This window comes from Cydia pomonella, chromosome 27 (assembly GCF_033807575.1).
Source record: "Cydia pomonella isolate Wapato2018A chromosome 27, ilCydPomo1, whole genome shotgun sequence".
In the NCBI taxonomy this organism is placed as follows: domain Eukaryota; kingdom Metazoa; phylum Arthropoda; class Insecta; order Lepidoptera; family Tortricidae; genus Cydia; species Cydia pomonella.
In genome coordinates this window covers 5,554,265-5,672,573 of record NC_084729.1, presented here as the reverse complement: position 1 = coordinate 5,672,573, position 118,309 = coordinate 5,554,265, and the positions used below count along the sequence as shown (strand labels likewise).

Below are 118,309 nucleotides of genomic sequence, written 5' to 3'. Positions count from 1 at the left end.
ACACTGCCAAATATTAACACAGTGTGTTTCTTTTTGTTGTCGATTATTGCAAATAACTTTTGTTCGAAAAAAGTATTTTTTTTATCTTTTGTTTTAATTAAAAAAATATTAACGTCAGAGCATTCCTGAGAAGTAACCCTACGTGGGATTTCAGGGTTTGTCCAATGGCTAAGGTCACCCTGTATATCTATCTATATCGGTATATAAATAATACACTTAAAAAACATCCATACCTCAGGAACAAAATATCTGTGTGCATCACTCAAAATGCCCCTACCGGGATTCGAACCCGGGACCATCGGCTTCATAGGCAGGGCCACTATACTCAACACCCAGGTACCCACTAGGCCAGACCTGTCGTCCAAAAAACAAAATGTAGCGGATGGATCGATTTCCATGAGGTTTTTTATACGTAAAAGCGATTTTCTCTGCGGTAGTTCCTTGCAATGATTGATAGGGACCGTGCGTTGGATGGTCTGCCATCTTGTGGCCTGATTCGGAACCATAAACATGTACATTTACACGTCACGTGTTTTCTTGTGCATAGTAGGTTCTGCCATCTTGTGGGCTACATCGGAACAATAAACATCACATTTACTCCTCGCGCCAAAAATCTGACGGCTCCTGTGCTGCCTCCTACAGTTCATCCACGCTTCCTATAAAAATCGATCCAGTAGTTTGATAAATATTAGCTCTTTAGCACAAAGTTTCTGAGCAATCAGGCGAACCTTTACTAGCCGGTGTAGCGAAAATTAAACTTGGCGCTTATTTCATTTGATTTCATTTTCAATACAAACTTACAGTATACACCAATTCACTTATATGAAAAAAATTACATCATCGCAGTAAAATAGCCTAAAAAAAATCCAGAAAAGTCAATTAATAATGATAATATATTTATATAAAAAATTTCAAAGTATCTTACTAACAAGTTTAAACATATCTATTATACACAATGAATACAATAAACAATTAAATTCAATCAAACAAAAAAAGGAATGTCATCATGTCATAAATAATTCCAAATAAAACATACATATTCAATAAAAATAATTATAATAACAAAATAATAAGTAAAACAGTAATAATAATTTTCATCTAGAATAACATTTATGATAACCGATGACCTGCAATATTTACATTGCCTGATATAGGTATGATAGCTCTGTTAATTAAGTAGAACTGTTAATTAAAACCAAAAACATACTTAGTAGGTACTTAACAAAATTTGAATAAAATGTAACCTGCGGCAGCAGCCGAAACCCTAAAGCGCCGCAAATATGCTGGTCTTTCAAACAACCACATATTTGCGGCGTTTGCGATAGAGACCCTGGGGTCGTAGAGTCGTGACGCCCATAAACTTTACCAGAGCCTTTAAAAAAGGCTGATTGAGACCATGGGTGAGCCTAGAGCTGGCTCATTCCTAGGCCAAAGAATAGCCATAGCTATACAGCGTGGGAATGTGGCCATGCAGCCTTATGGGCATTTCCGCACAGTGGCGGGACCAAAATTTTATGTGGGCAAGGTACATTTAGCGAAGCCCTCTGGTTGCGCAAGAAATGACGAACATTTTTACGTTGTGTCCGAGATATACTTATTTGAGGCGCGAGGCCCCTCGGACCGCGAGGCCGTAAGCGGTGGCCCACGTCGCCCATGCCGAACGCCGCCTCTGCTTCCGCAGGGGTCAGATCTAGAGGACCTAAGATATAAGTACGAGTATAGCTAGGTGAGTATAAGTTTTTTATTTATTTAGTTCATACTACTTAGTTTTAGCAGTATTACATTTTGTTATTGTACTTGTTTTTGTATATTAACTTAAAATTAAAACTAAGTAAATACCTAAAAAAAACATGGGTGACCTAGCGTAATATGTTTATATTAGACAGGGGCCCCATTCCTCGAACTTTATTAGACTAATATTATTGGTCCACGAACTGGGGCCCATTTCTCAAACGGTATAAGACTAATAATATTAGTCCACGAACTGTCAAGTCGTATACCATGGGAACACGCTAATAACACAGCTCTACAAAAAAACATTATTTTTTTGTTAGCCTAGATATCGGTGCGCATTTATGTTTTCAAGTGCACAGTTTACACATATATTTACAAAAGTTATGAATGTGCTCTAGTTTTTATGATTTCAGCATATTTCGTATTATATATTTCGATTTTTATTTAAATATAAAATGAAAATATGGAGATAAAAAAAATAGAGCAAAACTTCCAACATCATTGATAGTTTCATAAATAGTGAGCATAAATACATCGGAAATCTTATTAGTCAAATAGGTACCTAACTACCTATATGAATTTAAAAATGTTACTGAGTCCATTTTTTAATTTCAAGCGCTCGTTTAATTTCCTTAATTACCTTCTCGGTGGTAGTGCGAAAAGTGATGGGGGTGGTCATAGTGGTGGTCATGGGGGCGGTAATAGGGGAAGTCACGGGGTCAATTTCAAATAAAAACATCTTCTTATTGTAACTTAGTGCAAAACGCCTTTTTGATGGTGATGATGCCATTATGAGGCGTGGTCTGAATATACTAATTGATAGACGTCAAACATACCTAATTCATACCCGTTGGTTTTTGAATTTTAAAATTTTAAATGTACGACAAGCTTCAATCAACCCTAAACTTCCGTTTTTATATTCGCTCTCTTCATATCGCCGCTTGACCAAGTATTAATATTGACGCTTGGCCATATTGACCTTAAACAAAGAAATGAACTATTATTCCTAATTCTTACCGGTACGAAATAAAACAAAGTGTTCGGTACGAATAAGGCCGCGTAAAAAAATGGCTGCCGGGCTGGCGTTTGTCGTTCATTATTTGAAACTGTTAAAGAATATATATTTAAATACAAAACTTCTAATTTACATATTTCGACATGTACGGAATTGAAAATCTTACGTATCAACCAAAATAATTACCCGAAAACAGCAAAATTATACTTGGTAAAGCAAACCTTAACAGTAGCAAAAGGCGGCAAATTTGAAAAATAGCGGGTTAGCAACACTGTATTCGAATAATTTTAAAATCGCGTGTCATCTGTGTTTTATCTGTGGAATGTGGATAGTGAATGACAGCCATCATGTTTGTTTACATTCTGAATCGTTGCTATTTCAAGAGAAATTTCTGGTGTCACCTTTAAATACTAATTATATTAAATAAGCTGGTGCATGAACTACAGCAAAGTCAAGGTGCCTACAACATACAATTACGCTCGTTGATCGTAAATATTTGTAAAATTTGAGGTTATGATAATTACATATTTTGGTTCGATGTACATTGCTGATTTTCTTAGCGCAATACCAACGCAATATTGCTTTTTGAGTGTTGCCCTACTTTACTTTGCTGTACATTGCTACTAACATACTTTGCTTGACAGACTATACTTACTTTTTGAATATTTTTATACAGAGGGGCAGCGTAGAGTTGTTGTACGGGTGATGAGACATGGCGAGCTAGTAGTTTCATTTTGTAGCACTGGTGTCGCCACTTCAGTTTCACAACTCGAGATCTTGTTAGGGTATGTTTTAGCCGCAAGTACGATTAAGGAAAGTTTCCCTATACAGGGTGACGCACGAATGTTGTTACACAAACAAAGTTTAATAAATACGTTTTGGTTGACAAATACTTGTCGCTAATGAATATATCCGTTTAAATACATTAAGGAATTTATTGTACTTTAATTCCTTATAGTAAAAAAATATAAAAAAACCTACTTGGGAAGCAAATTGCCCCAGAGCAGAATTGTATCACTTTCTGCACACTTCATAGGACAACAATAATCTAAACGGAGTGATATGGCTGAAAATCTGTAATAAAATAAAAATAAGCCGTCTGTTTTAACCGAAAAAAAACAGTATATTTAAATTAGATTATGCACCCCCATAAAAAATATGATAATAGCGTCCCACGGCCGATTCGCACGTCATGTGCATTTATTATAGCGAGTTGCAATACAAGATCAAGTTCAGACAAATGGCTTCGCATAAAAACCGTTTGTCACTAGACTGTTAGCGCAGGTAGAGATTATTTAGGGCAAAGAGGAACGGACACACTACCTCATCTATAGATTCGATTAGATAGATAGTCAATAGAAAGACATACAAGTCTGCAACGATTTTGATAGCACACGCAGTTTCTTTTTTTGATAAATTGAGTGCTTTTGAAATTAAAATCCGTTTCCAAAGGCCGAAATAATATTTATAAATAAAAATAAAATAAATAAATAAATATTATAGGATATTATCATACAAATTGACTAAGCCCACAGTACGTTTCATAAGGCTTGTGTTGTAGGTACTTAGACAACGATATATATATACTTAAATACATAGAGAACACCCATGACTCTGGAACAAATATTTATGCTCATCACACACATAATTTCCTTGCCTTCCTAAAATATGAAACAATATCGGGATATAGAGCCGTAGAGCGAATAAAGTACTCAAAAAAAATACTTTGAACATGGTCGGTTGAGCCATTTTTGAGTTTTCTTTAAAAAGTCTCTTAATAAAAGGTCGTAAGTGCCGCGTAAACACGCACTTTTGCGTGATATGCAGTTATCTAGAATGTCGATACAACTTAAGTCTCATATTTTTAAAGTAAATACCTTCTTATTTAAAACAAAATTGTTAATTATGCATTAGGTATCACAAATTGCCCTTTACTGATAATTACCTTTTTTTAAAAAAAAAAAAAGCTTTCTATATGCTTTCTACTATGTACAAATACACGTTATCACTCTTCAATAAATAAAAAATAGTTCTTAAATTTCACTTTTTTTAAAGTTTATTAGCAATCGTTTTTGGGAGTTTTCAGAAAATAGTTTACCCAATTAGCGTGAGTTAATTGTTGTTTTTTAACGACAATTAAGCGTAAAATCTTTACGGAAATCACCTTTTAGCCTTTTTTCTGAAAACTCCCTTTTACCCGCCGAAATTAGTAAATACGGGTATTTATCGGGTGCTTCGAATAAATACCGAGTAAACACACAGTATTTACTCAACCCTACCCCCTACCCATCTCTCATTACGAGCAAAATGCTTGCACGAATATGTGCAGAAAAGTTAACATATCTCGGCATTGTGTTTTTGTTTATAAATCAAATACTTATACACAGAAATCTGTACCTAATACCGAACTGTAGGAGGAGGGCATTTCTATTTAAAGTTGTACCCCCAACGTTTGTATTTGAATTGGGAATGTTTAGATTTCTTTCTACTCAGAACTCAGAATCACGAGCTCTTTCCATCCTTACCGAGAAAAAAAATGTGTCCAAATTTTTAATATGATCGCAATTTATTTTCTTGGTAAAACTATAATTACGTACAGAAGTATATATATTACAAAAAAAGCCTAAAACATATTGAAACTGTTTACCACAAAATGGACTCGCCTCAGCATAATGCTGACCAGAAGGTCAGCCAGCGCTGATCTTCCGGCGAGACCATTTGTGGGCCACGATTGCAACTGTACGGCACGGCTTCGTAAAACTGAACTTGCGATATACAAATAATATTTTTTTCTTTTTTTTAAGGCGATTAAAAAGTATAAGACCAAATTTTTTTCTCGTATTATGATCGAAAGCGGTCGTGAGTGGAATTAATATGAAAATTCCAAAATCTAAAATGAAAGTTAGGGGTATAGACCAGCGGTTGAACAAAAATGGGTTTCGATAATATTAAAGTTTTTTCTTTTTTGATATGTCATTGGGAGTATGTTAAATAATACTTTGGTAAAAAGTTAGAAATTTTAAGGTTGAGCTTTCGGTTATATTTAAATATTTTAATTTTTGCTAATAACTAAGTAAATATAGAATTAAAGTTACAGAAAACTTTAGCATATCGAATAACACTTCAATTTATGTACAATTTTCAGTTTTTAGAAATCTGGAACAGCTGCTTTCTGGTAAACGTAAAAACACGAGTTATTTTGTAAATATAGAATTAGAGTTGCTGATATTGCAAAATTACGATATTATCGATCAACTTAGTATTCTAGTAAAAAGTTAGACATGTAGACAATGTGCTTGTCTAGATATTGATTTCAGGTTAAGCAGTATAGCTAATATTGAATTAAAGTTTGTAGAGTTAATAATAATCGATCATCAACAATGATCTCAGTTACTAAACAAAAATTTAGAAATATAAAATCACGGCGACACTCATTACTGATATGTATGCATTCCTTGCTTATGTAAATACGTTAAGTTTCAAACGCGCGGCAAGTTTGCGCGCGCCGCGCGCTGTGGCAGGAGGCAGCGAACAACGGTAGTGGGGAGCGGGGTGCCCTTGACTGCGTTTACGGTCCATCAAAAAAATTCCTAAAGCGTGTTTTAAATTAATAGCAATAGAAAATTGTTATTTTGTTGTTACTATAATAGGTATTGCCCGCGGTTTCGTTCACGTAGAATTCGTTATCGCGTTACATGAATATTATTTATTTATTTAAACTTTATTGCACAAACAAAAAAAAACACAAATGGCGGACTTAATGCCAAAAGGCATTCTCTACCAGTCAACCATTGGGTCAAATAGAGACAAAAAAAAAACACATTCTCATACAGATGACCACCCTTCCTTGTACCATTTTAAAAGCCAGTTGCAGCTTTTCTTTCCCGATTTTTTTCAGATGTTTGGACTTGGTATTTTCCTCGCGATAGTTATTTGTTTTAAGGGGAATGTTGTTGTTAACCGCTAATGCTAATATTGATAACCGATAGTTATATAGAGATACGTTATAAGGTATATGCACCCTCATGTTATTTATTTCTGATAAGAAATAAATGTAAGACAAAATTCACAGTGATACATTTCAACTATTTCAAGTAGGTTGCCTTGTAAGATTGCGTACGGATAGTTTTTTTGTTTGTTATTTCATCGTATGATATATCAAATGAAAGCTTATTTAAAAGTTGCCGTATTAAAAAAGTTGGTCCAGTTAATGGTCGCCTAGATTAACCGATTTTTATATAAAATGTAGGCAACCATGGACTGGACCAACTTGTTAAAAAGGCAACCTAGTACAGTTAGTAATATAGTACCTGGGCGACCGAGCTTTGCTCGGTTATAACTATTTATTGTAATATGGTGGTGATAATCTACATAAACATAAAAAGTAAAATGTGAACTGACAATTATTATTATTTACAATCGATTTTAACCTTACAGCACTTGTCACAGATTAACGCCATCTATTGTCGATTTCTCTTATTACATAGGTCTTTTTTTTTACTAAATTAAACTTGTGTAAAACAATAAAAATTAAAAAATTATATATAAACTTGAACATATAAAAAAAAAACAAAAGTTAGTCACCGGGCGAGATTCGAACCCGTAACACTCGTTTAGCAGTCCGCGTCTTAACCCGCTGGACCAGACGGACACTGGCCGGCAACACGAAATTAGTGACCATATTCTGCGTCGAAAGAAAAACGCATGAAAACTCGAAAACACGCGTTTTCCCAAACATAAGACTAATCTAGATAGATTGTATACCCCCAAAAACCCCCTATATACCAAATTTCAGCGAAATCGTTAGAGCCGTTTCCGAGATCACAGAAATATATATATATATATATATATATATATACAAGAATTGCTCGTTTAAAGGTATAAGATAAAATAACGTTTCTTTTGATATATCATGTGAAGTTTTCGTTTACACACTAAAAGCACAGTGTAAAAAGTAACAATGGGCGTGATGTTTGCGTAAATGCCGACACCGCTCAAGGTCTCCGTACCTACCTAGGGTTATCACAGACTTACACAACTGCCCAAAAGAGGATGGAAATGGTTTTAGTTTTCATGTTGTATGATGTATGTGTACTAATTTTACAAATGACGTCCATTTTGGAAATAAAGATGACGGACGTCACTTTTTTGAAAAAGTCGTCATGGGTGTTGTTTTCTGGGTTTTTAGGGGTGTGGATTTCAAAAATGGCATCTATTTTGAAAATAAATATGGCGGACGCTACTTTTTGAAATGGGTGTCGATGTGTGTAGCTGTGATATCAACCACCTTTAATTCTAAAATGGTCTCTATTTTTGAAATCTGCACCAACAAGAACCGCCAAAATTGACGTCATTTTTGTAATTGGAACCCCGAGGAACCTCGGAGATGACACCCATATCGATTTTTAAGAAAAATTAATGTCCGCCATCTTGGATTTCAAAATAGACGTCATTTTCGTAATCGGAATCCCGAGGAACCTCGGATATGACACCCATATCGACTTTTAAGAAAAAATAATTTCCGCCATCTTGGATTTCAAAATGAACATCATTTTCGTAATCGGATCCCCGAGGAACCTCGGAGATGACACCCATATCGATTTTTAAGAAAAATTAATGTCCGCCATCTTGGATTTCAAAATGAACGTCATTTTCGTAATCGGAACCCCGAGGAACCTCGGAGATGACACCCATATCGATTTTTAAGAAAAATTAATGTCCGCCATCTTGGATTTCAAAATAGACGTCATTTTCGTAATCGGAATCCCGAGGAACCTCGGATATGACACCCATATCGACTTAAGAAAAAATAAATTCCGCCATCTTGGATTTCAAAATGAACGTCATTTTCGTAATCGGATCCCCGAGGAACCTCGGAGATGACACCCATATCGATTTTTAAGAAAAAATAATGTTCGCCATCTTGGATTGCAAAATGGACGTCATTTTCGTAATCGGAACCTCGAAGAACCTCGGAGATGACACCCATACCGATTTTTAAGAAAAATGAATGTCCGCCATCTTGGGTTCCATAATGGATGTCATTTTCGTAATCGGCACCCTGAGGACTTTCAAAAATAATGAAAACATCAAATACTACATGATACATATACAAACAGAAGCAAGAAACAATTTCTTGCTTTTTAAAGTCTTAAAATACTCATAATTTCTTAAAATAAGTTATAAAACATGTCCGCCATTTTGAATTTCAAAATTGATATCATAATTATGATATATTTTTGTTTACACTGAGACAAATAATTAGCACATGTCGTATGAAATATTTTAATTGTGTGTTTTTTTTATTTATTTTTATACTATGTCGGTGGCAAACAAGCATACGGCCTGCCTGATGGTAAGCAGTATCCGTAGCCTATGTACGCCTGCAACTCCAGAGGAGTTACATGCGCGTTGCCGACCCTAACACCCTCCCACCCCTCGTTGAGCTCTGGCAACCTTACTCACCGGCAGGAACACAACACTATGAGTAGGGTCTAGTGTTATTTGGCTGCGATTTTCTGTAAGGTGGAGGTACTTCCCCAGTTGGGCTCTGCTCTAGATCTGGAATGACATCCGCTGTGCTGTGCCCTACCACACAGAGCCAGATGACATTTACAATGCCCATACCTCTCTTATAATGCCTGTGCTAAAAATGTGATTGCGAACTACCTGCAATAACTATACAGTACCTGGGCGACCGAGCTTTGCTCGGTTATAACTAACTATTTATTGTAATATGGTGGTGTATAGCTGATAATCTTAACTACATTCTTTTACTAAATTAAACTTGTCTAAAACAATAAAAATTAAAAAATTATATATAAAATTGAACATATAAAAAAACCAAAAATTAGTCACCAGGCGAGATTCGAACCCGTAACACTCGTTTAGCAGTCCGCGTCTTAACCCGCTGGACCAGACGGACAGTGGCCGGCAACACGAAATTAGCGACCATATTCTGCGTCGAAAGAAAAACTCATGAAAACTCGAAAACACGCGTTTTCCCAAACATAAGACTAATCTAGATCGATTGTTTACCCCCAAAAACCGCCATATACCAAATTTCAGCAAAATCGTTAGAGCCGTTTCCGAGATCCCGGAAATATATATATACAAGAATTGCTCGTTTAAAGGTATAAGATAATTAGGCATTAAAACACTCGTGTTATCTTTTTAAGAAACTCACTTCGTTCGTTTCCTAAGCCCACACTCGTGTATTTTAATGCCTTTTATTATGTAGCAGTAACATAAACTACTAATATATGTTGAAAGTAAGTACAGGCGGCTAACACAATGGTAACAAAAGACAAAAGTTTTGAAAATGTAATTTTCATCATCGTCACTTGGCTGTACATTTGAGGGCCTATCGCGAACCACGTTCGACGTGTTACCTCTCTGTCGCACTTGTAAATTCGTACGTAAGTATGACAGGGAGGCAACACGTCGAACCTGGTTCGCGGTAAGCCCTCTGATGCCACCTCCATTAGTCTTTTGTACGCCGGTATAGCCTTCGACTCAATGTATAATCTACACTTTTTATGGAAACATAGTTCCTCCTTCCCGTAGAAATATTTAACTTTCCCATCACCAAGAAAGATTATTTGCTCGCAGTTATTAGCTGCTCAATTCCTCGTTTTTTCTCTGTTACTAAGTCAGTACAGTACACATATCAAACATTTTTCACTCATTTTGAAGTCATAATAACTTTTATTCTATAATTAAATTCATGTAATGTCCGCATCTAATTTATGTGCACGATAAACAAACAAATGAATGATTTGAAAGAAAAGACAAACAGCGCTTGCGAAGCTGAGCGGGGGGCGCGGGCGGGGCGAGGTATCTATCGCTCACTAGGTCGGCTACGATAGGCTCCCGCGCGCCGAGCCGACATGTTGACGGACCAGCGCGGCGTGGTTATGAATTTCGCGCCTTTTTAAGTTGATTTTACTATTACAATGCAAGCTACACACAGATATTTCTTACTTTCCATAAAATGGCTGCATATATTATTTTATAGTAATAGACTTATCTCTACGGACTTTAATTCAATATTAGATCTTACAGGACAAAAAACGCATATTAATTGTAAAGCACATATCCTTTTCTTCTAATTTTTTGCCTTGCCTATTAACTTAAGAATTTAGATATGATATTGTGGATTTTTCAAACTTTAATTCAATATTGACAAAATAATAAGCTAATTTGAGTTTGACAAAGTAGCACGTTGATTTTTTTTCTAAAAATTTGATAGCATAAAGCCTCATACATATTATAAAAGACGATGCTTAAATTTTGTACTTTAATTCAATATTCAAAATTCATCAATAAAAATACATAAATACCTTATTTATATCTAACGCTCGTTCTAAATTTTCTTCATATATTACAAATATGCTTAAAAATATGTCCCATACCAGATAAACATCACTTTTCACTCTTTAGAATTATCGAAACTTATAGGGCAAAAATCCGGTCCCACTATTGGTCTAATACCAGAGGCAACAAAACCACTACTGACTAGTGTACTATTAGACTTCGAGAAATGTGCCCCTGTCAATCCGTATGAGTTACCATGACAATATGATTAGACTAACACTGTTCGAGAAACAGACTAGAATATCCAGGTCCGACTCTGCGGAAGGGTCCCCGCAAAGCTGGCTGCGGAGAACCCTTTGCCGATCCAAAGGGGGCACGCAGCCAGCAATATGCCGTTGCCGATCCGTTGCGCGAGGAACGAGCCAGCCCTACCAGGTTTTCGGTGACCTCATGATTTTTTCGAAAGCTGCCTAAATAGTTTTTGTGAGTATTTGTGAATTACTTACCTTTCATTTTGCTACACCCTTTCCAGGGTCCATGTATGTAACATATATTGGTATGCAAATAAAGAATATAAAGATCTCTCGCTCTCTCTCTCTCTCAAACAACTAATCTTTCAGACGACCGCCGACCCTGCCTATGAAGCCGATGGTCCCGGGTTCGAATCTCGGTAAGGGGGCGTCCATTAATCGCGTCATATTGTATAGGGGGGGGAGGGGGTCAGCAAAAAATCACCAATGATCACCACAGGGGACGGGGGGGTATGGACACGTATCACGTGTATTTTTTTTTTCATCTGTGCTATACTGTATTATAGTCAATAATAATCCTTCACGTGTACTTAGGTTCATTTGTTAGAAAACTGTTCTTTAGTTATCGAAAAAAATACACGTCATATTGGATGGAGGGGGGGGGGTCCTGAAAATATCACCAAAGATCACCATGGGGGAGGGGGGGGTCTAAAACAAGCCAAAAACGTATGACGCGATTAATGGACGCCCCCTAAGGGCATTTATTTTTTGTGATAAAGACAGATATTTGTTACTGAGTCATGGGTGTTTTCTATAGGTAAATATCGGGTTTTTACCGGGTAAATACTCGCTCTCGGGTATTTATCCGGGTAGTTACCCATCTTTAACGGTGATTGGCTCTACTCTTCAAAAATTGCCAACATCTGGTAGCGTCTGATGATCTGATTGTAATAACAGGTTATGAACTTGATTCGGATTTGTTATGGAAAGAAAGTGACGTATATTGTTGGTATTTTTTAAAGTGTCTACAGGGCTATAACCGCGAAAATCGAAGTTCGTCAATTGCGGGCATTTTTCTCTGTCACTCTAATTACGTCTTAGTGAGAATAAAAGAGAAATTCACCGTAATTTGCGAATTTAGGTTTTCTCGGTAGGCCCCTAGATCGGCTAGATGACCACACCAAGGTCGCGACCTTTTTGCGATGCGGCTCACGTATCGATAGTGTGTAAGGTGGTCGCCGTAGGTAGGTGCGTTAAGGATGCAGCTATAAGTTAGAGCGAGAAAGAGATATTTTGACGCACCAACGTCGCTGTTCGGCCAGGTAGTCTGTTATGGCTTTTACAGTGACTGGGTGCCTAGTCAACGTGCTAATCCTTTACGCTCCGTGGCGTAGCGTAAGTCATCTGATCACTATCACTCTTCTAAATTAGTGCTACGGAGCGTAAACGATTGGCGCGTTGGCTACGCACCCAAATCATATCGATAAAAAATCCAGATCAAATACATAACCTGTTCATACAATCAGAATACACCGCCATATCTGTGTTGTTTACAATAAACTTTATGAAGTAAGTTGTATTATAAATACGAGTAGGCATGCGCTCAATAGTCACTCTCTGATGCTCGTCTGTCAAGTTCAGACGATCCACAAATTCAAATTATGAGTGTTATGTAACTTATGTAACATCCCTTTTACGATGACCACTCAACGTACCATTTCCGGTAAGTGTAAAGCCACGTATATTCACTATAAACAATGTTTGGGATTGGGATACACTGTTTCTGAAACACTATCTATGGGTATAGAGATGTTTACATAAAGCGCCAATTACACCCACACTTCCCGATATCGGGCCCGAAATCAGTCCCGAAGTCGGGCCTGATAATGGTTTTCCGTTTCACGTAATATCAGCATATTAACAATATTTGAAATGTAAATAATACTTTGTCTCTAATTGCCAAAAATGTTCTATATCTGATATGTTTGCATATTCACCATTTTTTTTACATTTCAAATAATATTAACGATGTGCTGATATTCCGTAAAGTCGAAAACTTAATAGTTTTTAGCCCAGATAATTCAGGGCTATAACCGCGAAAATCAAAGTTCGTCAATTGCGGGCATTTTTCTCTGTTACTCTTTTTACATTTTAGTGAGAGTAAAAAAGAAAGGCCCACGTGAATTTCGGTTTTCGCGGTAGGCCCCCAGGCCCGACATCGAGAATGGGCTATAACCGCGAATATTGAAGTTCGTTACTTGCGGGCAATTTTTATAATATTCACATCATTGTCAGCACTGGCCTTTGCGTCTATTATAGACTTTCTTATACATAGTTCGTATTTATTTACCTTTCGTCAAATATATATCAAATATTGTTAACGATGCGCTGATATTTAGTGAAACAGAAAAATACTTTATCGCCCTCCGGGCGGAAAGCGTCAACTTTGCTCTCGCTGCGTTAATCGAAGTTGCCGCTTTCCGTCTCCGTCGAGCAGAAAATTAGTATGCGCACCACGGGAGGAAACGTAGGAAATTGCGTGCCGCGTGTAAAATTGTTTGTGGCAAACACGCGGGATGGACACAAATAACTATTGGTCGGGCCAAAAGTGGGATAATAGACCAATAGTGGGACCGGATTTTTGCCCTATAAGTTTCGATAATTCTAAAGAGTGAAAAGTGATGTTTATCTGGTATGGGACATATTTTTAAGCATATTTGTAATATATGAAGAAAATTTAGAACGAGCGTTAGATATAAATAAGGTATTTATGTATTTTTATTGATGAATTTTGAATATTGAATTAAAGTACAAAATTTAAGCATCGTCTTTTATAATATGTATGAGGCTTTATGCTATCAAATTTTTAGAAAAAAAATCAACGTGCTACTTTGTCAAACTCAAATTAGCTTATTATTTTGTCAATATTGAATTAAAGTTTGAAAAATCCACAATATCATATCTAAATTCTTAAGTTAATAGGCAAGGCAAAAAATTAGAAGAAAAGGATATGTGCTTTACAATTAATATGCGTTTTTTGTCCTGTAAGATCTAATATTGAATTAAAGTCCGTAGAGATAAGTCTATTACTATAAAATAATATATGCAGCCATTTTATGGAAAGTAAGAAATATCTGTGTGTAGCTTGCATTGTAATAGTAAAATCAACTTAAAAAGGCGCGAAATTCATAACCACGCCGCGCTGGTCCGTCAACATGTCGGCTCGGCGCGCGGGAGCCTATCGTAGCCGACCTAGTGAGCGATAGATACCTCGCCCCGCCCGCGCCCCCCGCTCAGCTTCGCAAGCGCTGTTTGTCTTTTCTTTCAAATCATTCATTTGTTTGTTTATCGTGCACATAAATTAGATGCGGACATTACATGAATTTAATTATAGAATAAAAGTTATTATGACTTCAAAATGAGTGAAAAATGTTTGATATGTGTACTGTACTGACTTAGTAACAGAGAAAAAACGAGGAATTGAGCAGCTAATAACTGCGAGCAAATAATCTTTCTTGGTGATGGGAAAGTTAAATATTTCTACGGGAAGGAGGAACTATGTTTCCATAAAAAGTGTAGATTATACATTGAGTCGAAGGCTATACCGGCGTACAAAAGACTAATGGAGGTGGCATCAGAGGGCTTACCGCGAACCAGGTTCGACGTGTTGCCTCCCTGTCATACTTACGTACGAATTTACAAGTGCGACAGAGAGGTAACACGTCGAACGTGGTTCGCGATAGGCCCTCAAATGTACAGCCAAGTGACGATGATGAAAATTACATTTTCAAAACTTTTGTCTTTTGTTACCATTGTGTTAGCCGCCTGTACTTACTTTCAACATATATTAGTAGTTTATGTTACTGCTACATAATAAAAGGCATTAAAATACACGAGTGTGGGCTTAGGAAACGAACGAAGTGAGTTTCTTAAAAAGATAACACGAGTGTTTTAATGCCTAATTATCTTATACCTTTAAACGAGCAATTCTTGTATATATATATTTCCGGGATCTCGGAAACGGCTCTAACGATTTTGCTGAAATTTGGTATATGGCGGTTTTTGGGGGTAAACAATCGATCTAGATTAGTCTTATGTTTGGGAAAACGCGTGTTTTCGAGTTTTCATGAGTTTTTCTTTCGACGCAGAATATGGTCGCTAATTTCGTGTTGCCGGCCACTGTCCGTCTGGTCCAGCGGGTTAAGACGCGGACTGCTAAACGAGTGTTACGGGTTCGAATCTCGCCTGGTGACTAATTTTTGGTTTTTTTATATGTTCAATTTTATATATAATTTTTTAATTTTTATTGTTTTAGACAAGTTTAATTTAGTAAAAGAATGTAGTTAAGATTATCAGCTATACACCACCATATTACAATAAATAGTTAGTTATAACCGAGCAAAGCTCGGTCGCCCAGGTACTGTATAGTTATTGCAGGTAGTTCGCAATCACATTTTTAGCACAGGCATTATAAGAGAGGTATGGGCATTGTAAATGTCATCTGGCTCTGTGTGGTAGGGCACAGCACAGCGGATGTCATTCCAGATCTAGAGCAGAGCCCAACTGGGGAAGTACCTCCACCTTACAGAAAATCGCAGCCAAATAACACTAGACCCTACTCATAGTGTTGTGTTCCTGCCGGTGAGTAAGGTTGCCAGAGCTCAACGAGGGGTGGGAGGGTGTTAGGGTCGGCAACGCGCATGTAACTCCTCTGGAGTTGCAGGCGTACATAGGCTACGGATACTGCTTACCATCAGGCAGGCCGTATGCTTGTTTGCCACCGACATAGTATAAAAATAAATAAAAAAAACACACAATTAAAATATTTCATACGACATGTGCTAATTATTTGTCTCAGTGTAAACAAAAATATATCATAATTATGATATCAATTTTCAAATTCAAAATGGCGGACATGTTTTATAACTTATTTTAAGAAATTATGAGTATTTTAAGACTTTAAAAAGCAAGAAATTGTTTCTTGCTTCTGTTTGTATATGTATCATGTAGTATTTGATGTTTTCATTATTTTTGAAAGTCCTCAGGGTGCCGATTACGAAAATGACATCCATTATGGAACCCAAGATGGCGGACATTCATTTTTCTTAAAAATCGGTATGGGTGTCATCTCCGAGGTTCTTCGAGGTTCCGATTACGAAAATGACGTCCATTTTGCAATCCAAGATGGCGAACATTATTTTTTCTTAAAAATCGATATGGGTGTCATCTCCGAGGTTCCTCGGGGATCCGATTACGAAAATGACGTTCATTTTGAAATCCAAGATGGCGGAATTTATTTTTTCTTAAGTCGATATGGGTGTCATATCCGAGGTTCCTCGGGATTCCGATTACGAAAATGACGTCTATTTTGAAATCCAAGATGGCGGACATTAATTTTTCTTAAAAATCGATATGGGTGTCATCTCCGAGGTTCCTCGGGGTTCCGATTACGAAAATGACGTTCATTTTGAAATCCAAGATGGCGGACATTAATTTTTCTTAAAAATCGATATGGGTGTCATCTCCGAGGTTCCTCGGGGATCCGATTACGAAAATGATGTTCATTTTGAAATCCAAGATGGCGGAAATTATTTTTTCTTAAAAGTCGATATGGGTGTCATATCCGAGGTTCCTCGGGATTCCGATTACGAAAATGACGTCTATTTTGAAATCCAAGATGGCGGACATTAATTTTTCTTAAAAATCGATATGGGTGTCATCTCCGAGGTTCCTCGGGGTTCCAATTACAAAAATGACGTCAATTTTGGCGGTTCTTGTTGGTGCAGATTTCAAAAATAGAGACCATTTTAGAATTAAAGGTGGTTGATATCACAGCTACACACATCGACACCCATTTCAAAAAGTAGCGTCCGCCATATTTATTTTCAAAATAGATGCCATTTTTGAAATCCACACCCCTAAAAACCCAGAAAACAACACCCATGACGACTTTTTCAAAAAAGTGACGTCCGTCATCTTTATTTCCAAAATGGACGTCATTTGTAAAATTAGTACACATACATCATACAACATGAAAACTAAAACCATTTCCATCCTCTTTTGGGCAGTTGTGTAAGTCTGTGATAACCCTAGGTAGGTACGGAGACCTTGAGCGGTGTCGGCATTTACGCAAACATCACGCCCATTGTTACTTTTTACACTGTGCTTTTAGTGTGTAAACGAAAACTTCACATGATATATCAAAAGAAACGTTATTTTATCTTATACCTTTAAACGAGCAATTCTTGTATATATATATATATATATATATATATTTCTGTGATCTCGGAAACGGCTCTAACGATTTCGCTGAAATTTGGTATATAGGGGGTTTTTGGGGGTATACAATCTATCTAGATTAGTCTTATGTTTGGGAAAACGCGTGTTTTCGAGTTTTCATGCGTTTTTCTTTCGACGCAGAATATGGTCACTAATTTCGTGTTGCCGGCCAGTGTCCGTCTGGTCCAGCGGGTTAAGACGCGGACTGCTAAACGAGTGTTACGGGTTCGAATCTCGCCCGGTGACTAACTTTTGTTTTTTTTTTTATATGTTCAAGTTTATATATAATTTTTTAATTTTTATTGTTTTACACAAGTTTAATTTAGTAAAAAAAAAGACCTATGTAATAAGAGAAATCGACAATAGATGGCGTTAATCTGTGACAAGTGCTGTAAGGTTAAAATCGATTGTAAATAATAATAATTGTCAGTTCACATTTTACTTTTTATGTTTATGTAGATTATCACCACCATATTACAATAAATAGTTATAACCGAGCAAAGCTCGGTCGCCCAGGTACTATATTACTAACTGTACTAGGTTGCCTTTTTAACAAGTTGGTCCAGTCCATGGTTGCCTACATTTTATATAAAAATCGGTTAATCTAGGCGACCATTAACTGGACCAACTTTTTTAATACGGCAACTTTCAAATAAGCTTTCATTTGATATATCATACGATGAAATAACAAACAAAAAAACTATCCGTACGCAATCTTACAAGGCAACCTACTTGAAATAGTTGAAATGTATCACTGTGAATTTTGTCTTACATTTATTTCTTATCAGAAATAAATAACATGAGGGTGCATATACCTTATAACGTATCTCTATATAACTATCGGTTATCAATATTAGCATTAGCGGTTAACAACAACATTCCCCTTAAAACAAATAACTATCGCGAGGAAAATACCAAGTCCAAACATCTGAAAAAAATCGGGAAAGAAAAGCTGCAACTGGCTTTTAAAATGGTACAAGGAAGGGTGGTCATCTGTATGAGAATGTGTTTTTTTTTTGTCTCTATTTGACCCAATGGTTGACTGGTAGAGAATGCCTTTTGGCATTAAGTCCGCCATTTGTGTTTTTTTTTGTTTGTGCAATAAAGTTTAAATAAATAAATAATATTCATGTAACGCGATAACGAATTCTACGTGAACGAAACCGCGGGCAATACCTATTATAGTAACAACAAAATAACAATTTTCTATTGCTATTAATTTAAAACACGCTTTAGGAATTTTTTTGATGGACCGTAAACGCAGTCAAGGGCACCCCGCTCCCCACTACCGTTGTTCGCTGCCTCCTGCCACAGCGCGCGGCGCGCGCAAACTTGCCGCGCGTTTGAAACTTAACGTATTTACATAAGCAAGGAATGCATACATATCAGTAATGAGTGTCGCCGTGATTTTATATTTCTAAATTTTTGTTTAGTAACTGAGATCATTGTTGATGATCGATTATTATTAACTCTACAAACTTTAATTCAATATTAGCTATACTGCTTAACCTGAAATCAATATCTAGACAAGCACATTGTCTACATGTCTAACTTTTTACTAGAATACTAAGTTGATCGATAATATCGTAATTTTGCAATATCAGCAACTCTAATTCTATATTTACAAAATAACTCGTGTTTTTACGTTTACCAGAAAGCAGCTGTTCCAGATTTCTAAAAACTGAAAATTGTACATAAATTGAAGTGTTATTCGATATGCTAAAGTTTTCTGTAACTTTAATTCTATATTTACTTAGTTATTAGCAAAAATTAAAATATTTAAATATAACCGAAAGCTCAACCTTAAAATTTCTAACTTTTTACCAAAGTATTATTTAACATACTCCCAATGACATATCAAAAAAGAAAAAACTTTAATATTATCGAAACCCATTTTTGTTCAACCGCTGGTCTATAAAGTAAGGATGTAATTGGCAGTCAAAGCCGACTATTTTCGGGGATCCAAGCCATAGTTTTGAAACCAAGGTGTATGGTAAATAAAGTCAGGGCTTTAGCTTTTGCTGAAATCTGATGACTAGTACTTCAGAGTAAAATCTAACAATTCTTAGCCACCAATTTTACTTAAAATGTTTTTGGTGAGATAAACAAAATAGCAAAACCTTCTCTTACTTTATAAACAGTTGTGATAGATAATACACTGATACTCTTACTTTTTTTTGTTGTTGTTGTATGCACAAATAGCTCTGGGGCCTACCGCGAAAACCGAAATTCGCAAATTGCGGGGATCTTTCTCTTTTACTCTTCGTAAGACGTAATCAGTGACAGAGAAAAATGCCCGCCTAAACTAAAACATTTTTTTTATGTGGCAGTGAAGTAGTGACACCTCTAATTTTTTTTCTAGTTATAGACCATACTCAAGTTTGTCCAGTGTTATATTTAACTACAAAATACTGTTTGTTTCTTAAAGAAAAAAAAATGTTTGATATTACACTTTTGAAGTCACTCTGTACCTAAAACATAGCATTTCACAACGTGTCTTTTTAAGTTGCTGTCCGACCGAACATACAGTTGCCAACAGTTAGGTTGGGGTTGGTGAATCATACAAATTGCCACGTGATCATTCGGCAAAATGGAATTATGCGTAAATCCGATCCGATTGAAAGATATTTGCTTTCCATTCACAGGCCTCGCGTCCGCGATCCTGTTGCTAGGGGCCTTACCGAGCGACGGCTTTCAAGTCCAGTTCCCGGGCGTACCTGACACCGTTACCTGGGAGAAGTGCGAAAAGCCAGGCGTCAACAGAGGCAGGAGGATCCTCCGTCCTCAAGACACGAACGCCACCATCCTGGATAATTATGAATGCAAAACGAGCTTAACGGAAATTAATGCTGACGCCTTCATTGGTATTCCCAACATAATCGACATTCGATTGTACTACAATGACATTTTTTACGTAGACACGAGCGCATTCCGTGCAGTGCCGAACTTAATGTCTCTACATTTATCCAATAACAAGTTGCGAGAGTCACCCGTATTTGAGCACACTTTCAATCTGAAGTTCCTGTATTTGGACTCTAACAAAATCACTCGACTCCACAACCCACGAACATTCTCTGCTTGTGCAGGATTAAATACACTTGGTTTACAAGATAATTTAATCGAGTACATACACCCGGAAATATTCAGACCATTAACAATGTTAATGGATTTATGTTTAAACAAGAATAGATTAGCATACATTCCAAGCGACCTTTTCATTAGTAATACAGGTCTTTGGAGTTTGTGGCTACATGACAACAGACTTTCTTTTCTTCCCGCCGGTTTCGTGTCCAGTCTTAAACACCCCGGATGCTTAAACGATTAATCATGTGCACTCTTCTCACAGCACGATCCTCTCCCATCCTCTCTAGGTGGTGCGTTTTTGTACACATATTATAAATCATTAGTACCCGGATATACCAATAATTAAACCCCAAGACCGCGGTTTATATCCCACAATCAATTGAAGCACGTGACGAGTTTTTGTACTTAGGTGGTGGTTTATTTAACTATTTGCGTATATATTTTTTAGGTGGTAGGTTGCATGCATTGACTGTAAAAATACGCGTGTAAGTGTAACGGGTTAGCACTGATTGACTAGCACTTAATTATTTCGTGGATTAGCGAAGTAATATTTTTGTATCAATTAATACGGATTTCCACAAAGTAGGTAATTTCTATTAATCACCCTCCAGTCAATTCGTCATCAAACTGTTTGCTTTGTTGATGTGGTGGCACAATCTTAGGCTTTTAATTTTTGTGTCGGGTTTTCATTTAACTTAAGAGAACAAACAAGTAAATGTGAAAAATACAATCATTTTGTTATTACCGGCATGATATAGATATAGGTATCTTAATAGGTATGTTATAAAGCAATACCACGTACCTACACCTTACCTACCTAGCTAACGGACAAATCATAAAACTCAGGATTCATATTAAAATTACTCAGAAAATTGCTGTAGTATGAAATAAATACAAAATATAGAAAATTAACTTTCTTTTAGGACCAAAGTCAACAAAACTTCGACAAAATATGCTTCTCGCGACCCTCTACACTCGAAGACAGTTTCTCTCCTTTTGACGTTGAAACGCGGGATATTTTCTCTCCCATAGTGCACTTGTGCTACGAGTTTCGAGAGTATCCCGCGTGGAACTGTCAAACGACAAAATTATGTCGCTTTGACAGTTGTCCGCGAGACAGCGGGTTGTCGCGCGCGTCTTATGCTACCGATTCGCGAGAAAGCTCTATGTCGCGGCATTTTCTCGCCTGTCGACTGTCGCGCCCGTCATGTGCTAGCCGTGCAGAGCATGGATATTTGTTCCTGAGTCATGGGTGTTTTCTATGTATTCATAAATATTTATATATATCGTTGTTTAAGTACCCTCAACGCAAGCCTTATTGAGCTTAGTGTGGGACTTAGTCAATTTGTGTAATAATGTCGTAGGTATAATGTCGTATAATATCAAATTTCGTCCATACGATTTTTATCGAGAGGGAGGAAAGGTCGTATTAAATGGTGCAGATGTAAACATGTATGATAAAATTGATGAACTCTAGATAGAGTTAGACCAAAATAAGTTGGCAGCGGTGTTGCCCGGTAGCGGTACGTGTTATTTTAAACGTCAATCTTCTATGAAAATATTTATTTTATTTAATCTTTATTGCACTAAAGATAACATACTGTACTATTGTATTGTATTGTGTTGTATTGTATTGTATGTTGTAGGCGAACTTAATGCCGTAAGGCATTCTCTACCAGTCAACCTTTAGGCAAAGCAGATAAGTTGTAGGCGGTGCAAAAACATGAGGTAAAGATGATACAATTAGGTACATGTGCGAACATAATACAATCATAAGAAATACACAAACATAAACATACATATATGTGTATATAAAAATATTGATACAAATACATATACTTACACGTCATAATTTATATATATGTATATATAAATTATGACGTTTACTTAACACTTGCACAGGCTGTGCTATCAAAATCGCTGCCAACTTAGCTTGGTCTGACTCTATCTAAATTGCATTATTTCTTATCACAACTGTCCATTATCTTAGTACAATTAATACCACGTGAAAAAAAATTAAAATTGTGAAACATTTCACGAGGAATAATTTCCGAAATTAATTATTTTTAAAATGGAATTTTATTTCATTTCCTTAGGTCTTGAGCGATATACAGATGTATACACAAATGCTAAGCTAAATGAATAACTAGCTTCAATAATTTGCTTAGGCATAGCGCGGCTGCAAGGATGCTGGCGGCATTTCCTCGTTGTGTCACAATGCTGATTGTAGTGCGAGTAAGCGGCTAGCTCTTCGGTCACCAGTTACATCAATCAGACGCTTCGCGATTTCTGCTAAAAACTTGTACGTGCTGAGCCCCATGGACCTAGAGTTTCAACGCCAACATTTTCGGCGCTTCCCGCTGTTCCGCCCACTTTTACATAAGTCCGTTAGAGGTGGGACGGTGCCAGTGTGTCTACTCAGGTAGCATCCCACACTAACATCCGTCCCAAGTAGGATTGCCATCCGTCCGGGTTTCCCCGGATTTGTCCTAATTTGGAGGGCGTCCGGGGAGGACTTCATTTGTAGTCCGGGTTTAAAAATTTAAAGCCTTAGGCCGCCCGCAACACACGCACGACTGTTTAAAAAAACCTGTTGACATATCCGGGTTCTGGACTCTAAAATCCGGGGTTTTCACGCGTCTTGTCCTGGTTTCCAAATTTTAGAGATGGCAACCCTAGTCCCAAGCTCCAAGGAACTAAGGACACCCCATCAGGCCTCCTATTAGTCACAAATTAAATTAACTTCGTCTTAAATAAAAAAACACGCTTTGTTCTGATGTTTCTGAAAACCTTGGCCGCTCCGATATATTTGATAGCAACTGTAACCAGCCTCGCGGATTGCGCCTATGCTAGGCGCTACTGTGCTTTACCTTGAGCCACTGGACCCAAAGAGAGGGTTATTATCTCCACGTGGGGCCCATTTCTCCAACCATGGGCCTATTTCTCGAACGGTATTAGACTAATATTATTAGTCTACGAACTGTCCAGTCGTATGGGTTACCATGGCAACACACAAATAATATTAAATAATGCCGTTCGAGAAATGGGCCCCATATTAGGCTAATATTATTAATGTGTTGTCATGGAAACCCATACGATTTGACAGTTTGTGGAGTAATAATATTAGTCTAATACCATTCGAAAAATGGTTTGGACCCCGGTTACCACGAATTTATTACTACTGGTAATAGCTGGGAGTTATCACTGGTTTAGCGGGTAGTTACCACCCACAGACACAAGTGAGTTTGAGGTAAATAGTAGGTACGCGATGTGGTTAAGAAGATTCTCTACGCAATGGTACGTTATTATGGCATAACAGTGTCTACAAATTTCCGCACGGTGCGGCGCACGTATTGATAGTGTCTGGTGGTGGACGTACGTATGCTTAACAATTTCCAGCTAATACTTATTACTTTACTGGAACTCTATTTTCAACTCCTTCTTCTTTTTTCATCAGTCGCGACACTTGTGACATCTGGGGCCCTACCGCGAAAATATAAGTTCGCAAATTGTGGGCATCTTTCCCCGTCACTCTAATTACGCCTTCATTGGAGTAAAAGGGTAAGATGGGCGAAATTTGTGAATTTCGAAGAAAACTGATGTATGGAGTTAGAATCTTTACTCACGTAGTGATTATATGCTCTTTGTCTTTACTTATATGTATTATATTTCTCTAATTCGCAAAGTACTGGGGGCCTACCGCGAAAACAGAAATTCCCAAATTGCGGGGATCTTTCTCTTTTACTCTCACTAAAACGTAATTAGAGTGACAGAGAAAAATGCCCGCAATTGACGAATTTCGATTTTCCCGGTAGCCGCCCTGGTTCCGTGTGCAAGAACTTCTCGTGTTTGAAATATCCGGTCGTTTCTGAACGTACCTTTGTGTTTTTACATCGTACATCACTACGCTTGGCTCTTGGCTAGCTTTAGCTGTCACTGTTGGAGTCGAGATTAAAATTTTAATGGTTTTATTTTATAGATTTTTATAATTTATACCCAAAATAATTAATATAAACTGACCAAAGACCTTATTTAAAAGTGTGTGATCTTCGCCCGTTAAGATACAGGCATCCGTATCTCCGATTTAAATGTAAATTCTACTTTGAAAGGCACAATGGAAGTTACCCAACCGGAGTGTAATGTTACATTCAGTAAGTTTATATTTTAACTATATAATATACATCGTCGTGAAATTAGGAAGTTTTCACCAAAGCAAGATAATATGGAACTCATAGATCATAGGTCTATGATGGAACTGCTTAAGTACAAAGAAATTTTTCAATAACAAACTTTCTTGTAACTTTTACCATGACATAACTCTCCTTTGTAATTAGAAAGTTAGTTTAGTAACTGAAGAGATACTTTTAGAATTTACTGTAAACTTCTAATATTTCTTAAGATTAGCTAAGAGTTAGACCAAGCTAAATTAGCTTGCTAATTTAGAAGTCATAATTTCATAAAAGTTTATAATAACACTTGCACAATCTGGGCTATCAAAATTGCTGCCAACTTAGCTTGGTCTGACTCTAAACACATCCTTAGTAATGGACAACATAAAAGCTTGCACATTTTGAACACATTAAAAATAATTCGTAATGTTTTTTGGCAAAAAATTTTTTTGTTTTTATTTTAATTTGATATTGCATTTTGTCCACTATTTATCAAACAATGCAGCACAACATAATAAATTAATAAACCACCAAGTTACAGAAACAGAATTTGTATATGTAAATTTTCTTAGCACACTGCCTAGTTATAACATAATACTCTAGACCCCAGCTTATCCGAAACCCTCGATGATCAAGTGATCACTCTCTGGTCTAGAACTGAAAAAAAAAAGACAGTAATCAAATATCTGGGGGCATGGCCGTGAAAATATGATGATCCAGTTTATGGGAAAAAGAGGGCACCCAATTTACTCTCCCATAGAAAATATCAAGGTCAGAACACCAAAATGTATTACATAGCCAATTTTTTTTCTCGATTTTGGGGTTACCTCCTATTCCATGGTAAAAGGTGCTCAGTATGACCTATATATCTATTAACCTAAAAATTAATTTTGCTACTGTTGCTGCTGTATTTGCATGTATTTTTATGCAAATAAGTGATTGGATATGAATATATGAATATGAACCACCTCGCCATGCATAATGCATAAGGCCTTAGAGCCATAAATATCTAGTTTGATTGAATTTGGAATTAGTAGCACAAGAATCTTATGACTTTAATGCATGATAAAGCAGTATACATAGGGTTGCCATGTCTAAAATTTGGAAACCAGGACAAAACGCGTGAAAGCCCCGGATTTTAGAGTCCAGATCCCGGACATGTCAATAGGTTTTTTTAAACAGGTTGTGCGTGTGTTGCGGGCGGCCTAAGGCTTTAAATTTTTAAACCCAGACTACAAATGAAGTCCTCCCCGGACGCCCTCTAAACTAGGACAAATCCGGGGAAACCCCGGACGGATGGCAACCCTAAGTATACATCACATGTATATCATCTCTTTTGTTTGTTATGTAGTTTTTTAAGATTAAATGTCTCTAAAAATTGCTACTACATTACTACTTGGGCTGCCATTGGGTGAAGAATTGGAAGAAAGAAAATTAGAACTGCAATAAGCCTGCGTTTCCACCAGAGATGTGCGAGGATGCGTGATTGTATGGAGGATGATGAAAGAGTGTTTTGCAATATTTGATCAGTATTTTGGTGCCTCTAATTGGCGCGTTTGAAAAAGCCTCCGAATAGTAGCAGAGGTCGACGGCGGCGTTTATAAACTGCATTGAAGTGCATTGCGAATATTTTTATACAATAATAAATTGCATTCGCAACAATATCCAAAATCATATCATCAGATGACAAGCAAAACTCACTAATTACCACCACAAGTTCATAGCCACAATGAACCATATTACTACTCTAATTAGGTTGATTTTTGTTTAATTATTTTTTAGTAATTAGTGAGTTTTGCTTGTCACCTGATGATATATTGTTTTATGTTGACATGCAAATAGGTACTATATGAAACTTATTATAATTTTCAGATTTCCCTTAGAAGAAACACTGCAACATCATGAACTGCAGTGATGAAACTGCTACCAAGACTGATTACTAATAAAACAATGTGCTTATAAATAAAACACAAAAGGCAGCTAATTTAATGGTAAATCTTCTACAATGGCAGAATATGTCTGCGATTACTGCACCCGCACATTCACCAGAAAGTACAATCTCGAAACACATATAGAGAACTGCCACATCAACTCCACATGCTACTGCGAGATATGCGACACCAGGTTCGGAAGCCCGGCCGGCCTCCAGCTCCATCTCAGCCGAGGGCACAACCGATTCATGCAACCTTACCCCGAGTGTGACATCTGCGGACGAATCTTCACTAGAAAACAAAATGTAGTCTCACACATGGTCACCGTTCACCTCCAAGGCGTCGGGCCTCAGATACAGTGCCCCACTTGTGGCAAGACATTTACAACGGAAAGGAACCTGAAGAGACATGTAAACCAACTACATAACCCTGATGTTCAATACCCAACCTGTGACTACTGCAAAAGGTCCTTTAAAGGCAAACACTCCCTATTAGCTCATATACAGGCAACTCATAACATTTTAAAAGGAATTATCAAATGCCATCTATGTGAAAAAGTATACACAAATAACAGGAATCTGAAGCGACATATAGAAATGTATCATGGGGAAAAAGGAGAGTTCAGATGTACGCTGTGCCCTAAAGTTTATACATCGAATCAAAGCTTGCGTCGGCACGCCCGAACCAGACATAATACGGACCAAGAATATAAAACAGACCTTAATATGGAACAGGATACTACAGATTATTATAATTATGACTTTAAGGTGCAGCTTCAAGAAATCAATTGCGAATATTGTGAACAGTATTTTGATGACGAACCTACTTTACGCCGGCATGTCAAATCCGATCATACTTTTAAGATGTTCTATGAGTACTGCAGAAATTCCTTGCTAAAACAGATGGGGAAGAGTGAGAAAGAAAGCTTTTATAATTGCGAGAATTGCAACAGTGTGTTTAACTCTGTCTACGAACTTAAAGACCACATGAGAACCAGTCACGATAGAGAATATTCACTGTCAACCTGTAATGTTTGCTTCTCCAAGTTTTACAGCAAAGAAACCATGTTTGAGCATAAAAAGATTTGCCTTCCACCGCCAAATGTAAACCACTGCAACTATTGCGACAAATTATTTACAGACATCTCAAGTCTAGAGTTTCATATTAGGATTTTCCATCCCCAAGCCCAAATAGCTGACAATGATGTGTCTTCAACTAACCCGGAAGAGTCTGAGGCTGGTTTTAAATGTCCTCACTGCGATAGGATGTATTACAGTGATCGCTCTTTAAAGCACCATATAAAACTCAAACACACCACCGATGAAGCTGTAGGTTGCGGTTTATGTGGGAAAATCTGTAATAACAAATATTATCTAGCATCTCACATCAAAATTGTACACAACAACGACTCCTGGTCGAAGTGTGACTATTGTGAGAAACAATTTAAATCTAAAAGGAATATTCGTCGTCACATTGAGTATACACATTTAGGCATGCAGCGCTATAAATGTATCGAATGTGAGACACTTTTTAAAGAGAAACGGAGCCTCAGAAAGCATGTCCGGACTAAACATCCCAACTCAACAGTATTCCCGCAGTGTCATATCTGTTACAAGCGCTTCGAATCTGCAAAGTCCTGTAAGATTCATCTCAAACTACTCCATTCCTTCAACATGAACACATACCCCTGCGATCGCTGCTCTGTATCCTTCAGCTCCAATGAAGCATTATCAATACATCTTCAAACGAAACACTTAGCTAAAGACCAGATCTTCAAATGCGAACCATGCAACCTAGTTTTCACGGGACAGGACAAATTCGAACAACATAACGAAATATTTCACGTAATACCAAACGTAACACAAAAGATTCTACCCTGCTGCATATTATGTATGAAGGATTTCAGTACGCGAAAAACGTTAAAGCGTCATATCAAGAAATTCCATAATGATTTCGACGCAGAAGAACTAGCGACATATGGGTCTAAGAAACGCATGTTTAATATAGAATGCGAGGAATGTATTCAGAATTTCAACAACGATTTTTACTTAGATATATATCAGAAGTGGAAACATTTGAAAGATTCTATTGTTTTTAAGTGTGAGAGCTGTTCATCTTCTTATAACTGCTTGGAATATTCCATACAAAGGCATAAGACGACCAATATGGAAGCATGTAAGAGCAAGATGATATTAAGTGAGTTGTGTACTGCGGAGATGAGCGATGAGGCTTCTAATAGTGGTTGGGTGGAGTCGGTGGAAGCGGAGAGCACTACAGGAGATATAAATGTGAAGGAAGAGCCTATGGAGGTGGAAGATATTGTCAAGACTGAACCTATGTCGCCATGAATATAAAATTGATTATAATCAGGGCAAACGCAACTGTATATAGTAGAATAGAGTTAACTTTTACAAAACAACTGTACTGACTGTATCTCAGAAACCTATTTAAGGCAATAATTAGTATTATAATTATAAAAATTAAGAATTTAGAATCTATTTAAGATCATACATATTTTTATTTACATTTCGTATTTTTAAATTAATATACTTATTCTCACTTTTATCTTACAATCAGAGACGAGTTAAAAAAAAGATTTGTCATTTGTAAAGTCTACACAAATGGGGCATTTTATCCAGCTCTAAGTTCAATAAAGGTTTTTTTTTCAATGGATAAGAGCTTTTAATACCTTCCTTAATTTAGTAACTGTCGAGCAATACGTAGAAGTGGCGTCTCTTTTGTGCAGAGATTGTAAGTCTTTATTATTTACTTGTCTTTGTGCGTGTAGTATTTAAGAAGGCAGCAGATACATGGTGTTTTTGTAAACTTCGTTAACTGGGGTATGGCTAGTAAACTGCAAAGCTTAGCTTGGTCTGACTGCCTGCGGTGGCAGCATGGTTGCATTTTTATCGCTTGTCACTATGCCTATCACTTTCGCACTTTTTAGGGGTCATCCATTAATTACATCATACGAATTTCTAGGTTTTTACCCCTCCCTCCTTGACACACTTGGTCACATTTTGCAAACCACTACCCCCTGGTGTGATGTCACATATTTGACAAATTTGTTTTCAACGAAATCGGCAATATAAATAGGTATTACAGTTTTAATAAAAAAATATTTTTGTAAAGAAATATTAGTAATTTTATAAAACAATACCAATTAGGAAAGAAAATTAAACGATTTTCGTTCCAAAAACTCATCAATTAACTGTAAAACGAATAAAAAAATAAAAATAAATATTCGGTTTTTCGATTACTGTGACGTCACAAAGTTTGTGACCCCCCTCTCCCTTGTCATAAGTCACGTTTTCTTGACCCCTTCCTCCCCCTAAACGTGTGACGTAAATCGTAATTGATGGATGACCCCTTAGAACAGTGGTTCCTAACCTTTTCAGTCCTGTCACCCTAACTAGGGATCCTGATTTTCCCCTCCTCCCAATAATCATCAGTAGTCTTTCTTATAGGACTAATCTATGTTATCTTTAATTGAGCTTATTACCCCCGTGAAATACCGGTTTTACCCCCACAGGGGTAAATACCCCTAGGTTAGGAACCGCTGCCTTAGAATGGCGACAAGCGATAAAAACGCGACCGTGCTACAGCCGCTGGTTTTAGTTTTCGTTGTTAGGGCGTATGCACACTGCGCTTTTGTTAACGTTTTAGTGTAAGGCCTGAGTGGACGCTCGAAGCAGAGCGTGCAGCGGCGTGGCGTCGGGCTCACAAGTGATGTGAGCAGCGTGCACTAACGCCGCTCCTACTTGATCGACTCGACCGTCCACTCAGGCCTTACACTTACTCGTAGAGACGCTCGTCGTCAGCGTATTTCTCAAGTTTTTTTTTTTGGGCAGACGTAATAAAACAATGTTTATGATAAAATACCTATTTTATTTGATTTCATACCACATTAAATTAACTAACTAAACACCAGTGACACTGCATCGACCCATTGACATACATATATATCAAAGAACGGGCCTTACGGGCACTAAAAATGGTGCTAGTTCAGTGGTGACACTCACGAATTCAAACCAGTCGTGCAGTGTTACATTACATGATTATTACCGTAATCAGAATTTTAGTTATTTACATTTAAAATGTTATCATATTTACTATTTTGTTATCTACTTAATTGTTAAATAGTAGTATACAAATCTATCAGATTCATGTAAGTTTATTTCCATACTTATGGCCTGGGGTGTATTTTATACTGATTATTGCATTTGTCTCTTTCAAACCTACTTGCTAGAACGAGGCAATTATTTACAACACCAATAAATGGCTCACACTCATTGACATATATCTTAGGACGCGCCTTACGGGCACTAAGAATGGTGCTAGTTCAGTGGTATCACTCACGAATTCGAGCCAATCGTGCAGTCTAACGCAACTAGTTACGACCAATCGCGTTGGCTCGAGTTCGTGTGCGCGACACCGCTGTACTGGCCCCATTCTTATTGCCCGTAAGGCTCGTCCTTCGATATATGTCAATGCTCACACTGTAAATACTCGAAATTATTTAACAACTTGTCTTTACAATTTTAAGCTTTATGGTAATACAATAAGGTTGATATCTTAATGTCTACAAGACTAAATTTTATGACAACATTTAGTAACACGTCTATATAATACAAGTTTGATTTCATATTTTAATTTAAACATAATATTGATATCAGCCATCTAATCTAAATAAGTGGGCCTCTAAGCATAGAGTGCTAACTCCATTCCGTACACCAGTTTTCTTACCAAAACGCGGTTTATTTCGTAGACGCGGATTTTTCAGTATCGCTACTCGACAATAGATATCATAAGTGTCGTGACTGACGAAAAGTGTATTGTACAACAATTTACAACTAAAATTACAAGCAGGAGTTGAAATAAGAGTTCCAGTTATAATATAAGCTGAAAATTGTTGAGCATTAGACTTTTCGTTCATTGCGACATCTATTGTCAAGTAGCGGTACTGATAAATCAGCTACTTGATGGTAAAAAAACTGACGCATGGAGTGAGCACTCTATGCTTACTTATTTCTCTATGTCAGTCTTTAACCTCGTGGCGCCCTTCATACAAAATTATAGCTAAAAATAAAGATGTCTGAATCTAGTTGTATTTTTAATTGGGTTTAATTTCATTTATCCCATAAAAATACGAGACATGAAATGATACTTCGTTTGTTTTTAATGAAGGTTGGCATCCTATCGAAAAGGAGTGTACAGTAAGCTGAAGAGGCCTGCAAACAAGTTTCTACGCAGGGGGGTCAGTTATCTCTGCAGCTAATGCAGCTTACCATTCATTGGGTAGCACAAGGTTAAACCCTGATTCTACTCGTATGGTATTTAAATTTAGTTTTGGGGCTTGTGCACAAATCATGCGAGGTTTTTCAGCTACTTTTTGAACCCCTTGGTGATAGTTGGTGAGGTTCTTGGCTAACCCTCCTTCCCCGACATAACCTGACGTGAATTTTTTTGAAACTCTTTCATTCGACCTAATTTTACAATAAATAGTACTGTTTAAAGTAAATTATGTTTATTTTTTCTATTTTCGTAAAATAGACTCGCTATTTTGAAGTGTGAAGTGAAGATCTGAACCGATGAGCCCTTTCTTCACTTTCCATCAGGTGTGACTGGGGCCAATCGCCGTTTTTTAGTTTCGTTCACTGTAGAAAAATACACTTTAGGTGTCCTTATACCCCCCTCCCCTAACGTGATCTGTCGTGATTTTTTCGTGACCCCCTCTCCCCCTATCTAACCACGCGCGATTTGTCCACAAGTCCTTTCCATAATGGGCCATGTACTAAGCATGTTAGTTTTTTCTAACAAACTATACTACTAATGTTCCGGTTGGTAGAACAAAATAACATAGTTGATCTGCCAGCCAACAGATATTCTTCATTAGCCGGGTCCACACAAAGCGGGCATACGCGCGAGGCAATTTACATGCTCGCTCGCTCTGTGTGGACCCGGCTATTGTCTTCTGTCTCCACCATTTTGTCACACTTGTATTTCCGTCTTGTATCAAATAAATCAAAGTTGAAAGTTGCATTGCACATCTTCTAGCTATAGATTATATTTTACATGAGGAATTAAAATCTAAATTTCATCTTATACAAAAAGCTCCGCTCCATAATTTTTTGTTGACAAATTTTTGGTTAGAAAAGAATTTTGACCCATTTAACCATGATAATCATTTGACCTGGAATCTAACTAAAATGTGGTTCTAACAAAGAATTAAAACTTAGTACTTTTTCTTCTCATTAATGAAGCTCTTGGAGCTAAGGGCAATCTCAATTGCAACATCTTTCCGCCTTCCGTATGCACTATGTAAGCTCCGATAAGACGGACCTTATTGAGGCAAGGCTGAGTCTTAGATGATACCTTCAATGCTGCGCATAAAGGCTCAAACGCAACCTTATAATTATTTAATATCAACACAAACACCATTATGTGACATGTGAGCTTATCTTTCATGTATGTTGGTCTAACTCTCATCTTGTTTACAGTTGCAGTTTTAGTAAATTCCGTAAAATTATTCAATGCAACGTTATTTAATGTGTTTGAAAAATTGCATATTTTAAAGTCTCTCCTTCTTATTTCAAGGCAACCAACCTGTAAAAATTTCAGCAGTTCACTTGTATAAACTGCCAGCACCGTTAACTCGTGAGACAATGTCCGGCCTTTAACTAAACCTTTTATATAAGGATGGTACAGATCTTCATACTTTTCTTGCTTTAATTCTGTATAAATATTCTCATATTCATCTATAGACATAATTTTCTCTACAGCATACACATCTTCAAGTTTAGCCGCGTCTCTGTCTACAGGCGGTACATAGAATTCATCAGAATCGTTCTTGTTATACTTAGATAGGTCTAGTTTGTCCATAGAAATATTCGCAGTTACATTTTCCATCTGTTCCGTAACGGTTTTAACATTTACTTTTAATTTCTCCCGCTGTTCCATTTGCTTCCTTTGTTTTTTAGATCCGAACTTCCTACTCAGCTCTAATCTGCTGGTTTCTGGTTGGGTTGTTGGTGTGTTCAAGTTGACTTTACGATATGGTATGAGCTCAGCGCAACCCACCTCCATAAGGCGTACTTTGCCCGTTTTCCTGTTTCTAGCTAGTATAAGGGTCTTACCCAAATCTTCGTTTTCCTCTTTACCATAATAAACAAGCTCATCAAGTTCCGTAGCTATCGTTTTAGTCCCATTCTCTTGTATGATTGAGCATTTACTTTCGAAGTCTTCGTTAGGGTAACCGTTTTGAAAATTTATTAACATTGGATAGATCGGCCCCTTTGTAGAAACCGAATTTATTGTTAATTCCGTCATTGTTCAAACCACGCACAAGCACTGCCTAAAATTACAACACAACGTTTTGATTTCACGTGCAATTTTAATTTTTAGGTTATAAAATTTATAAACAACCTATGGACTCATACTGTCAAATGTAGCCACAAACCAAAGAGCATATAATCACTACGTTATAAGAGACGGGACTTCCATACTAGCGAGTGGAATCCCTTTGTTTCGCAAATCATTACCAAAATGTACGACAAAGAACTGTCAAAGAACCATAGTACCAACATAAGCAATTTAAATAGTGTAGTACGCTACACGCTTGCGTTTCTTATCGATATCGATAAAATGGGGAGGGTTGAAATATAGACACTTGTCTACAAATTTTGTACTCGAAATCAAGTTAGGATCGAGTCCACATTTAAGTTGTATGTTATATAGTGGATAGTTCTATGAGTGGACTAATACGTGGTCGAGCTTAATGTGGACTCGATTTTTTTTAGAACACCTTGTTGTTCTTCACCACTAGGAAGGATCAAAGTAGCACTTTTTTTCCCTACTAGGAGGGATCACTTTTTTCCTCTTTTTGCATACTTCTTAGGTTAAATTATTTAATTTAATTACCATTAATTAAATTTATTTATTTATTTGTACCATAATAATTTCCTCATAGGTGATGTGAAAAGCAGTATGTAAATTTATCACGTGGTAGCAAAAATATTTCCACCTTAGGGTGGTATTCCACCTATCCAATTTCTTGGTCCAATGTCATTGCGTCTCACTCTGTCATTAATCAAAATGCGAGACGCAATACACATTGGACAAAGAAATTGCATAGGTGGAATACCACCCATAGGCGTTAACACTTGAATCCCTCACTACGCTAGGATTCTATTTTAGAATACCTCGTTACACTCGGATTGTAATTATAAAATCCTTCACTACTTTTTTTCTTAATTTTTTTTATTAAAAGCACTATTTTCAAAATGATCTGCAGATACATGTTTCAATAAATGTAACTTTTCTATGGGAAGATGTATCAGGTCTTCGTTTCCAACAAATTTAACCCACTGCCTGCATCTGAAAACATACAGCCTTGGTTATGTACAGTTTATATTCCAAGTGTTTGCTAATGAGATGATCAACTGATTATTTAGCTCTAATATGCATCTATAAATCAAATCAAATATGTTAAATAATGACCATTAATGCATAGATGATAGATAATTTTCCACTGAAAATCTTCGACGAATTAATTTTGTGTCATATTGCATGCAAGTTCTCAGGAAATTTCACATATTTTATTTAATTACTTACACTGATATACAAATAAACATACAATTATCGATAGTTTTAGTACATCCCTAGTTCACAACTAATAATAATATAAAATATCAAATTTTCGATGTGTTTAAAGCCTGCTGCACCAAAATAAGGTCAAAAGTATCTAAAGCAATACGTACCGGTCTTTATCCAAGGGATATTTCGCCATAAAATCCCTTTTCTCGAGTGGCTCGCTTGCCACATATTTCACACTTAGTAAACCGTTTTCTCGGTGGCATTGTAACAAACTCGTTCTTTACTCTGATCACGGTTCACTATTTTCACTAAATAATAAAGAAATTGCACGAAATACCCGAACAAAACATTGAAGCCTTCATAACAAACAAAACAATTAGGCTGACAGTTGACTTGATGTAAACTTGACAGAATAAATAGCGCTGACGTTTTATTTTTCTTCGTTGGCAAAGATTTGCGAAACAAGTTCCATACAAAACTTATTTTGTTCCTAGTTGCGTCAGCCTGCCACAAACCACAAACTACTAAGCTATATGATGATGATGAATGTAGCACAAAGGTACGTTCAGAAACAAACGGATATATCAAACTGTGATTTGCACACGGAGCAAGGCCTGTCGACTTCCTTAGAAAGACATGACGCTTCATAATTGCGCATGTGTGGTCTGACCTCCTGGAAATAGATACCAGTTATTAATATAAAAATATTTTGTTACAGCAACATTGCTCCTATCTGACTTTGTCTATTCAACTTTGGGAACAAATAAAATCATTTTTATCAAATATTTTGATTTATGTCACACTACCATATGTAAATTATTATTATTTTATATAAATTATTACCTATTTCAGTTTGTCTTTGTCTATGTTCATAAAATCTATGGAGGTCAGAGGCACAAATACCCTCCATAAAGCCTTGCACTTGGGTCTGGCCGGTTAGAACATAGACAAAAGTCTGCAATGTCAATGCTGTCAAAGTCATTGATGCAAAACTATTTTCATTTTCAAAACTATCAGTTTTCATATAAAATGATTAAATAACGATTTTTGTTCTTGAAATAGGTTTATTGATTAATATTTAAAATTAAAAATCCACCGCACAGTATCTCCGCTCAGACTCGGTTAAAGTTTAATCCATTGTACTAAACTAAGAAACAACAATTATTTCAAGGCAAGAAATATTTTAATCAATAAATAAAATAAAATAAGTGTACTATTGCCAAATTCAAATACATAAATTTAATCTTACCACCCTCTTAAGTCGCACGGCCGCCCTATCGCGTCCAAAATTACAATCTAAATTCATCATAGATGTAAATTCTAACATTGTTTTAGCTGGCAATTTAGAACTCTGGTAGCTATTAGCAAGGTTAGTAATTAGGGACATAGGTTATAGTATTGTTTAAAATGTGACTGTTTTGTTTTAGAGGGTGAACGTGAGCAAAAAATCCTTGGGCGTCCTATCATTTCCTTGGAAAGGCTCAAAATCAAAAGGCACGGATCCGCCACATAATTGTGACTAGTTGTAGTTTCCCGGTGACCATCAACAAGACCGATGCACTGAGCTGTGGAGCAGAAAGTGTCCGACAATCGGATAGATGTAATAACAACTTTGTCTGTCATATATTCATGTATTTTTAGTTTTATAGGCTGATATATGTGATATGATTACAAGTTACACTAATTGCAATGTTGGAGTAAAATCAGATGTGCCAAAGATCATGTTTTAGATATATAAAAAGCTATATTAAATGCAATAAATAGTATATGTATATATATAAAATTGTTTTTATCATGAAGATTTTAATGACTTCTATTTATTATTATGAAGGTGATCTGGGAATTAAAACATGCGCTAAAAATAGGTGACCTAAACATAAATAACGCCTTAAAAAAATCAAAAGATAATCACACGCACAGGATAGGTTAACTATTTGGTACCCACATCAATAATGAACCGAAATTACCGACCTGTGGTCTCATTGAATAAAATTCATATAGGTATGTAGATATTATATGGAAGTGTCACATCAGTTAGTTCAACAAGCCCTGTCCGATACATAAATTTGTATTGTATATGAGTTTTTTCCTGCCTATTGTATGTTTTTCGAACGAATTAAGCTCTTTTGATCCTAATATATAGGAATAAAAATATTTATAACTTGATAATAAACTGTATTGTTACCTTTTATATTGAAAAAAACTTTAAAATATAGATATCATTATCTCTTAGGACAAAAGATGCCTGTGATTTTGATTAATATGTAACATAATATTTTTATATTTGATAAATACTAATTTAAAAACCTCACCCCAACAAAACCAAAAAATTTAAAAATACAAAAATAAATTCCGTCGCCGGGATTCGAACCCAGAACCACTAGCTAGAACTGGATCACTACCTACCAAAACCCGCCAGGCTAAGCCGGTTGTCAATTTTAGTACTGAGATACAAAGAGAGCGCCACTAGTATAAACGAACTTTTGAAAGGGGCATTTTTTTGTATGGAGTTAGCGTTCTTCTCCTAGTGAGTATTATATTCTTTGACACGGAGCCAGTTTTTTGCCACTCGCGTTGAGTATTGTATTCTTGCTCGGTGCTCGCGTCGGACCGCTGGTTCTATATATATATTGCACAACACTAGTAATGTCAAGTAGCAGAGTACGTTCTGAATCGTTTATTGTACTTCTTTTCTTAAAATTCAGATAGTTTTATATTTCAAAATACACTTTAATAGCTTGTAATAAAGTTTAAAATTAGACGCGATGAACTTGTATTTATATAAATATAAATTAGACAAATTGTCACATTTGCGATATTTTCAAAGGACGCATCTTTAATTTTTGTTTATTTAATTTACCAACAAAACTATATTAACTAGTTCCTAATTTACTACAATAAATGAAATGATGTAGCACCCCTTATTTTTATCCTATTTAAATCATAAAAAATGTGCTAGATTTTATCTATTTTATGTGAAGTGTAATAATTGAATATGTCTCAATTATTACTGTGCAGAGTGTGCCTAGCCAGTAACGTGACTGTTTACAATATATTGAACTCGTGTCTTCAAGAAATGTATGAGAAGTTGACGAGATTACCAGTATGTAAATTGTTCATATGCTTTATCTCTTATACTTGCTTGTATCAGTGTCTTTGAGTTTCTAACGCCAATGTATACATATAAAAACTAGGAATTCAACGTGGTTTCTTCTATGAAACACGTAAGATTGTTAGAACTTCTGCCTAACACTAATCTATCTTATCTTATCTTATCTTGCTTTAAAAAATAACAGGATTAAAAAATACATTGAATAATGTAATAAAAAAAGATTACAAAACATAATATTAAAAAAAAAACACATCTTTTATATATTTTTCGATCGAAACTTCAAGTGAGGCAAATAAATAGGACAAATGGCAGAAGACTTGGCCATAGAATAAAGAAGGAAGAAAGAAAAATAGAAAAGAAACAAAATGCATGTATTTAACTTATACATTGCAAAACTTTACTTGTGTTTCAGCTCCATGCAGATGACGGCAAGCCAAGCACAGTGTGTAGCATCTGCCTGGCGCTGCTGCAGAAGAGCTACCAGCTCTGGGTGCAGTCCGTCACCTCCGACCGGCTGCTGAGCAGGCTGCTCGCTACTAACAATGAGGTGATCTATTGTCATGTACTCAGTTTTCAGTACAGTCAGCGTCAAATACTTTGTACCAGTCAAAGTAGCCAAATACCGTGTACCGAACTATTTGGCCACTTTGACTGCTATGAAGTATTTGACGCTGACTGTACCATCAAAACTATGTATCTTAAAAATGGCAACTTGTGAAGTTGTGATAAGTTACACTTAAAAACATAAAAATAATATATTTGAGATTCTTACAATACAACCTTTTCATTTGATATATGTCATATGTCACACAAAATAATAAGCAAATTTACCCCCAAAATTGGCCCCATATTTAATTAATAAATAAATATTATAGTGACATTCTTACACAAATTGACTAAGTCGCATGGTAAGCCAAGAAAGCTTCTGTTGTGGGTACTCAGACAATGATATATATAATATACAAATACTTAAATACACAGTAAACATCCATGACTCAGGATCAAATATCTGTGCTCATCACACAAATAAATGCCCTTACCGAGATTCGAACCCAGGACCATCGGCTTCATAGGCAGGGTCGCTACCCACTAGGCCAGACCGGTCTTCAAAAACAAAAGTCATCAGGTCATCAATGTTTTAAATTTTATACTTTACACATACATCTTTAAGTCATCAACATACATAATTATTATGTGTACGAACCAAATTAAATATAATTTGTCCAGTAGTTTAAGAACAAGTAGGCCTTGACAAGTGATCCCATAAATAAGGGTTCCATTTTTTCGTATTGAAATAGAAACCTAACAAATATTAAATTAATTTCTTGATTGCATTGCACTTCTCATTGGCGTGAAGTGTTAATGTCTTTTATAAACCAAATTAGATATCATATACTAAAAAGGGACAAATCAAAATATTTAATAAATATAGATCTGTCTTTTGATAGGCTTGCGTGGGGATATAGATCCAACACGTAGAGGTCCCTTGGAGAGCTTTAATGTCATGTAGAATGTCTGCTGTAACCTGTTCACAGACGCAACAATAGACACTCATGTACTGATCTCATTGGGATTATTTTAGAAAAAGTGAACAGTATAACGTCTGGGTAATTGCAAAAACGTCCAGGCACCCGCCATAACAATGTTTTCTATTACACTAGATGGGCTCCTGGAACTGCCGACGACCAGGAGTAACACGGTGTGAGCGGCTCAGGGGTGTCGAGAGGTCGTACCGCACCACTTTCTACCCAGTGGCTGATAATGATTTATTATTATTATTTATTTAATAAGCAGGCAGGCAGTTATGGCCTTATCCAGTTATCATGAACGAGTAGTAGATAAAACATGCTTGTCTAATTTATTTTCAAACTGGATCACATTTTGTGCTGAAACCACATCTTCTGGAAGTTGATTTGTTCCCTAAGCAGTTGATTATGCATCTAACTGGTTTTATAAACAACCATTTTAATTGCAGCTCACACAAGACCTGATTCAGCACATAGACAGACGAGGGCACAAGCTAACACCAAATTTTATTATTCAAACGGAGCATTTCGATATTAAACCCAGTGGAGAATCAGCAGAAGTTGAAGTTAAAACGTTAAAGGAGGAACCTGAAGGTAGGTGATCGGAGCTTTAGTTTTAAGGGCCATTAAAAAAAAGTTACATGCCGGCGGTTGATCGTGAGATCAGGCAGGTTGTGAAATTCGTGAAACGTGAAAATCTTTGTTCCGTTCCTTGAGTCGACGTAGCCTCGCGTAGCTGGGCTCCAGTTTATGGACAGTGTGGGCATCTGAAGCAACCTAACGAAACTATCCTACCTATCTATTGGTTTGATGTGATTATCGTCAAAACACTACGCAGGAACATTACGATCTGCCTGATCTGATTTTCATGGGAAACCAGTTGATGTATTGGAACACATCAACTGGTTTCCCAATCTAATGTATGGATATGATGGCCGGCGACAGTGCGATAATGACGCTTATCAATCGTGCGATGTGATTTTTTAATCGCGTGTATAATCCTGTACATCATACGCACGCAGGTGTATCATCAGACCATGAGGACCATGAGGGCATCGAGGACCGTGTGTCCGTTAAAGACGCACCATCTGACTCAGAAGATGACCTTCCTCTGCTCGCCATCAGCCAGAACAAGAAAAAGAAGTATGTCACTCATAAAGACAAGGAGTTCTTGAAAGGTATCTATTTTTTTTATATACAGTGTATGTTTCCTATCTGTCCCTTCCAGTACTATTATAGATTCTAAAGGCCTGTGCATACTGGGTGCGTATACGTAGACGTACACGTGCGCGTTTTAATATACAGATCGTTATGAGAGACGGCACACTGATTAGAATTTTAGCAGATGACAAACAATGAGAATTGTAAAATGTGTCTAAAATGTATGTACGCCTGAAAAGGTAGAGTTTGGTGAGACTACTAGAGTAGCAATTTTAGCTAATATTTGTAACCCATTCTCCACATGCATTAATAAATTATTTCATTACTTATATCAAAATTATTTCATTATTTCAAAAATTATTTCATTAAATAAATAATATGAAATCGGAGGTTGGGATTCGAAACAATGTATTTTCACACAACATGGCAGGGCCATCGAACTTTCAGGTTAGGTTATGGAACTCTATTTCCGTGTTTTTTGTACAAAAAACATTAACATTCGTACATACGTAAAAAAAAATTAACGACGACCGGCCTGACCTAGTGGGTAGTGACCCTGCCTATGACGCCGATGGTCCTGGGTTCGAATCCCAGTAAGGCCATTTATTTGTGTGATGGGAACAAATATTTATTTCCTGAGTCACGGATGTTTCCTATGTACTGAAGTATTTGTATATTATATATATCTTTGTCTGAGTACCCACAACACAAGCCTTCTTGGCTTACCGTGGGTCTTAGTCAATTTGTGTAAGAATGCCCCTATAATATTTATTATACCCCTGCCCCTGCCGGAAAAAGGATTGCCAGACTTGTACTAGACGCCCTTGCTCTTCATATTAATTAAATTTAGAAATACGCCAGTAAGTATAACGGGTTAGCACTGATTGACTAGAACGTTATTATTTTTCAAATTTGAAAGTAATATATTTTTATAATTATTTCTAGGCTTCAAATCCGGTTACGCCCGAGAACTGATCCTAACCACAGAGCAGCAGCTGGCAGAACTACGCGCACGTGGTTCCTCCGTTAACTACCTCAACGCGCCGTTCAAATGCGCGCCCTGTCGGCGAGGGTACGTCGAGCCCGCCGCCTTCAACAATCATCGAATAAAACACGACCCGGTGAGTGACAACTCTGGTTGCTTAGAATATATTAAGTGATAACCCTGAATAGATGCTTTAGTGGCAACCCTTAAGGATACATTAGTGACATCCTTAGACTGGTATTTGAGTGACAGCCATTGAATGACATTTCAGTGATAACCCTGGAATAATAATTTAGTTACAATCCTAGTAGTAGTAGTAGTTTTATAGTGACAACCCTAAAATGGCAACTTAGTGACAGCCCTAGGATAACTGCCTAGTGATAACCCTAGAATAACAGTCTAGTGACAACTCTAACATGACAGTCTAGTGACAACCCTAGAATGACAGTCTAGTGACAACCCTAGAATGACAGTCTAGTGATAACCCTAGAATGACAGTCTAGTGACAACCCTAACATGACAGTCTAGTGACAACCCTAGAATGACAGTCTAGTGACAACCCTAGAATGACAGTCTTGTGACAACCCTAGAATGACAGTCTGTGACAACTCTAGAATGACAGTCTAGTGACCACCCTAGAATGACAGTCTTGCGACGACCGGTTTGGCCTAGTGGGTAGTGACCCTGCCTACGAAGCTGATGGTCCCGGGTTCAAATCCTGGTAAGGGCATTTATTCGTGTGATGAGCATGGATATTTGTTCCTGAGTCATGGGTGTTTTCTATGTATTTAAGTATTTATAAATATTTATATATTATATATATCGTTGTCTAAGTACCCTCAACACAAGCCTTATTGAGCTTACTGTGGGACTTAGTCAATTTGTGTAATAATATCCTATAATATTTATTTATTATTTATTTATTTAACTCTAACATGACAGTCTAGTGACAACCTTAATATGACAGTCTAGTGACAACCTTAATATGACAGTCTAGTGACAACCCTAGAATGTCAGCTTAGTGACAACCCTATAATGTCAGCTTAGTGACAGCTCTAGAATAACAGCCTAGTGATAACCCTAGAATAACAGTCTAATGACAGTCTACTTCACTTTCACTGTCTTATTGCACTTTCACTGCAATGTCATTAGGGTCGCCCTTGACTGTTTTTTTTTCGCGTCATCATTTTTTTTTTCGTATCATAGATATACGAGATTCAAAAGATGAAGCGAAAGCCAGCTGTCACTGTAACTAAGGTTCGGAAACCAGTTAAATTTCCAAACCGTTATCATGTACTTGGCGCAAAACCTTTTAATTTCGGCTTAGCTCGGAAAACCGTTATTTTTAAACGGGTTTTTATGAGAACAGTTCTTGTCAAATCAAACGGTTTAGAGCAATATAAATCGGTTTCTTCCTATGTCGGTGTCTGTTTACGTGGCATACCACCAGGTCGGCCGGCAGTTTCGTCGCTCGTCGAATAAAGCGGTTTGTTTAAGTTACAATAAAGTTCTTAAAACATTCACGTTCTTATAAAAGTTCGGAGGAAAACCGAAATAAACCGGTATTTTATAAACCGGTTCCGAGCCTTGACCGTAACCACTTGGTTTTGATGTACCATTAACAATATGTAACCAGGTTGCTGTGTCTGTCGATAAAGTCATATCGATAAACTATCGACATTTCTTACAATTTTAATTTTACTTGAAAGGACTAACTATATTCGAGGACTGTTAGTATGCTCATTTGGACACCACGAGGTATAATTTTACCAATTTACTTGATTGCCCATAATCGGCTTAATTTGACGTGGCTACTGTAGCCAAATTAAGCCGTAACAGTACCCAAGCTGCCGACTTGACTGACAACAGTGACAACCTGTCTGGCCTAGTGGGTAGTGACCCTGCCTATGAAGCCGATGGGCCTGGGTTCAAATGTTTTTTGTGATGAGCACAGATATTTGTTCCTGAGTCATGGGTGTTTTCTATGTATTTATTATATTATATATATCGTTGTCGGAGTGCCCCCAACACGAGCCTTACTGACAAACCCCGGATTGAGGTTAAGATAAAAAGCAATTTTTAATCATCATTATCATAACTAATAGCTAAGTTTTAATACTTTTTAATTATGTGAAAACCTCTTTCATATATACTTATCGATGTCGATAAACTTAGTCGATATTTAATAAATCACTAGCCTAGGTGCATTTATGCCCCCGTCAATCCGGAGTTTGCTTACTGTGGGACTTACTCCATTTGGGTAACAATGTCCTATAATGATTTAAAAATAATAATATTGTAAGCAGCACAAACCCTATAGGTATATTTATCATAAAATTCCAATTGTAGGAGTTACAAAAACTACGTGAGCAGTGGGATGTTTTTATTCGGTTTTTACAACTGGTTGTATTTAAATTTCTAGGTAATATCAGCAACATAAATTGCACGTCAAAATTATGTGACTGCTTACAAATTTTGCCGTACGAATACCTATTACTTATTTCAATAAGATACTTGTGTGCTCTAGGACATCTAGGTATACAAAATTATTATACTTTTAGGTAGCTACACCTTGACGTATCTAACTTATACCTACTTCATTTTCCACAAGCCTTTATCAGATGCAATCGCGTTTGTTATCGATTTTATTATCATTTGCATTTAATAAATACTTATACTCGTACATTGGATGATTTTAGTTGTCTGTAAGTCACGTAGGCATCATTGCGTCCTAATACGCCCGCCTTAAATGCAGTCAACAGCCTCCGCTCTACAAGGAGAATATCCAATCCAAATGGATAAAGGACTAGTCGGCCTTAGCTTGCCCTCTTTGACGGATGACGAAGAAGAAAGTAGCTTTGGATATGCACAGGCGCGGATCCAGCCCTCAAAAAAGGTTGTGGTCACAGCCACCCGAAAATCGGCCAAGTGCGAGTCGGAGTACGAACTCACTCATGAACAATCATGACTCATGAGTCATGATCGTCATCGTTCATGAACGATCATCAGCCTATCGATCTCAATAGCCCGTGAAAGTGTTACGTCATATGACTATAATGGGGTATCTAATGATTCTCAGACCTATTTATTGTAGATTATCGATTTGCAGACAACGTTTCGCCGAACATCGTTTTGCAAAGGGATTTATTTGTACCTAGATGTAACTTTTAGTCGACTAACGTTTGGTAGAGTCTAGGTTCACATACCGTTCAATTACAATTATTGGGAGGATTGCGGAATATTGCTATTTTACAATAAAAAAAATAATTATTATAAAAAAATAAACAAAAAACCCGACTGCACACAAAAAAAAGAGGAAAACAAGCCCCACAAGAATATTGTTGTTGATGGTAAGTACGAGTATCGCAGGCGGGGACCAACAGAGGGTTACTTATAGCCATTTTGGTTGTTGGTCCCCACCTGCGATACTTATCATCAACAACAATATTCTTGTGGGGCTTGTTTTCCTCTTTTTTAGTGTGCAGTCGGGTTTTTGTTTTTTATAATATTTTTTTTTTATTTATAATTTTTTAGTTACCCCCAAAAAGACATCCTATGACACTCCCGTGATCAAGACGAATCTAACGATACTTCATACATCAAAATCCATCAAGCCGTTTACGCTACAGGAGGCCACAAAGAAACAGACATACATACATACATACATACATACACTCGAAAAACATCCTCCCTTTGGCAGTCGGGTAAAAAAAATTAACCAAATTTCATTTCCAACTGTTCATTTTTCAATCAAATTTTCCCTATATACTTATTTGACAGATTGATTTCAATTTAACAAATTACCATTCCCTAACAATAATTAAACAACAACATTCATTAGACCAAAATGTTTCACTTGGTTTAAAAATGTTTAACAATTTTTAGTTTATCAAACATGTTTAGTCTATTTTTATTTATTTATTTAAAAAAAAAAATATTATTTAAAGAATATTAGAGTATCTACATAGAGATTACCGTACCAAAAGTTTAAGTAAATCGCATTAGCCAGTGTGGGTTTTTAGGGTTTTGTAGCCAAATGGCAAAAAACGGAACCCTTATAGATTCGTCATGTCCGTCTGTCTGTCCGATTATGTCACAGCCACTTTTTTCCGAAAATATAAGAGCTATACTGTTCAAACTTGGTAAGTAGAAGTATTCTATGAACCGCATTAAGATGTGTACACAAAAATAGAAAAAAACAATAAATTTTGGGGGTTCCCTATACTTAGAACTGAAACTCAAAAAATCTTTTTTCATCAAACCCATACGTGTGGGGTATCTATGGATAGGTCTTTAAAAATGATATTGAGGTTTCTAATATCATTTTTTTCTAAACTGAATTGTTTGCGTGAGAGACACTTCAAAAGTGGAAAAATGTGTGTCCCCCCCACCCCCCCGTAACTTCTAAAATAACAGAATGAAAATCCAAAAAAATATATGATATACATTGCCATGCAAACTTCCACCGAAAATTAGTTTGAACGAGATCTAGTAAGTAGTTTTCTTTAATACGTCATAACATTAAAAAAAATTTTTTTTTTCATTAGACCCTTACCTACGTGTGGGGTATCTAGGGATAGGTCTTTAAAAATGATATTTAGGTTTCTAATATCATTTTTTTCTAAACTGAATAGTTTGCGCGAGAGACACTTCCAAAGTGAAAAAAGTGTGACCCCCCCCCCCCCCTGTAACTTCTAAAATAACAGAATGAAAAATCTAAAAAAAATATATGATATACATTACCATGCAAACTTCCACCGAAAATTGGTTTGAACGAGATCTAGTAAGTAGTTTTCTTTAATACGTCATAACATTAAAAAAAAAATTTTTTTTTTCATTAGACCCATACGTGTGGGGTATCTAGGGATAGGTCTTCAAAAATGATATTTAGGTTTCTAATATCATTATTTTCTAAACTGAATAGTTTGCGCGAGAGACACTTCCAAAGTAAAAAAAAGTGTCCCCCCCCCCCCCTGTAACTCCTAAAATAACAGAATGATAATCTAAAAAAAATATATGATATACATTGCCATGCAAACTTCCACCGAAAATTGGTTTGAACCAGATCTAGTAAGTAGTTTTTTTAATACGTCATAAATGGTACGGAACCCTTCATGGGCGAGTCTGACTCGCATTTGGCCGCTTTTTTTTTTCTTTATTCCTTACTTTCTTATTTAGCAAAAAACTTAGTAATCTATTAGTAACCTAAGAATTTCATTTGGCAGAGTAATCTATCCGATTAAACAAATTTTATTCGAGCAACGTTTTTTAAAATTTAATTTCGAATAAAGTGACAGTTAAATTATAACAGTTTCGTTAGTTTAGCAATTGCGGTACTACATACATATTATCGGCGTATAAAGTAATGTATCAGAAATCGCAAGCAATTTATTGCAATCCATGGAGCCGTTTAAACAGATAACTACGCTAAAAAACCCCTACGCCTGAAAATTAAAAGCTGGTATTATTTTTAGAAATTTGTACTAATATTTGTAAATGTTTCAGGTTTCTAAGACTCCTTAACCTAAAAACAATGGCCCCTGTAATTTTAGTAAATAATAATAATTTTTGTAAATAAGTATCAGCTGATATTAAGATGCTCGAATTTCTAATTAATACTAAAAATCACTCTAACTATCGTGTTTCGACCAAGGGTTTCTCGGGTAATTGTGATGGTTACTAAACGATTATTCTACGAAAAGTAAATCTGCTTATCAATGTTATGCCAAGTTGCCAACTGACTACTCTGCGTAATGAAATTCTGCCAAACCGTCCTCTGCCAAAGCGTCTGCGAAACGAAAATCAGCGTAATTTTACTAGGCGAATCAATAGGGCACCCTATTAGGGTTGTGGGCATGCCCATCGTGCCCACAACGGTGGATCCGCCCTTGGATATGCAGAAAAGCCACCATCACCGGTGTTTGTGCCGTTATCGCCGTTGTCGAACAGTTCAGACTCGTCCTCGTCGCAGAGTGAGATTGATGCTACCGATGCCACGGCCCAGGAGCCATCAATCCCGGACACCGCACCGGCGTTCGACACAGAGATGTGGGCTTAGAAAACTCTACGCTCTCGGCTGGCCAGGTCGAATGGTTGAAAATCTACCACAAGCTCGAGACGCACGGGATACAACCAAATGAAGAAATCTTAAACAGTGACGTCAAAACCATAATTGCGAATCGTAGCGGACTGTCGCCTCTCCAGCATTTAAAGGGTAAGCGCAGGAAACTCGGATGAAAGTGCAGCCCCGACGCTGGATAAGCGTAAATGTACGAGGATGTCTACGGATACGGCTAACGCTGTGGGACAGCCCCCAACGCAAGAAATCCCAGCCAGTCATCACTACTGCGGCCGCTGTCCCGGCCCCCGCCGCTGTGAGCGATATAGCTGCAGTCCGACAGCACCCTCCAACTGCCCCCGCGCTGCGTAAGGAGAAATATCCACCGATAATAGTCGACAAACTTCCCAATTGGACGCACCACTTCGCAGAGCTAGCGCAAAAGCTCGGGCATGATCCAAACGCGAAGCCCTCTGGACGTAAGGCTTCACGCCTAAGACGCCGGAGGAGTTTCGTATTGTACAAAGTCACCTGGTAAAGCTTCAAGAACAGGAAGGTGTGGAAGCGTGTCCCTTCCATGTCTATAGCCTCCGAAGTCAACAAAAAATGAAGGTGGCTTTAAAAGGACTCCCTATTGAAACTGACACCGATGAGATCCGGTCGGCCCTATTAAAGAGGGGCTTCGAAGTCGAGTACATCAAGCCCATCACCGCTCGCAACGGACGCCCGGGTTGCTTACACTTCATGCAGCTCGCGAAGTCGGCCGTTGATTACAAAGGAATCTACGACGTGCAGGAGCTTCTTCACATGCCGGGAATCAAGATCGAAGCCTGGCGAAGCAAGAGACGCCCCGCTCAGTTTGACCGCTGCCAGGGGTTCCGGCACTCGTCCCACGGGTGCCATCGCCCGATACGATGTGTCCGTTGTGGCGAGGGACACATCGCGGCGAATTGTCCAGTGCCTCGAGACCAACCAGCAAATTGTTGCAACTGTAAAGGGCAACACCCGGCAAACGCTGCCCGTTGTCCGGTGTTTCGAAAAGAGGCCAGAAACAAGAGGCGGGCCCTTATGCTCACACGCAGCCTTCTCGTCCCGGGCCGAGATGCGGGCCGCGGTTCCCGTAGCCACGGTGTAGGAGTCGGCGCCGTCGAGCCTGATGGCGCCCGCCAACGGCCCACGGCCGAGAGGCGAAACCGGAGGGCCGAGACCTGAGCTGCCGAAGAAGAAAAAGAAGACGAAGCCAGTTCATCCAAAATCAGAGTGAGGCAAAACATGTCTGCGCCGTCCACCGGTGCTAACAACGTCCTGGGAGCTGCAAACGTCGCCGCCACAACCCTGAGTCTTATCCAGCAGCTACTGGCGGTCTTTTTAAACGGACGACCTTGTAAGTCCGTTTAATGGGGTTGGCAACTGTCAAAGGTTTGCATAGATGGCGCCATCATAGCTTGCCCCTGTCTCTAGTTTTATTCTATGAGATTTGGCTTAAAGTACTGGAATCCAGGTCACAAAATTCCAAAAAAAAAACAAGAATTTAACACAATTCTAGGGATTGACAGGGCAAGCTATGATGGCGCCATCTGTTTCATACTTCGACCGGCCAACCCCATTGAATCCGAAGCTAGCAAGTAGCCTTCCCTCCGAGTCATATATAGTGCTTTTCTCAAAAATGGTCCAAGAAAACAATTAGTAGTCGAATATTAATTTTATTAAAAATAAACACTTAGAAAAATAATTATTTATTACAGAATTCACCTCACATTTTAATTCTGGAAGTGTCGAACATTCCATGTCTTCGTCACTCGAACTAGCACTAATTTTGTTGAAATTATAACTTCAAAATAAGATATCTTCAAAAAATCAACGTTCTTATATATTTTCACAGGAAAAAGTAAAAACAATTAAAAATATTTTCTTTGCCGCCATTTTATTTTTTTTAATTCAAAAATAGAAGTGTATTTTTCTGGCGAAAATACACCAACCTATTTGAGACATCTAAATAGTCGCGGTACCAACATTATAATAATAAGTATTGATCATCTATTTCATATTTGGCTGTTTAATAGACCTATGCCTTCATTTGATATGGCCATTTCACCTGTTAAAAAGTTTGGAACTTGACAAATAATGGAATTTGTATGGAACATTCCAGATCTGAAATCAAGAGTGCAATGTTTTTAACTTTTTAATATTTTCATTGACCATAAACTATGCACTTCGCGACCTATTTTCTAAACGGGAAAGTCGACGTTGCCGTCCATTTTTGAGAAAATGTTATAACTACCGTTATAAAATGTACAAATTGTTTGTTTATTTTTTTAATAATTTATTTAAATACCTAAAGATACAGAGTATATATACTTGCCCTGTGTATAGCGATTTACTAACGTGCTGCGACGTATTCACTACGGCAATTCGTGTGTATAAATTTAAAAGTAACAAATGGATAGAGTCAGACCAAAATAAGTTAGCAGTAATTTTGACAGCCCAGTGTTATTTTAAACGTCAAACTTCTATGAAATTATGGCGTTTACTTAACACTTGCATAGGCTGGGTTATCAAGATTACTGCCAACTTAGCTTGGTGTCACTCTAATCCAGAGAGTAACAAGAGGCTAATTGGCCCTAGTATACCCTTACCGCCATAGGAATAGAAACAGGAAGAAAATGATAAATTTAAATGCACTTTAGTGCATGACGTGGACGACCACGTTGCCTTCCAATCTGAATCGAGCCACGCAAATGATATGTCTGACGTGGACTTCAGAGAAAACACCAGGGTCTTATCGTCTGCAAGGGCGTAGTCAGCCACTTAACTGGGGGGGGGGCAAGTTCCCATCGCCGGACGCCTGGGGGGGGGGGGGGGGGGCAGCTGCCCCCTGCCTGTGCCTGCTTACGCCCATGACCGTCTGAATTATTTATTTGTTAAACATAGTTATATACAACAGTATTATGATTATGCTTCAGCAAAAACGGGATAAAATGTAGCAGTAGGGACCAAATAAGAACTATATGTATATGAACCAAATATTATAAAAACCTCTATTCTTCCGACATTTTACTAACACCATCCAATAATAGGCGGGTCCACACAGAGCGAGCATACGCGCGAGGAGATTGCCTCGCGCGTACTCTCGCTCTGTGTAGACCCGCCTAATAGCCACTCCTGCCCAGATAATGTCCCCCTATAACCAGTTGTTAAGTCAACGCCACTCTCAAGACCATGAAGTACCAGAAGAGCCCTGGGGATGACGGCGTCACAACTGAAGCACTTAAAACAGGAGAAATGACCTGTTTACCATATTTACCGAACTTTTTTTCACTCAATTTTGCACAGCGGTAAAATCCCTTCTAAATTATGCCACTCAAATATAGTACTTCCGTCCGTTCCGTCAGAAATAAACAATTATAGGCCCATTAGTTTAACCTCCCATATCTACAAATTGTTCATAAAAGTCTTAAGGTGGCGACTGACTTGTAACATTTGCTTGTAATGTATCGTTCACGGCGATCGTTACAAGTCAGTCGCCACCTTTGTAACACTCAAAGGGATTCGCGTAAAAACCGACAGCCGAGTGGAGCACGCGGTGCTCGCGTCGAGCGGCTCGGCTCGCTGCACTGACTGTTGTAATGCTCGGGTTGTATCACGTTACATTACACCGAAATGTTACAAGTCAGTCGCCACCTTTAGAGAATAGAATTGCCCCACTGCTGTATAAAAATCAGCCACCCGAGCAAGCTGGTTTTCGCCCTAGTTTATCCACAACAGACCACCTCCATACATCAAATCAATTAATACAAAAATCCAACGAGTTCAACGTGCCTCTATACCTTTCTTTTGTAGACTACAGCAAAACATTTGACAGCTTTAAACACTCCGCTATATTTTCCGCCTTGCAGAACCAGGGTATAGAGCAAGTCAAATTTATAATACCAGTGCAGCTAACATTAAATTACACGCAACTGGTGCTACAAGACCTCAGCATAGCGAGCCTTGAAGTTGGACTCACAATTAACTAAGTGAAAACCAAGTTGATGACCAATGGGACAAAACATGGGGTCTCGATTGATGGACAGAATATAGTGCTGATGAGTACAATTACTTGGGCCAGGTAGCTTCCTTCGAAAAGTCAAGCCGTTGAAGTCAATAGACGTATCGAAAACGCTTGGAAGAGCTTCTGATCCATGAAAGCGCTATTGAAGGGTGACCTTCCCCTGTGTCTCAAGCGCATACACATCGACATCTGTATCCTGTCTATCCTGACTTATGGCGCTCAAACATGGTCCTTTAAAGTCCAAACCCAAGGTTTGCCAGCAAGCGATGGAGCACAGTATTTTCGCAGAACTGATCGAATCGGAGAAACGGAACTGCGCTCCAGAACTCAAGTAGATGTAGGTGTTAAGACCGCTAAGCTTAAGTGGGACTGGGCTGGACATGTCTGCCGTATGCACCCTGAACGGTGGGCCAAAATGGTTATCGAGTGGGACTTACAGAACACCATGGATGGTGCAGGCCGGGGTGCAGGCAGAACGAAAAGACGATTCGAGTTGGCTCGACGATCGGGACGATTTGGACGTATTTTGTCCTGACTGGCGGGAATGTACAAATGATAGAGTCGAGTGGAATAAGTGAGGGGAGGCCTTGCCCAGCTATAAATTAGGCTAAAAAAACGTATATTTCCGAAAAACTCATTTGATTCACAAGATTGGATTGCAAGTCACACGCTCTTACCTCTAGGCCACCAGCGCTTATATAATAAGTATGTATGTATAATCATATTTTACTTGTTGTAGGCTATGGAAACAGCAAAATCGCGAAAAAAGACCAGGGAAGACATTTTAGAAGCCAAAAGAAGAGCTAGCCGAATACGTCATGAAAAAATTAAAAAAGATTCGAAACTTTGTGCACTGAGAAAAAAGCAACAAAAAGAAAACTATACAAAAAGAAAGAAAGAGAAGCGTGTTGTATCTATAAAAGAAAAAAGTACAGATGAACAACAAAAACAAAGAGAGAAATGGCGTGGATATTCGAGAGCATATTACTGCAAAAAAAGAAGTAAAGAAGTATCTACTCCAATTGATGATTAGGAAAGATTGGAAGAAAAAGAAAGTGAATTGATTGAATCTAGGGGCAGTAGTGACAAATATCTCTTACTCGTTAAGCTGCCAGATTCAGCGATGCAAGTCACAAATAAAAAATTTGATTACTGTACTTCGGACGTCAAAGCAAACTATGATCTCAAAACGCCAAAAATCTGTATAGCCCAACGCCAGGGCTTAATGGGAATATAATTATTCATCTTTGACTGTCGTATTAGAGAATTAAAACATAAGTAAATTTTTCCAACGTAAACGGATAACGTTTCGTTCAGATTCTAACCAAATACCATGGGCAAGTAGAGGATTTTACCACCTTAACTAAAGAAGCGGTACAGTACTTGAAAACTGTAAATCTCTGAAGTAGAGTAACAAAAAGCTATACGAAAAAAAAAAAAAAAAAATTGAGTCTGGCCAGTCACAAGAAAAAGGAGGAAAATTGAAATTTTACAGGTGCCAGGCTGATAATACTCCGAATACATGTGTAAAACCGATAGATATGTAAATTATAATTGATATCTCGTAAAATTAAAGTATCTAAACGTCCATTTTTTATTATTTTTAGATTTTTTAAATATGTGTGGACCCCCTTCGGGTAAAAGCCTCCTCCAAAGAAGGCCAACACATTTTGTGCACATTTACATGAAAAATATAATTATACTATACCTTTTCTAGTTTTCTCTTCTTTGATAATGATGAAGGTTGTTGTGGTATTTTTATTCTGTAGAGCACAAATGAGTGTTATATCAGATATTTTATACGCTAATCAAATTTAAAAAATCCTGTTACATGTTAATTTTATTCACTAACCTCATCATCATTGTCAATGAGTTTTAGTATTTCAATAGTGGGGTATGCCAGTTTTTTCAAACAATCGCAACTTTTTCCCTTCAATGAAACTTACTTACTTACTCCGTTGGCTCAGCGACCCAAAATTTCTCGGTCCTGTGCGACCTCTCGCCAATTGTCGACTCGAAGCTCGCGCAGATCCGCCTCCACCAAGTCGCTCCAGCGATACCTAGGACGTCCGATAGGACGTCCTCCTGCTATACTTGCCGCAAAACTAACTGGCCACTGAGATCATAATGCTATCTGTTAGGTAATGCCTTGCCGGCTTTTAGAACAGCATATTCGTCAGGGAACATTTCCTGTTGTACTTTTTGGGTTATTAAATTTAACGAATTTTGAAGTTCTTGAACTGAAAGATGACCAGTTAATTTATTGTTCTGATTTTTACAGTTATGTATAAATCTTAGCAAGTACGCGGTTATGTTTTGTAAGTTAATAAATCTTGATTTGTTTTCGATTAATTTAGAAATGCAATCAGTACTACGATCATCAACAAGCGCCAGAGAACATGTAATCAACTCAGGTAGATCGTGTTTCACGTGTGTGTTGGGCATTTTTGGCCATTGAGATTCTGGTTCCGACAGAAATGTCGGACCTGACCACCACAAGGATGAACCGCTGATTTGGTCAGCCTTCACCCCACGAGAAACAAGATCCGCCGGATTGTCCTTCGACGGTACGTAGCTCCACGTGTGACCTCCACTGCTCTCTTGGATCTCGTGGACCCTATTGCGAACAAAGCTTTTCAAATTATTTGGTGGTGTATTTAACCACCCCAGTACAATGGTAGAGTCACACCAGAATCTACATTCACTAAATTGCAGAGTCAATGAGCTTACCACTTTGTTACACAACCTTGCAGCCATCAAATAATTTGAAAAGCTTTGTTCGCAATAGGGTCCACGAGTGCGTATGTCCAGTACTTAACATGCTGCCCGGGTTGAAGTATGTGGAGGAAGACTTTAACAACATCTGTCCCCTTCCAGATTTTTGAAGTCTTCCTCCACATACTTCAACCCGGGCAGCATGTTAAGTACTGGACATACGCACGGGAGGAGACGCGCGGGCGGCGGACAGAGCGCGACGTCATCGCGGCAAGCCGCAAGCGCCGCGCGGCACACACTCGGCTTCACATACTCCACCGGCAACGGACGAATACCGTAATAGTTTTTTTATAATTGTTTGGCCGGGATTCTCTGTAATTGAGGCGGAATAAACCAGCCTATTTTAATACAGTCCGCATTTTCATTTATACGTCCAGTAGGACCCTAACACTATCTCCTTTACCCTTGTTAAGACCTGACGGGCCAGATAGTTTTGCGGATAGTATAGGCGACCCAGGTACGCTTTTCAGTGAAACTGGTATTTTCAAAATGTATGAAACAAATAGTACTGTGTTTAGTCGGGAACCAGTCTTTCATCCCGTGGCTGCAATCATTTTTTCTTTTACGACTGGATCATGTGGGAAACTAAAATAATAAAAGTTTTTTAAACACAGTAGAAATTTATACACATACTAAACGTATAAACGTATGTGTAAAATTAGGACATGAGTTTTGTTTTATCAATAAACTATTACATTGTTTTTTTTAACAGGTAATATCATGACTTAATTAACTAGGTTAGTAAGAAATAAAAAATAAATAACTAAAATTAAATTAAATCAGATTAATTCAAATAAAATAAATTTAAAATTCTTGTTGGATCTCACATGAATGCCCATATTGCCCATCCAATGACTGGTAATAGGGCTGTCCATTCTACGCGCGAACACGTTCAGATGAAAATACAAAAACACAGTGTTGGTACTGCCCCTCACGTGCATCCACTACGACGCTGCGCGCTTGTGCAGCACGACCTGGAGCCGTCAGTGCCGGTCTCGGTGAACATTCCCCAAGCTATAGCAAGGCCAAGGCAAGGCTAAGAGGCAGTTAGCAACCTGAAAACTTTGCTAGGCTTCGTGGAGGAGCTGGGGTGGTTAGAGTAGCGCTACCTCGTTTCATGCAAACTAAGCACAATGGTTGTCGATTTGCGGTAAATGCCCAGAAGCACTAGCTAACTAGCGCCAAGGCAGCCTCAATAATCCCCTGAAGGCATTACTGTACTGCAACCGCAGAGCACTGAAGGTCGGTGTGATTGATCTGATAGTATGTTTTAAAGATTGCGATCATTACCTCGCGAGAACAAAGTGCAAATCTCCGTGCAAGCATTTTACCACTAAGTGTATGGCCTGAGTGGACGCTCGAGTTGGGCGTGCAGCGGGGCGGGGCGTGCGGGGTGCATGTTAAACAAATGCAGACGTATAGGAGCGGCCTTAGCGCACGCAGCGCACGCTACTCAAATCAATTGTGAGCCCGCCGCTACGCTGCACGTCCCGCCGAACGCTCCGCTTCGAACGTCCACTCAAACGTTAGAGTAATCGACAGTGCTCTGTGTTCCCTTTCCAAGTCAACATGATCTTTGGGTGTCCGTGACCCAGTGACCCAAATATTGATACAAATATATAATAATAAAAATTTTCGAATCATAACCTAAATATTATTTCGGTTCTAGATTTATTTCAAGATACAATTCTTATTTAAATAAGGGTGTCTATATACTCTCCGACCTACCCTATCAAGTTGAGAGCGCGACGAGATTGCGAACTCTAGTCATCATAATATTGCATGGTCACCTGGTTCTCTAATAACTCACATACCGTCATGTGACAATCAGGTGAAGTATCACTAATTGCAAAAAATAATTAAACGAAAATCAACCTTCTTTTATTACTAGTTCGTACACTGAAAGAAATGTTTGCATAACTGTAACAAAATTTTGGTTACTGTTTACACAAAAATTGGGCCTTGCGAACTATGTGTTATATGTTATGTGTTGCTATGTGTTATGTGTTGTGTTGTGTGTTATGTGTTATGTTGTAAATTATAATTTTAAGTCCTAAATTGTACACCCTAGCAGGGTATCATGTACCTACTTGACTATATTTAAGACCAAAATGTACAAATGAACATGATTCAATGGAATAAATGATATGATATGTTACAAAACCGTGTTTGGCTATCAGACCTATCAGTGTTCAGGTACTGGGTATACACTACAAAATAAGTTTGTAAATTTATGCAAAGTTTATTTTCTTATAACCGTAGTTTAGTTATTTAGTAAAGTTACAAAACCAGTTCGGCTATCTATTTTTTTCAGTGTAGTAATTAGTGAGGTGTCGTTGTCATATGACAATACATGTTTATTTAAATACAAACATTGCAAGTTAAATAAAAGCTTGAAAACTCGAACCAACTTTATTTCAATCTGTGTTTCACAAAATACGTTACAATTAAGTTCACTTTAACATTATACCGTTATCAATAACAAAAGTGCTTCCCGTAATACTGTTGGCCTTATCACTAGCCAGATATAAAGCCATATCAGCTATCTCTTTACACACACTACATTTGCCCAAAAGCGTAGCGGCTCCGTAAGTATCCATCACTGTTTCACCTCCTTTAAGGCCCGCATGGACCCAGATATCAGTCTTTACAGGTCCAGGGTTAATAGAGTTCGCTCGCACGCTTGGAGCAAGTTCCACAGCCAAACCTTTAGTGAACATGTCCAGGGCAGCCTTGGACATGCTATACACAGTCAATGTACGAAATATTTTCTGCCCCGCTGCGCTCGAGATATTAATAATGTTGCCCTTAGTTTTAATCAGATGAGGAACCGCAAGACTGGTCAAAAGATACACGCTTCGTAGATTCGTGTTAAATATCTTGTCGTAATCTGATATCCCTTCTTCGACTTTCGTATTCTTTACTATTCCAGCATTGTTGATGAGTACGTCGATCTGCCCGAAGCGTTTAATCGTCTCCTCTACGACGCGTTTTACCTCAGAGTCGTTGGTGAGATCGGCGTTAACTGCGAGCGCTTTGCTGTGAGTTTCACATTGCTTGGCGACTTCCCTCAGTTTCTCCTCGTTTCTCCCAACTATGACCACTTTGGCTGACTGTTTGGCGAACTGTATGGCTGTTTCGGCTCCGATGCCGCAGCTGCCGCCGGTTACAATCACTACTTTGTCTTTAAATTCCATTTTTAATTATTTTTGAGATCCGTGTAGCTTGCGATAGACTTATCAACTAACGGATGTGAAATGCGTGCAATTGATTAGGTAATACCTATCATTGTCAAGGCCTTGATTGGCAATAAATATATTTAATTGTGATAAATAAACTCTACTTGAATTAAATATGGCGCGTGTAAATTTAGGTATGCGCTCGATTATTAATTACGAAAACGGGGCTTATTCGCGTATTATTAAGTTTTAAATCGACATCCGACGTTTTGAGGACGGCATTGTTTTGTTACAACATATTAAATACATGTTGTTTTTGTACTTTTTCAGTCAGCTTAACTACTTATTATACATACATATATCACACCGAAGCGGGCGATGCGGCAACGGTGTGATAACCAGAGCCCGGAATTTTAACGGCAAAACCAAAGACTTTCGCAATCTAGCTAGTGTTAGAAACATTTTTATCGATATCGATAGTTGTGTAATAGAAGAAAAAACGGTCCATGAAATAAATAAATAAACAATTTAAAAAAAAGGTGAGGTTTGTATAAAATTATATAGAAACAGATGCAACTTCTTCAAAATCCACGTCAGTACACACACATGACATTTTATTTGGTTTGTGATAGTGATAGGAGCAGATAATCATTGATTTCTCAACATTATCTGGGAGTAAACAGTTTCGTTTATCACTATAAAGCCATTTATGTACACTAAATGAACGTTCAACTTCGCTCGAAGTCAAGGGAGCAAATTTATAAAATTCATTGTAATAGGGAATATTACGCGAAACTCTGCGTAGGGGGCGCCACTGCCACAATCCATCACAATATGAGGGTTTACCGCAAAACAAGAAAAATCGAAATTTTGTTATCGTTAACCTCTTGCATATTCGAGCGATAAAGAAGCAGATAACTAAATTTAGATTTTCGCGTTTCTGTAAACAAACTGCTTTGATGCATCAATGTCTTATTTTATTAACTGTGAAAACTTAGCTGTCTAAAAAACAGTTTAAGGCACAGTATGTTTAAGTTACTCTATGGTTTACGATGCACTCTGGCGGTAGAACATTGCAGTAATACTCCCTATTGGTATGATGTTAAGTTTGGGTAAGATTTTCAAATATTTTTCGTAAAATTTTCATAATCATTTTTTTCTTCCATTACACATATAAAAATCCATTCCATCCATTACACATTACATATATCGATAAAAAAGTGTTTCTAGCACTAGCTAGATAGCGACAGTCTTTTATTTTGCCGCGAAAATTCCGGACTCAGGTGATAACCGCCTAATAAATTGTGTTTTGTGCAGAAAAGCGGATGCCACGTGTGCGAGATCTGCACGATGCGCTACAAAACTGCACGCAAACTGCGCGCACACGTCGTAACTGCACACGAACGGCGCTACCAATGCAATACCTGCTCACACCGCTCACACACTGCGTGAGTATTAGACATTATCTTATACCTACAAAACTGCGCGCACACGTCGAAAACTATTACACACGAACGACGCTACCAATGCAATACCTGCTCACATCTCGAGAGTACGAGTATTATATAAGGTAACTTCAGATACCATAGTTTAACAAATACAGCGAACTTAATTTTTTCATACAAAACTTGTTTTTCTCTCTGGAAGGGAGACGGCATTCATACTATTTCCCCTCTGCCGAAGCATAGGTACAACTGTACCTATGGCGGTGCCTGTTGTGACTCGTCTGTACACAAAAAGAGATCGAGGTATGCAAGATTTGTCTTCGTGTGTCATTTTCTATGTATCTGAGTCGTCATTACAGATTGGATTTTGTATGTAGTGAGTGAGAAGTGCGACTGTGTGCACGTTTCCCTCGCTTAAGATATCGCTTAGGCTCCTCCCTTCCGACGTGGAAGCCGGTGTTGCTCGAAGTATATAAACTAATAACAGTAAGTTTAAAGATCCGCCGCCCTATCTGAGAAAAACCTTTTGAAACGCGTCTGGTGGTATGGACATGTAATGAGAAGGCCTTGACTTGGATTTTCGTCATCCCTACCGACGTGTCTGGCGACTGAGGACGAGGAGAGCCGACCCTAAGTGAAATGATCTATATAAACTAATAATAGGACTCATACCTCATGTCATTGTATGTGCAAAGTTTCATTACAATCCAACTCGCAGTTTTAAAATGAGAAGGAACCAGGGACTCTTAACTTGTAATAATAGTACTTTACGATTCAAGTGCGAAAAATAGGAAATTCGACACGAGTTGCGAATTTTATAGTAATATGCTAATTTTTTAGCACCATATGTACTGTAAAAGTAGTTACACTACTATACATACATATAAATTAGGAACTGTAATAGATGTCACACTAAAGACACAGTAACCAAGGCCTCCACTGGCCGAGGCCGGATTAGAACTGGCGTCTTCAGCTTCGGGGTGAACGCCCTGGGTCTCTAGGGTACCCGTCCTAAATTCTGGAACTATAAATCAATATTTGTAACGTTATCTACGAAAAGGGACCCTAGTAATTAAAACAAGTAATATTACTTTGCTAATCCGCGAGAAAATAACGTGTTAGTCAATCAGTGCTAACCCGTTATACTTACTTGCGTATTTTTACATGCAATTAATGTTCCCACCCTCCCACCGCAAAAATAAATACGCAAATAAATATAACAACCCACCACCACCTTCATTCTCGATACCAAAAGTACAAAACTCGACACGTGTTTCACCTCTCTACGAGGCATCCTCAGGAGATGCTGGAGATGTTGACGGTATGACACCCGACAACTGACTGAGCTGTCTAGAACGGTCGGCCATATTTATACCTTGACCAGTCCCCCTACTGTGCAAGTGTGAGTGAGATGGAAAAATTCGTAATAACGGCGATGACGCAACATTCAACTGTTCGTTAAGAATCATCCCCCTATTGTTGTACCTAATTATTTCCAACTGTTCCAGAACACTCAAACGCAATCCTTTCTCGCAAACATGTAAAATATCAAAAGAATGATTCTCAGGTAAAGCATGGCCACTGTCTATCAAGTGCTTCGCAAAATTTGACTTTTCTGGATGGTTGTGTCTGTATGACGCAACATGCTCCTTATACCTGGTAGTGAAATTACGGCCTGTTTGCCCCACATACACTTTATTACAATTATCACAAGTAAGCTTATAAACTCCAGATTTTTTTCCCTTTCTCGATCTTATCTTTCCCATTGCAAAGTTTAGAGTGCAAAGTGTTGTTTGTCCTAAAAGCCACAGGAATAAACACACATAATCATTAATAGCATGTAAAAATACGCAAGTAAGTATAACGGGTTAGCACTGATTGACTAACACGTTATTTTCTCGCGGATTAGCAAAGTAATATTACTTGTTTTAATTATCATGGATTTCCGCAAAGTAACGCCTGATTCTATTAATTAGGGAACCTAGTGTCGAAGGCGCTTCCGCCGTCATAAACGATGTTCCGATACAAATACAACGCTGCGCGACCCAGTGCGGCGTAAGCGCCATCGACAATAAGGTCCCTTTTCATAGATAATGCCACATTTGGGGACTCAAATTATTTTTATTTCTAAAACCTTCACTTGATGTTTACCATAACAATATTATGTTTCACTTAGATCCCAAGCGCGCGAGCACGAAAAATGGCACCGCGGGCATCTCTACGTGTGTAAACTGTGCGGGCACGCGTCGCGCGCGTCCACCTCGCACCTGACGCACCTGCGCGCGCACCACCGCACGCAGCACGTGTGCGCGCGGTGCGGCGACAGCTTCGTCGGCGCGCACGGCCTGCGCATGCACGAGGGGAAGGCGCACGCCGACCGGAACGTAAATATAAATAAATATTATACAGCAATCTTACGAGTACACATATCGAACTAACAGACCTCAATTCAGAGATCTTCTTCTTCCTTTACAATATGGCCTCCATCAAATCTATGATAATTTTGCCACTGTCATGTGTCGTTGTTCTGTAGTAACTTTTACAATATGGCCTCCATCCAATCTATGATGATTTTGCCACTGTCATGTGTCGTTGTTCAGTAGTAACTTTTACAATATGGCCTCCATCAAATCTATGATGATTTTGCCACTGTCACGTGTCGTTGTTCAGTAGTAACTTTTACAATATGGCCTCCATCCAATCTATGATGATTTTGCCACTGTCATGTGTCGTTGTTCAGTAGTAACTTTTACAATATGGCCTCCATCCAATCTATGATGATTTTGCCACTGTCATGTGTCGTTGTTCAGTAGTAACTTTTACAATATGGCCTCCATCCAATCTATGATGATTTTGCCACTGTCATGTGTCGTTGTTCAGTAGTAACTTTTACAATATGGCCTCCATCAAATCTATGATGATTTTGCCACTGTCATGTGTCGTTGTTCAGTAGTAACTTTTACAATATGGCCTCCATCAAATCTATGATGATTTTGCCACTGTCATGTGTCGTTGTTCAGTAGTAACTTTTACAATATGGCCTCCATCCAATCTATGATGATTTTGCCACTGTCATGTGTCGTTGTTCAGTAGTAACTTTTACAATATGGCCTCCATCAAATCTATGATGATTTTGCCAATGTCAAGTCGTTTTTCGGTAGTAACGTTGTTCGGTAGTTTCTTTTAGTAAAGAGATAGCTGGACTTTACTAAAAGCCACGATGGATTGCCGGGTGTTGATTAAAACATGGTTAAACGCGTTTCAAGATTAGTTTTTCATTAACTGCACGCTTCCACGATAGTTTATTGCATAGTAAATTTTATCAAGAATTAGATATTCGTTAATAATAATAAAAAATCAGCCTACATGCTTCCCACTGGTAAGTGCAAGCCTCTCATGCGCAAGTGGGCTGGGGCTATACCGGGTGTTTCCTGTAACAGGAGCAATAAATTAAACTATAGGCTGTACTCCTCAAACTGACCAACATTTGTTCAACAAGTTTGAAAAGTAACTTATGGTTTGATTTTTATTACACATTGAAGTTAATTCTAAGACGCAATGTATTGCGAATTTTGTTATGTTTAAAGCGTGACAAGCAACGTCAAACACACTGATGTTAGCGTACATTGAAAATAATATTAAATTTGTATGAAAAAGTTAAAATATAAAGATTTCATAATTTTTAAAAGTTGGTATTCAAAGATTATATCATTTTAGGAGTACAATATATGGTTTAATTATTTGCTCGTGTTACAGGAAACACCCGGTATAGTCCCCACGCTGGCCCAATACTAATTGCGTACTTATACACTTTTGAATTTCTTAACAGATGTATGCAGTATGCAGGTTTCCTTACGATGTTTTCCTTCGCCGAAAAACTAGTGGTAATTTTCTGTACTTTGATGACTTATGACTTGACTTGTTTCAGCCCGTAACCGACGACTCTCCAGCGTCAGAGCGCTACTGCGCCGAGTGTGACATCCAGTTCGTGACGCTGCTCGCTTGGAAGCGACACATACTTAGCGCCTCCAACCACGCCTTCAAACAAGACAAGTAAGAGCTTACCTACTCCGTAAGTCTGTATAACATTGAAAACTTTTACGTTTTGAACACAAATTCAAAATGGAGTCTATCGTGAATTTATTTTGTTACCTTTACTTCCGACGTTTCGACGAAAGTTTCATTGGTCGTAAAACAGAGATTTCTGTAGCAACTCGAAAAAAGTATACATAAAATAAATTAGCGATAGACCTGGTTCTAAATATGTTTAACCTATTCTGCTTGTCTAAATACTTACACACCTTAGTTGCAAAAGTGGAGCGTGTGGCGTTCATAGCGTATGTGAATGGCATCAATTTTAATGCGCGCAGATCCCTTTGACGCTTGACGCCCCGCCGAACGCTCCGCTAAACGCTCGCCACCGGCCAAGCCCGAGTGTAAGGCGTGAGCGGACTCTCGAAGCGGAGCGTGTGGTTGACAAGTTATTTGAGCAGCGTGCACTACTCGTATACGTTTGCATTTGTTTAACATGCACGCCCAACTTGAGCTTCAACTCAGGCCTTACACTAAGAAACAATGGATTATCATTGTAATGTATCAAAAATTTGCGTAAATCAAAACTATATTAAATTTGTACGACTTCAAAATGTCTATTTTAGGGGTGTCTGCGTGATCTGCGGGCCCGCCTGTCCGGGTGACGGGACGCATCTGAAAGAGAGCGTGAGGGCGCTGCGCCCCCCCAATAAGACGCTTACATTGCGGGTCACTACACTCACTTGCGAACAGGTAAAATCTATGTTCATTTCCTCTAGACTTTCTGAGCTTATTTTTTAAACCACATATTTCTCTGGGCTTGTCTATGTCAGTGAGAAGCGCATTTCAAATATAATAGTCATCCTCAAAGAATAGATATCCTCAATTGCTCAAAGGTTAACTGGAAGAGATCCCTGAAACAGATAAGTTCGCCTTTGTACAAATGGCGTGTGGTTTTTTCCTGTTTTATGTTTATTTTTGAACAATAGAGTGTTTTACTACTACTACTAGATAAATAGGGTCACTAAGACAAAACAGTGACTTAATTTCAATGCTGAATTCACACGCGCACAAGCACACTTATCGAGTTTGAACCATTCACGTGAATGTGTGCGTTACGCATTATTTTTAAAATAAAAAAATAAATAAAAATAAAATCATTTTAATGCAGACAAAAGTCCATAATAATAGAATAAGGTAAAAATAAGAACTAAAATACAATAAAATGAAAACTTTTTTAGCGACTCCACCTCTACCTACTCTATGGCTTTTATTACATTATGGAAACAGGACTTAACCGCGTATTCAGTTTTAAATTTACATCCGACGTACCTCGTGCGGCAAGATGTTGATGTCAACTTTAGCCAGATTTCTCCGAGACCACGGGGACAACGCCGTCCTCGAAACGTCGGAGGTAAAATTAAAACTTAATACGCGATTAAGTCCCGTTTCTATAATTCTTAATATTTTTTTACTTCCAGTGTGGATCCACGTTCGCAAACGGATCCAAGCTGCAGGCTCATGTCAAGAGGGTCCACCTGGGCGTAAAATACAATAAGCACGTCGTATGTGAAGTGTGTGGCAAGAGTTGTACGGTAAGTTATCATTTATATAAACCTATTTCGTTCTAGGATTTCCGCAATACGATTTATTTAATGTTCGATTTATACACGCTGGTATTCGGTTCAATGGGGTTGGCCGGTCGAAGTATTAAACAGATGGCGCCATCATAGCTTGCCCTGTCAATCCCTAGAATTGTGTCAAATTCTTGTTTTTTTTTTTTGGAATTTTCTGACCTGGATTCCAGTACTTTAAGCCAAATCTCATAGAACAAAACTAGAGACAGGGGCAAGCTATGATGGCGCCATCTATGCAAACCTTTGACAGTTGCCAACCCCATTGTGGAGACATGATTATATAATTAACTACGGAATAAGGATTTTTACCTATTCGTATCTGAACTTACTCTCCATACTGAGACGGGCGCAGTGCAGGCAAAATGGCCTCTGCGCGCCTGATGTGTGACGGATTGTGCCTAGAGGATATTTTAAGACCCGTGCCTTAAAAGACTTTCTTTTTTAACTACACTATGAGAATATATTTTCTGCGGCCTAGACTCATTCATAACTATACGACACATTACGAGCAGGCTTTTTTAAAGTTAAAATGTACAAGGCTGCCAAGTACTCAATCATAGTTGCTCCAAGCCTCAGTTTAACCCTGTTTTTTTTTCAGTCCAACGCCTCACTAAAATACCACCAGCGCACTCACACGGGAGAAAAACCCTATCCCTGCCAATCATGCCCAAAGAGGTTCGCGGACAGCAACCAACTTCGTATCCATACGCGGCGGCACACCGGAGAACGGCCATACTGCTGCCGGCACTGCCCGAGGACGTTTACACAGAAACCCGCGCTTAACAGGCACTATAGGGTATGTAGACACGCTCACGCAAGAAAGAAAACATACAATTTTTATTTTATTAAAAAAAATTTATCGGCGATTGGCTCTAGTCACACCTGATGGAAAGTGAAGACAGGGCCTAAGATGGAGCTCACCGGTTCAGTAGTAGCCTATTCACTCTTGCTTTAAAGAGACCGAGGTCATATTTATCAGGGAATACAGATGGCGGGAGCGCATTCCATGCTTTAGCCGTCGGTACCAAAAAAGAGGAGGCAAACCGTTTGCCTGCAATGTTGCGAACCAATTGGGTACTTGACACATGTTGAATATTATAGCAATTTTTTTTCTAAATGGATAGAAAATGGACCATTCATTATAAAAAAGTGGAATTTAAAAAGACATATTGAGTTTAAAAAAAGATACAAGGCTTCAAAGGCTCAATTTTATTTTTACATTCAAACATAAAGAAATAATATACCATTCGATTCCTTAAATGTTATTGAAAAATAAATTGTATGACAACTATATACATAAACGGAATATTTCACGGTCAAAATAGCAATTCTCTTGATCTTCCATACATTTAGGACGGACTAATGTAATGTAACGCCACATTACATTATCATTTTGTTAGAGGCGTTTCAATCGTCGAGTGCGAGCGTAAGGCTTTATCTCATTTCTGACCTTTGTGTTGCTTAAATGCCATGAGTCCTATATAGACATTTGATCCTCAGGAAAATCAAGATAGATTGACAAAAAAACTGTCAAGTAGCCAATTACGAATCCATAGTCTTCTGCATACACAGTGGTGAGTGTCCATACTGCTGCCGGCATTGCCCGCGGACGTTTACACAGAAACCCGCACTCAACATGCACTATAGTATGTTACGTAATTATTTAGAGAGAAATCATACTAATGCGAAACTTGCCCAAAATTTACACAGAACCGAATACATTCAAATAGAAACCTGCTCTCAACAGACACTATAGGGTATGTGTTGTGCTGTGCATAAGGGTGAGAAATCATACTACAGCGAAGTAGTCCCGAAATGTCGTGGATAGTAATCTGTTAGGGATCCACTGCGCCTGGACTGCTGCCGCCATTGCCCGAGGACGTTCACACAGAAACCCGCGCTCAACAGGCACTATAGGCATACCCTATAATGCCTTTTGGGCACGGGTTTCTGGATTATTTAATATATTGAATACTCTCACGTTGGAGAGAAATAAAAATGCGAAACTTGTCCGAAATGTTGCGGATAGGTAAGGATCCAAAAAAGCCATACTGGCGAGGGCCTGTACGGTTGTTTAATTTGGGGGAATAATCTTTTTACTGTGTTTTTACTCAATGTGTGTATTTAATGCTGCAATATTAGCAGTTAAAAAACCAAGTATTTATTCCAAAATCTATCTTCCAGGTACACACCGGGGCTAAGCCGTACTCCTGCCAGTACTGCGCCAAGAGCTTCAGCCAGTCCAACTCCTTGAAGCTGCACGTGCGAACCGTGCACCTCAAGATGCCCGCCAAGAAACGAGATGATAAGACAGACGGACTCATCTTAGAAAAACTTGAATAAAGATTGTTATAATCATTTACAAAACTTCAAATGCCTCGGTTCAATTTCGTTTCTTTCGAAATATGAATGTGTTAAGCCCGTCACAGAGTGATAATATATCGGCAGATACCGTACTGCATCTTTCGATATCTTTAACGCACTATTGGATAGGGTCCACATACAAAACTATACCGTATATTTTGGTATCCTACGATATCTTATGGCAAGGCATCTTGAGAAACGATAAGAAAAATATTTTCGTATATTTCGTCTCTCTGACAATGTAGGTGCTAGACAGACAGCGACATAGATTTTGGTGTCGTTGTCGTGTGGTGTTTAGCTATACTATATCTGTCGGTATCTTAAGGTATATTAATATACAAGGTGACCTTAGCCATTGGACAAACCCTGAAATCCCACGTAGGGTTACTTCTGAGGAATGCTCTGACGTTAATATTTTTTAAATTAGAACAAAAGATAAAAAAATACTTTTTTCGAACAAAAGTTATTTGAACTTATTTGCAATAATCGACAACAAAAAGAAACACACTGTGTTATTCTTTGGCAGTGTTTTTGACAATTTGTTCGAAATATTTGATAATGATGACATTTTTCAAAAGTCAGAAGCTTATTAGTGTCATAAATAAAAAAGATAATCAAAAAGGTTGAAGAAGGTTCCATACTATTCTTTGAGGACCTTAGGAGCTACTAACACATACAGGCTGCTCCAAAGTAAAAATTGGTAATTTGTTAATTTCCTCGAAACTGCTTCACCGGCTGTTATGATACTTTGTACACTGGTTCTAAATACCCTAATGCATATGTACCTTTCGGCTTTGTCCAATGGCTAGGGACACACTGTATATTGTCAGGTTACAAGCAAAACTCACTAATTACCACCACAAGTTGATAGCCATAATGAACCATATTACTACTGAATTTAAGTTGATTTTTGTTTAATTATTTTTTAAGTAATTAGTGAGTTTTGCTTGTCACCTGACGATATTATCGTCCCGTCTGTGACGGGCTTTAGCCTTAACGTTAACTGGTAAAGAATGCCTTATAGCATTAAATTCGCCTTTTATATGTTAAGATTTCCTTTTGTGCAATATAGCTTTAATAAGTCTTGATGTAACTGCTAGAGAAGTTATAAAACCCTAGTCAGACAGTGACTATGTTTGAAATAAAGGACAAAAACTGCCTCACCCGAGACTCGAACTTGCGGTTATTCCCACTAGTTACCACCAAGTTACCAGTGGTAATTACTGGGAGTTTTTTTTTCAACCTTTATTGTCTCCAGAAAAGTCTTTTTACTATTTGTTTATAAATAAAGCAGTAAAAATATATATCTAAACCATTTTGTTGTAGTACTACTGCTAAACAACATTTTTTTTAATGTATGTATTTATAATTATTAATGCATAATATAATTGTAAATAATTGAGATTGTAATTTTTTGAATCGATATTTAAAGTAATAAATTATTTGAACTTGATACCTATCTTTTCTCTCTCTCTCTCTCTCTCTCTACCTTTTCAGCAATTCAATTAAATGTCAGCGGTACAGTCACCATCATCACAGAAAATGATCTTTTGAGCTTTCAAAAAAAATATTGAAGACCTGATTCTCAAAGATCTGATGTTTTCGGGTACTTTCTACTCAGAATCACTAGCATATTCAATCTTGATGATAAAAATGTCCCAAAAATTTGTATGGAAATTGTAGTTTCCACTACGTCAGGCTCATACCGAGTGAATTTTTTTTTTACACTAAATCGTGACGTAATGGAACGGACATTTTGGGACATTTTTTTAAATGGTAGGAGGGAGATAGGATTTCGGCCTTAAAATCAGTGTAAAAAAACCGAAATGGGGTTGGAGACACTAGTGCCCATTGACGTCAGGCTCGGCGATCGGCGACTCTCTTAAGCAAGTAGACAGATTCCGATATCTGGGGAGCACAATAACATCCAAGTGCCAACATTGGATATGTTTCACCTTAGATGCCTGCGTGACATTATGAACATCTCTTGGTCAGATCGTGTCAGGAACACCGATGTTCTACGCCGTGCTAATGTCAGCGGCGTTTTAGCCTGTCTAATGCGGCGACAACCGCGATGGTGTGGTCATGTCTCCCGTATGTCTAATGACAGAGTTGCTAAGCGCATCTTCTACTCAGAGTTGCCAAGTGGCAAGCGGAAACAGGGCGGCCAACTGTTGCGCTACAAAGATGTGCTGAAGCGTCACATGCGGAGATGTGACATTGAAGATTGAACCATCGCACGGGGAGACTTCGGCACAAGATCGGCCGAAGTGGAAGCATACATATTAATACAGAAATGTTATTATTCAGTTGACGACTTTTATAGAGATAACTATTTTGATATCACATTTAATAATTCATTTTTAGTCTGCATTTGTTTGTTTTGTTATTTTTGGTCTGTCTAAAATTTATAAAGAATTGTGGATTGATTTGTTGATATTTAATTTTCAATTGATGACTTTTACGGATGATTTATATTATAATCTTTTTTCAAATGATTTTCCTTAATTATAACATATTAAAGATTATTTTGTAATTATATAATATTATTAGTGTTAATATGTACATAAGTTCTTGCTTTGCCCTAACAGGGCCCATGTGAAACTATTTATAATATTGTGTAACATCTATATTTGTACCATGGTCGCAATAAAGTATTATGATGATTTACTGTGAGTACAAAAGTGCAAGCCTTTGAAGAGCAGAGGCGAGTGGAACTCGACGCGAAGTGTGAAGAGTTTAAGGTCGGGACCACCTGCAGTCATAAACTACAATTTTGTCGGAGGGGTGCTGACTTGCGGTGAGTGTGGACATACAGTTACTGCAAAAAAATACGAGATAGAAAAGAGTATATCGCTATTGTATAATAATAATAATAAATAATAATAATTCAGCCTATATACGTCCCACTGCTGGGCACAGGCCTCCTCTCATGCGCGAGAGGGCTGGGCTATAGTCCCCACGCTAGCCCAATGCGGATTGGGGACTTCACATACACCTTTGAATTTCTTCGCAGATGTATGCAGGTTTCCTCACGATGTTTTCCTTCACCGAAAAGCTAGTGGTAAATATCAAATGATATTTCGTACATAAGTTCCGAAAAACTCATTGGTACGAGCCAGGATTTGAACCCACGACCTCCGGATTGAAAGTCGGACGTCATATCCACTCGGCCACCACCGCATATACAATACTTTTTCTACGAGTTATCTAAAATAATACTCGTTTTACTATAAAACGTAAATAATTAATGAAAATTGGTAAGTATCTCAGTAGACAAAAATAGTTGCGTGTTTGTCTTTTCTATGGGAGCGCGGCGGCACGTGATTGTTCAAATTCTTTCATAGTTGACTACAGCGTATCGAAATGAATATTATAGTTGAGTTGGGAGTCAATACATGAAAACACGCAATTATAGTTTGGTATACGAATTCTCAATTCAACCATTCCAGTCGACGAGTAGAAAAAAGTTAATGCCTTAAGGCATTCTCTACCAGTCAACCATAGGGTCAGTATACTATGGTACGGTATACTATGTGGGTGGCTGTCACTGTTGCCTGGTAAAGGGTTCAATAAGTAACTTGTGATATAAACATAAATTAGGTACAGCCTGCATCAAACGAAGCGCGTGTCAGACTACACCTCGAAAGTATTTATCATTCTCTACACAGATAAAAAAGATATCTTAATTCAAAACGCAAAACTCTCTTGCACACGGTTGCTTACATAAAATAATAATTTGCTTAGTCCAATAAATATGTCTTGAGTTAAAAACAACATAATTTTTTAAAGGAGAATAAAAAAAAATTTGTTTTATCTTTACACATTTTTAAAGCGAATGGTAGTGATTTAAGTTAAGATATTAATTATTCGCCGCAAGAAAAAAATGTCTTAGTAAGAGATATAGCACGCTCTTAAAAAACGGTTTTATCTTGAGTAACTCTTCCTCAAACCAAAAATATTACCCAATTCCAAAGAAGAACCACCAAAATTTTCCTTTGAGACTTTTAAGTTTTTAGGCAAGAGCGATTAATTCTTGGTTTGATGTTTTCAATATACAGTAAAGAGCTAAAGCTATTTTAAAAAAGAAGCACCAAAACTTTGGTTTGAGACTTTTAAGTTTTTATACAAGAGCCATTTTTTTTATTTTTTTATTTATTTATAGGTTTAAAGAATAAGAAGAACAAAGAATGAAAATCTTTTATTTCAATTTATGGTTACAGACATACCAGGGGTCTCTATACTAGGCAACGCCTGTATCGCGGGAAACCAATTACAATTCAAATATCAGAACTATATTATTAGTTACAATTTAGAGTCTAACATTTGGTAAGAAAAAGAAACTAATACTAAACACAAAATTTAAACTTGATAATTTTTCTCAAACATCTCGGCAATGGTCGCATTTTGTTGATTTTGTTCGTAAATCGAAAACGCAAATTGCCTAATTTTTATTCCAGCGACGACCAGGCTGACGCAACTAGGAACAAAATAAGTTTTGTATGGAACTTGTTTCGCAAATCTTTGCCAACGAAGAAAAATAAAACGTCAGTGCTATTTATTCTGTCAAGTTTACATCAAGTCAACTGTCAGCCTAATTATTTTGTTTGTTATGAAGACTTCAATGTTTTGTTCGGGTATTTCGTGCAATTTCTTTATTATTTAGTGAAAATATCGAAAATAGTGAACCGTGATCAGAGTAAAGAGCGACTTTGTTATAATGCCACCGAGAAAATGGTTTACTAAGTGTGAAATATACGGCAAGCTAGCCACTCGAGAAAATCACGAAAAAAGGGATTTTATGGTGAAATTTCCCTTGGATAAAGACCGGTACGTATTGCTTTAGATACTTTTGACCTTATTTTGGTGCAGCAGGCTTTAAACACATCGAAAATTTGATATTTTATATTATTTTTAGTTGTGAACTAGGGATGTACTAAAACTATCGATAATTGTATGTTTATACACAAATAAATGCCCGTACCAGGATTTGAACCTGTGACCATCGGCTTCATAGGCAGGGTGACTGCCCAGTAGGCCAGACCGGTTCTCATGATTAACAGACATATAAATACATAAAAAGTTAGAGCATTGATAAAGGGTTGTTGATAACTGGATGCTGAAAAACATGATTTATAGATGCATATTAGCGCTAAATAATCAGTTGATCATCTCATTAGCAAATACTTGCAATATAAACTGTAGATAAAGTCATGTTTGTCCAAGGCTGTATGTTTTCAGATGCAGGCAGTGGGTCAAATTTGTTGGGAACGAAGACCTGACGATACATCTTCCCATAGAAAAGTAACATTTATGGAAACATGTATGTGCAGAACCTTTTGAAAATAAAGCTTTAAAAAAAAACACGACTAAAAAACTGTATTAAAATAATTCGGGTCCACATTAAGCCCGACCAGATATTAGTCCACTCAAAGAACTATCCACTATATAACATACAACTTAAATGTGGACTCGATGCTAACCTGATTTTGAGTACAAAATTTATAGACAGGAGCCTATGTTTCAACCCTCCCCATTTTATCGATATCGATAAGAATCGCAAGCGTGTAGCGTACTACACTATTTAAATCGGTTATGTTGGTATTATTGTTCCTTGACGGTTCTTTGTGGTAGATTTTGGTAATGATTTGCGAAACAAACTGAGTCCACTCGCTAGTATGGAAGTCCCGTCTCTTAAAACGTAGTGATTATATGCTCTTTGGCGACGACAACGCATGGCCGCCTCGCGCCCTGCGCGGACGGAGTGGGCAAAATATGTGAAACGAGGAGTGTAAGTGAAATTTTGGACACGAGGGTGGTAATTCGTAATTAAATACCAGAGTTTTTGAATATTCTTACCCCCGGAGTTACACACAATGTTTTTCATCACACTTGCGAAGAAATAACTAAATTTTAATCGAAATAATGCTTAAATACCAGAGACATGTCAGTCGCTTCGCTTGACAGACAGATGAAGTGTGCGAAAGGGAAGCCATGACGTATATGAACAAGCCATAAGTGCGAAAGAGGCAGACTACATATGAGAAAACGTAACCAATTTTGAGTTCGAAGGCGGCCGGCCGAGGCGGCCAAAATCATATTGCCGTATTTTTTAACGTGAAAAATATAAGAGAATCATAAAGAAAAATATATATTAAGTAATTTAGTGACGATGGTGTCATGTTGTGTACCGGGTTGTAGTGTTTCAGGGCCAAAAAACCCAGGAAAATACTCATTTCACAGGTAATTTTGATATTCCTATCGAAATTTTCGTAACGATATTTTATCAAATTAACAGCATAAAAAGTGTAAAAAACCAATTTATACAGTTCATTATAAGTTTTTCTTCAATTGTGTGTTAATATTTCATCATATTAGTCAATAATTTAGAATATTTTGTGTAAAAACCTAAACTGTTACTTTACGGTAGGGCTTGACAAAATGTTCATATGACTGTATCGATAACTTGTCGGTATATTAGTAGGTATGGAATTAGTTGTTCACAAGATAACATTAAGATATTACCCTTATAACCGACTTAAAATAATAACGATTGTTATAATACCTTTTTTGAAGGTGCACATGTTTATCGATAAATTTAAACTTCACTTTCCAACACAGTACTTACATTTTAACCACTTTTCCACGGCTTTGCCGCCAACACAAGGAAACACAAGACAGCGTATACTTGTACACAGCGTATACACACCCAACCCAGCTTGTCGGCAGGAAAAGGCGCGAAATTCAAATTTTCTTTGGTAAGTCAACTCTTTGCGAACACATTTTCAAACAACTTCAACTTTATCATTTTCAACTTTTCAAACATATTTAAAAAAGTTGTCGATAAAGCAGTTAAACATCGATAGATTATTAAGCTTCTGTACCGTTATTTGAAGCCTATTTAATATTTGAGAGTGCGATGCTGTTTGACAGATGACGTAGCGGTTCACTATAGGCTGACACCTACCCCCTGGTACTCGTATTTCAAGTTTTAACCCCTCCACCAGGCGCACGTGGAGTGCGGCCGCGGAGCTCTTCATTGGCGTTCTGTTTGTCGGAACGTTCGGTTCACTGCAAGAAATTCTTAGAAATCCTTAGATTCTTAGAATTTTTTGTAAGTACTAATTAAAAGTATTGTAAACGGTTTTACCGTTCGATTGTTAATATTACTTCAATGATTTGATGGACAGCTTGTGTTCGTCAATGTGTTTAGCAAAGCTGACACCTCATCGATTCACATCGCGAGCGCAGCGAAGCTGTCGCGTAAGTAAGCGATTCTTATTTTATTTTGTTTACAGCGAATCGAATCATTTTATGCACGGAGCAGGTCCTTGAAAAAGTGTAAATGTGAATGGCAGTTTATAGGCCACAGTTTATTGTCCTCCGAAAGGGAGGTTATAACCACAGATTATTAATTAGTTACTTCGACTAATTGGCGCTTATGGGTTCGCCGTACGTCCGTTAAGGACGCAGCTATAAGTGTGAGCGAGAAAGAGGTCGCGGTCCGGTACGTCCGTCTGTTATGACTTTTAGGATTAGCACATGAAGCATACAACAAGAAAACATGATTATCTTCATGTGTCTCAAATGTCACAATGTCAAACTTGTTAGGATTTAAAAAAAGTGAAATACGCCTCTTATAATCTCTTCAATGAAAATAGTGGGAGCCACTAATGCACAGCCAAATAATGCACAACCCAGGAATGTACAGCCCAATAATTGGCGTCCATCATGGACGCCAATTATTGGGCTGTACATTCCTGGGTTGAGCATTCTCGGGCTGTGCAAGTTCGGTCCGGGGCGATAATACGAAGCCACTCTTTTCACAGGGCAATAATGTACGACCCTATAATTCGCGTCCACTAATCTGAGTCCCTTGGCTTTCAATTATCGGGCTGCGCATTATTGGTACGGGTCGAGAATGCTCGACCCAATAATGTACATCCCAATAATTGGAAGCCAAAAACCAGAGACATTTTTTTTTAAAGACAGCTGTCAAAATTAGTAGGGACGTTCTGACATGAGCTCTTGACAGTTTAAAAATAATCGGTTTTTTCTAGTGACATCTTTCAATGATATTGACAGTGTTGACACTTGTTGGTTTACATTACGCTTTGTTATCATCTTTTTATTTTTAATGTATGGTTTTCAAGAGCTCTAATACTTGTAATGTATGCATGAAATCATATGGCAAGAGAACCTAAATCGTTTTGGAACTATATGAACTCTAAAAGAAACAGTAGAGGTACGGAAAAAATATTATTTAATGGAACCTTTGTCCGGTAAACAAGTAGTGAATTTGCTAGGTTTTTTCACTCTGTATACAGTGTGAAGGTGTGGAAAGTTGGAGGTAAGCGCCGCAGCCCGCAATAGTCGCAGCGGGCACCGAGAAGAGCGCTGTAGGGGTTCAGGTTATGACAGGCTAGATATACAAGACGTGCGACGAGCCCTTCAACAACTTCAAGCCAAAAAAATCTTCTGGTCCGGATGGTATTCCCTCGTGCGTATTTAAGGACTGTAGAATTGTGCTGGCGGAGCCGCTATTGCACCTCTGTTTCAAGCTAAAAGTATTCCTAGAAATTTATAAAATTACTTGAGTGATAACCAGTACTGATAGGTGGATCAGGAGATAAGGCAGAGGGTTTCGACTTTCGAACGACAAGAAGTTCGGCCAGCAATCTTCTTAGTCACGTAGTGCAGATAATATGTATAGTGGGTAGCAGGAGTCAAACTGATAATGGTTACTTTGACTTTAAAGACACTAGATCTGGTTGATAATGACTTGTTGCTGTCAAAGTTAGCAGGCTTTGGTTTTACCCCACACTCACTTAATTTTTTTGCAGACTACATGAGGGAAATACAGCAGTATGTAGATTATGAAGAGCACGGATTGAATCCAGCAGTGACATGGGCCATTTGTTCAATAGAATATCTTGGTTATATGGAGATTGGCTGAGAAAGCAAGGTGTATGCTACAAGGTGCAGGTTTCTGCAAAATATATTAGGGTGAGTCCATTAAGACAGCTGTTTATCTGAAAAACAGGGACTGGGTCATTGGTCAATGGGTCATACACCATCAAAAACTCAATCTTAAGAGCAAATCTACAAAAGGATGCATATGTTGGTGGATCCCCTTAATACAAAGAAACATAACACTTTCAGAAAATATATATTCTCTAATTATAATGCATGATATGATAAATTTACAATGGTCATGTAACAACATTGTTACCTGACAGGCAGTCTTCCACACATGTACCTTAATTAATTTAAATAATTATAGTCCGCTTTTTTCAGATTTCCTCAGTTTGAGGTTTTTTAGATTACTTCAATTAAAATAATTTGTAGGTTCGAAAAATTCTAATCTTAAAAAACAATGCTGAGGTCAACACTGGTGAGTGTCAAATGGCAGGTGGATGTCAGCAATTTCAATAAAATATTTATAAACATGTTAAACCTTCTTTGTACTTCAGTGTACATTTTATAGAAACCTGTGTACCTGTGTATCCGTGAAATGAGATATAGACTCAAAACAAATGCAGGTTTTTTTTATATACCACATCGGTGGCAAACAAGCATACGGCCCACCTGATGGTAAGCAGTCACCATAGCCTATGGACGCCTGCCAGCAAACAAAAAGTCTTCTGGAAATCGATTTTCACTCATGTTGTCTCGGATATGAGTGAATATGGTATTGATACATTCAGTGTAATTCCCTGAACACAAATATATGAGATGACAACGGCGAAAGTGGTAGGGGTTATTATATACATACCCACGCTCGTAAAACATTACCCTCCTGACACAGTCGGGTAAAAATATGTTTTCAGTAACAAAATAGTATTTTTACCCGACTGCATCAGAAAGAGGGTAACGTCTTTCGAGCGCGGGTATGTCTATAATTATGTCTATTTATTTGGCACGCCCTACAGCTCAAACGGCTGGGCTGGACGGTTTTTGACATATGAGTTCTGGTTGAATTTGTCAGAATTTTGGTAGTGACAGGCTATATACATTTTCAAAATGGCGCCCGCTAATGAAAAAACGGGGGGGGGGGGGGTCTTACCATAGCAATATGGGTACCAAATGAAAGTTACCTAGTGAAATGTTCTTTCAAAAATATATGTGAAAAGTCGGGTTTTTTGTGTTGCAGTTTAATATTAATATTTTTTGATAAATCTGGTTAATTATTTTTTATCATTATAAAGAGGATATTAACAGTCACATAGCGAAGAGTCTCGATCAACACCTTGAGAGACTCTCGCTAGGTGGTTGTATCAAGGGTCAGATGCAGAAGGCGATGATCTTGGACACGGCGCGGATAGTCCGGCGGTTCCTCTCTCTGCGGCCATGACCACCGGCAGCTTGGGCCCTGCCCCGCTACTGGCGGCACCCTAGGTTAAGTTTTTTATAATGTGTTTATATGTATTTTTGTATTCTTTTTGTATGGTTTTTTGTATTTTACTTTTATGTATAATCATATTATAAAATGTCTAACCTAAGACCCAAAATAAATAAAGAGATTAAGGGTGCCTTTCGACCAGAGATGTGCTATACTTGCTATGCTATGTTATCATACATTTGAAACGCAGCTCCAGCTGCAGCTACGTTTCAAATGTATGATTGAAAACATAGCATAGCACATCTCTCGTCGAAAGGCACCCTAATAATAAAAATAATAAAGACGTTTATTCAAAAAGTTTAAACTTAGGTACATAATAAAAGTACACAATAATGCTTACAAACTAATTGAAAGGGAAAGTGGCTCAGCTAATGTCTACGCCAAATGGCCAAAATTGTTGAAAGTTTTCAACTAATTTGTTAGAGCAAGTATTGAAAAAGTTACAGTATGTTATATATTTGTTATCTAATCACAAAGCCCTGTTATTTGGTACCTCACATGGTATGCTTAAAGGAAAATAAAATAAAAGTTTGTACTGCCGACTTTATGACGTCACAGCAACTACCCCCACCACTTCGCGCTTGTCATCTCGTATATTTGTGTTCAGGCATTGACATATATCTAAGGACGGGCCTTACGGGCACTAAGAATGGTGCTAGTTTAGTGGTGTCACTCACGAGCCAATCCTACAGTCTAACGCAACTAGTCGCGACCAATCGCGCATGTGATGCGAACTCATCAACAATTGACGTTCTGGCGGTAGACTGTACGATGGGCTCGAATTCGTGTGCGTGACACCGCTTTACTGACCCCATTCTTACCATTAAGGCCCGTCCTTAGATATATGTCAATGTGTTCAGGGCATTACACTGAATGCATCGATACCATATTCACCCATATCTGAGACGACATGAACGAAAATATAAATATAAATATGAATATATATATATATGTTTGTATCTCTTTACCTTTGGCTATTACTACTTACGATTATAACGACGAAATTTCGGTGGTCCCTTCATCGTCGTTATATTATATCCGAAATCCATTGTATGTGGTTTCGTACCCTTTTTTAAGCCTAGGTCGTTTTAGGAATAGATGTACTGATTTCGTTGTCTGAGTACCCATAACACAAGCCTGCTTGGCTTACCGTGGGACTTAGTCAATTTGTGTAAGAATGTCCCTATAATATTTATTTATTCTATTAAAGGTTTACAGAGGTACACTGAATGTGCAATATAACTGCATACTTTTAGTGCGGTAGGTACAATGACAAGATTTCATAGCTCAACCCGCCATCCTGACGCTCACCTATAGTGATACATATTAGTAAATTGTAATGTATAGTTATGAAAGTAAATTAAAGTTCATGTTGCACAGATAAAATCACTTTAAACAACGTTTCTAATGAAAATAAATCTCAAATTTCAGGAGCTGATACAGGCAGCCAGAATGAGTCTGCTGGGTCGCCGGCGCCGGACGCGCGACGCGCGCCTCGGGCGTCTGACGTCTTCGTGTGTCTCGCCAGTTGCAGGGGAAGATGCGAATAGTTATAAAGGCGTGCATGACGTCGCTAAAAAATGATAGATATAATACTAATCTTGTTGCCCGAGGTATTCCTCAAGTTCACGGGGTAGATTACAGGTGTAGTGCATAATCCTTTACCATTTTGACGACCACTCTGGCCTAGTAGGTAGTGATCCTGCTTATGAAGCCGATGATCCTGGGTTCGAATCTCGCGGTAACGGAATTTATTTTAGTGATGAGTACAGATATTTGTAGCTGAGTCATGGAAGTTTTCTATGTGGGAATTATTCAATTTGTGTAAGAATATCCCTTTAATACTTGTTTATTTATTTTTCGTATTTTCTCGGAAACGTTGCTATTCGTCATGCTACTTCAGTCAACCTCAATACTTATTGTACTGAATGACCGAAAAAGCATGACACGTTCGTACGTTTTCGTGAAAATACGTTGGTAAAGGAAATTGCGCTACATTTTTAAAACCTATTCACCTGTCAGTAAAATATGAAAAAGGAAAGTTCATGAGTTTCATAATTTTCTTTCCTCCAACAGCTTCCCATGGAGCAAATGTAAACCTTTTGTGCATGTCAATAGTTCTCAAATGGAATTGGTATAAGTCATAATATAATCGTAGATCAAAATTAGTACATTACGATATACTCGTATAAGGAGTGTACCGAAAAAAAACTGTAAACTTCAAATGAAAAAAAACTGATGCAGTTGAGAACAAATTAAGGTTTTTAGAATAACTACAATAAAAAGCGACTTTTAATTTAGATAATTGTCACTTTTTTTTATTTGTTCTGTAGGAGTGATAGGCAGCTTGTTCCTAGCGCATTCAGTGGCAGCTTTTTACGGACCCGTTTTTCATATTTGCCTGCATCACCCCGTCACCTGCTGGAATTGTTAATGTTTTTTGGCTGTTTCATTCTTCTCTTTTAATACACTTTTGATTTGAGCCCAATAATAGTTGATAGAACGGCACTGCAGGACGTTTGGAGCTCGTACTCTATTCTATGTCAACTGCCAAATGCGATTTTTGTAGGAAGGAAATTGTATGATTTTCGATTTGGCCTAGAATGATTATTATTCCAAGATTAATAATTCTGGTTTTACGCTGTTTGACTTTACACCGGCAAATAAAAGAGATGCCTAAAAATATTAATCAACATCTCCAGAAATAATCATTTTCTAAAAATGCAACATTTTAAAATAAATTTAAGAAAGAGATCAACATTTAAACACACTTTTAGTGCTTTATAGGTTTCTAGAACATATAAGTCATTAAGTTACATTCTTATTTTGGTAAAAAAAATAGCAAAAACGTCTCAGAAAAAATTCAAATAATCATGTCCAAAAATTGCCAATTTTTGAGTTACTAATTTACTCAAACTTTAAAATTGAAAAAAAAAATACTTAAAAACATATTTTTTGTGCTTTTAACCTAGGTATGAGATACTTGCAACATAATCATTCTTACTCTGTCAATAAGAAATTTATACCTCTAATTAATTTTGAACCTACGAAAGTCTGACATCTTATTTTCACATTTATAAGCGAATTTCTTAATTAATTGTACTTAATGTTAAGTTTGTGTTAAATGTATTACTGTAAAGTTGTCCATTAGGTGAAATATATGTGAAAGTCGCTTCTAACAGAATACGCAAACGTGGAGTCACGGGACAGGCTTAGCCTAGTGTGACCCACAAAATTTATGTAATTTTATCTGATTTTTAAAAATAAAATTTTACTTTACAATCTGTACCTGTTATATACCTTTTTAGGGTTCCGTAGTCAACTAGGAACCCTTATAGTATCGCCATGTCCGTCTGTCTGTCTGCACCGGAAAGCTACCTATGTTTTTATAATAATTATCTGGTGCTTTATTTCATGTATGGTGTGAAATAATTTATTTTAAATACAGTCAAATTACGGGCATCTTACCAGTCTACCATAGGGCAAATCTGAAATGGGTCAAGGTCGGTGCAGTGACAAAAAAAAACATTTTACCTCCTTTTCTACATAATTAGGCGTAGTTCGCTGTCTTTTGTATGTTTCGAGTTTGCAATATTCTTACCCCCGGAGTTACACACAATGTTTTTCATCACACTTGCGAAGAAAAAAAACAAAATTTTAAGCGAAATAATTCTTAAATACGGTGACATATCATACATTCGTCCGATTTCTTGGAAGGTGAGGCATCGAAGGCACAGACCTATTCGGCATTCAGCCACGATTGAAAATTAAGTAAAAATATTTTAATCGGATGTTAAAATAATCAAATTAAATTAAATTATAAACGTCAGTATTTTAAAAGTAAAACTCATTTATGCTACTTGGTTTGTATGAATAAGTGACATAATTAAAGAAAAAAGCTATAACTCCCTAGAGAGTTATAGATTTTTTTTCACAATCCATAAATCCCGCGGCAACAAAGTAGGCCTTTGTCCTTCAGCACACCTGCATGAAATAAGATCTTTTTCGAGCAAGTGTGATGAAAAGATTATTGTTGATTTTGGATTTCATACAATGGAATTAAAAAGACAGCGGCCTACGCCTAATTATGTAGAAAATGAGGAACCAATGAGAAATGATTTTATTATAAATTTGTATAAATGTATGTGTCATTACATAAAATTTACTTAATAACTATGTATTTCATATTTATTATAAATATATTACAAGGCGTTGTACCTATGTCGATGTTTCACTTATATGCCCACCAATATAGCCTAATGTAGATTACCACTGCAAAGCCAGGAAGGCTAATCTTTAACACGTTGGCTGCCATAAACATCACCGGTGGGATCACGTAATCTTCTCTGGCCAGCTCTCTGGCTGTGTCGCTATGACCATCACCGGTGGAATCGAAAACTTGTTACTTACATCTTTATTAACCTCAGTAATAGTCCGATGCTGGGAACACGAAAATTGTATGGGGCGTGGGAGGAACACTTTCGGTGAAGTATGGTGGGCAGCCAACGTGTTAATACTTCGTTTATTTTTGGTAGGCTTAATTTGGCTGCCCTTTTTAGGGTACCTTCCACGTACCTACCGTAATAGGGGACTACTACGTAAAAACCGTATGTAAAATAAAGGTAAAAAAGACCTATTTCTAACTTAAGAGTTATTAGCCTAGCGCCCGCACGGTAGGCCCTCAAGTGTAACTGGGTCGCAGCTGAATTTTGTCCATAATGGCGGTGAATACTGAATACTTCATCAAATCATCATAAGAAGCCTGTCGAAGAGCCCTTGCTCTTTCCATACTCTTGGACGTAGCCATGTGCAAGAGTATGGAATAACAAACACTTTACGAAAAATACTAAAATGACTGTCTACCAAACTTGTGCCTTGAGCATACTCTTGTAGGGGGCTGAAAACTGGACGTCGTACGCTATATAAAAAGAGAAAGATCCCCGCATTTTGCGAATTTCGATTTTCGCGGTAGGCCCCCAGGAACAAAGAAGGAATTTACACCTGCCACGTGCGCTGCCTAGGTACGTAGTGAGTAGGTACGTATGGTATACTAAACATAAACATAACGTGGAAAGACAGGGTTACTGGGTACCAACGAAAGTGTACTGGAGATAGCTCAACTTCCTAATATCACCGCGCTTATGATCTGAGACCACGCTACTCAGTGGCGGATTAACCGAACAGCAGAAAAAGCATATGCTAAGGGCCCCGCGCCTGGGGGGGCCCCGCGCTCGACCCCGACCATGCGATTTCGGTACGCGGAACCGGCCAAGTTCAAGTAGAACTCGCACTCCGCGGATCCTGTACTACCACATTTTATTAACAATGTATTTCTTTTCGTAAGCCAGTAACAATATTGATCAATTATTATTATTTTATTATCCTGTCTATTTTTCTTTACGACGATACCAAATTTAAAGAATTTTTAGGCTTACGCAAAGACCAAGAGCAGAGTTTAGCAGAAAACCGAAGGTGCAGAGTGTCTCAAAACTTTTGTGCATGGCTAAGCTGCAGGAAACAGAGCTCGGAAACGAACAAAAGAAGATACTGTGTTTAAAAACATATTAGTGAAAAGCAATGAAGGATGATTTCTTTATTAATTATTATTTCAAATAACAAATTGCACCTTACAGCTAATGCATAATTATGATCAGCTTTGAGCCCGTAGTAGACCAAAGGACGCGCTCCTCTACGGCTGGCCGGGCGCCCAAAATATGCCGAGTTGCTGCAAAGCCGTGATACATAATATATGATCTAATTGTCAAAATGTTATAAAAAGAAAACAGCGGGGCCCCTATGCAGGATTTTGCATTCGCATATGCCGGATGTAAAGCCCTACATAGGGCCCGATACCCAAAGCATCCCAGCAAGTCGCACTTTCGAGCAAGAACTAAGGCCGAGCAGCAGGCGAGCCGAGATCACATTGGTTCAATTCCAAACTCTGTTCTCCTACAATTCAGCCTTTGCACGCCGCGATAGATCGCTCCGGGCCTCCGCCCTTATACAGAGCTCGGCCTACAGCCTCGTTCACACTATGGCATTGGTTTCATTCTAGGCTCTGCTTTCCTGCAGCTTGGCCTTCAGCTTCGCACGGGAACGCTACAAAATCGGGTGGTCCGGATATTCAGCTCGTGGAGCTCAGCCTTCGGCCTTGTTTTTTGGCTCACTTAGCCATTAGGTCCCACTTCTTAGGTCCGACTCACTTTTCACCTATTTTTACAAGCTTTTGTAAACTTAATAATATTGATGTTGTTAAATAGTATCCCTACATGCTTTTATTTAACTTGGAACACTCGTAAGTTCTTTTCAAAATCTGCAAACCATCTGCAAACTATTATTTTGACCATTTATCAAAATTTGGCAAAATGATGAAGACCGAAGTTAAGGAGGAAACCAAAGAACATATAATCACTAGGAAACCTGTATAAAAGAAAGGAACTGTGATAAAATAACACAACTTCATTAAGATTAGGCTATTTTAAAATGGCTAAATAAAAAAATAAAAAATAGATAATTCGGAATTCCTTAAAATAAATAAATAAGGAAAATACTTCGGATTTTAAATGACGTCATATACCTATAGTTCGTATCATCCACGAAGACGCGTCCCGCTCTTCTTCCTAATCGCTTATAGTACAAATCGGCAACTTTTTGGCAATGTAGTAGTTATGTCTACTAATTAATGTGTATAAACAGAATATACTAGTAAAAGGTTGCACACCACACTTGTAGGTACTATAGGCGATTGGGAAGAGGAGTGGGGCGCGTCTTCGTGGATAACACGAACTACACACACAAAATAAAAACATTTCTTGTGTATGGGCTCCGTTATTTTTTATTTTTATTTTTTATTTATTATTGTTACCATTCAGTCAAAAAAGGCCAAACGGAGGCTATTTGTAAGTATCATTTACATTACAAGCATAAGGGAAGTAACCTTTGCAGCGCTTTGTACGTCTTTTTAGTGAGACGATTTTTTGCAATAATCTAAAAGCGATTAAATCGATCATTTTCGCTATAGTTCTCATTGAAAGTATTTATTAAGCTTTTGTTTCACGATTTTTTTTTTATATTTTTTGGGCCTATTGTTCACATTTTTTTTTCTTTTCGGAGCGATTATTTCCGAAAATAATAACTTAAAAAAAGGGTTTTTTGGAGACCGTTATTCGTTTTGAAAGACCTTATCCATCCATCAAAGCAAAAAAAAAAATCAAAGTAAAAACATTTTGTATGCGAGGTACCCTAATTTTTTTTATAGTTGTTATTTTACCCGTTCTGTTGCAATGCCTGATTTATGTATCCATGCCAAATTACAGCTATCTAGCACTAAAAATAACGGAGCAAACCCTCGGACAGAGGGACAGACGGACATGGCGAAACTACTTATATAAGAGTTTCTAGGTGACTACGAAACCCTAAAAATACACTGCATAACATGTTAAAAACAAATCGGGAACGAGTCGAAAAAAATTAAGACATCGTAAAAACTTTGTGATGGTACTGAATCCTCGGGGTGCGAGTCCGACTCGCATCCCATCATCTTTTTTTTTCAAACCAGGGGGCCCCGCGAACTATTGTGCTAAGGGCCCCGCGCCTTCTTAATCCGCCCCTGACGCTACTCAAACAAAAACGCTTGCGGTAGCTAGGGCATGTGTAACGAATGGACAGTGGCGACAGCGACAGTGCTGATTAGGCTAGCGCAACGTAGGACGCCATTGCTCCGCTTTAACCCATAATAGACTGCGTAAAGCGTGATATGTCGGTTTAAAACGGACTTTTGTTTCAAAAAGTATTTTATCTTAAAAAGTATTTAGAAGATACCTATCTAGTATTTCAAATACCATTTCCAGAGGTAGGTATCTTAAATTGTATCATTGATGTAAGTATAATTAACTGGATTCACTATCAGCCGGAAAAAATGGCCCCACAAAAGTAATGCTCGAACGGCTCGAGCACGAGTTTTGCTCCCAGTCTCATTTCGGCGGTCGACACGACAACTGTCAAACATGACGAAATGTTCTGTAAAAAAAACCGGCCAAGAGCATGTCGGGCCATGCTCAGTGTAGGGTTCCGTAGTTACTCTTCCGTCACAATAAGCTAAACTGGAGCTTAAAGTATAGTAAATTGTTAACCAAGGGATGAAACGCGAGTTAAACAAATAGGCAAATTTGCATAATCAGTACCTACCTAATTAAAGTCTTTTTACTATGAAGGGGAAACTTTTTGCGATAACTCAAAAACAGCTAAACTTATCATATCCGCTATAGTTTTCATTTAAAGTCTTTCTTAAGCTCTACTTCCACGATTTTTTTCATATTTTTTGGACCTATGGTTCAAAAGTTAGGGGGTGGGGGGACACATTTTTTTTTTGTTTCGGAACGATTATCTCCGAATATATTCACTTTATCAAAAAATGTTTGTTGAAGACCCCTATTAGTTTTGAAAGCCCTTTCCAACGATACCCCACACTGTAGGGTTGAAGCAGAAAAAAAAATTCACCCCCACTTTACGTGTAGGGGAGGTACCCTCAAAAAAATTAAATTTTAGATTTTATTTTACTACTTTGTAGGCTTTATATATATATATATTAATGCCGAATTTCAGCTTTCTAGCACTAACGACCATGGAGCAAAGCCTCGGACAGACAGACAGACAGACAGACAGACGGACATGGCGAAACTATAAGGGTTCCCAGTTGACTACGGAACCCTAAAAATGCGCTTATTAGCAAAACAACAAGAAAAAACTGGCCACGTGCGAGTCGGACTCGCACAGGAAGGGTTACGTACCATTATCTATAAACACGGTCACCCATCCAAGTACTGACCACGCCCGACGTTGCTTAACTTCGGTGATTGGATGAGAACCTCGAGATTGGAAATAAATATTTATTATATTCTGTTTTTAATATTTGTTGTTATAGCGGCAACAGAAATACATACTTAATCTGTAGAATTTCAGCTCGCTAACTATCACGGTTCATGAGATACAGCCTGGTGACAGACGGACGGACGGACCCTAAAAAAGGATGGCATATATTTCTTTCAGTGAGTTCTATTGATAATTTAACAGAAATAAAAATTTAATAATTCATTTTGTTGATACAAATTAACGGTTGTCACGGAACAAAAATCTATGGAGTCTACATTAGATTTTTTTTAATACCATGTTGGTGGCAAACAGGCATACGGCTCACCTGGTGGCAAGCGTTCACCGTAGCTAATGAGGTCCTGAAACACCAGGGTGTCACATACGCGTTGCTGACACGTTTTTTTGTTGTTGTACATGGGTGGGCTTTTTTATGCGTCTGAAGATGTATTTACTATTTGCAAAACAACTGAAACTTTTTAAAGACATTAACATGCGAAGGGGAATAAACCATAACAATTATATAATAGCATCTAATGTATTGAAAACATTCATTCACGTAAAAAACATAACAACAATCACAGAATTGTTGTAATAAAGTCGATGTCTAACCTGTTACTAACTGTACGTTTACATTACACTGCGAAAAAAGAAAGCTCCAAAAATAAATGTAGATCAAAAAGACAATGGACCCGGGTACGTCCTTAAACTACATCCACAAGAGAGGTATGGGTATTGTGAATATCATCTCGCTTAGTGTGGTAAGGCACAGCACAGCGGATGTCATTCCAGATCTAGAGCAGAGCCCAACTGGGGAAGTACCTCCACCTTACAGAAAACCGCAGCCAAATAACACTAGACTCTACTCATAGTGTTGTGTTCCTGCCGGTGAGTAAGGTTGCCATGCCAGAGCTCAAAGAGGGGAGGGAGGGTTGTTAGGGTCGGCAACGCGCATGTAACTCCTCTGGAGTTGCAGGCGTACATAGGCTACAGAGACTGCTTACCATCAGGCGGCCCGTATGCTTCCCTCGTTAAGCTCTGGCAACCTTACTCACCCCCTCACCTTGTTTAAGAAGAATTCCAGTGATGGGAGGATCCATGAGAACTAGAAGCGTTTGAAAATTGATAGGCCGCTGGATATTATTCGGTAATACATCGTATAACGAGCGGTTAAGTCTGTTGCAAGAAAAGAAATTGTGATCCGAAGTTCCTTCGTCAAAACAGCACTCGCATAAAGAGCTAATTTTTGCGAGGAATACAGGAGTGCAGACGTGACCCAATCGGAGACGACAGAGTGTAGACGTAACCTATTTACTAGCAGAATGAAAACGGAAGAACCACGGTTTATGAGGTATAATTGGTTATATGATTCCATAGTGTTTTCCAACATGGCGTCCAGAAGAAACCCATAATTCTTGGCAATCGTCCCTCAAGTCACGGCGAGCTTTAATCATTAAGTCGGATGCAAAAACCATGTTGCGAGCAGTGTTGGGCAAAAATCAATTCGAATAAGAATAAGAATAAAAACAGAAATTTTATTCTTATTCCAACACAATGGAATAAGAATAAATCCATTCCTTATTATTTTAAAATTACATGAAATGGAATAAATCATGCAATTTTTATTTTAAATGAAGAATAAAAGACGGAACGGAATATTCCATGAATGGAGTTATTCTAAATAAGGTTTTAGTGGAATAACATGTTATTTAGAATTAGAATGAAGTTTGAAGTTGTCGTTAGGTCAATCTTGCGAGTCGATTTACTACCACTTCCTGACGTTCGATTTGGCCTGGTATTTGGTAGTATCTGGTGGACTTGGTGACTGTGCAATATTATGGTGCTATGAAGCTGGTCTGATGGTGGAGCCCGAAGGAACTCCTAAAGTAAACAAAATAAAGACACCGTGTTTTGGCAAACACTTTGATGTTTTATGGTTTTTCTGAACACCTGCGGCTGCCGGCCCTTCAAAAGATCTTTGAGCATGTTATTTTGCCGTTTAATAATACCTATGAAGAAATTTTAAATAACAGGTATTTAAAAAGACCATGTAATAACTCAGTACTTAATAAAAGTTCGGTAGCAACAAGGACACTAAAAGCACCGAAGTTAATTTAGAAACATGAAAATATATCCAGTTATCATAACTTAGACAAATGTATTTTGCAGTAGCGGCGGCTCCATACAACCCGATTCCCATTCACTCGCTATTCATTTTGACGTTTATACAATGATCAACTTACGAAAACGTCATTTAACCATAAAGTATTCAATGTTTTAAAATGTCCGTTTGAAAATTTGACACTTAAACTGTATTTCATTAAGTTTACTTTTGTATGAAATACTTCTCTTGACTAAAATTATAAAGAAGCGTTATTAGCATCTACCAGAGCGCATTGCATAATGTCAAACAGCTCTATATATTTTGACACATTTCTTTGGCATTGGCATTGGGCATTGGGCGTCCTCTTCTTTTAATACGTCAATGTCTTGTATATGGAGTGTGGAATTAAAAGGAGGGAAATCTCTTATGGTAAGGTCTGTTTTTTTATTCCGTAGATAGACTAAAATGACGTTTCATATGTAAGACATGACATGAAAGTCAGTACCACATGAAATGTCATTTTAGTCTACGGAATAAAAAACAGAATATAGAGCTGTTGCAAAAGTGTCCAGCTGTCAGCTATAAATAATTGTTCCAAATCTCTCCAGAGTAGCTAAGAACCTAGGCGTTATTGACGCAGTGAAGCGCGCTGTCTATAATTTGTTTTTTTTTTCAAGTATTCTAGGTATTGTAGCGCCACCTATTTAAGGTTTTTTTATGACACTTTTTGATACATGGAGATTCCATTCTTTACCTCCACCTTCCATATCTGATATCTTAGATACTTGACTATCTAGTATCTTGTATTTTGTATTTACATGTACATCCCTGGTAGTGATATATATACTTAATGTTCGAGTACGTACGCACGTTGGATTGCCTTACACGGCGGCAATGAATATAATAATTTTCTGTAGGTACATAAAAACACACAGTCGAACCCAGTGGCGTAGCTAGCATGAGTGGCACCCGGTGCGGAGATTGTGGGTGTCACGCTGTTACCCAAAATCAAAATTGTTCAAATATGTGACGGTCCACATCAAAAGGCACCTTAACGCGGTCGGCGCTTACGTCGCGTTGCTGCATAGTACTGAGGGCCTACCGCGAACCACGTTCGACGTGTTGCCTCCCTGTCACATTTACGTACGAATTTACGAGAGCGACAAAGAGGAAACACGTCGAACGTGGTTCGCGGTAGGCCCTCTGCATTAGTATTGGCGCGCCGCTAATAATGGCGTAAGCGCCGACCGCCTTAAGGTCCCTTTTGATATGGACTGTCACATATAATAATAATAATAATAATAAGCCCGCAGGGCAGCTTGTGGCGAGCTGTTGGGGAGTAACGACCCCACGGACCCGAGTACTCCAGAGAGTCGGTCAGGGTCTCCGTCTCCGGCGTGTCTTCGTCGGTCGGAGTGGAACCCCAAGGGGACCCGTAGGACTCTCTGCTCTGGCTTGCCTTAATTGGCCGTCGAGAGGGGAGACGTTAGAGTATACGCTCCAGGGGTGGAAGTGTTAAAGGGCATAACGCCGCGAGTAACTGCCGCTCACGCCGGTGTTGCGCCTGGCCGTCTTTACGATGGCGCATCAGGTGCCCATCTAGCGAGTGGCGAGTCACCGCCTGCCTTGATAACACTGTATATCACAATGTTATGGCAGGTGTCCGGAACTCTTAGCAATAGCCCAGTCTTATTTTCCACCCAAATTCAAACCATAGACCAGGACTCTTTCTATTTTTCTGCAATAGCCTCCAATGCCTGGTGAAACCGGTTTATGGGTATCTATTTATGTACACATGAATGGGTTCCAGCAGGCGTTCTACATGACATCAAAGCTCTCCAAACGGCCTCTACGTGTTGGATCTATATCCCCACGCACGCCTTATAAATGACCGGGCTTAAAAACCCGAGAGTTTGTTACGGAGATACAAATAATAATAATAATAATAATAAGCCTTTTATTTCCACAATGAATAACTAATCTAAGTACATATTCAACATGCATTAATTATTAAGATTTCAACATTGATTATTTAAATAAAATATAGTCTACTTATGATTAATTAATTAAAAAAAAAAATCAGTTCCATTAGACCAGCGGTTGAACAAAAATGGGTTTCGATAATATTAAAGTTTTTTCTTTTTTGATATGTCATTGGGAGTATGTTAAATAATACTTTGGTAAAAAGTTAGAAATTTTAAGGTTGAGCTTTCGGTTATATTTAAATATTTTAATTTTTGCTAATAACTAAGTAAATATAGAATTAAAGTTACAGAAAACTTTAGCATATCGAATAACACTTCAATTTATGTACAATTCTCAGTTTTTAGAAATCTGGAACAGCTGCTTTCTGGTAAACGTAAAAACACGAGTTATTTTGTAAATATAGAATTAGAGTTGCTGATATTGCAAAATTACGATATTATCGATCAACTTAGTATTCTAGTAAAAAGTTAGACATGTAGACAATGTGCTTGTCTAGATATTGATTTCAGGTTAAGCAGTATAGCTAATATTGAATTAAAGTTTGTAGAGTTAATAATAATCGATCATCAACAATGATCTCAGTTACTAAACAAAAATTTAGAAATATAAAATCACGGCGACACTCATTACTGATATGTATGCATTCCTTGCTTATATAAATACGTTAAGTTTCAAACGCGCGGCAAGTTTGCGCGCGCCGCGCGCTGTGGCAGGAGGCAGCGAACAACGGTAGTGGGGAGCGGGGTGCCCTTGACTGCGTTTACGGTCCATCAAAAAAATTCCTAAAGCGTGTTTTAAATTAATAGCAATAGAAAATTGTTATTTTGTTGTTACTATAATAGGTATTGCCCGCGGTTTCGTTCACGTAGAATTCGTTATCGCGTTACATGAATATTATTTATTTATTTAAACTTTATTGCACAAACAAAAAAAAACACAAATGGCGGACTTAATGCCAAAAGGCATTATCTACCAGTCAACCATTGGGTCAAATAGAGACAAAAAAAACACATTCTCATACAGATGACCACCCTTCCTTGTACCATTTTAAAAGCCAGTTGCAGCTTTTCTTTCCCGATTTTTTTCAGATGTTTGGACTTGGTATTTTCCTCGCGATAGTTATTTGTTTTAAGGGGAATGTTGTTGTTAACCGCTAATGCTAATATTGATAACCGATAGTTATATAGAGAATATAGAGATACGTTATAAGGTATATTATGCACCCTCATGTTATTTATTTCTGATAAGAAATAAATGTAAGACAAAATTCACAGTGATACATTTCAAGTAGGTTGCCTTGTAAGATTGCGTACGGATAGTTTTTTTGTTTGTTATTTCATCGTATGATATATCAAATGAAAGCTTATTTGAAAGTTGCCGTATTAAAAAAGTTGGTCCAGTTAATGGTCGCCTAGATTAACCGATTTTTATATAAAATGTAGGCAACCATGGACTGGACCAACTTGTTAAAAAGGCAACCTAGTACAGTTAGTAATATAGTACCTGGGCGACCGAGCTTTGCTCGGTTATAACTATTTATTGTAATATGGTGGTGATAATCTACATAAACTTAAAAAGTAAAATGTGAACTGACAATTATTATTATTTACAATCGATTTTAACCTTACAGCACTTGTCACAGAGTAACGCCATCTATTGTCGATTTCTCTTATTACATAGGTCTTTTTTTTTTACTAAATTAAACTTGTGTAAAACAATAAAAATTAAAAAATTATATATAAACTTGAACATATAAAAAAAAAACAAAAGTTAGTCACCGGGCGAGATTCGAACCCGTAACACTCGTTTAGCAGTCCGCGTCTTAACCCGCTGGACCAGACGGACACTGGCCGGCAACACGAAATTAGTGACCATATTCTGCGTCGAAAGAAAAACCCATGAAAACTCGAAAACACGCGTTTTCCCAAACATAAGACTAATCTAGATAGATTGTATACCCCCAAAAACCCCTATATACCAAATTTCAGCGAAATCGTTAGAGCCGTTTCCGAGATCACAGAAATATATATATATATACAAGAATTGCTCGTTTAAAGGTATAAGATAAAATAACTTTTCTTTTGATATATCATGTGACGTTTTCGTTTACACACTAAAAGCACAGTGTAAAAAGTAACAGTGGGCCGACGCCTTTGATGTTTGCGTAAATGCCGACACCGCTCAAGGTCTCCGTACCTACCTAGGGTTATCACAGACTTACACAACTGCCCAAAAGAGGATGGAAATGTTTTTAGTTTTCATGTTGTATGATGTATGTGTACTAATTTTACAAATGACGTCCATTTTGGAAATAAAGATGGCGGACGTCACTTTTTTGAAAAAGTCGTCATGGGTGTTGTTTTCTGGGTTTTTAGGGGTGTGTATTTCAAAAATGGCATCTATTTTGAAAATAAATATGGCGGACGCTACTTTTTGAAATGGGTGTCGATGTGTGTAGCCGTGATATCAACCACCTTTAATTCTAAAATGGTCTCTATTTTTGAAATCTGCACCAACAAGAACCGCCAAAATTGACGTCATTTTTGTAATTGGAACCCCGAGGAACCTCGGAGATGACACCCATATCGATTTTTAAGAAAAATTAATGTCCGCCATCTTGGATTTCAAAATAGACGTCATTTTCGTAATCGGAATCCCGAGGAACCTCGGATATGACACCCATATCGACTTTTAAGAAAAAATAATTTCCGCCATCTTGGATTTCAAAATGAACGTCATTTTCGTAATCGGATCCCCGAGGAACCTCGGAGATGACACCCATATCGATTTTTAAGAAAAATTAATGTCCGCCATCTTGGATTTCAAAATGAACGTCATTTTCGTAATCGGAACCCCGAGAAACCTCGGAGATGACACCCATATCGATTTTTAAGAAAAATTAATGTCCGCCATCTTGGATTTCAAAATAGACGTCATTTTCGTAATCGGAATCCCGAGGAACCTCGGATATGACACCCATATCGACTTAAGAAAAAATAATTTCCGCCATCTTGGATTTCAAAATGAACGTCATTTTCGTAATCGGATCCCCGAGGAACCTCGGAGATGACACCCATATCGATTTTTAAGAAAAAATAATGTTCGCCATCGTGGATTGCAAAATGGACGTCATTTTCGTAATCGGAACCTCGAAGAACCTCGGAGATGACACCCATACCGATTTTTAAGAAAAATGAATGTCCGCCATCTTGGGTTCCATAATGGATGTCATTTTCGTAATCGGCACCCTGAGGACTTTCAAAAATAATGAAAACATCAAATACTACATGATACATATACAAACAGAAGCAAGAAACAATTTCTTGCTTTTTAAAGTCTTAAAATACTCATAATTTCAATTCAATTCAATTCAATGCATTTATTTGTCGAAAAGCAGGTAGTGTTACAAACAGATGTTACATACAGATAATTAAGTGCTCCACTTTTGGCCATATTATGAGGCATACAAATATTTAACGTGAGTGGCGGTGTAGCTCATGAGATTCAATGTAGGTATTTGTCATCATCGAAATAATAAATTTCAACTATTTACATACACATGCTTATCAATTAATGTAAAAATTCTAATTTTTAAATGTCAAATTAAGGTATATATTGAAATTATATAATTTAGATAATATATGTATTACAAAAACATGCATCAAAAAAGTTCGCTGTCGTTTAAATATTCGTATATGTCATAGTAGCACTTGGTTTTCAATAAAGTTTTTATCGTATTGCGGAATCTGTTTATCGGTAAAGTTTGTATCGATTCTGGTAGTTTGTTAAAAAATCTAACAGCCATGCTAAAAATGCATTTTCTAAAAAGTGCGCAATGTGCACGTGGATTTAAAAGTGTATCTCTTTGCCGGAAAGTACGTGCCGGGTTGGGCTGTTTTTTTAGAAAAACGACTGTCATATTTTTTTACGAATATTAGGCACTCCAGTATGTATAAAGAAGGGACAGTCAATATGCCAAGGTCTTTAAAGAAGGGTTCGCAGCTTTCCCAAGTCCGTATTCCGACAATGGCACGTATGCACCTTTTTTGCATACCAAATACTTGGTGCCAATTTGTTGAGTTACCCCAAAAAATAATGCTGTACGTGATTAATGATTGGACATGGCCGTAGTAAGCAGTAATTGCAGTCTCTCTGTTCACAAGTTTTACAAGTTGTCTAAGGGGATAAATAAACCCATTAATTTTGGCGCAAAGTATTTCAATGTTATATTTCCAGTTACAATTTTTATCTAGATATACGCCTAAAAATTTTGTTTCATTAACTAATTCTAATTGTTCATTTTTAAATTTAATGTCTAATGTGTGAGGTTTTGCTTGTGGTTGTTGAAATAGTACAAATACTTAATAGTACATTACGATACAAGTGCGAAAAATAGGAAATTCGAAACGAGTTGCGAATTACCTATTCGCACATGTATCGTACAACGTTTTACAGTACATATGGCCCTTTAAATGTTCGACACAGTAACGTAATATGCTACTTCTCGCACTAGTGCTATAAAGTAGCCCCATATGTACTGTAAAATAAATTATAAAACATGTCCGCCATTTTGAATTTGAAAATTGATATCATAATTATGATATATTTTTTTTACACTGAGACAAATAATTAGCACATGTCGTATGAAATATTTTAATTGTGTTTTTTTTTTTTTTTATTCTATGTCGGTGGCAAACAAGCGTACGGCCTGCCTGATGGTAAGCAGTATCCGTAGCCTATGTACGCCTGCAACTCCAGAGGAGTTACATGCGCGTTGCCGACCCTAACACCCTCCCGCCCCTCGTTGAGCTCTGGCAACCTTACTCACCGGCAGGAACACAACACTATGAGTAGGGTCTAGTGTTATTTGGCTGCGATTTTCTGTAAGGTGGAGGTACTTCCCCAGTTGGGTTCTGCTCTAGAGCTGGAATGACATCCGCTGTGCTGTGCCCTACCACACAGAGCCAGATGACATTTACAATGCCCATACCTCTCTTATAATGCCTGTGCTAAAAATGTGATTGCGAACTACCTGCAATAACTATACAGTACCTGGGCGACCGAGCTTTGCTCGGTTATAACTAACTATTTATTGTAATATGGTGGTGTATAGGTGATAATCTTAACTACATTCTTTTACTAAATTAAACTTGTCTAAGACAATAAAAATTAAAAAATTATATATAAAATTGAACATAAAAAAAAAAAAACAAAAGTTAGTCACCAGGCGAGATTCGAACCCGTAACACTCGTTTAGCAGTCCGCGTCTTAACCCGCTGGACCAGACGGACAGTGGCCGGCAACACGAAATTAGCGACCATATTCTGCGTCGAAAGAAAAACGCATGAAAACTCGAAAACACGCGTTTTCCCAAACATAAGACTAATCTAGATCGATTGTTTACCCCCAAAAACCGCCATATACCAAATTTCAGCAAAATCTTTAGAGCCGTTTCCGAGATCCCGGAAATATATATATACAAGAATTGCTCGTTTAAAGGTATAAGATAATTAGGCATTAAAACACTCGTGTGATCTTTTTAAGAAACTCACTTCGTTCGTTTAGTAAGCCCACACTCGTGTATTTTAATGCCTTTTATTAAGTAGCAGTAACATAAACTACTAATATATGTTGAAAGTAAGTACAGGCGGCTAACACAATGGTAACAAAAGACAAAAGTTTTGAAAATGTAATTTTCATCATCGTCACTTGGCTGTACATTTGAGGGCCTATCGCGAACCACGTTCGACGTGTTACCTCTCTGTCGCACTTGTAAATTCGTACGTAAGTATGACAGGGAGGCAACACGTCGAACGTGGTTCGCGGTAAGCTCTCTGATGCCACCTCCATTAGTCTTTTGTACGCCCGTATAGCCTTCGACTCAATGTATAATCTACACTTTTTATGGAAACGTAGTTCCTCCTTCCCGTAGAAATATTTAACTTTCCCATCACCAAGAAAGATTATTTGCTCGCAGTTATTAGCTGCTCAATTCCTCGTTTTTTCTCTGTTACTAAGTCAGTACAGTACACATATCAAACATTTTTCACTCATTTTGAAGACATAATAACTTTTAATCTATAATTAAATTCATGTAATGTCCGCATCTAATTTATGTGCACGATAAACAAACAAATGAATGATTTGAAAGAAAAGACAAACAGCGCTTGCGAAGCTGAGCGGGGGGCGCGGGCGGGGCGAGGTATCTATCGCTCACTAGGTCGGCTACGATAGGCTCCCGCGCGCCGAGCCGACATGTTGACGGACCAGCGCGGCGTGGTTATGAATTTCGCGCCTTTTTAAGTTGATTTTACTATTACAATGCAAGCTACACACAGATATTTCTTACTTTCCATAAAATGGCAGCATATATTATTTTATAGTAATAGACTTATCTCTACGGACTTTAATTCAATATTAGATCTTACAGGACAAAAAACGCATATTAATTGTAAAGCACATATCCTATTCTTCTAATTTTTTGCCTTGCCTATTAACTTAAGAATTTAGATATGATATTGTGGATTTTTCAAACTTTAATTCAATATTGACAAAATAATAAGCTAATTTGAGTTTGACAAAGTAGCACGTTGATTTTTTTTCTAAAAATTTGATAGCATAAAGCCTCATACATATTATAAAAGACGATGCTTAAATTTTGTACTTTAATTCAATATTCAAAATTCATCAATAAAAATACATAAATACCTTATTTATATCTAACGCTCGTTCTAAATTTTCTTCATATATTACAAATATGCTTAAAAATATGTCCAATACCAGATAAACATCACTTTTCACTCTTTAGAATTATCGAAACTTATAGGGCAAAAATCCGGTCCCACTATTGGTCTATTAGTCTTTTGTACGCCGGTATAGCCTTCGACTCAATGTATAATCTACACTTTTTATGGAAACGTAGTTCCTCCTTCCCGTAGAAATATTTAACTTTCCCATCACCAAGAAAGATTATTTGCTCGCAGTTATTAACTGCTCAATTCCTCGTTTTTTCTCTGTTACTAAGTCAGTACAGTACACATATCAAACATTTTTCACTCATTTTGAAGTCATAATAACTTTTATTCTATAATTAAATTCATGTAATGTCCGCATTTAATTTATGTGCACGATAAATAAACAAATGAATGATTTGAAAGAAAAGACAAACAGCGCTTGCGAAGCTGAGCGGGGGGCGCGGGCGGGGCGAGGTATCTATCGCTCACTAGGTCGGCTACGATAGGCTTCCGCGCGCCGAGCCGACATGTTGACGGACCAGCGCGGCGTGGTTATGAATTTCGCGCCTTTTTAAGTTGATTTTACTATTACAATGCAAGCTACACACAGATATTTCTACCTTTCCATAAAATGGCTGCATATATTATTTTATAGTAATAGACTTATCTCTACGGACTTTAATTCAATATTAGATCTTACAGGACAAAAAACGCATATTAATTGTAAAGCACATATCCTATTCTTCTAATTTTTTGCCTTGCCTATTAACTTAAGAATTTAGATATGATATTGTGGATTTTTCAAACTTTAATTCAATATTGACAAAATAATAAGCTAATTTGAGTTTGACAAAGAAGCACGTTGATTTTTTTTCTAAAAATTTGATAGCATAAAGCCTCATACATATTATAAAAGACGATGCTTAAATTTTGTACTTTAATTCAATATTCAAAATTCATCAATAAAAATACATAAATACCTTATTTATATCTAACGCTCGTTCTAAATTTTCTTCATATATTACAAATATGCTTAAAAATATGTCCCATACCAGATAAACATCACTTTTCACTCTTTAGAATTATCGAAACTTATAGGGCAAAAATCCGGTCCCACTATTGGTCTACATGCAGAAATCAAGTTTCATTAACTACATATATGTATTATATAAATTATTTTTTTTCTATCACTATAATAATTATGTCGAAGCAGATATGATCAAAAATTCGAAATTACTAAATTTAATTATTAAAATTATTTACTGTTTTTTTTTTTCAATATGGACCCCTCAACGGGTAAAGGCCTCCTCCATTTTGCTCCACGCCTGTCTATCCTGTGCTTGTGTGATCCAGTCTTTGCCGGCTTTTCTTATAATATCGTCGATCCATTTTTCCCTCGGTTTACCTCTTTTCTTTTTATTTGCTGGTCCTTGCCAAGTAGTTATTCGCTTTGTCCATTTTTCTTTGTCCATGCGTGCTATATGATCGGCCCATTTCCATTTTAGTTTTTGAGAGTGTTCCAAAGCATCTATTATTTTAGTGGTTTTTCTTATTTCAGTGTTTCTTTTTCTGTGTTTTAATCTTATATTTAGTACACTCCGTTCCATTGCTCTCTGACTTACTTGTATTTTATTTTTAATTTTTTTATTATAGATCCACCTTTGGCAGCCGTACGTCAGACAAGGTAGTAAACAAGAATCGATAACTTTTTTCTTGAGCTTCATAGGGAGCTTTGATTTTAGGGTTTCTCTATTGCTCCAAAATTTATTCCATGTTATGTTAACCCTTCTTTTGACCTCCTCTTCGATTCTTGTCGCAGAGAATGACACCTGTTGGCCTAAATAAACATAGCTTTGAACGTATTCTAGTGTGTTGTTGTTAACACTTATTGGTATTTTATGGTGGTTCGTTAGTACTTTGGTCTTGGTAATATTTAATTCTAAGCCGATCTTACTGCTTGCCTCATTAAGGTCATTAATCATTCTTTGTAATTGCGATGCTGTTTCAGAAAATAGTATTATGTCATCAGCAAAGCGGAGATTACTGAGAAATGTCCCATTTATATTTAATCCTTTTCTGTCTGACTGTCACATATATAAAATGGGAATGGGATATCCCATAGCCCAGAATTTAGCCGATTAGTCTAGCTCATTTTAGATCTCATGAACTCTCAATAGTCCTTACACCCTGGCTGGTGTTGCCTCTGCGTGCATTTTAAGATGACATGGGCAAGGGCAACACCTGCTCGGTGTAACCCTTACATTTCATAAGTGTCAAAAGGGACTCTACGTGTTGGCTTCAGCTCCACGCACGCCTCCCAATTGTCTGGATCCCTATTATCCCGCAATGGGAAAGACATAAAATAAGCAAAAAACGGAACCCTTATGGATTCGTCATGTCTGTCTGTCTGTCCGTCCGTGTCACAGCGACTTTCTTCCGAAACTATAAAAAGTATACTGTTGAAACTTGGTAATTAGATGTATTTTGTGAACCGCATTAAGATGTTCACACAAAAATAAAAAATAAAATTTTTTTTGGGGGTTCCCCATATTTAGAACTGAAACACAATTTTTTTTTTCATCAAACCCATACGTGTGGGGTATTTATGGATAGGTCTTCAAAAATGATATTGAGGTTTCTAATAGGTATCATTTTTTTCTAAACTGAACAGTTTGCGCGAGAGACACTTCCAAAGTGGTAAAATGTGTGTGTTAAGTTTTTTTTTTTACTTTATTAGGTACACTAAACGGATATCGTACAATACCTATCATGGGAAACGCTGTGGGAAACATGCATGCACATTATGGCTTAATGAAAACTTTTTACAAAACAAGAAAACCGACTTCAAAAAGGATAAAATTAAATATTATATTGCATCCTAATGCAACCAACTGCAAATAATATACAACATGCAATATACCAACTGATATGTTTGATTAGAAGTGGTGTCGGTCGGTGGCGGTCAGTACGGAATATTTGATTATATCCTTTTTGAAGTCGGTTTTCTTTTATTGTAAAAAGTTTTCATTAAGCCATAATGTGCATACATGTTTCCCATGATATTGTACGATATCGGTTAAGTGTACTTAATAAAGTAAAAAAAAACTTTACTAATATTTCGAAAACTGCTTAAAGGATATTTATATTTTTTTTATTTTCCATTTAGAACAAAATAATTTTTATTCGTAAACACAAACAAGACACATTATATTACTTGATATAACAAAAACAAAGAAACAAACAAACAAAGAAAGAAACATTTCTAGTTATTCCTAACCTAACCCCCGATCCATCAACTCCCAACCCCTCAGTCCCCTACCGATCAACTCACCGCCTCCTCAACCCCCTAACCTCGCAAACCCTGACTCGTCAAACCCCAAACCCTCAACCCCGAATCTCAGACCCCCAAAACACTACCCTCTACCTTCATCTCTCACACCTACCCCTCACCTCTCAGTCTCTTTGGTTACGAAGACGTTAGCGAATATGTAAGGTCAAACTCGTGGTTAGGCTACAGTTGCACAAATGGGTGGTTTTTGGGAGGAAATGCTTGAAGTACTTTAGAAAACACTAAAATCACCATACACGTGCCTTTAAAAATTGAGGAGTTTCCTCAATTTCTCATGGTTTCCATCAGAGCTAAAAATATTACGGAAACAACTTGGAGGTAACTTCTTACAAACAGAAAAAGAGTTACTTTTACCACCGGTGCTGGAGTAATGTAGATATATTTAAAAAATCATTATCATGAAAACAATCATCATCATCACTCATCAGGTCCACTCTTACAAATTGGTGATTTTCGAGAGAAAATGCTCGAGTTGCTTAAGAAAACACCTAAATCACCATCCATACATGTGCCGTTAAAAATTGAGGAGTTCCCTTAATTCCTCATGGATTCCATCATCAGATCGGGACCAAAGTAAAATGGGACCACCTTGCGTGTAACTCCTTTCAAACAAAAAAGAATTAGGTACTCTAATCGGACTACGGGTGTGTGAGTATCGGTGAACGCACATTAAAAAAAATCACTAATTCATAATTAAATTCCATCAAATCTACTAAGGAATGTCACTGTCACAATGACATCTGTCAACGTCAGTATGACGGACCAGATATCACAAACCTTTTTGGAATAATAAAAAAAAAAAATCTTACTGAAGGTGACGAACATAATAAAACTGTATTTGTATGGAATACAGAAATTAAGTCAAAATATTTAATCGAAACCGGCAAAACGTCCCACTTTGTCGCTTGCCATAAGGACGCCTTGACAGGTTATTCGTATAAAGATACAAGCAAATGTCGACCTTATGGCAAGCGACAAAGTGGGACGTTTTACCGGTTTCGGTCACTCCATTTTCTATACCTTTAATTGAACGCTGCCAAATCCATAAGTGAAGGGTTTTTGTTTAATGTGTCGCCTATACTTCGACTTTTAGATGTTTGTTATGTCTTCTTCTTCTTCAACCTAGCGTTTTCCCGGCCTAGCGCCAGGGTCCGCTCTCCTACTTAATCTTCTCCACTTTGCCCGATCTTCGGCATCCTCAGATGTGAGATTGCTCTCCACCATGTCCGCTCTCACGACCTCCAGCCAGCGCTTCTTAGGCCTACCGCGGCCGCGTGAACTAGGGCCTTGGACAGTGAGGTTGAGGCATCTATTTCCGACGTAGTCTACTGGTCTGCGGCTTATATGGCCATACCATCGGAGGCGACTTTCCTGCAGCTTATCCGCTACGTCACGAATTCCAAGGCTGCCACGAATGTGTTCGTTACGTATGCGATCTAATCGCGTAACGCCACACATCCATCGCAACATCTTCATTTCGGTGACGTGAAGCTGCTGGACATGTCTTCCGAGGACAGGCCAGGTCTCGCTACCATATAGTAGGACTGGTCGGATGATGCTCTTGTACACAAGGCCCTTTAGCTTCACCGGTATTTGTTATGTGTAAGTAAATATTTATTCACTATACGTACAAAATCACATTCAAATGTATCGTCTTTAAGCAATAGGGTTGTTTCCATCTACAAATCTTAGGGCAGAATTGTATCCCAATAAATTCTTTTGGATTATAAGAACATGTTAAACTACTTTTAGGGGACCTGTAATGACCATATTTTTGTAAATATGTATTGAATTTAAAATATCTTTTACAGTACATAAGGGGCTACTTTATAGCACTAGTGCGAGAAGTAGCATATTACGTTACTGTGTCGAACATTTAAAGGGCCATATGTACTGTAAAACGTTGTACGATACATGTGCGAATAGGTAATTCGCAACTCGTGTCGATTTAAAACACTCCCTTCGGTCGTGTTTTAATTTATCGCCACTCGTTTCGAATTTCCTATTTTTCGCACTTGTATCGTAATGTACTATTGGCACACGTCATGTGACCAAACTCGAAACGTCATTGAAGATTCTGATGACGTCACAACTCTCGGATCGACACTGTTGATAGTTAGGCGATAAACAACAAATGACAAATGTCAGTTGACAGTTCGTATCTTCTACGTGTGTATGTAGTTATGTGTCAAATCGTAAACTGTGACGTCACACAATTTTCAAAGAGCGTTTTGGGCGCCAAAGCATCTGTCAAAATATATTTGGTTAATTTAACATATTTAAAGCAGTTTTTAGTATAAGAGTTGAATTTTAGGGCAACTTTTAGTTAAAATAGAACGTAATACAAGCGTTTCAAAAAATTTGGAACAACCCTATTATAATGTATATAGTACAAGCCTTGCTCAGTTGGGGACTATGGTATTTTTAAAACATGCTGGGTACGGTGAGAGGTGTCATTTCCTACAATTTATAATCTTAAAATGCCAAATCTCGCTAAATTGTATTGAGATGACGTCTGTTCTTTTCTGATTACCCTTTCTGTTTGAAAAATACTATGAGTAACAGACGTCAGATGCCGAATGAAGTGACAACTTGACTTGCCAATTGACAAGTGAGTGTCATGGCCGCCATAAATCTATCATGGTACCATAAGGGCGTATTACACTATCCTGTAGTTGTCGTTTTCGAATTTACGTTTTGAGGTATAGTAATAATACTAATAATACACACGTCTTAAGACGATAATGTTTTTGTATTAAAACGGAATACCAAATGTTGTTTACACCTGAAGTATTACCATTTCATAACGAACATTTCTACCTCAAAATAGTTTTAATTCAGTATTAATTAACGCTAATTAATACTTTTGTCAATAAGTCTGATTATTTAAACTAAGTATTTAAATATTGTATTTCAAATTAGTATTAAATTATTTACTTACGTGCATTCGTTCGCCAATAATATATTTACTATTTATGGAACGTTTCATTTTACTGGCAACACAGTGGTAGATTTGATGGAATTTAATTATGAATCAGGGATACAGAACCTCCTCCTTCTATGAAATTGAAGTCTGCTTAAAACTAGCACGAGATCTAAAACAACACAGCATCATGTTTTACAATTAAGCGGAAATCGTACCTACAAATTAATTTAACACCATATTATAGCTACAGTGTAAAATATCAGGGAAAAAATACTAAACTATCTAAAACTTTAAATATTTAGGTACACACATAAAAAAGCATATGTAACTATCTAAACATTACAATTTAATTATAATTGCTTACACGTATCATCAGGTTCAAATTTTTACAATTTATGAATGATGTCATTCATAACATGTCCATGCACTTTTGAACCCTACTGTAAGTACATATCAGGTCTTCCACTTCTTCCAGTAACAATTGAGTCGCTTAACTTCAAACTCTGGTAAATCTATCTGTCAGCTATGCGATTTTGGTATTAACAAAGGTAAATAATAGGGTAGATAATAGGTATTTGCTGAGAGGGTCGAATGGATTTACCCGAGTTGGAAGTTGGAAGAAGCGACACAATGGGGTTGGCAACTGTCAAAGGTTTGCATAGATGGTGCCATCATAGTTTGCCCCTTTTTCTAGAATATGGCTGAGAATATGAGATTTGACTTAAAGGGGCGGGCATCCGGGCTATAACCGCGAAAATCGAAGTTCGCAAATTGCGGGCATCTTTCTCTGTCACTCTAATTACGCCTTCATTGGAGTAAAACAGAAAGACATCCGCAATTTGCGAAATTTGCAGTAGCTCCCCAGGGCATAACCGATAGCCGTTTGTCTTATAATTTTTCTAGCTGTAGTGCAAATGTAGGTGATACGACTCAAAACTTGTCAAAAATCTATGGAAATCGTGGGGAGGCCTTTAATGTTGAACTTGGCTTTCGCTTTTGGCTGTCATTTCACATTTATGTTTTTGATGGGTTTAACTAACTGGCTGAAGGAAGTGATCACCGCTTACGTTCAAGTGCGAATCTCACTCTTGCTCTTCCTTCAAATAAGCCACGAAAGTGTGCAAATTCATTCACGGTGCGCACTAGTTGTGGAACGAGTTGCCCCTGTCGCTTAAACAGTCCCGGGCTGTGTGTACCACTCAAAGTTAATCTTATGAAGCTTTTGGCTTTCCAATGTAGGCAGTGTGATTTGGTTAAACACTCTTTATTTTTATATTTTTACTTGTGATATTTATACAATATGTTTGTACAGGTATAGTGGAGCCGTTAACCACGGATAGTACGATGATTTTTATCGACAAATCATCCCCATACCTGTTTTTTCTCAACCATTTTATAAATGCTCGTCTTCAAAGTTTTATGGCGCCAAACACGACTGCACTTGGTTAATGTACTATTATTTGTCCATTTACCTGTCGCACATTTGAAGGAAAAATATCGTTCGATAGCTTTGTAAATTAGGGCATTAGAATTCTCCACAATTACTCGAGAATTAATATCAAAGTAACGGGGTGGTGGTTAATGGTAATTTCAAGTTTAACATGCTACGTTCCATACCTCTTTGACATGTAGTTATTAGATTCTGGATTTTTTTGGTGAATTTCCACGTTTGACTTGCATATATTAAACATGGAATTATACATGTGTTCATAACTTTCCTTTTCAGCTTTATTGGCATTTTACTTTTAAACACTTCGACAGTTTATAATAGACCCCCAAAATAAGTCAGACCGCATCGTTCCAAAACACCCTACGAGTCTTCATTCGTATATATAATAACTAATTAAAGAAATAAAAGTTTAAAATTTAATAAAAACGCCATATTTTACGTATTTTATTATACAATCAGAACAATGAACTTATACAAATTTACGCAATTGTTATGCAGTAAATAATCCTACTTAACTACTTTTACAGTACATATGGTGCTACTTTATAGCACTAGTGCAAAAATAAGCATATTTACGTTACTGTGTCGAGCATTTAAAGGACCATATGTACTGTAAAACGTTGTACGATACATGTGCGAATAGGTAATTCCTATTTTTCGCACTTGTATCGTAATGTACTATTAACGATCTCTACTATAGTTGACAAATAGTAGTATCCGCAATTCGGACCGTATCTTACAAAGTTTTTTTTTACAAAAAAAGTTGTCAATTTTACTGTCAATTGATGTTCGTTAATTCATTTTATTGAAATTTCTTTCGTTTTGTTTTATTGTGGTAATTAAAGTTAATTGTTAGAATACCTTCAGAAAACATGAGTTAAATAATGATCCGTCCGGATTACATTTTTTCAGGTAGTATTTTTTGATGGCTGACTGACGTGAAAATTTTTGTGTACTACACGAGATCAAAGTTATTTACATCTCGTGCGTTTTTGAGTCCCTTACTACGCTCAATATTCTAAATTAGATTATATTATAGAATCTTTCGCTTGCACGGGACTCAAAACAAGCACTCGAAGAAATATCAAACTTTGCTCTCTTATTGTACAAATAACTATTGCAAATTTTAATTTTTTGTATTACTAATTTATTTAAACTTGCCCCCAATTCAGACCAACCCCTATAGACTGGGCTATAACCGCGACAATCGAAGTTCGTCAATTGCGGGCATTTTTCTCTGTCACTCTAATTACGTCATAGTGAGAGTAAAAGAGAAAGATCCCCGCAATTTGCGAATTTCGGTTTTCGCGGTAGGCCCCCTGAGCTTATAAGACGACTCGGGGTCACCACCCGTGTGATATTCTACTTTATTTTTATGATACAGGAGCCAAACGAGCAGACGGATTACCTGATGGTAAGCGATTACCGCCGCCCATGGACACCTGCAACACCAGAGGGGTTGCAAGTGCGTTGCCGGCATTTAAGATGGGAGTACGCTCTTTTCTTGAAGGTGCATGTCGGTCTTTGGGTCACCAAGCTACATACGTGTACGACTGTACGTGTACCAAAGTCCAGTTGTTCCGGAGTAATCGGATGTTAGAGTTATGAATCGGATGGAGGGTTACGTTTTTTCCTTTTAAGGTACAGAAACGGAACCCTAAAAATCGCGTAAATTGCGGATTTTGTAGATTTGGGCGATTATAACCCTAAAGGACTAGTTTTTAGGGTTCCGTACCCAAACGGTAACCACGGGACCCTATTACTAAGACTCCACAGTCCGTCTGTCTGTCCGTCTGTGACCCTGTATCTCATGAACCGTGATAGTTGAAATATTCTCAGATTATGTATTTCTGTTGCCGCTATAACAACCAATACTAAAAACAGAATAAAATAAATAATTAAAGTGGGGTTCCCAAACAACTAACGCGTGATTTTATTTGCCGTTTTTTGCGTAGGTAATGGTACGGAGCCCTTCGTGCGCGAGTCCGACTCTCACTTGGGCGGTTTTTGATAGTACAGTCAGCGTCAAACAAATACTTCGTAGCAGTCAAAGTGGCCAAATAGTTCGGTACACCATACTAAAAATATGGTACTGACGCTGACTGTACCTGTACCATTACAAGGCGTCTTTAAGGTAGACTAAATTTACTACAATACTAGACTAGAATTTATTGTCTCTGTAGATCTAAAGATTTCTTCGAACTTACATTCATATGCTAAGTAGGTATAGGTAAGTGCAGTGATTGTTCTATAATTTCTAATTTTTATTAAGTAAAAAACTAGTTTTGAGGTAAAATACTAGTTTGTTTATACCTACAGTAGAATACGCATATAATGACATCGAAGGGAAGTGATCAAGTGACAAATAAAGCGGATGTCAAAGAAAGCATAGTGGATTAACTTCTTATTTTTGTTAACTTTTCCAAATTAATCTCAAATTCCTTTGTGAGAGATGAGTTTTATTAACCAGTACCAACTGAGTAAACGCCCGATATAGTAAACACCCCTATAATGGAACAAGCATCAGTAATGGGATGGTATAGACAAATTCTGTAAAACAAGTATTTACCATCAGTTTTTAATCGCTGCCAACATTTTTCCATAAACAAGAGCCAAAGAGCTGCTTAAGTTACATTTTTCATTGATATTTGTTAGTTTGAAAGTTAATAGTGCCTTACATTCCATGACTGGAGCATTTCGTATGGGATTTAGAAACAGCGCGCCAAGCGGAACGTTTTGGATTCTCAAAATCCCATACAAAATGAGACTTAACGTAAACGCGTACGTCACGTTACGCCATCGAATAAATTTACACTAGGGGTACAGGCCCTATAAATTGGCGCTATAGCATAGTTTTTATAACCAAAATCATCTTTTGAGAGTGTGAAAAGTAGGGGGAAGTTTGTATGGCGAAACAATAACCGCTGGACCGATTTAGATGAAAGGCCATGCCTGGATAAGCTAAGTGAATCTGCCCCCAGCGAGTTTTGGCTTGTAATTTTTTTTATTGATGATATGGCTTTATATTAGTAGCAAGTATGCAAAATATCAGCCCCCCAAATGTTATAGATTTTGGTAAAAAAAAAAAACTTTATTCAATTTTTTTTTTCTAGCGAGCCGATTTTGACGTGCGCCACATATATTATGCATATAGTAAAGGCAATTATACGACATCAATTTTATTATAGAACACACTGCGATACAAAAAAAAAATGAAAGTACTTTTAGATCGGCGACACCTCCAAGTTTTTCAGATAAAGATAAAGATAGTTTATTATTCAAGTAGGCATATTACAATGCGCTTATGAACGTCAAATAAAGCTACACCGGCTCTAGCCCTACATCTCTGACCCGAGAAGATTTAAATCCCCCCTCAATTGGAGGAGGGTATCCCAATATGGACCGGCAAGAAACTCGGCGGGACACATCTTTTCAAAACATTACATCTTATAATTGACATGCATTAAATAAGAAAAATAAAATACAATTTAGATTACTATAGAAATCATGCGTAATTGCATGATACAGTAGCTACTTTTCTTTATAGAAAATTGATAAAAGAATATAATATATGTATGTCATATAAAATCATACAAATACGTAGCTCTTTCAGAAAACATATCGAATTCTTATAAAAGAAAAAGAAAATGAAATTAATAAAGAAATGAGAATATAATGACTGCTGGATAGATCATATTTTTTTTGTGTTTTATATCTATTAATGTCACTAGTAATAATCAGATAAAAACTTATATTAGGTATTAAATGCCTTAATCACAGGGTATAAAATTAAAACTAAACTAGCCATAAAATAAAACTACTTAAAAATTAAACTAATATTAAATAAAACTAAAAGTAAAAGATATACTAATGAACAAATTGGTTATAAAAAGAATACCCCTTCTAAAGCCTCCGCCTGCGGCAAAGATCCCATAACGCTACCTCCGCGTTACCTCTCTGTATTGCCAGGGATATACGCTGGGAGAGCGCCAGCCCTATGGTCTCCAGTGGCGTCGATCAGCCGTGCCGACAGGGCCCCCATGAATGTTTTCATGTCCGCCGACCAAGGTCCCATTGTCTCCACTGCAAGCGCCGCAAACTCATAATCTTGCAGTAAAGAGTATTTGCAGCGCTTGAGTAGTTGGGCCTGGTCGGCAGCAGCGCCGGCTTGTGCGCGGGTAGCCTGGATGTGGGACAGCGCAAAGGTGTCTACGCATGTGGCGTCCCACACCAAAGGCCTACCCAGTCTCCACGGCACCAATGTGGCTCCATCCGGTCGCTTGCCATCGTCTCTCGCCATGCCTGTGGGTTCTAAAGTAGCAGGCACAGAGACGGTAGCAAGCGACCGCCGAATCAGATCATTAATAGTGCCGTGGCGATATAATCGGCCGGCGCTTTTGGTGCATGAGAGGCCATGTCGGCCTAGCCGGTCCACGTCCTTGCCGCATGCACAGGTATGGGCGGAGCATATTTTGGCTCCAATAATGAGAATATACATTATATAAGTCTGACAGATTGCTATACCTACAAAAAGTATTTGATGTGCTTTCTTACCTGAGCTGTGTCACCTATACAATGATTTTACATATACACACAGTACAATGATTTTATTTGCTACTTGTTTTTACAGTTTCTGGTTTGGACCATGCATGTTTGTCTGTCAAGTAGTCCTCGACTCTGTAATAAGCCTTCAACATCAATGACTTCTTCAAGTACCTAATTCTTAAGAGCTGGCAAAGGTAATCTTAAAGCATCGTCAGGTAACTTGTTATAAAAATGAATGCATTGCCCAACGAATGACTTTTGTACTTAGCGGACACGAAACTTTATGATAGAAAGCTTATTTTTATTTCTAGTGTTATAGTTATGAACATCTAAATTCTTAGTGAGGGAGTCTAGGTTCTTAACAACATAAATAATACAATCATAGATGTATTGGGAAGCTACAGTTAAAATATTAATTTTTTTGAAAAGTTCTCTTAATGATTCACGTGCTCTTAAGTTACGAATGGCTCTCTATTGTAAGACAAATATAGTTTGTATGTCAGCTGCTCTGCCCCAAACCAGAATACCATATGACATTACACTATGAAAATATATATAATAGACAAGGCGAGCTGTCTCAACATTGGTCAATTGCTTGATTTTCCTAACGGTGTAAGCGGCCGAACTTATTTTCTTTGCTAGCGTTCTTATATGAGGACTCCATTGTAGATTTATGTCCAATGTACTAACACTTAGTTTTAAACCTTAAATGTTACTAACCATTATGGACCATTGTTGTCTTTTGAAATAAATAAATTAAATTAAACCAAGAAACAGTGCTTTATCTACCATCTCTAAGCATTCATTATTCAAAAGTATCTTCACTTGATCACTTTTGATTGTATATAAGTGCCAATTACATCCACACTTTATCAGACCTGGGCTATAACCGCGTACATCGAAGTAAGTCAATTGCAGGCATTTTTCTCTGTCACTCTAGTTACGTCTTAGTTGGAGTAAAAAAGAAAGACCCCCATTTTGCGAATTTCTATTTTCGCGCTAAGCCCCCTGATATCAGACCCGATTTCGGGCCCGAGAAAGAGTATTTTGCCGTTTCACCAAATAAATATTAGCACATCGTTTACATTATTTTAAATGTAAAAAATGGTTCATTGCAAAAAATATGAAACATTGAACAATTGTATTGTATTGTATTCGGGCGATTTTTCCGCAACTCGACGACTTGCGCCTATTTTGCGTGATATGTTGGGGGTGGGCTAGTCCTGCCAGCCCAGCTCCTCGAGGAATCCTATCAAACCTTTGATGTTGAGTAGGACCTCGGGGAGGTCTCTCGGAGATCCGAGATGTTTAGCCCTGTATGGAGTCACTCCGCTGCATTCCAGCACCACGTGAGAGGCTGTTTCTTCTGTCTCCATGCAACCTCGGCATAGGGGACTGTCTGTGACACCTGTTGTGAAAAGATGTTTGTTAAATAGTCCATGACCTGTTATGACACTGGTTACCATACTCAGTCGGACCTTCCCTAGTTGCAGGAGCGCCCTTGTGAGTTTTCCGTTGATGCCAGGCATGGCTTCTTTTGCCTGTCTGCATCCAGTCTGGTTCAGCCAGTGTTCTGTGTGTAGTTTCCCTGTACGTGCCAGCAGCATTGAGCGTACCTTGCTAAATGGTATCGGAAGAATCGGTTCCGGACCAATCGCCCCCGCATTCGATCCTTGCCTGGCAAGCTCGTCCGCAGCATCGTTACCTCGGGATCCACTGTGTCCCTTGATCCATTGTAGGGTGATCTTGTTATTATGACATACCTCCATTAGTCGTTCGTGGCATTCGTGTATAAGTTTGGATGTAACTATATGGCTATTTAGAGCCATTAAGACTGCTCTACTGTCGGAGAGTATGCGGATGGAGGATCCTACTACCTTCCTTGCAGTGATGGCAGCCGCCGCGTTTATGATGCCCATGCACTCAGCTTGGAATACCGAGTTATGGGCTCCTAGCGGAGTGGTGATTGACATGTTCAGGTCTTCTGAGAAGGTTCCAGAGCCCGATCCGCTGTCTGTTTTGGACCCATCAGTGAAGATTCTCAGCTCCCGGGGATTGAGTCCTTCCTGATTGTCGTCCTCATATAACTGTATTTTGTACCTTTTATCGAAGATAGCTTGTTTGTGAATCCGGTCCGTGCCTGACCTAAGCACTGGAAATTCGTCATACACCTTTTCCAGGCATTTTGTGTGAAGAGCTCCTGTGATGTTAGACCATATCTTGAGGGTTCGCAACCTTACCGCTGAGAGACTGGCCTCTTGTTGTATGTGTAGGTGCAGCGGTGGAAGGTTTAGCATGACCTCCATGGCTGCAGTCGGGGTAGACCTCGTGCAGCCAGTGGTGGCCGCGCATGCGAGCCTTTGAAGTCTTTGTAGTTTGTCTCGTACGTTGCCTAGGTTTGTTCTTGGCCACCAAACCAGAGCACCGTAACAGAGTAAGGGGCGGATTATTGTCTTATAGAGCCAGAGGGTAATTTTCGGGTTGAGTCCCCACCTCTTACCAATCATCCTTCTGCACTGCCAGAAGACAATTCCCGCCTTGTCTATCCGTTTGTTGATGTGGTTGTTCCAATTGAGTTTATTGTCGAGAGTTAGTCCTAAGTACTTAACTTCATCGGACAGCTGTAGCTCAGTTTGGAAAAGTGTTGGTCTGGTAAAGTTGCCAAGCGCCCTTTTATTGGTGAACATTACCATTTCTGTTTTGGTGGGGTTTACTGATAGGTCAAATTCTCTACACCAGCGTTCTACGATCCGGAGAGCTAACTGGGTGAGGTCGCATACTGTACTGGCGAATTTACCTGATATTAAAATTGCCAGATCGTCGGCGTAGCCTATTGTGTAGAAGTGTTCCTCGTTCAGTTTAGTTATAAGGTTGTTAACGACTAGGTTCCACAACAGAGGTGACAGGACTCCCCCTTGGGGGCATCCTCGCACCGCCGCTACGGCCTGCGGTTGACCTGCATACCTTATAGTCCTTTTGTTTAGCATGTTCATGATCCACTTTGTTAGTCCGGGTTCCGCACCGTGGCTATCCAAGGCGTTCCCTATACTGGTAAAGTGGGTCTTGTCAAAAGCGCCCTCGATGTCAATGAAAGTGCCGAGGCACAGTTCCTTGTCATGGATGGCTCTCTCAATGCGGCTTACAACCATGTGTAGAGCCGACTCTGTGGATTTACCTGAGCTGTACGCGTGCTGGTTGTTGTGCATCGGTATGTTCTTCAGCGTTCGATCCCTCAGATCTCTGTCACACAGTTTTTCCAGTGTTTTCAGTAGGAATGATGTGAGACTGATGGGCCTGAAGGATTTGGCAGCTGTGTAGTCATTCTTACCTGGTTTTGGTATGAAAATCACGTTCACTTCCCTCCATCTCCTGGGCACGTACCCCCAGGCTAGGCAGGCTGCCATGATGTCGGTCAGGATTTCCTGGATGAGTCCTAGACCCCACTGTAGGAGAGCAGGGAAGATCCCATCCGGACCAGCCGCCTTGTAGGGATGGAAGCTGTCTATGGCCCACCTGAGTTTCTCGGCGGTGACGATCCTGTGCGCCATTTGCCAGTTGTTGTCTGTTGTGCTGTATTCCTCGTCCTGCTGGCCTTCATCGGCGAGACTTACGCATCCTGGAAAATGGGTTTCCAGGAGGAGGCGCTGGGTCTCTGCAGGGGAGGATGTGTATGTGCCGTCGGGTTTCCGCAGTGAGCCCAGTTGTGATGTGGGCTTGTGCGCTAAGGTTTTCCTTACCCGGTTGGCGTGGTCTAGTGTTTCGATGCTGCTGCAGAAGTTCCTCCATGATAGGGATCTCCAATACCGCAGCCTTTTTTTGTACTTAGCCTTGGCTTCATAGTAGTTATCCCAGTCCACTTCGGCCGTTGTGTTCATGGCCCTGTTGAAGAGTCTCCTGGTTTTCCGCCGGAGTCTCTCCAGTTCTGGACCCCACCACTGGTGACCCGTTATGGCCGTCCTTGACGGTGGGTTTAAGGGGCACGCCTTGTGGTAGCTGTTTACTAGGGCATCAGTTAAGTTGTTTACCTGCTGTTCTATTTGAATCGGTTCCCGAAGGTCAACCCTCGGAGGAAGCAGGTCGAGGCTTTCACCTAGTGTTTTCTTAAAAGTGGTTCGGTCCGTTTTCCTAGGGTTCCTTCGGGCGATTGGTGTGTCACTAGATGCTAGTAGATTAAAGCGAATCCATCTATGGTCTGAGCAGGAGGCCTCCTGAGAGACGTGCCATCCCATAACAAGTTCACTGATCTCCTCCGACGCCAGAGTCAGGTCTATAATCGTCCTGCATCGTTTGTTAACAAATGCTGGTTCGGCGCCTACATTTAGGATGTTTAGATTAGTAGTCACAAGATATTCAACAAGTGTCTTACCTCTGTTGTTACTGGCCTCCATTCCCCACAGCGGGTGGTGTGCGTTGGAGTCGGCCCCGATGATTATCGCGAGGCCTACTCCCTCGCAGTGGCGGACCAGTCGTTGTAGTTCCGCAGGCGGCGGTTCGTCCTCTCCAGGCATGTACGCCGAGGCAAGGACTAGGTCGCAACAGCCTGTTGGCAACGGAACTTGTAGTTTAATCGCACACAGATCTCTGGAACAGAATTCAGTAAGCGGTTGTGCAGTAATATTGTTAGTAGTTAGGATACATGCCCTAGGGACGGCGTGTTCCGTGGAGTAATAGAGCTTACCTTTGGTGTCGGAGAGCCCACGTATGAGTCCGTTGCCCGTCCAGGGTTCTTGCAGGAGGGCAACGGCCGTTGGCAAACCTACCAGACAGCGTCTCAGTTGGGCCGTAGCGGCCACGCTGTGCTGGAGGTTTGCTTGTAGGACACTAGTCTGTGTCCATGTTGTCGGTGGTAGGGGCGCCATCCTGCATCTCCCCTCCCTCCTTCAACATGTCGGCCAGCCCCGACTCTATCCAGGCCGACAAGTCCACGCCCTCGGATGATGCCTCGGCTGGTCCCTCACCAATGCCAAGGAGTTCATCTTCCGAGAGTTCGGGTATCGCCGGCCTGGGTAGCAACGGGGGGGCAACTTCCTCCTCGGAGGCAGACTTGCTCTGCTCGGGGGTGCCCGCGGCTTGTTGGCTCGGGACCTGTGCACCCGTTACCCTTAGGGTGGAACCCTGCAGGGTGGGAGGCTGGTCCACGTATTTGCCTCCGGGACCCCTGAACTTGAGGTAGACATTGCCCACCCCACAGTTCAGGGATCTGCCCCTCTCCATAAAGGCGGGGACGAGGTCTTCGGATATTGTAAAAGCGACAAACCACCCCTGGTCTTGCCGCAGTATCTCAATGATGGACCAGGTACCGACCTTGGCCCATTCATTCTGGTACTTTAGTCCATCAGCTGCCTGACGGACGTCTTCCCAGGACGAGTTATCTATATTAGGTATAAGGAGCCCGCACCTAACTCTCCTTGCCATCTCCGACTGGCGAATTGCCGTCAGGGAGATATTTGGTAAGGTTAGGGCCTGGACGCACCGCTGAGACCAGGCGGCCGAGTATTCGTCTTCTGCGAAGACCCTCAGCTGCCCCTCAGCGAAGACAGGCTTGCCCTTGAATTTAGGTGGCCTGGCTCCCACGATGTGTTTCCTTGCCTCCTCCACGATTGCTTGGTGCAACCCGCGGAGAACGGCGTTGGAGTGTTCAGCAGAGATCTTTCCCGACTTCGCGTCAGTAATGACGATCGTCAGGTCAGACGCCGCCGCTTGTGCATACGACCCGGTTGGTTGGCTGGGGCTCGCTAGTCGCTGCTTTTTATTTTCTCCTTGCGGGGAGAAGGACTCGTCTCTCGTCCTTTTAGCAGCGGCTCGTGCGAGCTTGCCGGGCCGTCGTTTGGGTGGAGCTGCTGTCGAACCAGCAGGGCTACTGGCCGACGTACCAGCCTTAGGGAGTAGGGTGGAACCTTTCCCCTTCGGCGGAGGTCTGCCAGCAGCATCCTGCTTGTTCGACCCCGGTTTGGGTGCCGGCTTTTGGGAAGCCTGGGCCCCCTCCCCGGTTGCAGGGTTTTGTGTGCTGCCCAACTGCTGCTGCTCTCGTGCTAGTCGAGCCGCACGCCTCTGGTTCTTGTTTTTCTTCTTCTTCTTAGCCACCCCACCTTGACATTTAACAGGGAGGGGGGGGTTGGAAGATGAAGATGTCCCAGGCCCGGCAGGGCGAGGCTTCCCACCAGTGGGTCGCTTCTTGGACCTACGGTCCACTACCTGCCAGTCCTGGAAGGAGTTTGGATCGGTCGTCTGCTCCCCAGGTGAACTGGGTTGCAGACAGGCCGGGTTGTTAGCTTGACGCACTGTCGCTGGAACAGCTTGTCTTACTTGTGTGGCCTCACCATTAGCGATGGACGCTGCTGGATCAGCTTGGGGTTTTACGTTTGACCTGTTATCCATGGTTTGTGCGTAAAATCTTCGTCCTCATCGGCTCCCACCCTACAAGGGCCCACACATCTGGGAACGCCTACTCACACATATAAAAGTGCTTTCAGTCGCTAGGACACCGACTCGGGTATAGAAGCAGGAAGTTGGCTAGTTGCGCGACATCAGGAGCTTGTAAAGGTGTGACGTAGGGTCGTCCAGGTCAGACGCCCTCCGCCAGAATCACCTAAACGCACTCCCTCAGCATGGCCTTTCCCCACCGCATCAGCAGCCGAAACTGCCTCAGCGGCCCTCCCACTTCTCGCCGTGAGCCCACCTACGGTTCCTCACATGACCATTTCCCGGACTGTGGCTAGTAGTCCGGGCTACCGTTTTGCCCGAAATTAGGGCCGAAGCAGACGTGTTACCACGCGGGTTGGCTATGGCTCAATCCCCAGGATCCCGTCATCCTTGCTTACGGCGCTCAACTGTGCAGGTCCTAGCACAGGTGGGTTGTGTATAGGTCATCAGTAGTTACCCACACCTACTGACGACGCCCGTGTGGATGTTTGCCGTCACTAGAAAGAGGCACGAATGCCAGTCGCTAGTGACGTTGCCCAGGGTGGACCAGGGGAGACAGACGGATCTTTGGGCAGGCCGAAGCCCACCCAAACTTCCCCCTGTCGCCCGCTCGGGGAGGTCATCGCACCACTCCACCCCTACATTGAACAATTTTGGCAATTAGAGACAAAGTATTTTTTTAACGAAAACGATTATCAGACATGAAATCGGGACTGATTTCGGGTCCGAAATCGGGAAGTGTGGATGTAATTGATGCTTTCCGCATCTTCATATCAAGTGCCAATTACGTCCACACCTTATCAGGCCTGATATCAGACCCGATTTCGGGCCCGAGAAATAATAATTTTCCTTTTCATCAAATATAAGCACATCGTTTACAATATACAAATCCTCTTTATTGCACAACCTCTGAAAAAATGTAAATGGAAACACATATAATACATAGATAGAGGTAAACAACAGGCGGCTTATCGCTACAGAGCGATCTCTTCCAGATAACCTTTAGGTAGTAGAGAAAAGAAACTTAATTTAAATATAATATTTGAAATGTAAAAATATGGTTCATTTGCAAAATAACAAATATTGAACATTTTGGCAATTAGAGACAAAGTACTTTTTAATTTTCAAATATTGTTAACGATGTGCTGATATTCCGTGAAAAGAAAACGCTTATCAGGCCCGAAATGGGGACATTTCGTGAAGATATCGAAGTGTGGATGTAATTGGCGCTTCATCAATAATATTGGTCACTTCCACACCACCAGGGCTATACCTAAACGCGAAAATCGTAAGTTTGCAGATTGCAGGCACTTCTCTGTCACTTTAATAAAACTACGTCTCATTGATCGGAAAATTTAATTAGATTGACGAAAACTTGTTCCCGTCTGGGCGGATTTTACCATTATCTGCTTATTTTTTGCGCATGGCAACATTATTGAATCGTAAACTTAAAAATCGTCGCCCCATCCCTAGAATATCACTCTATGTGTCAAATATTTATAATCTGTGGTTTGTAGCGAAAAGTGGACGCCAATTATTGGGCTGTACATTCTTGGGATGAGCAATCCCGGGTCGAGCATTCTCGGTACGGGCCAATAATGTGCGACCAATATTCGGCGTCCACTAAATGGATTCGCATTATAGGGTCGTGTATTATTGGGTTGAGCGTTATCAGGCTGTACAAGCTCGGTCCGGGCCAATAATACGAAGCCACTGTTTGTACAGGGCAATAATGTACAACCCGATAATTGGCGTCCAAAAAAGTGGTCGCCAATTATTGGGATGTACATTATTTGGCTGTGCATTAACCGGACTCGTGCTCG

General features: G+C 38.4%; 4 protein-coding genes and 1 long non-coding RNA gene across 6 annotated transcripts; 3 read left to right on the top strand and 2 right to left on the bottom strand.

Moving 5' to 3' along the window:
• Positions 1 to 23,867: 23,867 nt before the first annotated feature.
• Positions 23,868 to 29,998, top strand: LOC133532482 (zinc finger protein 888-like). 2 transcript variants are annotated; one of them, XM_061871178.1, is made up of 2 exons: positions 23,868 to 23,976; positions 26,721 to 29,998. In XM_061871178.1, the coding sequence occupies exon 2, from the start codon at positions 26,854 to 26,856 to the stop codon at positions 29,125 to 29,127; it is 2,274 nt and encodes a 757-aa protein (XP_061727162.1). In that variant the 5' UTR covers positions 23,868 to 23,976; positions 26,721 to 26,853; the 3' UTR covers positions 29,128 to 29,998. The 2 variants fall into 2 exon arrangements, with proteins under 2 accessions (XP_061727162.1, XP_061727161.1); XM_061871177.1 differs by lacking the exon at positions 23,868 to 23,976 and adding an exon at positions 23,996 to 24,830.
• A 648-nt stretch (positions 29,999 to 30,646) lies between these two features.
• LOC133532499 (DNA-directed RNA polymerase I subunit RPA49-like) lies at positions 30,647 to 35,114 on the bottom strand. The gene has a single exon (XM_061871209.1). The coding sequence runs from the start codon at positions 34,106 to 34,108 to the stop codon at positions 33,008 to 33,010; it is 1,101 nt and encodes a 366-aa protein (XP_061727193.1). The 5' UTR covers positions 34,109 to 35,114; the 3' UTR covers positions 30,647 to 33,007.
• A 3,107-nt stretch (positions 35,115 to 38,221) lies between these two features.
• On the top strand, positions 38,222 to 69,152 carry LOC133532484 (zinc finger protein ZFP2-like). The gene is made up of 12 exons (XM_061871182.1): positions 38,222 to 38,477; positions 38,899 to 39,033; positions 40,462 to 40,606; positions 41,035 to 41,190; positions 42,119 to 42,294; positions 59,539 to 59,669; positions 61,843 to 62,050; positions 63,595 to 63,719; positions 64,325 to 64,451; positions 65,180 to 65,293; positions 65,934 to 66,131; positions 67,520 to 69,152. Exons 1-12 carry the CDS (start codon positions 38,370 to 38,372, stop codon positions 67,676 to 67,678), a joined length of 1,782 nt encoding a protein of 593 aa, XP_061727166.1. The 5' UTR covers positions 38,222 to 38,369; the 3' UTR covers positions 67,679 to 69,152.
• On the bottom strand, positions 57,436 to 59,192 carry LOC133532504 (uncharacterized oxidoreductase SSP0419-like). The gene has a single exon (XM_061871214.1). The coding sequence runs from the start codon at positions 58,237 to 58,239 to the stop codon at positions 57,496 to 57,498; it is 744 nt and encodes a 247-aa protein (XP_061727198.1). The 5' UTR covers positions 58,240 to 59,192; the 3' UTR covers positions 57,436 to 57,495.
• A 6,306-nt stretch (positions 69,153 to 75,458) lies between the features above and the next one.
• Positions 75,459 to 82,322, top strand: LOC133532512 (uncharacterized). Its single transcript, XR_009801710.1, has 3 exons — positions 75,459 to 75,944; positions 76,543 to 76,705; positions 79,533 to 82,322. It is a non-coding gene; the product is annotated as an uncharacterized LOC133532512 (long non-coding RNA).
• Positions 82,323 to 118,309: the final 35,987 nt, after the last annotated feature.

Excerpts from the sequence above, each read along its gene's own strand:
- LOC133532484 (XM_061871182.1), top strand. The coding sequence starts at position 38,370 with ATGTCTCAATTATTACTGTGCAGAGTGTGCCTAGCCAGTAACGTGACT. Across the intron at positions 63,720-64,324 it reads CACGCCTTCAAACAAGACAA|GGGTGTCTGCGTGATCTGCG; the intron begins GTAAGAGCTTAC and ends TGTCTATTTTAG. Across the intron at positions 64,452-65,179 it reads CTACACTCACTTGCGAACAG|TGTGGATCCACGTTCGCAAA; the intron begins GTAAAATCTATG and ends TTTTACTTCCAG.
- LOC133532504 (XM_061871214.1), bottom strand. The coding sequence starts at position 58,239 with ATGGAATTTAAAGACAAAGTAGTGATTGTAACCGGCGGCAGCTGCGGC.
- LOC133532482 (XM_061871178.1), top strand. The coding sequence starts at position 26,854 with ATGGCAGAATATGTCTGCGATTACTGCACCCGCACATTCACCAGAAAG.
- LOC133532499 (XM_061871209.1), bottom strand. The coding sequence starts at position 34,108 with ATGACGGAATTAACAATAAATTCGGTTTCTACAAAGGGGCCGATCTAT.